Here is a 141733-nt window from a genome sequence, read left to right as displayed (position 1 = left end):
GTGTCAGCGAACTTGGAGAGCTGGGACTGGTTGAATTTAGAGACGTGAGCATTTCCACCTCTTTTGGTTGCAACTGTTCATCATGACATTGTGTGATGGGAATCCTTTTTTAATCATTGACTCCTTTGTCTTACAGTTGAATCCAAATGTCAACGCTTTTCAGCGGAAGTTTGTTAATGAAGTAAGAAGATGTGAGGAGATGGAGAAAACTTTTTGTAAGCTCATATTACACTATTTGACGCTGCAGTACATTATAACATACAGTAGATAGGGGACAACTAGTACATACTCTTTTTCATTGCCTCTTGTTCCGTCAGCGTTTCTGGAGCAGGAGATCAGCCGTTCTCTGTGCCCACCTCTGACGGGTCCTCTACCCATACCGAGCCCGGTGCCCTCGGCCCCACAGCCCCGAGAGCTGCTGGCCATTGAGGAGGAGAGTGAGCGACTGGCCAGAGAGCTGAGAGAGGTGTAGATCTGTGTGTGTGTGCGTGTGTGTGTGTGTGTCTGTGTGTGTGCTGGGTATGTGTGTGGTTGTGTGTGTGTGTGTGTGTGTGTGTGTGCGTGCGTGTGTGTGTGTGTGTGTGTGTGTGTGTGTGCTGGGTATGTGTGTGGTTGTGTGTGTGTGTGTTTGTGTATGTGTGTGTGTGTTTGCTGGGCGTGTGTGTGGTTGTGCTTGTAGCCCTTCTACATGCCCACTGGACCCTATTCCTACCAACCTACTCCAAGATAAACCTCCCACCATCACTCCTCTGTACTGTAGACATTACTGTACTGTAAACATTATTTTAACGCTGTAGCTGTAGCTGTAGCCCTGTAGTTTAAAAGTTTAAATCTTAAAATGCTTAAATGTTAATTGCTTAAATTGTATTATATTGCTGTAGTGTAGCTCAAATGCTTAATGTTAGATGTTAATAGCCTAAATCTTATTCCATTGCTATAAGTCGCTTTGGACAAATGCGTCCGCCAAATTTGTAGATGTAAAATGTAAGTGTAAATGTATGTGGGTCTGTGCTGTGTATGTGTGTGGGTGTGCGTGTAAGAGAAAGGTGTAGCCTTTGTGTATGTGCTGTGTATCTGTGTGGGTGTGCGTGTAAGAGAAAGGTGTAGCCTTTGTGTATGTGCTGTGTGTGGGTGTGCGTGTAAGAGAAAGGTGTAGCCTTTGTGTATGTGGTGTGTGTGGGTGTGCGTGTAAGAGAAAGGTGTAGCCTTTGTGTATGTGGTGTGTATGTGTGTGGGTGTGCGTGTATGTGCAGCAGTGTTTCACAAATAGGAGTTTGGAACCTTTTTGTGGAATATCTTGAGACTGTACAATTTTTTTGACCATTTTAAGCTTGTTAGACTTTGTAGCTTTTGATTAATCAGGTCCATATGGGACTCATTACTCATATCTGAGGAAACATTAAAGACTTGTACCATACTGAGGGTATAACAGATGAATTTAGATTAATTAAGACACATTTTATTATTATTATTGTTATTATTATTATTATTAATCATAATAATATTATTGGAGAGAAGCATATGCCATTTGGATTTGATTTGGTTAGATGCAATAATGTCCAGGTTTTGACTTGATTTCTTTGCTTAGGTGTCCAGGAACAGAGATAGCCTGAGGAACCAGCTGACTCAGCTCAGCCAATACAGAGGCGTGTTGATCCAAACTCACTCCCTCACAGCTTCACAGGTGAAGCAGCAGACCACAGGCACCCAACCAGCATATTAACTCAGAATTTCTATTGCGGCCATCTTTGGTTTGATGTTTTCCAGTGATTGATGTTTCCTTATTTCTTATTTCCCATAAGGGTCCCCCGCCTCCTACAACGGTAGAAACAGCTTCGCTATTGGATAACAGACAAGACGTCAGACTGAGGTAGCAAGAATGTCTTTGGATGTTTGAATGTTTTGAATGTTTTGAAAATGATCAAAGATGGTTGTATTTCTTTCGTTATAAGCAATGCTCAAGCACTGGATCGTTCTCTCACCATTCCCACCTCCTAACTCTTATGTCGGAAACTCTCAGTCACATCTCTGTTCTCTGGAACCTTCTCTGGTGTCTAGAAATATACCTTATCCACAGTTGGAGCACATATGCATTAATTGACACACCAAAGCAGATCAAATTTGGTTTGGCCTACTTTCATGGAATCAGTCATGAACATGATCCAACCTCCTTGTGGTGAAGTCGGACGCAGCTTTGTCGTTGCAAGTGCAGAAACTGGACTATTACTACAAAATTGTGAGGCAAAAGGAAAAGAGACACCACTTGACATTTACAACATAGTTATGAATATGCTGCACTAAGTTAAGTGTACTTTCATTGCTTTAATTTCTCGTAAGCAGTCCACAGTACCATCTATCAGAAAAGCAACAGAGTGAAGGAAATGGGACCAGCGCACACAGTTTTGTGTGTTGTCTCTAGTGTTAACATATTGTGTTGTTTAATCTCTGTGTTGTGTTCGAGCATGTAAGTGAAGATGTTTGCTTTTGTGTTAAGGCTGGCATTTTGCCGTGCATTGATGTCCTACCTCAGTAAACCTTATAAGACAGAATACTCCGCCAATTTTTGATGGTTGAGCAATGCATAGAAGTCAGAGAAATTCAACCACTGTTTGCCTAATATTCATTTAACACACACTGTAAGTAGAAGCAGAGTGAGGAATGAAGATGTGGTTAAGTGTCCTGCTTTGCTTCCTAGTTTTGTGGCTGGAGTGGTTCACCCGTGGAAGGTACCCTCTTTTGAACGGCTGCTGTGGCGGGCCTGTCGAGGTTACATCATTGTGGACTTCTGGGAGATGGATGAGAGACTGGAGATATCTGACACTGTAAGACGATGTCATGCATTTAAGACTTGTCGGCTTTTTTAAAGTAAAAAATGACCAGACTAACACGTTCAACACCTTAGTATATTCTCCACTGGGTGCTCAATCCTCCTGAGCGTCAAATAAACTTTAGAAATTAATTATAGCACTCACAGTTCTTTCTTTAAAAGCACTCTGAGTGCTATCCTTTATTTCTTAAGTTTATTTTAAAGTAAAAAATTACAAATTTGCCTCAACCTGTTAATGACTATGCAGTGAATTACTGATCATAGTTTCTCTTCTGTGTAAAAATCACAGGGCGAGACGGTTCAGTGGACAGTATTCCTCATCTCGTACTGGGGCGACCAGATTGGCCAGAAGGTCAAAAAGATATGTGACTGGTGCGTTTGTTGTGGATACATCTTTCCTGTCAAAGAGTAGAAAAGTTAAAATATGCTAATGATAAGCTCGTAACAGATGTTTCCCCCCTGTTTCTGTCCCTTAGTTTTCACACGCACACGTTTGCCTATCCAGAAAGCACAGCTGAGAAGGAGGAGATTCTACATGGACTTCAAGGCAGAATACTGGATATCAGAACGGTGAGAGACAGGAAGGAAAGATGAGAACAGAGAGGAAAAATGGCAAATGGGCATCATTTTCAGATGTGACATTGGTATTACCGTACTTGATATAAACACTGAATGTGAAATAATCAAAAATCAATGAGTAGGTTCGTTGATTTGAAGACATTTTTTTGTCTTCAATCTCCTGTTATGTCTCAATTATGTCTCCTGTTATGTCTCACTGAACATGTTTTTCTTTTTGTCTTTCTCCTCCTGTGCTCTCTCTGCTTTGATGCATTTGTCTCTTTCATGCCACACATGGCATCATCTCAGTATCTATGAGAAATATTAGCAATGTTTCTCTCAGGATTGATCAGAAATACTCGTAATGTTTTTCCTGGTCACACTAATTCCTCTTTCTTCTCTCTCTCTCTGTCTCTCTCTCCTGGCCTCCAACTCCGCCACTCTGCCCACCGTCTCTTCCTCTTCCTCGGCCTGCGTCTCCCTCTGCAGGTGCTGTCCCAGACAGAGAATTACCTGCAGCAGTTGCTGGCCCGGGCGCTGGCCGAGCTGCCGCGCTGGCGTGTGCGCGTGGGGAAGTGCAAGGCCGTGCAGACGGTGCTCAACCTCTGCAGTCCGTCCGTCACCGACAAGTGCCTGATCGCCGAGGCCTGGTGCCCCGTCAGGAAGCTGCTGCTGCTGCAGAGTGCGCTCATCGAGGGCACGGTAAGACAAGGAAGGAGGAAGAAGAGATAGCGGTAGGGGGAGTGGGGGCGGACAGACAGGGGGCCAGGAGGGATGGAACACACAGGACACTGAGATGACACTGGGATGACGGCAGACGAGCCCTCTACAAGGGAGAAGAGAGAGAAGAAAACAAGAAGCTCAATCACCACCTCAGACATGTGGAGGTTTGGTGTAAAACTAGCTAGTTTACTAGGCATGCAGGAGCCTAGCAGACACCAGCAGCATAACTACGGTACATAGTGCACATTTTTAATGCTAGTGTGGGAACAACGCATGTATTTATCAGGGTTCCCACGGGTCATTGGACTTCTGGAATATCATGGAATTTTAATAAAGTCTATTCCAGACAGGGAAAGTCAGGGAATTTGGTGATTTTTGGGGCAAAGTTAGGGAATATCAGGGAGTTTTGTTGTAGCAGTTTACAATCTACTTGCCAAAATACATTAATGCAAATGTATTTTCAGGCAGCATTGATGTTTATCAGGATAATTATTAGCCTTTACCATTATTGGCTGCTTGAGTGGGTGTGGTTAGCCCTACGTTGTTTTTTTTATGCCTATTTATTAATTTCCAGCTCTTAAAAAGTCAACAACTCTAATCAGGGAATATCAGGGACTTTTGTAATAAAATGTATTTGCCAATATACATTAACCTATTAATGACTAACAACTAAAAATAATTGTTTAAGGAAAAGGACCACCGTTTAAGTTCTATAAGAGACAGCAACTTGATATTTGGTGTGAGACCTCTTGGGACAACTCATGTCTTTGTCAGGTACATCGACACAAAAAAGCCACATATTTTTACCGATTTTAAATGTCAACTTATTTGTGCTTTGCTTAGCTTGTACTTTAAAAGAAAGTGCTAAAGGAAACTTCCGCTATGGACATTAATGGGTTAATACATATCTATTCCCAGACAGAATTGATGTTTATTAGAGTTATTAGCTTTTTCCATTACTGGATGCTTGAGTGGTTGTGGTTAGCCCTGCTTTGTTTTTTCAGTGCCCATTTATTCATTTCCCGCTCAAAGATTCTAGAATGCTATGTGGCTGCTCTGAAATCTTTGGTCAATTAAGTAATTTTTATGTACCATTACAGTTGGTCATGGAAATTCAGTTATTTTGTCAGGGAAAGTCATGGAATTTTACATTGGAAGATAAACACTAAAAACATCAGAAAGTAGCAAATTATTTCATAGTGTTACTTCTATTATGACTTGTTCGCCATAAAATACAGTGTAGATATTCTGCCTTGCAGACGGTAATCGGTAGGACCCATCCATGTACTTTTTTTGATCTCATGACCCACTGACAGTGTACTTCAACCCCCCCCCCCCCCCCTCATTTCCCTCACTCTCTCTCTCATCTCTCCCTCAGAGGAAGAGTGGCAGTGGAGTAGATTCATTCTACAATCGGCTTCCTGCCCCCACCTCCCCGCCTACTCTCTTCAACACCAACTCCTTCACTGCCGGCTTTCAGAGCTTAGTGGATGCTTATGGGATAGCCAGCTATAGGGAAGTCAACCCAGGTAACACGCTCATATAACCACATTATCCACTGTGCTTACTGCACTGTCAATAGGACACATAGCACTGCCTGGAAGTTTATCATTTTTCAGAAGGTGTTGGAGATTTATCACTTATTAGAGGTGTTAAACACATACCAATCTCTCTCTCTCTCTCTCTCTCCATCTGTGTGTGTGTGTGTGGTTTCTTTCCCTCCTCCAGCCGTGTACACCATCATCACCTTCCCTTTTCTGTTTGCGGTGATGTTTGGGGACGTGGGCCACGGTTTCCTCATGACGGTGGCAGCCCTGTGGATGGTTCTGGAGGAGAGGGACCCCAAACTAAGGAACAACTCCAATGAGGTGAGGACACAGTCAGCTTTCACTTTTCACCTCACTTCTTCCATGGACACTATAATGGCCCTTCCAATGGAGGCAATATGGATTATGAAAGATGAGATAAGAATCATTGAACCCAGCTGTGTATTTGGGGACTAGAAACACTCTGTAGGCTTCCAGTTTTACTAGGGGTGTTACTAATAAACATTTGTCCAAATTACCACTATGTGGAAATCAAATCAGTCACATGACAATTTTAAGCTCTTTAAGCAACTTTATGTTCACTTCTCCATTAGTTTATCAATGTTATTATTTCTGATTAATCAGATCCAAGTGTGCTGTCTTTTCTGACCTGCTTGACAACAGGCATGCTTTTGTGGTTGGATCTCAAATTGAAAGAGCTTTCTCTCTGTATCACCTCAGCTCTCTGTGTCAGCACTAAGATTGGCAGTCTAAAGCATTTGGTGTGACAAGCTCATCTGGGTAGCACCCAGCTACACTGTGCGGCTGATTATATTTGGCAGTGTGTAAATAAATAAAAACAAAAACACAGCTTACTTCATCATACCATACAACCCCTTTCACATGAAGCTCAAATTCTTACTGTTCACACTCCATCAAAAACACAATGGAATACCTCCCCATCAAGCTCAGGGGAAGGACAGCTCAGCTGACTGATGTCAATGCCTGTGCCTGACTGTAAGGTCTCTCTCCAAGCAGTGCCACTGAGATCATGTCTACCTTGTGCGTGTGCGTGCGTGCGTGTGTGTGTGCGTGTCAGATCTGGAAGATGCTGTTTGGAGGACGCTATCTGATCCTACTGATGGGGCTCTTCTCCATGTACACGGGTGCCATCTACAACGAGTGCTTCAGCAAAGGCCTCAGCCCCTTCCCCTCTGGGTGGCACCTGCAGCCCATGATCCAGCACTACAACTGGAGGTACAATCTCGCTCGCTCTCTCTCTTTCACACACACACACACAAACACACATATAATCTTGTGTGTGTGTGTGTGTGTGTGTGTGTGTCCACTTGCATAACGTACACTACTGGTCCAATTTGCTACAGACTTTCAGACGTAGCCATATAGGTCACCATATCTCAGTCCTCCTGCATGATTATTATGACCGCCGCGCAGCGAAGCGGCGGTCATATAGGTTTAGTCAGATTTTTTTTCTTTTCTTTTTTTCTTTTTCGCATGTCCAAATTTCCGTCAAGGATTCCCGGGACACTGAAAGACCGGGGTACACGAAACTTGGTGGGCATGTAACCCCACATGGATAGCATGGAACCATCGTTTTTCATTTTGATCTGTAGCCCCCCCGCTGTACTGGACCCCCCGAAAGGAGGGTAGGGCAGACACAGTTTTCTGTGAATATCTTGAGAACCGTAGGGCCTAGGATGACCAATTTTTTCCATATGTTTGCCTCCAGGGATCATGTTAACCCATTCCATGTGCACACATGTGCACAAACAGATACACACACACACACATACATTCACAGTAATCATACGTATGACACATACTCACACAGTAGACATATGTACGCATGCATGCACATGCACAAACACACATACGCAGGTAAACACACAAGCACGCACACACACACACACACACACACACACACACACACACATAAACATAAACATGTACACGCACACATGCACACAATTCAAGAATTTCTCAGAATTATGAACAGGCAAGATGGGGGTGGGGTTGTATAAAATGAATTTTACATGTGAAATCTATGAACTAATCATGTTTTGGTACTTGTTGTCTAGCAGATACCAGTGAGAATTGAGTGTGGATAATGCAATTTAGTGAGACAGTTAGAATCATATATGCCTTTCAGCGTGATTTATTTTTGTGGAAAAAATGCTGGACTGGGCGGCGGTCATATTTTGTACCGCTCGGCGGTACATCTAGTTTAGATACAGATCAGGATCCAGATTTTGCAGAAATACAGAAAAGTATTTGGTGGCACCCTAGACTCACGTCATGGCACTGACTTTGGGAAAACCTTCCCTAGAGGGCACATGGAAAGGAAGACTGTAGGGCACCACATCTCATTTTTACTGGATTTGGTCCTTTCCATTGCAAGGGCACCTATCACATTTCCCTAGACTGATTCAAGTAGGGACACCCTTTAATTTACTGCATAAGATTTTATCCACTAGAGGAACACCTACGTTGGGACTCTGCTTTTAGTACAATATACAATACACAATATATATACTGTATTCCACTGCATTCTGTACTGGAAATGACTTTGGAACACTGTCATGTAGGGGCAGCATAGAGAGCACTCCCAAATGGTACCCTTTTCCACTGGAAGGGCACACATGTGACCCTGCAAGGCGAAACCAGTCGCTTTGGTAAAATTTACAAAATTAAGTTATTGTGCTCACATGAACGACCATAAACTAAGCTTTCCAGCGATATGTATATCGAGGGTATTGCAAAAAGTATGTCTAAGATAACCGCATCCAAAGTTGCCATGGTTCTCCTGTCACGATACCCCAGAAGAGTAGAAACTCTTTTTTTAAGTAAATTGTCACGTGCGATAGTGTGAGGGCACAGCTATTATTAGCCTTAAGGTAGCGTGACTTTGAAGCGGATGACTGACTATGTGCAGTTTCATCAACCGTGCAGTCTTTTTCAGCCCCCTAGTTACTACCTGGGACGGTCATAAGGTGTCACTATAGAATATAATTAATGTACTTAGGGGGAAGTAAGGGGAGAGGAAGTTCTGTGTACATAGATTGTGTATCATTTTAAAATGCGCTACGCCAATGGAAAACTTATCCTGGTCACTAAAATGACGCCAGGATATTTCTAAACGTTCGTGCTTTTGACTGTTCGTGCCCTGAAAGGCAAGTATTTCATATTCATATATATGAACACACACACACACACACACTCTCAAACACACAGCAGGATCTTGATATCCAGCCCTACAACCAGAGGTACAGATCTTTATGGGATGCAGAAACATAACTAAAGGATCAGCCTCACTTCACCCACTTGTAACTTATGAGGCAAGCCCCCTCTGACTGACCTCTCACAGTTAACTCTAACCCATCTATCTCCACCAGTGAGGACACTCTACGGGAGAACCAGTACCTCAGCCTGGACCCCAATGTGACAGGAGTCTTCCAGGGGCCGTATCCGTTTGGCATTGACCCGGTAGGACACGCCTGGCATGCATCATTTGCCCCTTTTCAAAACAGATGGAAAAGTCATGCTTTCGCCAGAGTGCGAAATTTCAGAGAGATTTCAAATACATACATATTCCCTTTTCTCCCTGTCCTTGCTTGCACAGATCTGGAGGTTAGCCAATAACCACCTGACCTTCCTCAATTCCTACAAGATGAAGATGTCTGTCATCATAGGGGTCATCCACATGACCTTTGGAGTGTGCCTGTCATTCTTCAACTACATGTGAGTCGTGCCTCACCTCTGACAGCCTGAAGGCATCAAGGTGTTGAGTCCTTCCTATTGGGTCATAAGCCATACTTTATGTGTTTGGTATACTGACTACCCGATTTGCTGATTACCTGTTCAATTCTGTTGTCCTGACCATACACTGTGAGAATATATTTAGGCCCATCTACTTTCACTGTTATTGTACACCAGCCTGTGTGATTTCTCATTAGATTATGAACACTTTCAGGTCCACAAAACAGATGGGTTTTTTGCTCATTACCACAGGCTGTTTTTTCTCCCCTGGCTTCTGTCCTGACCTTGTGTGTTCACTCTGCCTGCTGTTCTCGTGTCCCCCCTCCTCTCCCCCCGGTCAGACACTTTGGCCAGCTGAGCAGCGTGCTCCTGGTGCTGCTGCCCGAGCTCGTCTTCATGCTCAGCCTCTTCGGCTACCTGGTCTTCATGGTCATCTTCAAGTGGGTCGCCTTCGGGCCGTGGGACTCGGACCGGGCCCCCAGCATTCTCATCCACTTCATAGACATGTTCCTGTTCGCTCAGAACCCGGACAACCCGCCACTCTACCCCGGGCAGGTGAGACAAACCAATAAGACTCCCCTTGAACAGAGAGAAAAGACAGATATAGAGGGGGGGGAAACACTGACAGAATCAGCAGTGGAATCAGCTCTTTATGGAGAAGCTTTGGAGCCTAACGACCATAAGAGCACCATCAATACAACGTCTCAGTGCTTAAAAGCCAGTCTTCACAGAGACCACTCACTAACACACATAGATCCTGAGAAGCCACTGTGTGTGGTAATAGCTCCAGTGCTGTATAGCGGGTGTCTTTGCTGTTGTCTAAAAGAGGCTCTCGTCTCTGTCCTCTGCACTCTGGACCAGATGATCGTGCAGCGGGTGCTGGTGGTGTTGGCGCTGAGCTCGGTGCCCGTGCTGTTACTGGGCAAACCCCTCCACCTCTACCTCAAGCACAAGAGAAGAGCCCGCAGCAGCACTGTAAGAGCAGTGTGTGTGTGTGTGTGTGTGTGTGTGTGTGTGTGTGTGTGTGTGTGTTTGTGTGTGTGTGTGTGTGTGTGTGTACTGTGGAGAGTGAGAATGTGTCTATTGGTTAAAGACATCATGTTTGTATGTAGTAGGATACATAATAACATTAATGTGTAATAGCTGTATCCACATTGTTGTGATGTGACCCATGTGTTATGACACTAGGGGGAGCAGGCTCCAGTGATGACAGACACCAGCTCCATCAACACCCTGCAGGGAGATCTGGAGGGCGACGGGGGCCGGGAGCCCGCGGTGAGCGAGACTGGGACATGGGTCACAGTGCATCAGCACTACTCAGCTCATAGATATAAATACATAGATAACACATTGTCCATTCAGTTCTATTAGGAGGAATACTGTACGTATTCATATCTATGACTCAGCTCATCTCATCTGCTTATCTTGATCTACCTGTCTGGGTATTTTATGTGTAGTAATATTTGAAATACATGATTTCGGCATCATGTACTGGTGGCCTACTGGTTAGGGCTTCGGGCTTGTAACCGAAAGGTTGCCGGTTCCCCGACCCAGTAGGAAAAATGTGGGTGGGGGAAGTGGTTGAGTACTGCTCTCCCATGCCCACATCTACGGCTGAAGTACCCTTGAGCAAGGCACCTAACCCCTCACTGCTCCCCGAGCGCCACTGTAGCAGGCAGCTCACTGCTCCGGGTTAGTGTGTGCTTCACCTTACTGTGTGTTCACTGTGTGCTGTGTGTGTTTCACTAATTCATGGATTGGGATAAATGCAGTGACCAAATTTCCCTCACGGGATCAAAAGAGTATATATACTTATACTCGTTCAAATTGAATCATTTTAACACGGGCTACAGAAGAAAATATAAAAAGAAAAAGTTCTGCTCAAAACAATGCGTTGCATCACATCCAGTGAGGAAACTAGTTTAAAACAAAGTAATCAACCTGATTTTGTTGTTGTTGACACTGGCCCGCGTCGCATGCAGTTAAGACCTGGTGTGAGAGAGGAAGCCCAGAGTGGAGGAGGACAGCTTGGGTGAGGGTGAGACAGCAAGCAGGGCTGTGGAGCTGAGAAGTGAGACATGCTGTTCACTGTTCCAGTTCAGCATGTGTGTGTGAGTCATGCATTTTCCCCTTCCGTCCCTCTGCAGGAGTTTGATGGGGCCGAGGTGTTCATGCACCAGGCCATCCACACCATAGAGTACTGCCTGGGCTGCATCTCCAACACGGCCTCCTACCTGCGCCTGTGGGCCCTGAGCCTGGCCCACTCCCGTGAGTACACGCACGCACGCACACTAGGGCTGTCACTTTTGTGAAAAAATCCTGTTCGATTTTTGAGACATAAGTGTTCATTGAATCGATTGTAAAATCGATTTTCCATGTCTAAAGACGTTTCCATTTTCAATGGCAAATATAGGCCAATCCACGGACAACTAACAGGCATTAGGACGAACGTAAAGAGGACGCGTGAAGACGCACAAGCCAGCAGTGTTTCTGATGATGTCTTGCATGGAGTGAAGTTTTGTGCAACATTCTCGAAAAACAATTAGCAGAGTGGACTTCCATAACATCAGTGAAAAACATTACTGCAGGCTTCAACATGGCTGTGTTTAATTTTGCGTTCAATAAGAATAATTTCGTTAAATTTCGCGTACGTAGGAACTCACGACTGCACAGTTTGTCAGGTTATTTCCAGGAATAAAGGGTAATCCAGGTAATAAAGTTTTGATTTCCTTGTACTGATGAATCATGTGGAAAACAGCTCAGTCACTCTAATTTAATGGAAAGCATGCAATGCCAGATTTATCGAAAACCCAGTTGTGTCAGGTCTGTTGCTGTTATCAACAATGCTTTTAGGTATCATGTGATATTAGTTGTGTGCGTGGAGAGGTTAGGGTCAGTATCAGGAAGTTTTTCACTTTCTTCAAAAATGAACAAGACTGCCTTCATAGGCATGTGGGCATTGGTCTACATCCAAAAATAATTTTCAACATATCCTCCTACCTACAAACAACAGGTGCAGGACATATACCCACACACAATCAAAAACAGTGTTACTTCGGAGTAAACCAAAACCAGATAGCTACATTTTGTGCATCAGTACCATACATTTGTGTGTGTGTGTGTGTTGCAGAGCTGTCAGAGGTACTGTGGGTGATGGTGATGCGGATCTCGTTGTCATGGCAAGGTTACGTAGGCTCCGTGGTGCTGGCGGTCATCTTCTCCTTCTTCGCCATGCTCACTGTCTCCATTCTCCTCGTCATGGAGGGCCTCTCAGCCTTCCTGCATGCCCTGCGTCTACACTGGTGGGTTTATAGCCTCAACACACACATACAGAGCAACAATGCACACGCACACACACACACACACACACACACACACACACACACACACACACACATTGTAGTAAGATCATCTGCCCTGCATTGTATGTGAAATGAGTCATTCACAGTTCCACCCACCACTCTCCCTTCCAAATGAAAACAATACACCACTCATGAGTCTGGAGAACATCAGTGGCGCTCAGCAGCGGCAGTTTCAAACAACTACAATAGACTGAAAGAACGACATTTGCAGATTTTTGAAGGCAAAATGTAATGCTGTGTTCTGGAATTTACAAATACGTCTGATTGGTTACATTGTCATGCCTGTGAAATGTAGACCTTAACGGTGAGGCCAGTGCTGTTTATACTGGAGCATATGGTGATGGTTAGGTGAATACTACATATCGGAATCCAGTGTACAGTGCCAATGTGCCTTTTTTTTATTAAGCTTTTTTTGTGTGACCATCGAAACAGAAAAATGGATAGTAGAACTGTAGTTATTGTATTAATACAATAGTTAGTTTTCATATTTTTGTCATGAACCTAATGTCACTGATAACTTTGCCATGCTTAACCTTTGCATTTTTGATTTTTTCCCCTCTTTTCTTTTTCCTTTAAGGGTGGAGTTTCAGAATAAGTTCTACAGTGGGACAGGATACAAACTCAACCCCTTCTCATTCAACACGAGCCCAGCTTAGCCTGACTGTAGATGTACTCTATTATGTAACCCTTATGTTTATAGTCTAATAGCACAAAAGTGCTTTATAACTTCATTTTGGAGTTTACTTTGTAATGTATATATCCCTTTTACTGTAACGGGAAACAATGTACAGTATGTAGTATTAACAGTTACTGGTTGGGCAGCTGAGCTCAGGTAATGGTTTTAAAATGTGCAGTGCAAAACAGATTGTCAACATCATCCCAGTACATGCATTGGACTGCACGTTATGTATAAATGACCATCATGAATAGTATTAAAATATCTCTTTTGATTATTTTCAGATTTTCCTGTTTAAAAAAAATCTTGCAGACAGTCTAAGTAGATCTCACAGGCATTGGATTTCTTTCTAAACTGCTCATACTTTTCAGTCAATACTTTGAGTGTAGGTCACACTTACCGTATTAAAGAGAAAAGTATGAGCCATCAATGCATTCATAGAAAAGTCTGAGCAACTTAAAAAAAATCAACACATTGCCTTGGCCACTGCATTTCATGTGTATACTGAGGACCCTGGAGTAACATTATAATGGTGCATGTTTGTGGTTTCTCTGCATCATACTCAGTTGCTTAAAGGAGTCATGCCAGATACTTTCAATTACTTTATAACATTATCTGAGCTTTTGTACAATCGGCAAGGCTTTTTTTTATTGAATAAATGCTTTGGCTCATTTTCTTCTTGATGCTCTAGCTAGCATGCACTGAAAACCTATAGGTAAAAACAGGCTGATTTTGGAGCTGAGCATTTTATATTACATTTTGCATGCACAATTGGCTTCACTCTGACTGACCAACATCTTTAGATGCATCTTCCAGGTGTAGGCCTTTTCTAATATAGACTGGTGCCAAAATCCAGAATTGTGACACCCTCAGGCATTTTTGAGACAAAGTTGGCAACCAGTCTTATTTTGTCAATTTGGGTGTGCTGAATTCAAATCTGCAATATGACAAGCTCTACCTGCCTTCTGGTGACCTCTTGAGGTCATTGAACTTTGGGGCTGTAAGCGTTCCAGCTGAACCCAGTTTCTCAGCTTTATAAGCAATGCAATGTACTAAAATGATGAATTAAGCTAACAAATGGCCTTGTTTAGTCAATATTGGGGTGTTGAATTCACTTTTTCATTTGCAAAACCACATATGACCTCTGATAAACTCAAGGTCATTAAACTTTGCCTATAGGCCTATGCATTTAACGTCATTTTTTTATTTATTTATTGTTTTTATTGTCCCAAAGGGAATATGAACAGACAACAAAACAAATAGACAGGACCAAACAAGACAAAACAAAACATTAACTGCCAGTCCATGTGCATTTCACAATACGCCTGTGCTTTATGACCATTTCCTTTCTACAGCCATTTCAGGCAGGTAATGGAACAGTCCAGTTTAAAATGCCCGGTACATCCCCTAGTCACATTGACACATCTTATTTCAAAGCCAAGAAATTTATTTCCTGCGGCCACCACAGCTGGTCAGCTGCAAGGTTGGGTGTCCCCCAAAAATATGCTGCATAACGGTAGCTCTTGGCAGATACAACCCCAAAACAGAAAAAGTTGGGACGTTGTGTAAAATTCGAATAAAAACAGAATGTGATTATATACAAGTCTCGTAAACCCATATTTAGCAGCAAAAAGGACAGACAACATATTAAATGTTGAAAAGGAAGATTTGGACTATTTCATGGAAAATATGTTAATTTTGAATTTGATGCCAGCAACATGTTTCAAAAAAAGTTGGGACGGGAGCATGTTTACCACTGTGCTGCTTCACCTCTTTATTTAACATTTAATTTCTGTAAGTTTAGGAACTGAGGAGACCAGTTGTTAGAGGTTTGAGAATGAAATGTTGTCCCATTACTCCCCGATATAGAATTTCAGTTGCTCAACAGTATGGGGTATTCTTAGTTGAAACATGAAATTCATGTTTTTCATTCCATTGTGCACCTAATTTGACAATTTGCCATATTAGCACCTGGACTCTTCATCTATGGAGAAATACTGTTTAAATATGTGCAGAATTCATTTTGGCATTGTTTTCCTGAAATATTCTAGCCTGGCTAGCGCCACCACTTCTCAATGAGACGTGGTCTGGGAACCAAACGTTCATTTTCTCGTATTTGAAAAAAAAATGCCCAGATCCGTTTATTGGGTGCCACGGATGTCTATCAAATGCGTCTGTGCATAGCTCATCATCGTCTTGCTTTCCCCCTTGTTCTGTGATTGGTCTCCTATCTCAGGCGAAAATTTGCTCGATGGTCTTCAGGCTGCCTTAGCAGCGTGAATCAAATCGCGCGCAAGGCAGCATGGGAACACCCAGGCTAGAAATATTCAAGGTCTTCCCTGGAAATGACATTGCCTGGGTGGCAGTTTATATTGCTCAAAACCTGTATACATCATTCAGAATTGATTGTGCTTTGCCAAAAGATGCCCATGCTGTAGGCACTAATGCTCCTCCACAGTCATAGATGTTGGGTTTTGAACTGAGTACTAAAACAAGTTGTATAGGTTGGATACTTGGATAGGCCCTCTCCTCTTAGCCCAGATAAGTCCATGATTTCCAAAAATAATGGCAAATTTTGATTGGTCTAACCACAGGACCTTTTTTCCATGTTACCTCTGTCCATTTTAAACAAGCTTAGGCCCAGATAAGACGGTGGTATTTTCTGTATCGTGTCTCAATACAATTTTGCTGCAGTTTTTGAATTGAGTATCAAACTGTTCACATAGACAATGGTTATCAGAGGTTTTGAGCTGAGCTGAGGTCTGGAAACAGGTCTGGTGTTGATGCAATGCCATCTGAGGTCCAAAAGATCACGGCCATCCAATTTATTTATTTCCCTTGTTTGCAAAGATTTCTCTGGATTCTCTTAGTAATAGTATGTCCTGTAGATGAAGTCCCAAAATACTTCACAATTTCATCTTAAGACTCATTAAAATGACATTGTTTCATCATTTGTGCACACAGGTTTACACAGTGATGAATACCCCTACTGTACATCTTTACTTCTAAGAGACCCTGCCTCTCTGGGATGCTCTTTTTCATACCCAATTGTGTTGCCAGTTACCCTAATTAGTTGTGAAATATTCCTCCATTACACAACTTTTCCAGCATTTTGTTACCCCCGTCCCAACTTTTTTTGAAACATGTTGCTTGTATCAAATTCAAAATCATAACATTTCAAATGTGTCATTTGCAACATAGTGATATGTTGTCTGTGTCCTTTTTGCAACAAAATAGGAGTTTAAGAGATTTGCAGATTATTACATTATTTTTTTTCCTCATATTTCACACGTCGTCCCAACTTTTTCTGTTTTGGGGTTGTAGATGTGGAGTGCATTTCCTTAAGACATTCTCTTCTTTTCATTTTCAACACTCACAAGTTGTCAGACCATGCCTGTGGGATACTGGAAGCAGAATTATTTGGAAAAAATATTTATTTCCCTTAAATTAATTCTATTGAATGTTAAAGGTACACTATGCAAGATATTCACCTCAATATAACCTTTACGAAGCCAATTTGCCATAGCCATACAGCATAAATGTTTAGCGAGTCACTAACGACAGCCATGCATCTTCAAGAACAGCGGCATGAAGACATCTCGCAAGAATCGTGAAACATCACCTTGTCAATAGCTCCTTGGTGATTCTTTTAATTAGATTAGATTAGATTAATTAGAAGTTAATCCTTCACCTCCACAATGAAATCATTTTCATTGTGTACAGGGGGACAAGCCACGAGAAGTGGGCTATTTACCACAGCAGAGAAAAATATAAATATATCGCGACTCTAGGGGGAGCTCTACAGTCACCAAAAATACCTGGACTTGCAGAGTATACCTTTAAAAAGTAAAAAAAAAAAAAACAGCCAGAGCCATATTACTGACATTAGCTAAGGATAACTCCTACAAAGTTAGTGTTGCCCACCCCTGGTGAAGATAGGATAAAAGCAAAAAAAAGACAGAATAAAAGCAAAAACCTCCATAGGACTCAGCCAGTTAGTGCACTCTAGGATTAAAAGACAGACACTGTGTACAGATTGTCTTTTATTTTAAGCTTTTTTTTTTTAATAGATTTTTTTTTTATTTCTTGGAAAAAACATCCTCTGAGAAAATAACTGCCACCTTGATGCTTCAAGCAATATTACTATAAAGTCAGGTTTTTAATAACAGGGCAAAACAATTTACACAGAAAATATGAACAACCCTTAATTGAGACTACAGGTACAGCAGGGTAAAAGACAGAGCAATGTACCACTCAATGTAAATGCTGCAAAAAAGAACAAAAGATATTGAGAACAGTGTTGGTTTTGCAGAATGAAGACCTATTAAGATGCTGTCCAAAGTGAAGTTTAGGGAGAGGTTTTTAAAGATGTACAGGAATTGTAGAACAGACACCCCAGGACAAAAACACAGAAAAGGAGTTGAGAGAATGGAGACACGATGAGGGAGGCTGTGTAAAAACCACACAGCGAGTTTGGCTGAAAGCAGAGTTCTCAGTTGGCACCAGGCTTGGAGTGTGGGCCCTTCCACCGGACACCCCACAGAGGGTAGGCCAACACACACACTTTGACTGGCAGTCCATCAGGCCTGTGCTACCTCAGGTTCTGGTGAAGGCACTGGTGGAGGCATAAGGAAAAGGTCCTCACCACCGCCTCAGAATGTGATGCCTTACGTACGTACTGTAAGGCTCACTGCCGCTGGCCTCAAACCTCATCCCCTACATAGCAATGCTACGAGACGCTCCGCTCCCACTGGCTGGACTTTCAGCTGTTCATCAAACAGCTGTTCTCATCTACTGAACACAGTTCGCTCTCCTCTGGTTACGGACACACACACACACACACACACACACAGACACACACACACACACACACACAGTGAGGACTCTCGTCGTACAGGCCCAGTGCTCAGTCTTAAAAAAACTTGAGCCCAGCTCAGACATTAGAGTACCTCTCTCTCCCTCTCTCTCTGAGGAGCCATCAGATCGCTGTCTGCCAGCCATCCCATCCATGACGCCATCTCAAGGGAGGTCCCACTGGTCACTCACTTCACCACTCCTCGTGACCATCCAGCCCCGGACACTGTTAAGAGGAGCCGCTGCTGCTGCAGCTTCTTCCCTCCCTCTCCCACTCACTCTTGTGTCATCGACATCGAGGAGGATTTGTGGGTGTTTTACGGTGACGGCTGCTGCGGTCAGGTGTGTGTTGAAGAGGGGGGGAGTGTGGGCGCATGTAGATAGTGTGTGTGTGTGTGGGGCACACGCTGTTAGGATATCCTCTGGATGAGCTTGTTGTCCGTCATGCAGAAGTAGGTGCAGTAGGAGAGGTCGGAGATGAAGCTCTCGCAGGCGCGCCGTGTCACCCCCTTACAGCCCCGCAGGTCCAGCAGCTGCAGCGCAGACGCACGCTTCAGGAACTGCAGACACGCGTCGGTCAGCTTATGACAACCTGGGGGACGCGTGCACATACACACAGAGATAGACAGATTGAGTGGTCGACCACGTCTTTTCACAGTAATAACTGATGTAATAATATGATCACAGGTGTCCAAAAAACGTCACAACAGCTTTGAGTGTAGATCAGCCACTCGTAACTGAGGACCAGAACATTTAATTTGTTTGCACAAACAAGCTTTTTACACGAGCGAGCACACACACACACACAAGCGCGCACACACACACACACACACACACACACACACACACACACACACACACACACACACACAGCTACTTCCTCAGTTTCCATACCTGCCAGGTTGAGCTCGGTGAGGGTGTGGCGGGTAGGGGAGCCTGTGGCAGTGAGCAGGTTGATGGACTGGTCAGTGATGGCCCGACAGTGGGCCAGGTCCAGCCGCTGCAGCAGGGGCATGTGCCTGAGCAGCAGCCGCAGCGTCGAGTCGCTGATGTCCAGACCGGACAGGCGTAGGGTCTGCATGCCCCGCAGTCGGCTGCGTGACTCGTTGCCTAAACCCACAAACACAAGCAACACAGACACTGAAAAGCCTGAACACAATAAAACAACAGGATGTGAAGCAGCTAATGTTCACACCATATTCCGATTAAGGACCATATTCTGGTTATGCCAATATTCAGAACAAGATGTTCCCATGTGTAGCAGAAACAGAATATTCCTGTTTAGGCTACATGTTAATCATCATATGCTGAATAAAGCAGTGGTGTGCTGTAGAAGTAGTATCTACGTCAGTCTCTGTCCCTGACTTTCATTCATGACATTTCTTTCTTTCGCAAAATAGGTGAATTTGGCCAGATTAGAGGGGCCATCGTTTTGCATTTTAGCCGTATAATAGGCCGCTTTGAGGGATTTTCACCGATTCCATCAATAAATTCCATCTTGACATTTAAACTTTTGTGGTTTTAATACATAAATTGACCTCGTCTTCACTGAAGAGCAAACTTTTTGCCACATTTTTCGCTACGTTTGCCAAATTCCATCTGCACGAACATGTGCAGATGGAATTTAATATTCCGAAATTAGCATTTTAGGCATACGCTAGATAGTTATTCCAGGTTTTAGTATTCAGAATATGACCATATTTTGGTTATGGCAGCTGGAATAAGGTGTTTACATGACTCATTCGGAATATTGTCATTATTTCCGAATAAAACCGAAATATGGTGTGTATGGAAACGTTGTCAATGAGAGGAGGCCTTGTTTTGGAGTCTCAAAATAACTGGTGCATCTTTACTTGTCCTTGTTTGCAATAAAACATTTTACATTTAAATTTTTGGTTCCGTTTACAGGTCCCGGTTCCGGTTCTTTCTTATCGATTCTAACATTTCGGTTCCCAACGCTACTGCCGAGGCAGTAAGAGGAGATGCCCAGGCTGAACATCCCTGTCACTTTAGATAAAAGTGTCGGCCAAATCCCACTCAAAGCTTTACTTTATAAACACAATGAAAAATAAACATTGTGTCTATATATTTGTACAGAGGGAAAGGAGTTGAACAAGCCTCTCCCTGAGCACAGACACATGACCAGATTAAGAGAAGTAATATGACCGACAAATTCATGTTGCTCCCAAGGTACCCCAACGGAGGGATGCCAAGAACCCGTATGCATGTGTGTGTGTGAGTGTGTGTGCCTCTCACCTTGTGGTGTGACCAGGTCTTTGATCTGTCCATCTCGTACCCCCTCGGCCCAGCGCAGATCCAGGGTACGCAGGTAGGGGCAGCTGGAGGAGCTGAGTGCCGACACGGACAGCCAGGAGCAGCCGGCCACCAGCAGATCCTTCAGGCCTGAGACAGACAACACACAACGGGCGTCAGCTTCCCACAGGCCTGAAAACACACTCCATCTCTAGCCACAAATGCTACTACCAGCTGAAAACTTTTATCATAACTGACATTAGTTGACTGATAACTTCCTTACACCAGAATGGGGATACCTCAATAAAGAGTCTTATGCCTTTATTGTTGTCTGATTTGAGAAAAAGCTTTGATACATTGCATAATACTAAGGCACTAAGGCCAAGGAGGGGTGTGTTTGTGTCACTACCTGGCATTCGGTGGATGAGCCAGGAGAGCTGCTTCTTGGAAATGGGTGTCCAGGAGAGGTCAAGAATCACTGGCTGGCGCTTAATGATGCCAGAGAGGGCTTGAGAGGTCAGAGAGCGGCAGCGGCTGAGATCTATGTGGGTCCAAAGACGCTTATCACAGCCCCTAGAAATGCAGACAGAGCAGAGGAAAGAAATAGAAATGCGTGGTTAGAGAGGTAGAGGTTAAACACAATATTTCCCATTCAAAGTTCATTCTAGTAAAGCATCAGGCAGCGTGGGAGGGACCATAGGGGCACTCACCACTTGTACCAGGCCTTGCAGACGGTCATGCAGACGCTGAGCTCCGTGAGCGTCAGGTAGTGGAACACAGACACCCACACCTCCTTCTCGCCACCTGGCTCGTTCCCCACCTCCCGGAAGGAGGGATGGGAGAGGAGCGAGGGAGGAGAGGCAGAGGAGGAGGGCGGGGGCGGTGTGGGCGACACAGAGGAGCGGGAGGACGCCGAGCTGGACGGCGACGCCGTGTCCCTCTCACCGTGATGGTGGTGGTGGTGCCGGTGGTTGCCGTGGCGCGCGTGTCTGCCTGCCGCCGCCAACGCTCCGCCCTTGGACTGAGTGAGGCCGTTGCCCGTGGCACCGCCGTTGTTCTTGTGGCGCGCCTTGTGCAGGGTCTTGCGCTGGACGAAGCCCGCACCGGGATGGCTGCCGGCGGGCGCCCGCGGGGACATGGCGGCCTCCAACTTGGGCACGATGGAGCCGGGGTCGCGCTTGGCCTTGGTGGGCCGCTGCAGGGTTACCGTCAGGTACGAGCCATTGAGCAGCTCGTCATTCAGGTCCGACACGAGCAGCACGGGCGGCTCGGGCTCCGAGTCTGTCTGGTTGTCATCGTCTTCATCGTCGTCTTCGTCATCCTTCTCCTCACCATCTTCATCCATGTCTTCCATATCCTCATCCTCTCCGTCCAGGTCCCGGTCCTCGCTGTCTTCATCGTCATCATCATCGTCGTCATCGTCGTCGTCCCCTCTCCTTCTGCGTCTCCTTCGCCGCCGCCGGTGCCCTTTCTCTGTGTGGCCCATGTGCTCTTCGTCGCTTTCGTCATCGTCATCATCGTCGTCATCATCATCATCATCGTCGTCATCGTCATCATCATCATCATCGTCGTCATCGTCATCATCGTCGGATTCGTAGCGTCGCCGCTGCATCCTTGCTCCACCGCGGAGTCTGACCCGGCCGCCTCTCTCACCTCGGACCCCAAAGCCGCGCCTCATTTTCAGCCCAGAGCTGGGAGCCAATCCGCCGCCTCGTCCCCTGCCACGGTGGGAGGTGCCTCTCCACATGCCCCGCCTCCCAGCACCATAACCACGACGACCAGCCGAAGTCCCACCACGGACATGAATGGCCATCTTTCTGCCGCTTGGTCGCAAGCCCTCGTCGTCATCGTCGTCGTCACTGCCCGAGTCGTCATCATCTTCGTTGCCTCGCCGGCGATACAACTTAGCGGGACGACCATCCAGTGAGGAAGACTTCCGTTTCTGAGCAGGACAGAGAAAGAGGAACCGTTACGGTCGATGTATGGGGATCCGCAGCAAGGACCTACATAATTCAGGGCTCTCCTTGAGCATCACCCAGCTCCCTCAATCGAACAAAACAGTCATGTCAACTACAATGTTCTTGATTGGCTGAATTGTATATGACCAGCTCAGAGCAAAGGGAAAAAAAACATGCAGAGCACATCAGAGAACCATGGACATACTTTGACACTCACCATGTGGATTTTCTTCCGCTCCAACTTAATCTGCAACAAGAGAAGAGAGCGGCATGTGAATGAAGCTCATTGGTTAGAAAGCAGGAGGAGTCTCACATTCAGCACCATCGCCTGCCTCTGCTGGCGGCGCATAACCCCCCCCCCCCCACACACACACACACACGCGCACACAATCATCTGTGAGGACAGGGGAGGGGCCCCTTGGTTCCGCATGCACGAAATGTCAAGCCGATCTCCGGCCCTCATCAGCTCCTCTCTCATGGCCTCAAAAGCAACAGGTGGGGCGGGCGGGTGATGGCGATGTGGAGCATCATAGAGAGAGAGAGAGAGAGAGAGAGAGAGAGAGACAGAGAGAGAGAGAGAGAGAGAGAGAAAGAGAGAGAGAGGGGGGGGGGGATGACACGAATGTGAGCGGGCGGAAGGGCGGGTTGGGGAGCGCGTGCGGTGGCGGTGAAAAGGCGGCACCTCTCACCCTCTTCCTGAGCCGCCGCTGCTGCTCCAGGGTGGCCGCCCGTTGCCGTGGCGAGCCCTGGGCGAGAGGGAGAGGAGAGGAGGAGGAGGAAGGGGGGCGGCCCGCCCTTCGCCACACGGCCCCGGCTCCCTGGGCGTGCCGGCCCAGCGCGGGCCCCTCGGGCGCCAGGAGCCGCTGGGCCGCGGGCAGCAGGAGCAGACTCCCGCTCGCCAGGCCGTCGTCGCCGCTGCCCGACGACTGGCACACAGGAGAGACAGGCACGGCCATTATCAGCGTCACACGCCCGCCAACGCGCACACACAGCGTTCAGACACACACACCCACAGCATTCAGACACACACGCACACCTAAAGCATCCACAATGATTGGCCATGACCCAGTACAATACTGTCGGTGTCTCACACACAGCAACCAAAACTCATGCCTCTACAGCACCCGTGAAAATTTAGCACATAGCTAAATGGTTTTGTCATGTACCAGGCCATGCAAAGAGTGGAAATACTTTAGCAAATTAGTGCTTCAAGCTAGGTCATCTACTATTACTACTATAAAAGCAGTCAATTAAGATTAGAGTTTTAGTGTATGGTCAAATAAAAAATAAAGGTTACCTCAGAGTTATTGCCCTGGTCCAGGACACACTTGGGGCATTCCCAGCAGCTGGGCAGGTCTTTATTTACCACGCCGTCTCCTGGCACCTGGAGAGCGAAGACACAAGGAAGGGTTGAGACTCGAGAGGGCACATGCAAAGGTAGACCAAGAAGCAGGTTTTACACTAGCAAAGGGAAGGTAGGGTGACTGAGTAGACATCCCAGTTTCTGAAAGAAAAGTGCTGGCATGTATATTCCTTCTGCCTGTGCACTTAATCACAGGTGATCTCACTAATTATCTTATTCAACTGGCAGAAGAGTTGTGCTGATTAGGATCAGCTGGAACCAGGATAGCCACCTCTGTTCATACTGAGCTTCACATTAATTGTGGTGTGGTAACAGAGGCATTTAGCTCTAGTCTGCTTCCCTCAAAAAATATACAAAAAATGACTTTCATAAACCATCCAATTCAGCAGGTACAGACATATACAACTCTGACTGTGGATGTCATCTGTAAGGGGTGTAACGTTACCTTAAGGCACCCAGGGTGAGCGATCTGTGCACAGTTGGAGCACTCCATGAGCATGAGGGAGAAGGTCTGGGACTCGCCAGGCTCAGGGTTCCCCTCCCCACACACTTCACACGCTGCAGACAGGGGCAGGCCAGGCTGCAGGAAGGGAGAGGGAAGGAGAGAGAAGGAATGCTATTAGTCTAGGCACACACACGTAAGTGGACATACTGTATGTTATGCAAGAACACAACCTCAACCATACACCTTTTCACACAAGCACAAAAGAATCAAACAAAGCAGCTAGTAGTGTAGCTGTGTGTAAGTAAAAAAATGTGGCACACTAGCTTTCAGGATACAAAAACTCGCATACGTAAAAAAACAGGTTTCACTTTTAACTCACCGCCAGGCACTGGCGAAGCACACATGTCTGCTTGAGCTTGCCCGGGCCGCCAAACTTCTTCATGTCTCTGCAGAAGTTGCACTCGCCGCACTCGGTGCGCAGACAGGCCTCACATCGCTTGCAGCGCACGCGCCTCCGCCGCAGCACCGACATGGACGAGGGTGGCTTCACCGGCCGTGGCGTCACCACCGTGCCGGACAGGCGGGGGCGCCCCACGGGGGCCGGGGGAGGAGGAGGCTGATACCACGAGGGCTACATGCAGGAAGCAGGAAAATGGTGGTTACCTTTACTGTGGAGATGTAACACATTTCATTTAATTCATTCTGTAATTAGTATATAACCGCAATATCAAATAAACGGTTGGGTTTGGGAGAGTGACTGTTCCCATTTGAAACAACTGTCTAGTGCCTGGCAACTGTAGACTTGGAAGAAGCTATGCAAAGGCACTCACCCTCCTTGGCCACTTCACAATGGGTTTTCCAGTGTAGGATAGTTTGGGGATGTCACTAGCATGTTCCTTTAGCAGTGCCTATGAAAAGACAGGAAACAAGCAGAGTCAATAAATAGCCACGTTTACATGGACAGTTTTGTTGTCGTTCCGATTAAACTATTCCTGAAAAATTTGTGCCGTCTGCATGGGGTACGTTCTATTCCAATCAGGCGGTCTCAAGCGGTTTAGAATCTTTGATAGGATTAGCCGTTGTTGCCTACTTTCCCTTGAGAAAATACAGTAGGCAATCCGACTGACTGTATATATGGCTGCTCAATCGGGATAGGAACGGACGACACCACCTCTTTCATTCCGATTAAAATTCTGACTATTCCGATTGAGGTGTTTATATGACAATTTTTATTCAGATTCAGCCATTATTCCGTTTCTAATTAGATTTAAAAGTGTCCATGTAAACGTGGCTACTGAAATATGTGCAGAAAAAATGCAATGGACTAAATACCACGGCAAAGGTCCAAGGATATATCTAATGAAAGTGATGCCGTTTCTAACCATGACTACTACAGAAAGCAAATAAAAATGATCTCAGAAGCTCATTCCTTGGTGACCATTTCAAAAATGAATAAATACATTTAAAAAAAAAAAAAAAACACAGCAGAGGTGTACTTACCCTGATGTCATGCAGCAGGGCGGGTGCGTTGTGGATGCCAGCAGGGACACACTTCTTATGGGAGGGCAGGGACTCCAGCTTCCCCAGCAGGCTCCACAGCCCCTCCAGCTCAAACGCAGTCAGGTGAACTTTGACCCCAGGATTGATGAGGGGAGAGGGCGGCTTCTCATCATCCTCATCATCTTCCTCTTTGGTGTGTCCATTAAGATTTTCACTGTCTTCACTGGAGGCCTCTCGCTTTAGACCTTAAGGGGGGCAAGTCTTACGTTTACTCTGGGTTCTTGTATAGTCTGTATAAATAGCTAATATATAGCTTGCTTGTAATCAAAAAGGCAAAAAGTAAATTTCTTACAAGATTTTGCAACACAAAAGCTATCCTCTTCATACATTCCTAAACAATTGTCGTTCCTTACCAATCCCCAGAGAGTGTTTCTGGAACTCTGGAGTCAGGTGCGAAGTGTTGGTCAGGCTGAACAGGTACCTCTCCAGGACATACCAACACATTTCATAGTAGAATGGGTAGCGGAACTTGGCAGGGACCTGAGGTGTGGACGGATAAGATTAATAAGTGCAAATCTAAATGAGGTGGTCAACGGAAAAAGGAAATGTGTGGCGAGAGCACAGGTGTCTTACCCGTGTGCGGTCCTCTATGCCGTAGATGTTGAGCTGCATAGGGATGTTAAAACTGTGCAGGAAGTTCCCACCAAAGACCAGCGTGTCCACTGGCGTGTAGACTGCATGGATCCAGCCTAAACACAAAGAAAATGGGTCTTAACATGCAAATACAGCTCTTAATTTATAAATTACAGGAACATGTACGTGTTTGTGTCTCATATCTGTCAAACAGTTTGGCCAACCGTTTGGCAGGTGTCTTGCTACAGGCACGAGTAAGTGAAGTGCAAAGTTTGACATTGTTTGGATAAGAAATGTGAAAGATATTGTTAAATATATCAGTAAAAGAAGCGCACATTGGCTTTTGCCGCTCAACTGTAGCCACTGTACTACCAGCAGCACTGTAAGCTACCAGAGAGGATAAGCGGGCCTCTGGCAGAACTGAATCAGCAGGTAAAAAGATAAGCGAGTGCAAGATGTGTGGATGATTATCATGTCTGACCTCAACAGTAGAGACTCCCTGAACGCAGTTTGCGTGCATAAAATGATTCTGCAGATTTTTCAACAACACGCCAAGAAACACAGGTAGGCTATGCAGTGGCTATTCAAAACAACGTAAAAATGATGTGCAATAAACTGACACTTTGAATATCCCAGGATACTTTGGACTATCTTTAGACTTTGAATAGACAATTCCGACTGCAAGATTCCAAGGTTTTTGAGTAACATCTTTGCAAATTTCATATAATGATGCATCATTCCACAAAATGGTTTGTCTTTTCTATCAAGATATTCAATTGGCTAAACATATAGTCTTAACTCAAAGATTCAGGCTTATGTCATTTTGATCAGCTATAGATAACGAGTGGCAGACAGAGCGTGATGTCATTTATAGGCTACCAAAGATTGTTTTCACATTGATGCAAATATCATATGAGGATACAGCATTCTTCTCGATCGATTCAATGGGCTAAACATAAAGCCCTGTCTCAAAACAGCTGTTAGGCTTATGTCATTTTGATCTGTAAAAAATATCACATGCAGCCATGCTTAAATTCTGCTCATTGCACATTTATTATATTACATTCTAATATTCAGTTGTTTTTCCCCATCATCCAATTTTTAAAAGTAGGCTTACCTGCAGGCATGTCATTTGACTACAGGTTTTCTACAGGAATGGCATGTTTGAATGGGCACTGCACTAGTAATAATCAACACAGGATAATGTAAAACAGGATTTAACTCTCTGTGTATGAGTGTCTGATCACCTGATGGTATGATGAATGTGTATCCCTGCTTGAGTTCTATCCTCTGGCAGTCGGTGGCCTTGTCCCCCAGGAAAATGTCCCCCTGTTTGCCCGACAGCACCCAGTTCTCATAGAGCTCCAGGTTCTGCGGTGTGGGTGGGATCAGCCAGAACACCTGAGGAGGGGAAACCAACAGATTACCTCACACCTGCCCTGGGATATCGTCTCATTTCAATCCTACACTGGTAGGTTTTGAAGCCCGTTTTTCCGCCATTTCTAAAATTATTCAGTCATGGAGAAGTCTGTGTATGCACGAGTTGAGTTGTGATCATAAACACTTCCTACAAAGCCATTCCTGAGGAATAAAATGTCCCATCATGCAGTGACATATCCATATGTGATGCTCTGGATAGTCCTTCTATTGGCCACCTCTGCGTGACTGTGTTGGTTGAGCGACCCAGCCCAAGCTGGGTCAGATGTTCAGTGAGGTGCACTGACCTTTCCTCCTCGCAGTATGTGGTACCAGACAGACGTGCCCCCGAAGTCAATGTGGAAGTCTGTGTAGCAGCCCTGCACACTCATCAAACAATATCTGAGGCCGGGAGAGGAGAGGAGAGGGAAATAAAAAAAGGTATGTCAGAAAACAGGAGGGCTTCACTTCTCAACGTAAACAACACAACTATCATACCTCTATATGAACACCTACTCAAACAGAGATTAATTTCAATGATGCAACTGAATCTAAGGTGTCTGTGAGAGTCCAAGAGAAGGACCGACAGATTCTAAAATCTTACTTCTGGACTTTGGGGTACTGCATGTCTATGATGGCATTGGTGGAGTCTCTTTGTCGCTCCTTCAGGTGCCGGGGCCACATGTTGTCCACCCAATCAATGATGTCCACCTGAGAGATGAAGAGTGAGACAAATCCACCATCTCATTGAGCTAATACAAAACTTGACCGTGTTCCTGGCAATTATGCAGAATGTATTCATTTTGTGTATATTTCACCGTTAGTGCATTAAGAGCACATCATTTTGGCAGAAACTTGGGTAAACCCCTGCTGAGAATATGGGATCGAGCATTACTGATATGATTAGCAAGCTGTCGACAGTGCCGTATTTACTTCAGTGTTACTGAACATGAAGACAATATGCCACATGATTGCTCACAATCCTGAGCGTGTGTATGAACGCGGTCTTTATCGGTTAATGTGAATGCACTCAGTGTTACTCACCGTTGCAGGCCTTTGCACTAGGTTCTCTAGTTTAGTGTGGCTGAACTCCAGACTGATGACGTTGTACAGCTTTTCTCTCTGGGCGGGTGGTGTCTCATAGTACCGCCTCCAGTGTGCCATGGACATCTCGATGTTCTTCTGAGTGGTCACATCCATCACGTCAACCACCCGCCGACTGCCTGAAAGAGAAAGATCACCAGGGCTGAACTGTGAGTAAGGATGCTTATCGTAAAATACGCATGACACGCGCAAAATACGTGATTTGGATACGAAGGATGGCAACAGAAGAAAAGCACTGTGATCCTTACCTACATAACTTTTCACATCATTGACGCTGAAGTCAGGGTCTGGCATCCTGAAATGAAAGACCAGATTAAATCACAGCCCGTGTGAGCTCTTGAATGGACTGAGTGCAACATTAAACACCAAACACAATGAAAAAAGTTTAAGAGGGAGATGAAAGGAAGAGTGTAAGGAAGATATAGAGATGGAGCTTGTGTAGGTGGGAGGAAGAGCAAGAACAAAGCAGATGGAGGGGAAAATGAAAGAGAAACTCTGGATCTGAATGGCTTTCACAGACTGGCAGGGAAGAGAGAAAAGTCCTACTTGATGCCCAGTCCATCTGGCCTCTCAAAGATGATGGGGTCGCGAAGTCCCTCCCTCTGGATGTATTCAAAGTTGAACTCTGCAAACACAACAGTGCATCACTAAAAATGAAACACTTGTTAGCAGAATCTATATCAAAATGTGAATACAGTAATTACCTGTGTATTAGCCACATTGTGTATAAACAGCAGGACAGTGTTTTAAGTCATTAACACGTATTAACTGCACCCGTGTGCTAACCACAGTGCCCAATAGCCCAATGAATCAGAAAGAAGAGTGAAGAAACTTTTTTCAAAATAGGGGGCGAGTGCTTCACATTTAACACACAATTAATACAGTTGGGGGAGCATATATTTTTTACGAACTGAAATTGATTAAGAACAAAGATTTCTGAAATCGATTAAGAACAAAGATTTCTATAGGATTAAGTGTTTGTGACAACACATCTCATCATAAATTTGCCAATATTTGATCGTTGTTTTGGTATAAAGCACCTTTCACGTAGAAAGTGAAAGTAGGCCTACTATGCGCTCCGTGTCTGTAGCTGTCTGTTCACGTCCGCAATCGATTATATATATTAATCGATTAATTATAACGTTCCTCAAATAGAGAACACATACATGTTCCCTCGTGTCTCATGGCCACTCTAGGCTGTCATGCTTCTGTGTTCCTGACAGTGCCTAATCGCTAAACTTTTGTTTTCCTTTCCTGTCGGTTAGCAGTTGATGTAGAAGCACCTAGCATAATTTGACTTCAGCGGTGACAAATCCTGCTGAGAGAAAGAGAGGGAGAGAGGCGCCCGCAAAGTGGTCCTGTGCGCGCGTGTCTCTGCATGGGGCTACGTTCAATTGAAGTCAGAAGTTGGTCCGTCCAGTCAATAGTCTCACATTCACGGTGCTTCATTATTAGATTAACGTTATCAGACAGCTGTGCAAAATGCGTGCAGGAATTTCTCGCATTATGATGGCTAGAGTTGCGGGACAAATAAATTATGCAAAATACCCACAATCCTGCACTGAAATTTAGGCCCTGGAAGAAATTAAATGGGTTCCCACTAATAGCCAACCCCTGTGTATTAGCTTCATAGATATCATTCTTGTTGCAAAATTAATGTATAAACCTCTTTTAATAGGTGAGAAATTTCATCGAACATAACAGATCAAAAGCCTCACGTCTACTTGAAATAAAGTTCTGTAGGGTCTGCTATGGAAAGCACCTCACCTTTCCCGACGAGCCGCTTGACCCGGTCGGAGCTAAAGCGATCACTCCGCAGCTTCTCCTCCAGGTCAAAGGTCCTCTTTCCCTCAATCTCGTCGTCTGAGATGCCATCATCGTGGTAGCGCCGCCTCGTGCCTGACCGCTGGGAGAGAAGACGAGAGAGAAAGACAACATTAAAACTTTATTCCTCTAGTCACGTGCCCTACAAATCAACCCTGACTTTTAAGAGATGGAAACAGACACAACTATGCCCCTAGTACCCAGCAAGGTCATAATGTTGAAATGGTTAGGGTGCAAATTATACTCTCAATGTTACAAATGACATGATAACATATGCACTGAATAAAACAGTGGTTGAAACTTTAGAAAATAAGGGCTATGAACTTCCATAGTTCGAGAAAATTAAACTTTTTTTTTTTTTTTTTGTTTTGTAACAAAAAACCAAACAAACAATATGGTAAAACGATGATGGTAAAATGTTTTCCAACTGGCTGGCTGAAACTTCCTTCTCTGCTGAGAACAGCTCTGGATGCCCCATTGGTCTCTTGTCCAAAGCAAGACTAAACATGAGTGTGCCAACACTTTCTGTCTCCTGCCCAGGTACACCAGCGCCAACAATTGTAACTGACAAGCATTGGATAGACAATGGATTTTATTGAGCTGTGCCAACAAAAATAGAACGTAATCGTAGCGTACACAGTGGCGGGAAAGGGTCCGGCGGCGGTGGTGTGCAGGTTTGTATCAAAACAGTGAAATTGAATGTAATCGAACGCCAAAAGCAGAAAGCGCTGCACCGCCTATGTGTGGGGGGGTTAAATCAGTGATCACACTGACCAACAGTGGGTTTCAGTGGCAGGTGGTCTACAGCTGTTTTCAGCAGTGGAAGAGGTCACTGTAAGGGCTACACTGGGAAAAGCTGAGGAGCACAACCAGTTAAATTCCAGTTGAACTTTCAGCTAAACACTAGCCTGGCTATCATCTCGTTGAGATGGGGTCTGGGAACTAGACATTCTATTTCTCGTATAACGTGGTTTACGAATGCCCAGAGCCGTTTATTGGGCGCTACGAATGTCTATCAAATGCGTCTGTACACAGTAACGGCTTCGGTGTGTCGTCATCGTCCTGCTGTCCTCCCTCCGTTCTGTGATTGGTTCCTTGATTTAGGTGAAAACGAAGTCCATAGAATCCAGGCTGCCTAGCAGCGCGAATAAAATCATGTACGTAAGGCAGCATGGGAAAACACAGTACAACTTAGCGCAACCAACAACATTTCAGGCATTCTGACCCAATAACAGCAAGAAATCCAGAATGAAAAAGACTGTCATTGGCAATACTCCCCCAACAGAAATTTATCATCACTTAGCAACAAGACAGAAATCTGTCCGAGCTTTGAGTAAGGCTTTGCTGCTATCGCTCTCCAGATTACTGCCTGAGGCTTGCAATGTACAAAGCCCTCATCTCCCTGGCCATCTGCATTGAGACAAACCCTGCCAGTCAGTCATCTTGGCCTGAAGCATATCCACATTAGAAACTAAGGTAACATGCAGTCTATCACAGAACAAGAAACCCAGCGGTGATGGATCACTGTGCCGCCCTCATTCCTCTGTAATGCCAACTGGTGATGGTTCTCCTGTTTGTATCTGTGTAATGTGATGTATATGTGCTGTATATGTGCTGTTGTGATATATGTGCTGTACATGTGCTGTTAACATCTATGTGGGTGGGGTATGTGGTGACAGGGTGGTGGGTGAAAAAACGTAACTGTGTGTACCTGTATTTCATGTCTGTGAGGCTTGTATGGTATGTGAAAACAAATTTCCTATGTAAGGACAAATAAACTAACTAAATAACTAACTAAACCCCACACACAGAAAACACAATAACACTAGCAGGATCCTCTGTGCACACAGCTATCAATGAGGAGAAATATTGCAGTTTCTGTCATGGTGTGACATGCTTGCACTGACATAATGGGCCGGTTTACATTTGTTTATAGGTCAGCTGAGACACAACGTGGTTTGCACACGCATCTATAGGTGTATAGAACTAGAGATGTTAGACCACTTATCTTTATTATAACTTCCATTGTCCAGGATGTATCAGAATGCATTAGCGTTTAGGCCTAAACTACAAAAGACATGGTCAAATGTGTCTCAGACCACCTCCGCAAGTGGTTTGAGTGATCGGATCACAATGAATCTTGGAGAGTGCTTATAATCGCATTTACAATGGACCACTTGTGATCGGATCTCCCAAGATGGAGTCTAAAAACAAAAGTAAGCGGGGGTTATTGATTAAGGCAACTAACTGCCACAATGTAACTGCAACATAATGACTGCACCCGGCTCAGATGGCCTTCACCACAGCAGGGTAATCACACTGCCGTCTTGCTGGCGCTGGACTGCACTGTTGCCATGGCAATGGACTGACCCACACAATTCAAGGTGGAAAAAAGGAGGGGTAAAGCCCTTTGGGGGCTGCTGGTGATGTAGAGGGACAAAGGACAGCAGCAGCAAAAACAAATGTGTCCAAGGAGACATCTCGCTCTGTTTACTCTCTCCACAAGCTAACATCTCCAGCTTGTGTTAGCGAGTGTGTCTCCTAAACCCAATGTCAAGAGTGACCCTCAACTGAGACACGATGAGAAAGCTACCTTATCTGCAACGGGCACCTTGCTTATCAACAGCTTTCAGGAGGAGGGGGAAAAAAAATAAATAAATGAAAATCAATGTGGGCTGCCAAATGAGGCTATGCGACACCTGCACACCCTGCTGCTAGCCACATCGCCTTCCATCTTGTCCAGTGACTTCATTAACATCACGATGACTGCTTCCTCACCTCCATAAGCATAACACAGCCTGAGCATGCCTGTCAAAATAATATCAGGAAGCATTCTCCAAGCAAATGTTCAGTGCTTCATGGAAAATCAATCACTTATTTTCACCCTTTACCATCATGGCAAACTGACAACCCACCCAAAAACAGTTTTGCAAACAATGTCCTTTTGAAAGTACATATAATGGATATCTTAACCATATTCTGGAGATGTTGCCAAAAGGCTAGTTGAGGGTAGCAGGTGGAGTGGCGCACCGGGCACCCCTCCCCTACTCTCCCCTCCCCTGAGCCTGTGATGAGCGCCTGCTGATCAGCAGTGACACAGCATGCTGCACCAACAGCTGGCACACCTGACCCTGCAAAGCGCTCAGTGTTAAGCACTGCAACATGCAAAACCAGACAGAGCCTTCGAGCACTGGACACTAGCCACCCCGGGGATACTTGAGAGTACCTATGCGACAGATCGCCACAGAACGAAAAGCAAGACGAACGGAAAGGGAGAGGCTCCAGCAACATCCTTAGCCTCAGACGCCGAGTCATGGGCCTGACTGCAGCCCCTGCAGAGCTGTCCCCTCTGGACAAGGACGTGTGGAGGATGAGGAGGTGAGAGCAGCAGCAGCAGCAGCAGTCTGGATACAAGCAGCAGAGGGAAAGAGTGGAGCAGCAGCTGCAGACCAGTAAGAATAACAGAGCAGCAGCACCACTCGCATGCATGCACGCACGCACGCACACAGGGAGGGCAAGATCACGGCTCCTGTCTTCACTGCGCCATCCCACCATCCAGCTTTCCCTTCCTGCCATTCTGTCTCCCTGTCTGTCTCCCATCACTTCTCTCCTTGAGACTGCAGACCGCAGTCTGGGGGTCCCCTGTGGAGAGAGGTGGTGAGACACTACACACCTCGCACCTTCAGTGTCACTTCTCCATCCCTTCTTTTTGTTCGACTCTTCCTGTGCTCCTCTGTACTTTTCCACCTCACATCCTTCCTCCAGCCTCCTCTGTCCTCCGGCTGCAGCATCCTGCTCTTTCTCGCGCCGAGTGAGGCAGGAAAAAATCCAGTGAGATCACAGCCGTCTCTCTGCCTCAGTCATCCCCGATGCCTCTGCAGTGACTCCACCTCTCCCTTCCCCTCCCTCCTTCCTGTTCTCACTGCCGTCGCCCCCTCCCCCCTCACGCTTTCGTGTGTGTTTCCGCATCTCTGCTCACGTGGTCTGCCCTCCAGCAACATCCCTCCTCCAGACGAAAACAGCAAGAACATGTGGGGTGAGTTTCTGTCTCCCTGAGTGCAATGCACCTTCTCCTGATGATTTTCTTAACAGTGACAGACAAGAGGGGCTGAGCAGTTCCGCAGAACACATCTCACGCAAAAAGCATCCATCTTGCGCGGCACATTCTAGATTAGCGGCCAGCGATACAGTTTAAGCGTTCACTCTATTGATGTCCTCAAACAGCGGAATCAATAATGCCACTTTTAAAAAAAATCCAGCCACTTCAGTTTAAAGGAAGAAAAACAGCCTATACATTGCTAAGCCTTTGTGATCACCTGCCATCGCTACAGAGAGGGCTTCTAGAATTACCATGCAGGTCCATGTGTGTGAGTAAATAATTCGGTATTAAAAAATATTTCAGTGCTACTTCCCAGATAACAGACAATTACAAATATATGTGCCAAGAGATATTCAGAGACAATCTACACATTAGAGTTACCCTTGAGACACCCAATTGTAAGAGGCTAGAGGAACCTGATTGCTTAAAACTTACTTTTGAGTAAACAATAGACATCTTTGTTCTTTGAAAATGTAATATCTCAATGTAATATATCATACAATGAATTAGTTTTGGGTGATGTTATGAAGAAACAGAAGCCCACCATAAGGTCAGAATATACACTGCAGTACCTGTAGATTGCCAAATTGTAAGTGCCAAATTTTAAACATGTGCTGCTTTTTGAAAATAATAAAAAAACATACCAATTTAGCAACAGTTAATCTAAAACTCTCAAAAACGTCTGAATAGTAATATAGTTGTAATATAGTTAGTTAGTTAGTTATAGATAAATAGTACAATTACTTCATTTAATTTCTGTCAGAGCAAAAGACTAAAGGTTTACCCAGAATTAAAGCTAAAGTACACAGCCTTCACTAAACAAGAGAGAATATTAACATACAAAAATGGTAAATTCATGGAGCAGCACACTTACTTGTTTGGTCATGATTGCTGTTAACTGTATTGAAGTTTTCAACCTACGTGTCTCTAGCAGCACTACAGAGTCAGATGCCCAATGTAAGTGCACCCAGGCAAAGCCCTAAACTGCTAAACAAGCCGGTTCAGAGAGTTACAAAGCAGCTACATTGCAACCAAGAGCACATACTTAAAATGAAAACAGCCCAAGCACTAAATCGAAATAATTTGAAGAGGCGGGGATATGCTGTAGGCTGTTAATATCAAATCATGTCACAAAAACCCGAACCGAAATGTGAACTTCAAGAATATTGAAGCACAAGATAAAGGAAATTTGCAGACTTTTTTACAGGACCTTTGATAATTGTGCCCAACACCTGCACCAATATTACAGCAGAGATGATGCGATCAAAACTTGAGAATGGGCCCTAAATTGTTGCGGATCTCTACAGTTACATCAGCAGGAGATGGTTGTTGCATTGCCATCCCAAACCTTATTTTAAAAATACTGCTAACATTGACAACAAAGCAGTGACAGGACTTAGCTGTGATATGTTAAGCGTTTAAATTATTATCGTTAACATTACAACTTACCAGTCGTTTACTGTATCGTGGGCGAGATTCGTCCATGTTTGATAATAACAGCACCTTTATTACAGTTAATGTCCCCTGAGTTCCTCACAGCAAACGTGTGTGTGATAAGCAATGAAGTAACGTTGCTAAGAAATTATATTGACCGCCACTTTTCAATCACGGAGAATTCACAAACATTAACGTTAGCAGGACATACTAGCTAGCCGCTTATTGTTAGCAACCTAACTAGCTAACCAGAGGAAGTATGGCAACCAGGTGAATCTTCTTTACAAACGTGACGTTAGGTCTTAAAACATTAAAAAACTATGGCTGAGAGAAAATTCAGTTATACATCGACTGACATTAACTGTTAGCGTTCCTTATAGTTATGACTTATGTACTTTATCCTCACTGCAAAGTTAACGTCAACTTAAGTAACGTTACAGCTAACGTGAGCAAGCCTTACCATTTATCTAGCTAGCTGCTAACCATAATCCTTGAAATCTCTTAACCAACACTGGACTGTTGGGAGCTATTCTACTTTCCAAATAGTGTGCCTATTGAATTGATTATCCTTAGCTGCTACACAAAATCCATGCATAGCTAGCACAATTCGCTAGCTATGCTAGTAGCTATCCTCCACTGAAAGGAAGCATTTTGCTAACAAAACAAAACACTGATAGTGTAATGAAAGGATTTAGTTCTACGCTAGTAGGCTAACGTAGTTAGCGAGGCAAAACCGTACCCAGGGCTAGCAAAATCTAGCTTACGCTAACTTATCTAGCTACCTAGCTAGCATGTGTAACGTTAACGTTACGTCTTAGACTTGTGTACTATTTAATTTCAGCTTGTATTTCTCAAAGTATACACCTGACAGACGCGATGCGGCAGAGTCCTACCACAACTCCACACACTAAAAGTGCAGAGCATTTATCCTTTCAACGCAATAAACATTCAAGTTTAAAATTCGCCTGCTAGTATTAGCTAGCTAAGTTAGCAATTATTTCCAAATAACTTTACCCCGTTCAAGCGGACTAATTTACAGCTCAACAATCACCAAGTGATTCCCTGAGTATCTCCGTGATTGTAGTGATGTAGTCCGACAGTAACTTTTCCTTTCAGACAAGAGTTTGGGCGTTTAAATCGCGTCAGTATGTTAGCTAATATCGCTTGAAGTTAATGTGGTCAACCTCAAGCCGCCATTTTCAACTCGTCACAAAACACCACTGGGCCACTTCCAAAGACCCGCCTTCGTAGAAAATTTGACCAATAAGAGTAGAATCTAGACTACTCAATGGTGACATTTGGATTCGACAGAGCCCGTTTTTTCTTCTACTGTCTATGGTTTTTCCACCGCCCTGTATTCGACAGACAGCGGAGCAAAAAATAGGCTAACCATGGCATGGACAGGTGATTTCATTTAAAAAGTTGCTATACAGACAGTGGTAATTTCATCAAGCCACATTTAATTAAATATCCAGATAGATAGCATCGCCACAAATAAATCAAATATGACAAAAGACTAGGCTAGATAGGTTACAGCTTAAACATTCTTCGTATGAGTTAAAATTAATTGAGCTGGTTTCAGATCGGCATTAAACACAGGCAGACAAGTTGCATTGTCGTCAACAGGAAGGCAAAGCTATATAATAGGCAATTTATTATTATAAACAAAAATGTAGGCTACCGCTGAAACTTGGTGTAGGCTACTCTAACAACACAGGCAGATAAGTTCAATCACACATCTTAAAAATCTACATGGTGAAACCGTGAGCAATCATTTCTCAATGAAACGTCGCCCCCTACAGGTTGTCGCACCTGACACAAAAACGTGTTCATATCATGTGTAAATCTGGTATATATAAAACTGTAATAATACCCTTGGTAAGGGTAGTCTGAAAGAATATTTTTTATATACAGCTCTGGATTTTTTTAAATATATATACAGCTCTGGAAAAAAAAGAGACCACTGCACATTTTTTGATGTCATCCTATGGTTGCTAAGTGACATTCAAATGAGTTGATGGTCATATTAAAATTTGCAGTGGTCTTTTAATTTTAAGGATGACATCAGAAAACAACAACACGACAACACGTTACATTTATATAGCGCTTTTCTTAACACTCAAAGCGCTTCACATGGAAAGGGGGACCTCACTAACCACCACCAATGTGTAGCACCCAATTGGGTGATGCACGGCAGCCATTATGCGCCAGAACGCTCACCACACACCAGCTTGAGGTGGAGAGTGAGGGAGGGAATGAGCCAGTGCAGTGCAGTGGTCTCTTAATTTTTTCCAGAGTTGTATTTCAGTTTTCCTGTTCTTATTTGAGTGAATATATCAACAACTCTACAAGGAATACAATGAATTTTCATGACACTTCAGCCATACATTCTGAAAAAGTGTGATAGGACACAGTTGGCATTATTAGCCTACCACGCTTTGTTGTATTTTGCATTTTTGCAGTGGCTAAATAAAGGACTCAGATAAGAGTGTGAGAGAGAGAGAGAGAGAGGGGAGATGGAGAGGCATTGCAATACAGATAAATGCATTGAGGTTGGGAGAAGTATGGGTCCTCTAGATGTTACTTGTTTATTGGGGCAACTTCTCTTCACCTGCGAAAATGATAACACTGTTTAAGAATAGGAGTCCACTCCAATCATGCCACTCCACACACACACACACTCGTGCACGTACTCACACAAAGTATCACATTTTATGGAATTGTTGTGCCCTAACAACACACACACACACACACACACACACACACAAAGTATCACATTTTATGGAATTGTTGTGCCCCAACAACACAAACACACACACACAAACCACACAGACACACACACACACACACACACACACACTAGGCAACCACCAAGTAACGGCAGCTGAAAAGCAACTATCTTTTTATTAGACGCTAAACACATAACACATTACCTAGATGTGATCCTATGTCAACAAGCTGTACAAATAAGAGCCAACGATGAGGGCAAGAACTGTGCAGCACATCATGATCATCATCTGCTTCTAAAGTGTGCAAGATTATAGGCAGCATGGGAAGAGAAGAACAGGGTGCCCAAACAAAAGATGGAGAGGGACAGAAAGAAACCAATTGAAAAGAGGGTGGGAAAAAAGAAAAGAAAAACACTGTGAAGTCTGAGCATTGTTAGAAGAATATTCAGATGTTCAAAGATGAATACCGGTAGTTAAATTAGCTGAATGGTTATAATGGGCCTGTTTAAATTAGTTTTTACAATGCATTGTGGGGATCCGATCACAAGTGGTCAGCCGAAACACATCACGGTTTACACATGTATTCAAGGTGCACAGATAGAGACTTTGCAGACCACTCGTATTCAGATTCCGTTACTGCCCATGTCATTCATTAGAACTCCCATTGTCCACATCAGAACACATTAGCATTTACATTACAAAAGATAGGTGGTCAAATGCGTCTCAGCCCACCACAGCAGGTGGTTTTAGTAATCAGATGGTACCTTGGTAAGGATTTAAAGTTGTATTTAGAACAGACCACCCAACACATTTAAAAACAAATGTAAACAGGGCCAATGAGTAGGCTATACAAGTACAGAATGTCAGTTGAGCACATTGTTACATTCCATTTCCTCTGGGTTACTATCAGTTGTTGATCAGCAGTATAGAATCTGTTGGTCCTGCTCTATTAGAGTGGCGTGTCTGCTTATCAATTAAGCTGTGTTAGGTTTAGTGCAATACTTGACTGGATGTAGTACTGGATATGTCACCTTTAAGACTTACAATGACAGTAAAGAAACAGAACACTTGGACTGAGAGAGTAATATGTATTCATTGCATCCATGACAACATTATCAAAAAATGGCAGTTCTTCCAGACTTACCCTGCGGGCTGCCTGCCGAAACGCTGCTGCTTTCTTGGTATCTGCCACTGCCCTTTCTACAAAGCCTGCGGACTGGTCCACGTTGCTTTCAATTCTATCAATCATGGTACCCTAGTTGGATTAGAGTGGGAGTAAAACAACATTTATATAGTCTCAGTGTGAACCTGGTTTGTGTGTGTGCATTTACCTGGATGTTAATCTCACTATATAGGTGTATTTATTCTTCTGCTCTGTATAATTTCTTCTTTACAGTTGAACCCAACACTGCTCTTGATGTCCGAAACATCAAGATGATTTTCTATATTTCGTGACCGAAGATTACGTTTCTTAAGTGTTTCCTGCACAGAATCGTGTGTGATCCACATCAGTGGTACCTGGTTCTCGACAAGCATTGCAATGTCCACAAACATGTCATGTAGCTCCTTGATACTGCTCTCCAGACGCATGATGTCTTTATGTCGCGCTTCAATCTCACCCAGCTGTTCCTTTGAGATGTTTGAAGCCATGATCTGCCACAGGAACAAGCAATTAGTGTTTGAAGTAAGTTTTTTTTTTACTCTGTCAAGATATGCACCAACAAACAGGTATAAAGACACAACGCACACATATATGGACACAAACAAAATCACCCCAGCTGTGAACACAGCCGCATTCCCTCCCTCCAGCATCTCTTCTAACTCCTCATCTGTGGTCGTTTTGCCCGCTGTAAAGAGAGGTCAGATTCAGTCACACACAATCACAGACACTGAACACAATACATTAGTTCGATCACTGCCAGTTGCCAGAGTTGAAGTAAACATTTCTTCAATGCACACAAAAGGCTTATATCCCTTAGTTTCCTTCACAAATTTGTTAAATCTGTGTTAATGAGCACTTCACTTTTGCCAAGGTAATATCCACCCAACAACTCTAACATATCAAAAGCAGCAGATAAAAAAAACATGGTTGTTGCACAGATGTGCCTTGGACTGATCAAATTAAAAGGGAACTCTAATTTGCAGTTTTATCACAGAACACAGTGTCACTGATGTCACACGTTTGTGGGAGCATGCAACTGCATGAATGTCCAGCTATTGTGGACTGAATGAAGATTTTGGGCCCTATCATGACATTCTAAAGTGCATCGTCACTCGTCAAAAGTCTATTCAAATTTAGTAGGATGTCCAGTTCACATTGGGAGGGGTTTCGTTCTCAAAAGTGGAGCGCATGGCGTAACAAGGTGTTCCTGGGTCTTTTAATCAGTCATATGGGTGTGTTTGGGGCGTAACATCATTTTAAACCAATGAGAATGACACCTGTCATTCCCTTTAAAGGCGCAACGCGCGATATGTCAAATAAATGCATCGGTATTTTGGCATTCAACGGCGCATTTGAAGGAGGTTGCTTGCGAGACCGTATGGAATAGTCATTCTTAAACCATGTTTTACTAAAACCTAGCATATCCTTCACGCATTTGCACTCGTCTATTATTTGAACTCATTGACAAAGTTCACCAAGGAGTCAGTCAACGACAAGACAGTTATATGCAGTTACTTTCACTATTGACTGACAATGGGTTACCATCGAAAACATAGGCTGGAAAAAGCAACACTTACCCTAATGTTGCTCAAATGACTGAATAAAACAACATTTATCCTGCAGAGGAGTTGCTTATATTTCGTGACAGTGCGTCTTCAGCTGTGCTCCATACGTGTCTCGCCTCTCCCCTAATCACTTTTAACCGTCATTACCAATTTGCAAATGATGGTGAATAACTACTCATCATGAGATGTACAGTATTTCGTAATATCTTTATTCTAATTATGTTTACCATTGTAATCGTGCAATTTGTAATGCTTTGCATTGACGTGCACTGGTGTGCGTTCATGAATGATAGAAGGATGGTGCGTGCACCTGCCAATATGGCTGTTGACATGCGCTCTTAAAATAGCATATGAACAACTCTCCATTGACTTCTGACCAGGTTTAGGTGGTGTATGATAGCGATTTTTAGACAACGCGCCAGGTCCCTCCCTAGGTTGTTAATTGCCACACCCCTGGGCGCAATGCTTAAAAAATAAATGTGCAAAATAACGAATTCAACTTTGCGCCGGTGAATAACGAACTTTACGCCAATCGCTGGTGACCCAAAATACAGCCCTAAAGGTGAAATGCTCACCAATACGGATCTCATCAAATTTGTGAACAAGATTTCAGTGAAGTTATAGATTGTTTGCTTCAACTCATCAAAAATGGGAGTGAAAAGTAATGTGTCTATATTTCTATGTCTATATTTTTGTCGTGTATAGATGAAAACCCAGTTGTATAGCAGGACTAAGGCCTTATGGGTCATAGCAGGTATACCGTTTTACATACCCTGGCAGAATTTGTGAAATGTGTACCATTCTTTTAAAACAACACCAAAGAGTTTTTTGTACCTTAAAATAATGTTTCCAAAATCGTTTCAGTGGTTCATCAACTCGTAACAGGGTGAACGGCACTTTCTGCATTTGCTTCGCGGCCCTCTATCGGCTATAACCGCACTATGTAAGTTTGCCGGATCGGGTAGCGGATCTGTAGTTCGATGGAACGAGACATGAGAAACTACAAATTTGACTTGCATCTGATGTCGCAATACATCGTACTTTCATAAAATCATGCAACATATTCTACCTTGTCTGTGGACATTGTTATTTGTAAAGCTGGTGCCGGATAAACAAATAGTGCGTGCGACAGAGGAAAAGTTATTTGGTGTTGCTTTAAGAAAACACGAGTTCTCAGGCAAAACACATCACTTCATTCAAAAGAAACCGTAAGGCATCACAGAATAGTGCAATCATTAAACACAATAAATATAATGAGATGATCCCCATTCAAAACTTTCACATACCCTTAGTTCACAATACTTTAGCATCAATGACAGCTTGTAGTCTTTTGTGATAGTTGTGGATGAATACCTTTATTTTCTTAGATGGTAAAGATGTCCATTCTTCTTGACAAAAAGCCACCAGGGTCTGTAATTTCTTGGGTTGGCATGAACTGCATATTTGAGATTTCCTTGAAGTGGCTCAATAATATTGAGCTCAGGAGACTGTGATGGCCAGAATCATATATTTTTCCTGATATAGTTCAGCTACCTTTTCTTGCAAATCTCTTGTTACCTCTCTTGGTTTTCCCATGGCTCAGGGGCCAGCAAAGTTAGTGCAGCGAAATGGGCGGAGGTCTCACAAGAACTATGAATCTCATGGACTATTTATACAAAGGCATTAATTACAATCAAAGATATTACATGTGAAATTGTACACTTAATAGCCAATTAAACTTGTTCATGTCAACTTATGTGTGTATTATCAGGCCAAACATTTAAGGGTATGTAAATGTTTTTGGGTGATTTCCATAATTTATATAAAAAGGGCACACAAAATGATGTGGTTTTCTGCATGATCAGTCAACAAAACTAGTCAACATTTCGCAAAATTCTGCCAGGGTATGTAAACAAACCGAGCATAACTGTACCTGTTACTCATCAGAAACAAAAACACTTACTGATCTCAAGCTGCCTGGCAATACGTCCTTTGCTCTTATCTCTGAAGTCCATCTGTGTCTCATTATACCTCGTCATCACTTCGACAAATTTTTTGGCCAGTATGGCATGCTGAAAAACACGAGCAAGTCACAATGATACAGTCTATCCCCGTTCACCATCCAGATGTGGTAATATGTAGTCTTACCTGAGACTTTTTGATCCTCATGTCAGCTGAGACTCTGTCCTCTGCGTTTGTGTCCAGACTCTTCTCAATACCTGTTCGTAAACAAGTAAACAAGGAACCTCAACCAGAATTACAGATAAAATTACAGATGACAGATATACAATGAGTAAGAGTACAGAGTAAGTAGAGAGTAAGTAATGGGACAATAAATCATAACAACATGGAATTAAGACTGTCTGCAAATAAGAACAGCATTCACACTGTTGCTGATACAAGGCGTTGGTAAGCAAAAGACTGGCGTGTCCAAAAAAAGACCTAGTGAAATACTAACAATAGGCTACAGTGTAAATTACAACTTGAAAAACAAACTGACTCTTCAGCTTGTTGCGGGCATTGTTGGCCAGCTTCTTGATGTCATTGGTACGAGCTTCGATGTCATCTTGTGTCTCTGTACAAGTTGAAAGGAAAAACACGAGAGGGGAAAAAAGGTCAATGATCGCCCTGAAGAAGTGGAAGAGAGATGATGAAATGTAATCATGGACAGGAAGTGGAATGAAAATGGGCTTAAAAGCTGACTGACAGAAAACAACACAGAGTTATGATAAATGCATTTAAAACAGAAAGTAGAGACAGGAGGAGCATATGAGAAACAGAAGAAAGTGTGTGTGTGTGTGTATGTGTGTGTGTGTGCGCATGCCCGAAGCCGGAAGCAGGCCAGTAGTGCTAGCACGCGAAAGTCGCACATGGAAATTGTTTGGTAGTGTTTTTTTTTTTTTTTCGCTAACATCTAAACCCAAATAACATTCTAACATCTAGTTGCATGCACACCCGTTGTAACTGCCATCATTAATGTAGATGATGAGAGCATTGTTTGGGCTACTGGGTTTACAATGCTAGTATCTAAGATTGTTTGTGTTCAATGAAATCTATTGTAAAACGTGAACACAAATAAAGGCATTAAAATGTGTGTGTGTGTGTGTGTGTGTGTGTGTGTGTGTGTGTGTGTGTGAGTGAGTGAGTGAGAGAGAGAGACATGATGATGAGATGATGTTTACTCTGGTCAGATGTGGGAGCGGAGAGGATGATTGAGTTCAGCTTCTTTATTTCTGTCACATTCTCATCTATCTTATCAATACTGGTGCGGATATCCTCAGCCTGAGGGTGAGACATGAGCACAGAAGTTAAATGGAGGTTGTGACAGTGAAACACATTAACCATATGAAAATGAAAATATTTTTCGTCAAATTCACCAGGCACTCAATATTAAATGATTACTTTGTGTCTGAAATCTACCAGCCACTTCAATATTTTACCAGCATTTGGCTGGTGGCTGTTGCTAATTTCCATGTATGCTTCTGTAACAACCCTGTTCCATGTATCATTTCAAATGGTGAGTAGGCCTAAGTATGAGACAGCTCTGTCATTTAATTCATTAGCACATATGGTTTTGGATTTCTTTTGTCATTGTAACTCTACAGTGCTCTAGTGCATGCATCAAATCTACACTCCATTTGTTTTTATGCTCTACTCAACGATACCTGGGCAAAAAACTCATCCATAAACGACTCTTTCTCAACAGGAACCTCCACATCCTCTGTCACTTCAGATTTCTGTGAAGAGAGAAAAAAAGTGGGGAGGTAAATCAATGACATTTGTGGAAAGCCTCTTTTTATCTACATGAATTGCTGAGAAAAATAACAATTATACACCTGAACATTCTCCACCTGTTTAAATACCATGCATGATGGACTAAATAAAACATGCTGAGTTAACATACATGTTCTGTAAGGTATTATATTTCTTATATGTGGCTCATGTGGTAGGATATGTAGCATAACCCATTCAAGATGCAGATAACAGATATATTTGGTATCAAAGGCTCTGGTCATGGCAACAGCATTAGGTTACCCTGTCTTTGAGAAGAAATACGAGTAGCCTCAATGAGAACATATAGGCAACAAATAAATAACCATATGCAGCTGGTAAAACAAACAGATGAACAATCCTTTCATCTTAGCGTAATCAGGCCTGTCTCATACCCTTCCCCCTCATCCGGAATCCCCCACTTGACCCCTCCCTCGACCCATCTCCACATATCGGATAGCGATTTGACCCTCTCTAGTCCAACCGTCCAACTTGCGTTGGTGTGGAAAGTGGAAGTTCACCAACGGCACGCAGAATGGCGTGACATGCAGCTTACTTTGAAATAACCTGAAGACGTGCGTGTCATGCTAGGTCCTGAGGAGTGAGGCCATTCATCCCTTGGATGAAGCCTTGACAAACATCCAGTCATTTTAGGGCTATCACACACATAATGGTACAGGCGAAAGTGACGCAAAAGGCCCCGTTGTCACCATACCCAGTCTCAGCAGCTAGCCCGACAGCCTGTCCACTTAAACGTAAGGTCATTAAACGCAGGTTATGGAGAAAGGGTCATGCCTTACCGCTTTTAACTGTTCCAATCGATCCTTCATTTTGACAGCCTTGTGGGCACTTGTTTTGGAAGAATTTGTTGTGACTGGCTATCCGAGATAACGCAATCACGTAGCCTATGAACCTAATTAATTCACTCTATTTAATCTTTCCAGGGAGCATAGGTCCGATAATCCAATGCCTACAGCCCAATTTTAATATAGGATGATTAGTATAACCAATCGATTGCTTCTTCCCCCAAAGTTCCGATGGAAACTCCGCTTTACACAGCACAAGTCCTGCAATATGGCTGTACACAGAACCGTAGTTTACTAAGCCTATCCTCTCAAGGGGGATTAAGTCAACAGTTGTGTGCTGAACTAATCTGGGCCTTCGTCTTTCATTCTCCCGTCCCATGAGCTTCACTGTCACATCGCACTTGACATTCTTCACGCATGCTCTTTGCATCGCAACAGGTCCGCATGTTCAGGTGGATGCGCGCATGGTGCCCCGCAGACTCTTCTGTAGCCTACATCTGTAGTCTAGTCGTGATTTCATGAACCCAGAAATGTTGAGAACCCTAAAGTTTTATTGCAGAAATGTCATCTATAGGCCTATGGGTGGAATTCAACTTGGTTGCCTAAAGTTGCACTTTGGGCAATTTGCATAATTAGCATAAATAGGCAATTAAGGCGAGGCAGTACAGGTGAATAGGGTAAAATATTTAAATAATAGATATCACCATGAAACTTTCTGAGTTGATTACTTATGTTAAGATGAGAAAAAAATGTATTGCATGTTTTTTATATTTGAATGTTTACATATGCAAATGAGGCCCTATCTCATTAAAAATGCTCTATTTTGCATACACACAAAAGCAGATAGTGTGATAAAGCCAGGCTCAAAATTGTTTTTCCAAGGTAAACACGTATACTTGGGGGGATGAGTTGGTGAAAACCTTTAAGAAACTTGGTAAGGAGGCAGTGTTGACCTATGGACAGACAGATTAAGAAATTAAGTGTGCCATGCAAAACTAGAAAAGCACTCCATGAGTGCAGACCTCCGCCAAGCGAAAACATAACCGCCTCCTGGATCCAGACGGTGATCCGGATCACTCCCAAACTTTTTGAGTTATCTTACGAACAAACAGATGAACAGACACACAGACAAACAAACAAACAAACAGACAAACAAACCCGATGAAAACATAACCTCCTTGGCGGAGGTAATATATAACAGCATGCACACACACAAACCCACAAGAACTATATACAATATGCAAAATAACTATATCCAGCATGCACATGTATACAAATGCACAATAACTATATACAAGAACTATATACAACATGCAAAATAGCTATATACAGCATGCACATACACACAAACCCACAAGAACTATATACAATATGCAAAATAACTATATCCAGCATGCACACGTACACAAATGCACAATAACTATATACAAGAACTATATAGAACATGCAACGCGCGCGCACACGCACACACTGTAAACTATATAACTATATACAGTATGCACACACGCACACACACACACACATATTTAACAACAACCACACAATCCCACTTAATAGCCTTCACCATCTTCATCATTTCTTTCCTCATTCCCTTCAGTCTCATCATCTTCTTCATCTTTATCTGAATGTATTGCAAATGGGTTGCAGCAGCGGACCTCACCCCCTTCACACTTGCAATAGTCAGTGCAACTGAGACTTGCAGCATGGCAGCTGCAGTTTCCTTTGCTGCAGGCTTTCAATGTGCTGCAGCTGGTGACATCAAGGAAAGAAATTATGAAGATGGTGAAGGCTATTGAGTGGGATTGTGTGGTTGTTGTTAAATATGTGTGTGTGTGTGTGTGCATACTGTATATAGTTATATAGTTTACAGTGTGTGTGTGTGTGTGCGCGCACGTTGCATGTTGTATATAGTTCTTGTATATAGTTATTGTGCATTTGTGCACGTGGGCATGCTGGATATAGTTATTTTGCATATTGTATATAGTTCTTGTGGGTTTGTGTGTATGTGCATGCTGTATATAGCTATTTTGCATGTTGTATATAGTTCTTGTATATAGTTATTGTGCATTTGTATACATGTGCATGCTGGATATAGTTATTTTGCATATTGTATATAGTTCTTGTGGGTTTGTGTGTGTGCATGCTGTTATATATTACCTCCGCCAAGGAGGTTATGTTTTCATCGGGTTTGTTTGTCTGTTTGTTTGTTTGTTTGTCTTTGTGTCTGTTCATCTGTTTGTTCGCAAGATAACTCAAAAAGTTTGGGAGTGATCCGGATCACCGTCTGGATCCAGGAGGCGGTTATGTTTTCGCTTGGCGGAGGTCTACACTCTCGGAGTGCTTTTCTAGTTTTGCATGGCACACTTCATTTCTTAATCTGTCTGTCCATAGGTCAACACTGCCTCCTTACCAAGTTTCTTAAAGGTTTTTACCAACTCACCCCCCCAAGTATACGTGTTTACCTTGGAAAAACAATTTTTAGTCTTTATCACACTATCTACTTTTGTGTGTATGCAAATTAGAGCATTTTTAATGAGATAGGGCCTCATTTGCATATGTAAACAATCAAATATAAAAAACATGCAATACATTTTTTTCTCATCTTAACAGAAGTAATCAACGCAGAAAGTTTCATGGTGATATCTATTATTTAAATGTTTTACCCTACTGCCTCGCCTTAATTGCCTATTTATGCTAATTATACAAAATTGCCCAAAGTGCAACTTTAGGCAACCAAGTTGAATTCCACCCACTAGGCCTATAGATGACATTTCTGCAATAAAACTTTAGGGTACTCAACATTTCTGGGTTTACTATTGGGCCTATGGGGATCACGACTACTAATAGATCAGAAGTGAAGTCTTTTGCGCCTGGTCACTAGCACCTCATCCATTTTGGCAAATACTTGTGAGGACTTCGAAAACATTCCAGCAAATAGTCTGTCCACAAGACCACACAATAGAAATGTTAAACCTAAGGCCTAGTCCACACGTACGAAACCGATCTTTCTTTCCTCCGTCTTCTCTGAAACCGCATCAAGAATATTTGCGTCCAAACGGATCCATCTCAACACAACTCAACACGTTACTTCATACCCCAGGCCTATAGGTGGCACTGTTTCTTTACAGAAATTGACCAAAATTTGCGCTTTACAGTCAGAATAGGCTACGACCAAATGGCTAGTGCAAGGAAACCAGAATTGTTTGTGTGGACTGATGGTGAACTGTCAACTGTAGTCAACTGTAAAACTAATAAACTTTATTTTACGGTTTGTGAAGGGTGCAGTCCCGTCCTTTCTTTGGCTAATGCAGGTAGGCCTACTAATCACCTTTACTTTCTTTGGTTGTAGGATAGTCCGTGATTCACATTAGTTTTGGCTATCACCGCAATTAGGCTACTAAACGCAAGGCTTACCCAAGTTCTAGGCTATTCTGTCGCCACATTTATACTATTGCTATAACATCTTGGTTAGTAACAGTCAATAGCCTACTTTTGCCTGCATCAAATCGCGCATTCGCATTCAGTGTGCTACCATCGGGGTGCAATAGAATATTAGGAGCTGTTTTATTGTCAAAGAGAGGCTTAAGAAAGGATTACACGCAGGGGTGCCAATAATTGTGGGCGACGGGTTTTTGTTAAAAACATTTATTTCTTTAAGATTTCCTTTTTCTCACAATAAATTTGCTTTTTTTCAAGGTTGGATTTCTCCTCATTGTGAGATTACAATAAATCACCAAAAGATTATTTTGTATACCTTCTTTTAGTCAACTTTACCAAAGGTGCCAGGAGATCTAGAGGGTACTGTATTGACCATCATTCTTTTGTTTATGTAAAAGCACATTGTAAATACCCCCGTCAATGAAATACGCAAAATAAATAAAATAATCTTGCCTTACATTCACTGACAGCATTGATTTATTAACACTACATTTCTTATACAAAATGTTTTATTACTACACATCAGTTATTATGTCAGCAAAATCCAACAAAATACATAATTCTTAATTTGTGAATATTGCTTTGTGATGCTAGCCATTCTGCCTTTACACTCCATGTGGCATGATAAGCATTAAAAGCACATTTTTAAAGAAAATACAAAAATACTTTGTAAACTGTGTTGGTAATAGCTTAAGACAAATATTCAGTTGGTGATGGCATGTTTGACAGTGGTCATAAGGGTTCACAGGCTATAAGTCATCATCCTCATCCGGGAGGGCAGTTTCTGCTGCAACCTGTGGACGGAACAGATACGTAAGAAAACTGACATACCAAAGCAGTATGAGTAACTGCAGTGAATCATTACTGTATTTGTTGTGGATCCGTGAGTAAACATAAGGTCATGTGAATGAAGGCTATAGATATGCATCCATACATATGGCTTTTGTTTACAATTATTCATTATTTCGCCCAACTCCGATATAATAAAGACAAGCAGGACAACAGCAAGGCAAATCTAACAGATGATTTCATTGGCTTACGTGTAAAAGTTTGTGGGTTTACAGCAGAGGTTATCAACCTTTTTTGAGCTGCAACTCCCAGAATAATCAGTTGGTGTTCAGAAGCCACCAGCCCACAGTCTACCTGCATCCTCTCTGAACGTATTTGCCCACAGGCAAGATATTAAATTCCATTTGAGCCATTCTGCTGCGCTTTAGACTTAGATTGGAGTTGGAATAACGTTATTTTTTCTTGAGAAGCCATCTCCATAGGTGGTGGATAAAGCTTGTATTTTACCAACCATCAATGAATATGTAAGACAATGTTATGTTCATAACAGCAATTCCACAGCTAGTGGAACTATTATCACAACATAAAACCCACCAAGGCTGCTATTACTATTGCCAATTCACTTGCTAAGGCCAGACTGCCTAGTGTGAAAAACAGTTTTTTTTGTATTTGTGTGTGATGGAAATGGAAATGGAACACCCCCCACACACACACACACACACACACACACACACACACACACACACACACACACACACACACACACACACACACACACACACACACACACACACACACACACACACACACACACACACACACACACACACACACACACACACACACACACACACACACACACACACACACACACCTCGTGGTGAGTCCTGAGTTCCAACCCCCTAGATTGAGAACCTCTGGTTTACAGGACCTTTTTTAAAAGCACCGCTCTTGGAAGTTGCAAGGCTGGTTTTCTCGGTAGGGACTCGCTACGTCTATGCTGTATAACTATGCTAGGTGAAGATTCACCTATTATACGTTTGTTTACCATCAAATTAGCTTCGTAAAGGTGAAAATCTTGCATAGTGTGCCTTTAATGCAAGTGATGACATGCTTGTGCATGGGGTCTTGGAATATGTTACCCTGGGAATCCAGAGTTCCCAGGGAAGCATGCTCAGCGAGAGACTCTGGCAATGAGTAATAGACCTCTGAAGTTCGCCTACAAAAAAGAACCAAAACGGCAATCTTTGCCCACATAAGGAGCTCCGGTTGTTAATTGAAGCTAACTATCTATGGCAAGTTGCATTGCAAGTTAGCTCTGGGGTAGCAAAAATCTAAGTGTGCCGCCTTCACATACCGGAGATCATAGTATCCACCCGAAGGCAGAGGACAAAAGTGTGTTCAGGAAAACTACTTTTTTTATCCCCGCGAGAGTTTAACAGGTGTGATAATTCAAAATCCCCATGTTTTTTTCCCATAGGAAAAATCGTCAGATGCCGGATGTCAAAGATGGAAGCTTTTTTGTAGGCGAACTTCAGAGCACGTTACTTTTGCCCCTTGCATCGCGGGGAACCAATCACATCTGTGTATCCGATATATGCAGGCCAGAGGCAAGCTAAACAGATGACAGTTGTAGTGTTATCCAATTGCGTTGAAGTCCGGAATCAGACAGTTAAAATTGGTTGTTTAGTGTTATCCAATTGCGTGCAGTGAGATTTTTAAATGCATGCTTAGTTCCGCCCCTTGAGTTGGGCCATTACATTATTCGTAGCCAGACCCTTAATCTTTCAGGATTTGGGTCTGGAATCTCCAGGCTAGGAGTATGTGGGCAGTGGATGCAAATCTACAGCATTCCTTAAGATGACTAAAGACAACCAAAGACACTAGAAAGAGTAGAAGGATTCTCAGAGAAGACAATACACAAAGACCTTCTCCTCCTCTACAAACACTTTTGCTTATTGCAAAGTAATTTAGTTTTTGCATGCAGGTGTGTGTATGTATGTGGTATGGTGTATGCCTGTACTCCCTTGTCAAGGAGGATTCCAAAAGAAGCACAATTTGGTGATTTGGTGACTTCTGTGTCAATGTACTCACTTTGAGTTCTTGCTCATACTGTGAGGCCAGATTGGGGTCCATGGCGATGTCTGGGGGTGCGAGAGCAGGCATTTCTGCAAATTCCAAGTTGGCTTCACCGGTGAGCTTCTTTGCCAACCAAAGGAAAGGCTTCTCAAAATTGTAATTACTTTTGGCAGAGATGTCATAGTACTGAAAAGAAAACAGCAGCACAGAAGAGATTCAACATTATACACGAAGGAGGTAGCCAGTATATCAAATTCCTACTTACAAAATCACTTAAAAGTCTGTCAACATCACACAAAACAAATGATTTACATTACATTTGAACCATTTACATAAGTTTGACATGTTAAATTTAAATTCTTCAAAAGTCTTTCTATGGTTGGACATGCAGAGAGCTGAGCACATATTTGCAATAAGACTCTGGAGAGTGAGGCAGACTGATTACCTGCAGGTTTTTCTTGCGGTGGAAAACGATGGCTTTGGCCTTCACCTTCCTGTCTTTGATGTCTACCTTGTTGCCACAAAGCACGATGGGTACATTCTCACAAACACGCACCAGATCCCTATGCCAGTTAGGTACGTTCTTGTACGTTACCCGGGATGTTACGTCGAACATGATGATGGCACACTGAGCTATAGAAGAAGCCAAGGAAACAAAGCAAAGTTATCACTACCTGAGAAGACTATGCATAGACTGTTAAATCAGTGTCTTGTATACTTAATTCCAAATTTGCATGGAAAAAAAGTTTCAAAAGGCACTGTGAGCTTGGTATTTAAAGCAATGAAAACCTGAACTTATCAAAAAAATGTAGAAGCGGTCATATACAATTAAGTATTTTAAAATCTTAAACAACCCAGCCCACACCTGAATTCTGGCACAGTGCCTGAGAACTTCAAGCTCCGAGAGCTGTCCAAGCTAAAAATAAAACCATAGCCTTACCTTGGATGTAGTAACCATCTCTTAGTCCCCCAAACTTCTCCTGGCCAGCTGTGTCCCACACATTGTATAAAATAGGTCCCCGGTTTGTGTGGAAGAGAAGGGGATGCACCTCCACTCCGAGAGTTGCTGGGAGGGTGAGACAGATAGAGGCTTGGTGAACAGCTCACAGATAAGACCAGTGTTTCCCATACATTGACTTATTTGTGGCGGCCCACCACAATATCAACATTGACCACCACACAGTGATGTTCCAGGTTGTACTGATTTGTGCTTAAAGCTGGTTAGCATCATAACCACGCTGCGCTAATTTGTTAAAAACTGTTGCATTCAAGTTAATTCTGCAAACCTACCACTACAAATAGAATTCAATTCTGTGGGAAACACTGAAGACTCTCCCACCAAATACTTGTGGACAGCATATTTTAAAAACAGCTAACGGATGCAACATCAGTTACAACTCACCAACATATTTCTTTTCAAATTCTCCTGTTAAATGTCTCTTGACAAAAGTGGTCTTTCCTGTTCCTCCATCTCCCACCAAGACAAGCTGTGTGCACGGCAGAGACTCAGGATCAGTACTTTTTTAATATTATATTATATATAAATTATACATATATACAAATTTTGTTTTGCATGCAATGATGACCGGACACACACTTTTGTTGGGAACCAGGAATATAAGGCCGCCTAGCAACAATGAAGCTGTAAAATATATTAGTATAACACTAGTAACATTATTTAATATAGGATAAGAAACTACACTGTAAGTTAGGTCTTAAAGGGATCCCCAAACTCCACAGGAACATAACTTACTAGGCCTAGTCTACAGCCTTAAGACTGTTTGATTAACCATAGTATACTTCCTTAATGTGGGACAATTTAATCATGTATTCCACAATGTGTTTGTATTTGTATTGATGACCCCTTGAACTACTTACGACATTGAGGCAGTCAGAAGCACCTCTGACATTAGGTTAGGTATGCATGCATGCATGTAAGTATGTATGTATTTTTTTTTTTACATTTTGTTTTAAACAACCATTTACTGAAAGACATACCTTAAAAGTGGCTGCAGGTTGCGTCATATTGGATGTTGGTCTGTTTCACTGAGGAGACAAAGGGGTTTACAGAATTATATAAATTACTGAATGCAACATTTGTGTTAAAAGAAACAATTTAATGCACAACCAACAAACTAACTAAAACACATGACTAAGCATTCACTGAAACATAAAAATATCCTTATTGAGTGCGAATTGTAACATTTCAAAAGTTACTTAAGTTGAAGATTATTTGAAGTTGGCCTAATGAGACTGCACCAAGTTACATGTAAACCATTGACTGTAGAATGGATATATTATGTCTATGGTGTGTAAACAGAGTAGACGGAAGATGAAACCGAAACGGAAGTAGGTTTCACGAATGGTAGATCTGATATCTTTGTTGTGAGACTAGTTTCCATTTTTGGCGGGAGGGGCTAATGTAGCTACATCACTAGCCCACACATGGAACCACATTGTGAGATCTCATCAATGAAAATGGCCAGAGTAACGGACTTTAACGTTACCTTCTAACACGCGACGTTAAAGTGTACCGATGGATAAAGGGAGCAGAATAGCCACCAAGTGCTACATTTCCTCAAAGCAGCAGCCAACATATCCGCTAAACAAGCTAACATTAACGTAACGTTATTAACTTCATGTTAGCTCTTTTTCCACGTTGATGCCGCTTGCGTTAGCTAATGGTAACGATACATCAATACTTCACTTTAACATTACAGTCCAAACGAACGAAATTTAAAGATACTCAATGCGATTAACAATACATTTAGTTATGTTAAACTCAAAATCCATCACCGAATAGTGTTTCTTTCTGCCTTGTTACACACAGCGGCATACAAAAAATGAAATATCGCGCCATACATGCGAGGCCCACCATTGGATAACTCTACATCAACAAAGATCGGCTAGTTTACGTGTCGTTAAAAAATAGAAATGGCTACACTACAAAGCCCTCGTAAACGCATTTAACTTACCTTGCCAGGGATCCAGGCAACTGCAAGGAATGAGCTGTTTAGGGCTACTTCTAGGGCTATGGAACTGTGACGTTTTTCGTCTACATCACGTGGTGATCCCCAAGACTTCCTGTGCAAAGGCTGGTGGATGGGTGGATCCGATTCGCTTAATCGCCATCATTAAACCTTTACATTTTAAGACTAGTGTTTAACTCTACTGTGAGTGATTTATATTGATACATTTAGATGAATGATTTTATTAAGTAAATGAAGCTTGTAAAATATATCGTGGTTATACATGAGTTCTTTAATTTGTTTTGTCACCAGCATATCATTGATTTGGCAATGTGGTGTGGATCATTTTAATTGTATAAACACTTAAGAAAAGCTCTACATCAAACTCAGATATACAATGCATATCAGCAAAGTAAAGGGGACCTTTAATTTTGAAACAGAACAAGCCCCTTAACAAGACTGTTATTCAAAAAAGAATGAGCTTATGGAGCTGAAGAAAACAGAGACTTATTTAAAACTTTGGACAGAACATTAATTTAATCACCATTTCCTAGAGTTCACAAGTATTTCATCTCTGTACAATTGTCATGACAAACTCATACATTTTTAACTGTTTTCTTAGGAAGGCAATCAAACGTAATGCTAACTAGAGAACATAGCTCTGATACCTTCTTACAGTTGTAGGTTAAATAGTGATTGGGAAAAGGTTGAGGGATGTTGGCTGCCTTGGTGTGAAGAACAAGTTGCTGTGTTAAGAGCACACCTTGGAGTAAATGTAACATCTACCCAATGTCAACCAAAAGGCATAAAAGTCGACCATATATGTTCTTGACGGAGGAAAGAAAGACACGTGAATTCAGAGGAAATTTAGCCATCACCGAAACAGACTGTTTTTTCACCTGCATGTTTACATGGGGTGAGGTTATGGTGTGGGTGACCGGCACAGTTGGTTTACCTCTGTACGATGACCATGAGAAGTGTTTGCGTAAGAGTTTGTACTGTACATCAGTCAGTCAGTTAGAAAGTGTGGCAGAACCAAGTCACAGGGAAAGTCTGAGTCCATTATAGAGTATGTGTGTACATGTATGAATCTACATAGGTTGGAGTCACTGTCAGTCAATGTCCCTTTGTAGTCAGTCAGTGTGTGACAAATCAATCAGTGTGTGTGTGTGTGTGTCTATGCATGTGTCTGTACACGCTTGTCTGTTTATCGGTAGAGGTAGTCAGCCTGAATGTTGGCTGCAATTTCAGCCTCCCATTTGTCTCCGTTGTTGAGCAGTTTCTCTTTGTTGTACAGCAGCTCTTCATGAGTTTCTGTGGAGAACTCAAAGTTGGGTCCCTGAGAAAGGAAGGGATAAGCAAAGGCAAAAACAGAAATATTAGGCATGGTGGGAATGAAGAGATGAATACATTACCACATTCATTAGAGATGAATACATTACCACACGCAAGTCCTTTACAATGTCTGATACCACAAACAGAATTAAGCCATAAGTCGAATCAGTGCGAAGTCTCACCTCCACAATGGCGTCCACAGGGCAAGCCTCCTGACAGAAGCCACAGTAGATGCATTTGGTCATGTCAATGTCATAGCGTGTTGTCCTCCTGCTGCCGTCAGCACGGGGCTCCGCCTCAATCGAGATTGCCTGAGAGAGGAAGACTCAAGTGTCAGTGAGAAGCTAACCATTCCTTATGTTTCAACTCAACTCAGAGTCCCGGTAGCATTTAGACTAGCATAATGAGTAGGGTTAATTATTATGTAAAGATTGTTTAAAGTGAATCGAGATTAAACATGGCTATTAGTAGTACCTTAGTAGAAATTATGTCACAATAGTAAAATGTCCTTTCCCGGAAATTCCTTAATTGCAAATAAACAGTAATTTCCTTCCAATGCATGAAGATCAAAATAAGAATTAGGCAGATCTGAGTAAACCTACTCATTGGGTACAAAGTTTTGACAGTAAAAACAGGGATTGAGGCCAAATTCAAGAAAGGCCTTCTGCATTATTGTAAAACATGATCACCAATAACAAGAACAAACAATAAAATAGAATACAGGTGGTCAGACGTTGAGATGCAGTTTACCTGTGCCGGACAGATGGCTTCACACAGTTTGCAGGCAATGCAGCGCTCCTCTCCTGAGGGGTACCTGCGCAACGCATGCTCACCACGGAAGCGGGGAGACAAAGGGCCCTTCTCAAAAGGGTAGTTTATCGTAGCTGGCTCCCTGAACAAATAACTCATGGTCATACCCAAACCTACAGAGAGAAAGGAAACAGGATTATGTATAATTATGTATATTCCAATATACATTAATAAATATACAAAATATATATTGCAATATATGTATACCCTTAAAAGGGTAGATCAGAACTTTGGACATTTCTAAGTTAGCCAGTGTGATATTTATCAGTGGAAACAGTTTTCTTTTTTTTCCTTATACTTTTTTGATCCCGTGAGGGAAATTTGGTCTCTGCATTTATCCCAATCCGTGAATTAGTGAAACACACTCAGCACACAGTGAGGTGAAGCACACACTAATCCCGGCGCAGTGAGCTGCCTGCTACAATAGCGGCGCTCGGGGAGCAGTGAGGGGTTAGGTGCCTTGCTCAAGGGCACTTCAGCCGTTCCTACTGGTCGGGGTTCGAACCGGCAACCCTCCGGTTACAAGTCCGAAGCGCTAACCAGTAGGCTACGGTTGCCCCAACACGTTTCATCCAGTCCTTCTAGTTGCAGAGGTCACTGTTGCTAGGCTAGCAGAAGTCAATGGTACATGGTTACCCACTCCATGGTATACCCGAGGCAAATAAATCATAACGTCAGACTATTGATGTAAATGTTTGTGTTGATAGAATAATGTTAGACATAAAACTATCCTTGCATCTCAATGATCGTATTACATTTTGAGGGACTAATTTCTCAGCAGCGGTGGAATTTTACTTTGCTCCGGTTAGTAGTACTGCGCTGAAAAGTAAACAGACAAGCGCACTGCAGTCAGGACACCTGCTGCAGCACTGTAGTAGTAGCTTAGGACATTGAAGTATTGGATAGGAACCTAAGGACTAGGCAACATGGTGATTCAGTGTGCATTTACAAATTGTAAAAATAAACACTACAGAGTGGCACCACAAAGTTTCCACCAATTTCCATTGCGAGATCCAGAAAGGAACCAACTGTGGCTTCTTGCTGCTGGCTTAAACATCAAGACACCAGCAGAGGCTCTACTCAAGTGGCGAATGTGTAGTGATCATTTTAGACCAGACTGCTTTGAAAAAAAAAATGCAATATAAACAGTGTTGGGCAAGTTACTTCAAAAGCATAATGCATTATGTATTACTTGTTACGGTCATCTCAAAGTAATTTGTTACATTACAATATTACTGTCTTTGAATTGTAAGGCATTACACTATGTTTACATTACTTTCACCAAAATAACAGGAAATATGGATTTGGTGTTCTCAATAGATCTTCATGTGTTCAATGCAGCTCATTACATGGCAGGAGGTGATGTGGTATGACATAATGACTGAGCTAGGCTTAAGGCTAACAAAAGAACAATATAATGGTTGCAGTTATGGCTCATGGGACAATGTAGGCCCCAAAGGCCAAAGGTCACTCACAACTTAATATAGTAAAATATAGCCATAGTGAAATTGTATGTTCTTTAAATGGTTCTCATCATTGCTGGTTGCCTATCATTCCACTTACAGTGGTGTAAACTTAATGCAAATAGTTTGAGAATAATGGCTACGATCTTTGTCTGTAAAAGCAACATTTTAGTTATTCTTACTGTTTGAAATGAGAAGTATAGCCTAACCATGTTAGATCTGTTGCATGAATGGCAGAGATAACTCAAATTCCCTTTCTACAGTCATTTAAACAAGGCAATCAAATTCCAGGACCAGCATAGATGACTTTTTTTAATTCTTGGATAATCTTCTCTGGTGCCAATTGAGCATTTCTCAATTAAAAAGCAAAGTAACTTCAGTTACTGAGAATTGTACCGAGTAAAATATTACTGAAATTGTATTAGTAATGCCTTACATTACTGCATTACAGCAAAAAGCAATGCATTACTGTAATTACATTACTTTTTTTAATGCATTACTCCCAACACTGAATATAAATGACCACAAGTCACTGACAACGAATGCGCTTCCATCCGTCTTTCCAGATGCACCAACAGCTACTGATGAACAGGTAATAACTTATTTAGGATTAGTTAGGATAGTTTTATGTCTTACATTATTCTATCAACACAAACATTTACATCAATAGTCTGACGTTATGATTTATTTGCCTCGGGTGTACTATGGAGTGGGTAAGACTGTTTTAGTGGCAGGCTAACCATGTACCGTTGACTTCCGCTAGCCTAGCAACAGTGAACTCTGTAACTAGAAGGACTGGATGAAACGTGTTAAAAACGTCTCCACTGATACATATCAGACTGGACTGGCTAACTTGGAAATTAGGTCCTACTGTATGTCCAAAATTCTGAACTACCCCTTTAACACCTTTCAATGAAAGGAAGCTCCAAATGAGATATCAGAAATCAATCTCCACTTATCAACAGAACAAGAAAACTTGATAACCATGAAGGAATATAATTCTGACATACAAATACAGTACTGGCATGGTTACATGAAACGTCAGTGGAAAGGTCTAACCTCGGAAGAGCTCAGTCCACAGGAGAGTCTGCGCTGCACGATCTGTAATTGACTTCATGTCATCGGCGACCTCCTGAGCATTGACATACTCTGACAGAGAAAAATACAAACTGAATGGAATGATATTGTTGAAACAGTAGAGTGATAAAAATCAAAGCTTGTATTAGCTGCTGCTGAGTTACCAGTTATTTATCTCCAAGAGAGATCATTGCCTCTAGATTATAGTATTTCTGGATATACAGATGAGGTGTGCCAAAACTAGTAACAGATGCAACAGGTTCCTGCTTGCGAAGCAGAAAGCACTCTTTGCAGGTCTGAAAGATTTTTTTTAAATATTATACTTACTGAATCCCTGCCTTTGAGCTGAGAGGCTAATGGGACGTATTATACTGTGGCTGAGGGCGAAAGTGCCTGAGGAAAGAATATGTTTAGAAATTTACAACAAAATGTTTTGATGAACAGCGGTGCCATGCAAGTTTAAAAGAGTCCAAATGTGCAAAACAACGTTTACATATAGGCTACTATTATTTGATTTTTTAAGCACACAAAACTATGCTCAAGCTACCTGGCCTGGACACTGAATACAGGACACGTAACGTTGCCGACATCACGCCTGGAATTCGCTGTGGAAAAGACACAACCTTATGTCAGTGAGGATATGAGAGCTAAACAGAAAAACTTCATCAAGTCTAATCACATGACGGCGGTCATACAAGCCATGGTGTGGTAGCCTAATATTAATATAGCCAATGGTGACGACAGAAGACATCGGCTTGACCTACATAGCACTTCCACAAAACCGAATTAAACAAAAGGGGCTGAGTATTCATTCAAAATGACATATTCTTCATTACACATTACAAAATTAAAAAAAGCTCCATCACAATTTATTTTGTCTGATTACATGTTAAGTTGGCTGTAAACACCCAAGGTCCGTGGGTCTATAATCACAGGCTTGTTGACACTTGGTCTTAGTTACCAAATAGTTCCACAATAGTTGACCATGCAACACACAACACTGCTGTTAAAGACTCCATTACATAATCATAGGATAAACACAACATTGCCAACTGACTTTGATTAATGTAAGTGGTGTAGTGGTCGTTGTCACTAGCTAGAATTAATTATCTGTATACCGTGTAAGGTTATGGCAACGTTATATGCCTTAGCTATACTAACCAAAGTTAGGTTTCCTAAGGACACGAGTTGTATCGTACGTTAACGTACAATTGTTTGACCCTCGTCTGATAAATGCATCACACAGGCTAGCAAAAGATTGTCATCCAATATCACAAATGTTTCGATACATTTTGGAGCAGAATCCGAATGTCACGGAGAGTCTATTGTAAACTTGCATTTGTAGCCGGGTGACGTTAGCCAACTATGCCAAGCTAACCGTAGATTCTCAAGGACTTTCAATGACTGGCGTACAACCAATTATTTACCAAATAAAATATCACAAGCTCTAGAGATGTTGTAAGAACAATAAAGAACGTCATTCATACTGCACCTTACATGTGGTGATTCCAGATATTTAAAATGATTTGAACTCACCGAGCTGTCGCTATTTGGCCTTCTTAACCAGAACAGCAGCAGACGATAGAGGAAATGCACGATATGAGCATAGGATGTGACGGCAAACTGCCTACTTCAAATATGTCCGGTTACTCTATTGCGGTAACAACTTTCAGGTCCGAGGTACGACTTGACTTGACCAGAGAATGTCCATAAGGGCTCTGACTTGACTCAGGTCATGACAAAGACACCTATCATAAATTGTAATAAGAAGGGTTTGGAAACTATACTCCGATTACAGGATTTTTTTGTTACAAAAGAAATGGTGGCCTTGCTAGGCATATTCTTCCTGTTTTCTCTTTTTTCTTGTATTCTTTTTTTCATAGACATTTCTTTTGATCAGTAAGCTGCAGCGTTCATATTCATATTGTCCTGAAAGGCATGACATTAAGCACAAACTTCATCAGGATACTATGGTTGAGATCGCAGAAATCAGACCAAAAGGCTATAACTTTAAAATAACCTAATCATGCGACATTCAATTACAAAATATGACATTTTTTTTAATTTAATTTTTCATATAATTTTCTCCTCTTGACTGTGAACACTCTAGCTTAGGTCACCTTTGTTCTTGGCAACTCCAATATGCTTACAGTGGGCCTTACAATTTAAAAATCATTGAGCCAGCATCATTTTAATTAGAGGATGTATCCTGGTGATGTAGCAGTTCATGTGTGTGTCATTTCTCCCTAAGCAGGATTCTAAAGATTTCAGAATACCGTCTCAATCCTCTCTGATTCTACTTCATCATTCACTTCATTAATCATTAGTAAGTAGCCTAAAAGTTATTTCATATTTCTGTGCATAGTCAATAATATTACTGTTGGTAGGCCTACATTTCCGGATTATAATTCAAACAGGCTAGGCTAATGAATAACAGCTCATATTTTACTGTATAGTAAGTGATTGATCTGATTTCTTTCACATGTAAAGCTCAAATTAATAGTGTAAGATAAGGGAATAATATAAACTGATGGCCAATTCGTTCTTTATACTGTGATGCTATGAATTCTCATGTGCAACACATTTTCAACAGTGAATACAACAAACACTACTACTGCACTACTGGAGGAGCCCAGGCCATGGTCCAGGACAGAGAAATCCCTGCTGGTGGCTGTGCTCAGTGTTGAGATGGTGCTAGGTATTCTTGGAAACAGTTTGGTTCTCATTGTCAAAATTGTGGTAAGGGCAAGAATTAATATATCCATTCATTACACTTTGCTGTCTTCAGTGTTGGGAGTAATGCATTAAAAAAGTAATGTAATTACAGTAATGCATTGCTTTTTGCTGTAATGCAGTAATGTAAGGCATTACCAATACAATTTCAGTAATATTTTACTCGGTACAATTCTCAGTAACTGAAGTTACTTTGCTTTTTAATCCAAAATTGAGAAATGCTCAATTGGCACCAGAGAAGATTATCCAAGAATTAAAAAAAGTCATCTATGCTGGTCCTGGAATTTGATTGCCTTGTTTAAATGACTGTAGAAAGGGAATTTGAGTTATCTCTGCCATTCATGCAACAGATCTAACATGGTTAGGCTATACTTCTCATTTCAAGCAGTGAGAATAACTAAAATGTTGCTTTTACAGACAAAGATCGTAGCCATTATTCTCAAACTATTTGCATTAAGTTTATACCACTGTAAGTGGAATGATAGGCAACCAGCAATGATGAGAACCATTTAAAGAACATACAATTTCACTATGGCTATATTTTACTATATTAAGTTGTGAGTGACCTTTGGCCTTTGGGGCCTACATTGTCCCATGAGCCATAACTGCAACCATTATATTGTTCTTTTGTTAGCCTTAAGCCTAGCTCAGTCATTATGTCATACCACATCACCTCCTGCCATGTAATGAGCTGCATTGAACACATGAAGATCTATTGAGAACACCAAATCCATATTTCCTGTTATTTTGGTGAAAGTAATGTAAACATAGTGTAATGCCTTACAATTCAAAGACAGTAATATTGTAATGTAACAAATTACTTTGAGATGACAGTAACAAGTAATAAATAATGCATTACGCTTTTGAAGTAACTTGCCCAACACTGGCTGTCTTTACGGGAGTGCCACTAATACCCTCTTTTATCTGATGTGAATTTTCTCTTTCAGTGTAAATATAATTTCCAGTGCATCTACTGGCTTCCCCTGGTCAGTCTCACTGTCTCTGACCTCAGCTGCTCTGTTTTGATCATCTCTAGCTCGTTGCTGGCCACTCTCACGGGGGGCCAGAGGTCTCCATGGTGTGAGGTGGTCAGTTTGTTCAAGTTCACCTTCATGACTTCATCCATTGGAAGTATCGGTGAAAACTTACAGCTTATTTTTAGCATGTCTGAAGTCATGAGTTTCTTTGAACACATGAAATTTTGCCTTAAGACTGCAGCTGGTTAGCTTTAACATTAAAACCTTTACTTGCTTTTTTCGTAGTGGATGCTTTATCAGGTTCTCATGACTTATCCTTTGTGTCTCAGCCATCCTCTGTGTCCAAAGGTTCATGGGCATACGCTCAACAGGAAGTTGTTGGTCTGTCGTCATGGTACTAGCATGTTTCACCTCTTGGCTGTTTGGTGTGGTGTTCGGGATTGTGCCAGTAATATATGGCTGGATCAAGTGAGTAAGGGAGGGACAGAAAATCTGCAGCATTTTTCACTTATTAATAAAAGGCTTTAAAATGAACACCTCTTCCTGATCTGTACCATGCTCTTAAAACCACCAGTGGAATGGTGTAATAACAGTTGCCTTAAATTCTTAATTGAGTGAAATGTTTTCTAATTTATTGCTAATTAATCAAATCATTTAATTCAATAGTGTTGAAATATTGAGCTAAATGGCAGTATTGTCTCACAGGTATGATTCTGCTGAGATGCTGTGTGCAGTCTTTTGGGAGAGCGTTTACTCTGACATGCTTGTCTACATCCTCTGTGCATTCTCTGTCTGCGTCTTCCTCCCCTTTCTGCTGATGCTGATATGCTCTCTCCTGTCTGCAGCTGGTTATGGGAAAAAAGGCAACAAGTATGTGGTACTTATTTATTATCAGGCTATATATATATTTTTATCACATTGATGACCTTCACCTCTCTTTCTCACTCTTGCTCGATAGCCGGGATGATCTCTCTTCTGTGGCACCTCTACTGGTTGTTTTTTACCTGCTATGCTACACTCCATTTGCTGTCTCCGAGGTAAGACCAGTACAAATGTGATGTCAATATGCTGTCTTAATATAAGTCTTAATGAACAGTACATGTTCAGCAGACGTTAAATAGTCAATTTAAATATGGGCACTTTGTTATTCATTTGCTAAGCCCACTGACTCAAAGGAGTTTAGTCACCGTCAAAATGACATGCGGATGTGATGATCTATGACGGTTGTCTGCACAGCAGAATATAAGCCCCATTTACAAAGATGCACTGACTTTGTCAGAAAGTCTAGTTTGAAGCTTGAATTATCAGTATAATGACACCAATTCACCTCTCAGTTGATACTGCTTGGAAGATTGGACATGTCCCCCTCACCTGAATGGCTGCGGACGGTATCATCTGTGCTGGCTTACATGGATTGTGGTTTGAATCCCATTCTTTACTGTACAAATCAAGACTTTCGGCAGGCGCTACTTGCTCTTCTGTGGACTAGTCGGAAGTTGAGCCTGTCTGAGCCTGAGCTGACAAGAATTACCAAACTAGACATGTGATTGTTACAAACACACTGCTGTAGGCTATGTAGGCCTGCAATTAGATTGTGTCAAAAATTCAACAAGGAGAGATAATAACAACTTTGTCTGAAAATATTCTTTTAATGGCTTGTGCAAAATAAATGAACTGACAAACTGCTGCTTTGACAAAGTGTTTTTCCGCCATAGGCTATCTACAATGTCAGCATGATGTAAGCCATTTATCTAGGCTATGCCCTTTTCTGTCCTTTTTGATTGAGGCAGGTAAGAAAACAGAAGCTAAAATGGAATTGAAGAATGTCACATATTTTTGACCAAAAGTGTCCGGTAAGATTTTGAAACAACCAGTGCTGTGCCAGACTAAGATCGCAAAGTTTCAGCACGACGAACCCGCTGCATGACAGTACTGCAAGCACTAGGTAGCGCAATGAAGTTGCGTTTCCGTGACTTCTTTGAATCCTGACGCCTGTAAATACAGCAACAGAGACATGACACGCCAAAGCAGCCTCAAATCCTAGGTCGTGAAATAGGGCTAGTGTGTAGCTAAGGATGGAAATGGACTCGGCGAGCAGCACATATCGTGGACTCCAACCGTGCTGTGTAAAATGAGCCCAGATCGGAACCCACGCGAAAATGGGTAGTGTAAACCACTGGTCCAGAACAGCCGGGGTCCGTGACAAAGACGAAAGACGAATCCATTGTACAGGTCCATACAAAATGGCCATTAGGGCAAACACGTCTTTGAAATAGCATTCCTTGCTGTCGCGAGGTTGTATGTGTTTAAGGAGCCAAAAAGTGCCCATGATTATGTACCCCAAGTTGACCAGGCAGTTAAACGGCATAGCCAGAAAAGCAGGGAGCCATTCAACTCTTTTCTCTGCGTAGTGATCATAGCTCAGATCCACCAGAACGTTGTCAAATAATGCACTGTTCGCTAAAACCATGCACAGGCCAAATGGAATCAAGACGTGGCAAACTGCTGCGTGCACCATTATAATCACATCTGATATTGGCCTATATGTGATTCAAGAGGCTGAAATTGCTTCATAAAGTTCCTTTGAATGTGAGAGGCAAACGAGGACAAAGTTCACTTCCGGAAACAAAGTCATATGACATAGGGCTACAGCGTCGCTTTCAATTGGACTGATGATTTTTTTTTAATGGAATGCAATCGCGCGCGCGCACACACACAAACATACACACACACACAGCATCCTGCTTGACTTGCGGGCAATGTGACGCCTTATTAGCCTATACACAGCAAAAATCTGCTCACATTCATTTCGATGTTAAATAAAATTGACTAAAACATATCTTAAGCATGTATGGAACAGGGAAGCTAAACAAATGTAACAACCCTGATGCATTGCTGAGATACTTTGAGTGCCTCAAACACACACGCTTATAAAAAGAACAGGTTATTGCAGTTTTGACAATCCCTACTCCTAGTGAAACAGGTGGCAGAGTGAAACTGCCTGGGGCAGAGGGGAGGTGTTTGGGCAGCCAATGGTAAGATGATATAGCTGAGGTTCAGAATGCTGAGAAGAAATAAGCCATCAGAAGTGCACGGATACAAGCAGTGAGACAGAACCTCAATGGACACCCATAAATCAGAGGTAGGTTTGCTGAGATACTGAAATGTAATTTAGGCCTACTGAAAGACTGGATATAAATGAATGTTTGAATGTAAGTTATTGAATGTATTGAGCAGTAAAACATTGGCATAACCAGAACTATTGAGAGATAAGTAACATTTTAATAATTTTTGTAATTCTTTTGCTTTAACTTTAGGTTGATAACATAGAGGATTCAGCCACAGCGTCAAAAGGCTCTTTACTCCAGTCGATGCTTCAGAGACTGAGGAAAGATAAACCTTCCCGAAGTCTTGGTCTGAGATCCCCAGGGGGTTGCCTGGCAGAGGAAAGTACTGGGGGTGATAACGATCTGCAGGAATCAAGCAGGAAGTTCAACACTCATTTATCAGCTAAAAAACAGGGGAATGTCAAATATTCACCAAATGCAATTCCCAAATGGGAACGCAGACAGTTGTTTCTCCATCCCTATGCGCTGGGCATGTTGGGAAGCTCCAAGCAGGAGAGTGAAAATGAAGACCACCAACTAGGTGAGAGAGAAGAGCAGCTGCATGGTTGGAAGAGCAAGCCAAGCTTTCAAACATCACTTACTGTGTCAGAGACACAAGAAAGGAAGTCTTCCTTCGAAATTCCGATCATGTCAGATAATGAGGATTCATCACATAATCAAGACACTCAACTTTCTAACATTTCACCACAAATAAAGAAAAGTTCTGGAACTGTAGAGTCAGTCTTAGGAAATGCCCATTCACAGGACGTAATGACGGAGTACAATGCAATCTCCAGAGAGAACACAGACAGTGAAGCATATGAGGACGTGCTTCCTCTATCCAGCATGGTGGAGTCTCTCACTCAGAACACTGACAAGACACTGCCTGACCCACCTTCTGTGCATACTCACAACACACTTATCTCACATCCATCATGCTACAGGGTAAGGAAAGTAAAACTGTCTATAGATACTCCAACCAAGACAAAAAGTAGTTTGATAACATCAACACAAACATGTACAAGGAGTGGTGACCAACTACCAAATACTCTCATAAATGAGGATCAGAGTTTGGATCTAAGAATGGACTGTGAAGACATGCACAATAGCTACAGTACCGATACTGCCCAGGACCCCTCATTAAAAAGGGATGCAACTGGATCAACAGGGTCAAACACCTCCCTGGGGAAGGTGTCAGACAAGGGAAGGAACACTGCTGATAGGAAGACAAATATTACTGAGAAACTGAAGGAAAAGTGGAGAGAGAAAGGTGAAAGGAAGCAAGGGAGTGGAAGTGGCCAAGACAAGGAGGTGAGTGGCAGCAAATGCATTTATTTAGTATAATTACATGAACATTTCACATTGTTATACTGTTATAATGGGTCTACATTAATCAGTTTATGTAGTAAATGTAAACATGTAAAATATAAACAACCTCTGTATGTTGAACTAGTCTCTCTATTTGGAACCGGATCCTCTGCCTGTGGAAGAGGCCATGGTCAGTCCTACCAGCTTTTATGAGGAACAAGGACTCAGTGAGAATAAAACATGTTTACAAAGGTGAGAAAAACATGTTAGAACACTAATGTCAACTGCCTAATATACACTACAGGCCACCAGATGTAGGCCTACGTTGAAACTATGTTTAAAACTAGATGTACCGCATAGCGGTACAAAATATGACCGCCGCTCAGTCCTGTACATCCGTTCCGCGAAAATAAATCATACTTCCATTTGTCTCCATATTTTACTCCATCCCCCACTCTTGAAACTTTTGTGTATGCTTGTTTGGCATGCCTGAGTGTGTGTGGGCGGCTGCACAGAAAGTAGCCTACTGGTGCTGAAAAGGTGAATAGATTGTAGAATAGCCAAAGAAGATGTAGCATTGTTATAAAACCTTTAAAATCTCTAAACAATCACAAGTAGGGCAGTTCATCACAGTTCATCCATTGCAACTGGATTGATGAAAGGTCACTTACACCTGTAGGCTACATTGTATTTGGGAAAAGCAAAAGGAATCAGCATAATGTTATTTATTTATTTATTTATTTATTTATAAACAAAAACATCTCTGTCAGTTCCATGCCGTTTTCAACAGCTATCAAAAACAAAGGTCATTTTTGGATGGATGGATTTTTTGTGAATGTTTCTTCTTCTACATAAGATTTTAGTCATCTTTAGTTCATGTAATACTTTATTGTCAATGCACAAATTAAGTAACAGTAGTCTGAAACGTTATTGTTAATGCACAAATTAAGTAACAGTAGTCTGAAACGAAATGCTGTTTTACATCTAACCAGTGGTGCAAATAACAGACATGTCCAAATGGGCCTTGATGAAATGCGTCGCTAGACTGTTCATACACATTTTAACGGGCCAAAGTTGAAGAGCTGTTGTCCGTTATTGTTCGTGCAAATATAGGCTGATTCACATGATCAATGGCTGCGGTCAGGCTTCTGATACAATACTGAATGAATGAATGGCTATAACCCTATTACCTCAACCTGTTCTTGCACTGAAATAGTTTTTTATTTTACCTTGTCTACATTACACTTTACTCCCCTATTTGTCTATATTATTTATGCTGGTCTCTAGACCTTACTCTTGCACTGTTGCACTGTTGGACTACTTTTTGCACCTTCACCATGACACTCACTCTCTTGAGCACCTTGCCAGGCACACATAACTAAGGACTATGGCTGGACTACTGTTTGCACCTTCACCATGACACTCACTCCCTTTAGCACATCACCAGTCCTGGCCCTGTCACTACAAGCGTCTTATGCTTGATCACCCATTGGACTTTCTTAATTTAACTTATATAGTGTATTTAGTTTTTAGTTTTGTTAGTTTTCTTATCTGTCTTATCTTCTATGGTCTTTATTGTACAGTGGAGTTTAGTTATATGTTTATACTTACACTTATGTTTACCACTTCTGCTGTAAGTGCATGTTGTGTGTTATGTCTGTATGCTACCGAGACCCTTGAATTTCCCCTTGAGGATCAATAAAGTATCTATCTATCTATCTATCTATCTGATTCATGTTCCCTTGCACTGAGGTCCATGGCTAGTCTGGCTTTCACCAGACCAAGCTCAATCTTTTAAGAAATCAAAAAATAACAATAGCGGGCAGATCAGGCTGGGTTCACCCAGCCTAGTCCATAGGCACCCGATATTGTTTAATTTTCCGATTGAGATATCCACGCTCTGGCTATTCTAAATGCAAAAATGCATCAGGGAGTTATGACAAAACTGTAACTAACAAACTAACCTAAGCTACAGGTAGGCTTATAGGCCTATTTACAACATAAATTGTCAATAGGCTATGCTGGCGACACAAATAAAATCTCCTTTGGAAACCAATGGCTTACGCCACAGTATCAAGCGGACTTAAACTGCCATACCGTGGCGAAAAGTTGTAATAAAATTCACGCAGCTCCATGAGTCAAGGAAAGCGCGAATGAAGTAGCCACTTCTAAATGGGACCCACTACACAGTAGCTTAAGGTGTGTTGCTAAAGCAGCCATAATGAAATGAAGGTGTAATTGTTTGGATACTTCACACACACGTGCTTTTTAATTTCACAGACTACAACTACCAAACTGGAATCAAAGCACATCGATTCCCCTCTCACACCCTGCACGCACTTAAAACAAAATAAACAGGCGTCTCAGTCTCACGCATGTATAGGCAAAACTGTATCAGACCGGTGTAACGTTGGTAAATCTTCCATTGCACAGAATGATTTTTGTAGCACGTGCAACAAATGACAGTCGAAAGATACAATTACAGTGCTGCTATCAATTTGCTTGGTATAACCGCATTTATAGTTTTCTACAAATGCAATCAATCAAATTGGCCTCCATCACTCAACCAACGCTAACGGTAACATAGGTCCTTATTGATATTATAAGATTAACGTACCTGCAGTAAAAACCAAGCATGTCCGATAAACATCCTCAGATTTATTTCGGCTTCAAGAAGAAATGGGAATTATGTATCGGCCGTTCTAATACCGATAGTATGTGGGTGCCTGTGTGTGTGTGCATGTGTATATGTGTGCACCGCCATCTACAGGCCAATGAGTGTACAGTCACTAAATGTACACAAAACCTAATTTTTTTTAGACCCCCCCATGGATGAAATTCTACGAAACTTGGCATACCCCCAGAGAATGCCAGGTCAATCATACACATAAAATTTGGTGCAGTTCTGAACATCTTAACTGAAGATAGGGGCGATTAAAGCAGAATAATATTGCATTTTCATTTTTTACTGGGGGGGTGCAAATCACAAATGAGTGATTATGGGCCAGATTGATATGGGCCCTTGAGACCAACATACCATAAAATATTCTTCATCCTCAGTGCCACGGTTCAGGTAGTTATTTAGGAAAAACTGCTTTTTTTGCGGTTCTGGGGGCCCAGCACGGGGGGGAGTGGTAAAAGTCTAGTGGGGCTACATACCCACCAAATTTCATGTGCCCCGGTGGTTCGGTGTCCCGGGTATCATTGACCAAAAATTCAGGAAGTAGATGACGGGGAAAAATATGTCATATATGACTGTGCTTCGCTAGTCATAATAATAGTAGTATAAAATAGATAATTGTTGACATTAAAGCGTAACTCTCGCCAAAATGCAACTTAGGGTCTTTTTGTGAATGTACCCAAGTCAAACTTTCATTTAAAAGCATTATGTTGGAAACGGTACTTTTAAGCTTGATCGCATTGTAGTTTTCGGGTCAAATGCCTTTTTGAATGGGAGTCATAAGGGCACTAATATTTTGATGCATGATCGCATCAAAATCCCTGTTTTTAAAACACTAAGAAGGCTTGACACAACATGAAACTTTGATCGAAGTATCACCAGTGTTTCTACACATGAACTTGAGCATTGAGAACATTGTTTGTGTATACATAGTTTACTAAAAAGAAAGGTTTTGGATCAATAGTAGTGCCCCTACGACTCCCATTCAAAAGGCCATTTGACCCGAAAACGACAATACAGACAAGCTTAGAAGCTTCCGACGTAATTATACTTTTAAACGAAAGTTTGACTCGGGTACATTCACAAAAAGACCCTAGATTGCATTTTGGCGAGAGTTACACTTTAAGTGCTGTTGAGACACGTGAAACATGCAGATCAGACAGAAGTGGCTAAATCACCAAATGCTGTATCCCTCAAGGGCTCCCTCCCACTAACATAGGGCCTACATGCGTGTATTGTTGCCGTTCCATCTTAAAGGAGAACTCGATGTGATTTTTCACATAAATCTCCGTTTCTCCAGGTCACCGAGTACTGTCAGTATGAAATAAAAAACGGTCAGTTTTACCTATAGCCATGCAGCTATAGCGCTACACTCTGGGGGCATGTTCATGAGCCTCCATGTTCATGCCCCCAGAGTGTAGTGTTATAGCTCCCTGGCTCCTTCAGCTGTTGGCTTTAGCAACTCGCAACTCGCAAAACCGATTGTTTTGGGGCTTTCGTACTGACAGTACTCGGTGCCCAATTCACTGCCCAATTCTAACATATACCTATGCATAGATAGGCTAATGTGGGACACTAAACAATATTTGTACCATCATCCTTTTTTTGTACCTACATCCTTTTTCACTAAAGATTCTTAGTAGTAGAGCGGCTACAAGGCCAATTTGGCAAGAATCGTGCAAATTATGATACAAGCATCAAACTTGGTAGGTATGTGCTTATGGCCAATACAATCAAATCTACCTGATTGGCCACTTCAAATGTTCCAAGATGGCCGCCAAAAAAGACCCCAGAAATTGATTTATTGAATAGAATTGACCTAGCAAATTATGATACAAGCACAAAACTCAACATGTATGTGCTCAAGAGCAATACAATGAAATCTACCTGATTGGCCACTTGAAATGGTGGCCATTTTCCAAGATGGCTGCCAAAAAAGACCCTAGAAATTGATTTATTGCACAGAATTGTCAAAGCAAATTATGATGGACGCATGAAATTTGGCATGGATGTGATCAAGACCAATACAATCAAATCCACTTGATTTGCTACTTGAAATGCTGGCCATTTTCCAAGATGGCGTCCAAAAAGACCCAAGAAATTAGCAAATTTCAAATGTGCAAATTGCAAATGTGGTGTAAATAATTGTTCACTCTCCTTAAATATGTTTCCATAGATGATGAAGTGATACAGATATTAAAAATGTTCCACAATGACAAATAAGCCACTTATGACACACAAATAGCATGGTGATAACATGCTAATAATGCCCGTTCTTAATGTCAATGGAGGGCGTTGCGTGATGCCACCCCCCCAAACAAATAAAATGGTTATGACATGCTAATAATACAATGACACTAATAACGGCAATTCATGGTTTTCTCGATGTTGCCTATAAACAAAAGATGCGTGCACACCAGAAACAACCTCAGCTACCAAGTAGCCAAGGTCGTTGAAGAAGCTTTGTCATGAATTCGCTTTTTTCGCTCTGGACGTGACATTGACATGTTTGATTAGCTAATCACATAACGGCTCTGGCTTGTCAGCCTGGGACATTTTAAGATAAGAGCATTCCAATTGTTTTTTGCCGAACCGCTCATTACCATCATATTAGCTGACTTTTAATTGCTAAATCGCTTAATCGCTCTGGTCGCCCAGATTGGTTCGCTCCCGGCGAATTCACGGTCGCTTTATTCGCTGACTATTCGCTTATTAACAACAAATAAGCCCCTTATAACACACTGATAACATGGTGATAACATGCTAATAATGACAATTCTTGATGTCAATGGAGGGTGGTGCGTGATGCGATACCATTGTGGTAATAATATGCTAATAACGGTAATTTATGATTTTCTCGATATGGGCGTTTAAAAACCCTAATAATGTGCTAATGGTACTAACGGTAATAATATGGTAATAATGTGCCGCTCACTATAATTTGTGCTCTCTGCGACTGTCCCCACAATTACCCTAGAGTTAGAGAACAAGGCGACCAGAGTGAATCAATCAGCAGTTGTCCAATGTCCGAATAACCTCAGTGGCTGGTTTAATTCAGATAGTTTTGGTCTAAATATTGTAAGGATAGAGAGTGATATACAGTACATATACTCAAATGTAAAATGGCATATACAGTGTAATTTGTAGTAGGAGAGTAGGCTACAAAGTAGGGCAGTAAGAACAGACAGGAATATTATATATGAGGCATACTAGCATATAAGTGTTCTGTGTAACCACTCTGACTACAATCGCCAGGCCAGATATTGGGAATCCTGCTGAATGGGGTTGGATGAAAGGAGATGATACATGGCAGGTTTGTTGGACAACTTTGCATCCAATTGCAGCCAGCTGTCAGGAACTCACTAAGTGTTCATGCAAAAAAGGTTGCACCCATAGATGCAAGTGCTTCCGTTTGGGGCTTTTGTGAACAGCACTATGTGGTTGCACATGTGAATAGTAGATGTAGAGCACTGTTACAGTGACTCAATTAATCCCAAAGGGTGAAATGTTGATGGTGTTTTCTTAAAAACACAATTGAAAAATTGCTCACATTTGCTGTGAAATGGACTATTATTTTTCCATGATGAGATACTTACAGCCATATTGTTCTTCTTGGCATCCAAGTTCTTTGCCGTTAGTTACCAAAAAAAAAAACATGCTCTGTTATCGCCTGCTCTGGTTGTACAGTCGTATTTTAGATAGGCAAGTTGGTGCACGAATGTCAGTCCTGATGCTGTTGCATACGCTCTCTTCTATTGTCCCTCAGTGAGATTTCTAAGATTAATTTAGCCCTTCCAGGGTTTGTAGTCTTTGTACATAGTTCATTTGTGAAACACTGAATCTCAGTTATGTGCCTTTTTGCTTGATTTTTGCTTGATTGAATTTCCAATGACTTCATCATAGAAGGAAACAGAAATGTAGTGAATGTTAACATTGATTTGGGCCACATCTGCTAAATTAATTGCAATTAATGAAGTTCTAGTGTCTTATTTGGTGGCCATCTTTAAAAATGGCTGCCATATTACATTTTAAAGTTGCAAATGAGGTGGATTTGATTATATTGCTCTTTAGCACAAACACACAAAATTACATACTTGTATCATCATTTTCTTGCTCACTTCTGGGCTAAATTCAGTCTTTTGGCGGCCACATTGTAAAATGGCTTCCATTTCAAATGGCGAGTCAGGTAGATTTGATTGTATTGTTTTTTTAGCACATTCATGCCAAAATTCATGCTTGTATAATAACTTGATAGCTTGATCAATTCTGTGCAACAAATCCATTTCTATGGTATTTTTTGGCGGCCATCTTGGAAAATGGCCGTCATTTAAACTGGAAAATCAATTAGAATGTATTGTGTTTGGCACATACCTGCCAAATTTCATAGCTGTATCATAATTTCCTTTGTCAATTCTGTACAACAAATCAATTTTTAGAGTTTTTCATGGTGGCCATTTTGGAAAATGGCCGCCATTAAAAATGGCAAATCAGGCAGATTTTATTGTATTGGTCTTGAGCACATACATGCCTAATTTCATGCTTGTATCATAATATCTTTGGTCAATTCTGAGCAATAAATCAATTTCTGGGGTCTTTTTTGGCCGCCATCTTGGAAAATAGCCGCCATTTCAAGTGGCCAATCAGGTAGATTTGATTGTATTGGTCTTGAGCACATACCTGCCGAATTCCACGCTTGTATCATAATTTGCACGATTTTTCCTGTAGCTGCTCTACTATAGTCTGTTGGTCTATACTGATAAGGCATTCCATGTAAGTGAAACTCAACATCTCTTCTTAATTTTGGCAGGAGCTTTACGCTTTGTGGTTTTAAGCTGGATCTAGGTTCCATGAACTTGATGGACGAAATGTTTACAGGAGATGAGTGGTCAAAATACCTACCAGTCCAAGAGTGCCCATCCCAGGAAGTGGACATTGACCAATCACAGACTAGCAGTGTTCATACTTGTGATGACAATGAAATGTCGGTGACTGACAACCTAGATCATCATGGCTTAAGGTCAAAGAGTGATTCTGGAAGTACCCATTCTTGTGAGAATATTGACAAAAAGGGAATTATAATAGAAGGAGACCAACATGATCCAGGAGTGGAATCCAATATATATATTTATGCCATACCAACAGAGAAAACGGACAAACCACCAGAAAATAAGACCAATCCCAGCAGTAATCAAGAGGAATCAGAAGACAATTATGACTATGTGGAATACATGTTTCCCATGCCCCCATACTGGAAGAACTCTAAACCTCTCCCTTCCCTGGACTTCTCTGTCATAAGGGTAAGGAACAAAAAAATCTTACCTCAAATTTTGTAGTTTTACAACATATCTACACTAACAAAAGAAGGGATAATTAAAAGTATGGTAATAAACAATACATAATAAGCATGAGAACATTTTCTGTGTTTAAAACAACACGCAAATTGAAAGACACTGTTCAATGGTAGGGCTCGGTTGAGCAATATGACCTTTACATCACTTGCATGAACACTGTTTGTAATGTTGCCCCCTGCATTATAGTCACAAGAACTACTGGACAATAGTATGCTTAAGACTCGAATCAGCTTGGGAAAAAAGAGAAAACATCGGCCACCGGGCAAAAAAAAGAAAGGTGAGATATGTGAGGGAGAACATCCATGTCACAGTAGTAACTAAACACTCATATGCTATTCTCACTCACTGTCCTCGCTCTCTCTCTTTCTTGGCAGAGAAACCGAGTTCTACGTTCTACAACATCCCTTCCTCTGTGCTCCAACCACCCCAGAAGCTCTTGCCTTCTTCCCACTCCCCCTCCCCTCAACCCACCGTCTTCCCCAGCTCAGTGTTCTACACCCACTCATTAACTGACAGCCAAGAGAGCACGTCATCGCAAACACTGGGATCTGTGGCTGAGAAGGTAATCATTCAGTCATTTCTGTACTTTTGGCTCAGACACACCTGTTCGTTATTGTCACTATAGATCTGTGTTGCCCCTCTCTTTCAGACAAAGCCCAAATGGAAGGGCTTCTTTCCTAAGACAAAGGGAAAGTCAAAGCATTGATCTTCCTCTGTCTTCCTTCACAAAAGTGGAATGATCTGGGGAAACATGACTGTCCATCCAATAGGAAAAATGGAAGAGTGTATAAAGTGTACAAAAATGTACTGGTGGATAAAGGCTAGGAATACAGTGATACACACACACACACACACACATAGAAAACAAGAGGTATAAAACAAAGCATTTTCACTAGGGCTGTCAAAATAACTGATTCATTTCGATTTATTAATTTGAGAAAAAATAACTGATTGAAATAAATAACACAGATTAATCGATTCTGTATGACCTTTGACCCCGATCCGTTGTAGTCAGTAACAATTAGACTGTAAAAAGAAGGAGAGAGAAGAAAATGTGCTGCCTAGATCATTGATTGGAATATTTACTTTTCAAAAACGGCCTGATGGTGTTGATAAAAAAAAAAGTGTTGATTAAAATAAAGTCCTCTAGCCTAGAAATCTAGACGCACCCTAGCAGCAGAAAATTACATTTGCTTCCAGGGCTAGTCTAGCAACTCTCCGTTGGCTTGTGCGCTCGAAAAATTAAACTTCTATCAGGCCAATCAAATCGTGTATAGAGTCGTTAGGCGGGCTTAACATAATGATTGATGGCAGAGTTGCAACGGTTTGGCTTGAATTCCCTGCTACTTGAAAACAAAGAAGATGGATGTTGCTGTTGGCAAACGGTGTGACACGAGTTAAGCTTTTTTTAAGTTGGCAAAAGTTTGAACTAGCCAACTAGCTCCGCTGGTGGGAAAACGCATGGGACTCATAGCGCTGTCCTATTGCGTGCAGAGGGAATTTGAAAGACAACCGATTATCCCGCCCCTCGGACTGAGCACTGCGAACGGTGAGTGCCCAGACCCTACATTTTAATGTGGGTCTGGCTCGTCAGGCTAAAAGTCCTCTGCAATGTATGTGATAAAAAAAACTTCTTCCCGAAGCACTTGAATTTATTTCCTCAGCATATTAGGTCATATCATAGATTATTATGACCATTATTAAAATAATAATAAAAGAGTTTTTGAACTTTAATGTCACTAATGCTGATTATTCAATGATTCATTTGAATTTAAATATTTAAAATACTTTCACAGCAAAAATCATATATGCGATTAATTTAGATTAATTAATCACAGAGTATGTAATTAATTAGATACATTTTTTTAATCGATTGACAGCCCTAATTTTCACATATTTGAATTACAAAATGTGTTTTGTTCAAATGTACTGTATATGTCAGTAAAACATTAAACTAAAAGCAGGAAGCCTTTGCTTTTCACATGACCAAAATGGTTCAAAGATAAATTTGTATATGTTGCATGGCTTCATACAAATAACAAACACATCTTTTGAATGTATCTGTCCAGTAACACGCCTTACACGCAAATTAAAGGTGGGATCAGCTATTTTAATCCACAATACTTTTGCAGTTCTCAACCACAGCAATCAACATACACTTTGTATAATAACGTAGTGTACACTAAAAAAAAATGATGTAGTAATCTAATGTAAAAAAAACTGAACAAGGAAGCATCCAATAACCAGGACAAGAGCCTGCCTGTCAGCACTGACTGCTAGCCAGAGCAGTCAAAGTTTGTGGGGAGAAACTTGAGAGAGAAGAGAATGGATGCATTATGTTTCAAAATATTAACATTTACTAATGTCTATACAGTTTATTGATTGGACTTGAGTGGTAATCATAGTTACAGTCAAGCATGCCAGCAATAACTTTTAATAGGCATTGCTAATTAACCAGTGAGAATGTAGAGTGCATGCTATTTTGTTAAATGCTACCGTCCAAAAGATCGGACAATGGCTGTTCTATGTAATCTTATGATACATGATATACCTTTAATGACACTATCAATGGTCTCAAACAAAAATGTAAAATATTTTTGTGGGCATTCACAAACCAATAATTTTAAATTTCTTTATTGCTATAGTAGACAAGTAAATGGGCAAACAAACAAACAAATATTTTTCACACTCTATGCTAATTTGAGACTGAAATACTACATACATTTTTTTGTTAAGCAAACCGCCCCAAGGAAAAATCCCCAGAGTCATTTGAGTCCTTTTCATCCAGCCTGATGGTCAACTGACTTTGCTCTCTGGTCCGATACATGCCATCTATGGAGGCAGACCTCTCAACTTCAGCCTCTGTAATCTATGGTCGGGATAGGGTGCAGATAATGGTCAGCATGGGCATGAAAATAAATGATATGGAGAAAATAAGTGATACACATAATGTAAATGCCCACTTGATAATATTTAATATTGTGTTAAGCCTAGCACAATTACAAGTTCCTAACAACATTGCACAAAGACATACCTCTTCAAATTTTTTGGCCTTGTATTGGTCAGCTCCCTTCAGGAAGTTTAGGAGAATTATGTCACAGAGTACAGTTCCCTGGTAAATTAAAGGTAATAAAATAAAGCACATTTTACTTTACAGTTTTTTCTGATCGCTTAAGCACATTTTTTGTAACTATGGCTTTTTTTGCAAAACTCTACACACAAATGGCAAAACCTCTCACCCAATCAGCAAAACATTGTAGTTCTCTTGCAAAAGCTAACACACCTTGCTTAACTCTTCACACCTTCGTAAAAATGGTGTTTTCGTATCTAACAGTAAACACAAGCCATCACAATAGTAAGCACACAATGTGCCAACAACACACTGATGGTATGAATAAAAAACACATCTGGCTTTTGCTTTCTCTGCACACGGTAGACTATGTCAGTTTGAGGTCATGCTTTTGTAATAGTTCTGTAAACATACAGGGATCCAAACTTCAAGTATTAGTGTTTACGTATTTACACACATCAAAACAAACACAAGTGTGTTTTTCCAGTCAAAACACAAAATAGCATTTCACTGAGACAAAACAAATCAGTCTACATCGGGTCGTCTCTCTCAAAATTCTGTCTACATCACATGCAATGTCCTAGTCCAAGGCACCGGGAAAAATATATTCTGGAATGACGTATCCAGGCCTGACATGACAATATCCCCACATGTAGACTGTTTTTTTGTCTGTAAAAGGGCTATTTCTTTCTCTTCTCACTCTTCCTGCTCACTCCATTGTACCCATTGTACATTACCTGTGGCTTATTTATAGTGCTTAGGCTGATTGCAAAGTGAACTAATTATCTAAAACAGTTTTCACATGAGAAAGTGTGCCAGAGAGTTGGCAAAATAGTGTAAATAATAGCCATTGTGCCTACAGTTGTGCAAAGTGTGTGTTACAAAATTGCAAACTGAGTGCAAAGCAGTGTTTGTGCTTTTAGTTTTGCGAACTCAGTGAGTGGTTTTGCCATTTGTGTGTAGAGTTTTGCAAAAAAAGCCATAGTTACAAAAAATGTGTTTAAGCATTCAGAAAAAACTGTAATTTGACTGGACACATCTGCACATTTCACTTTAATTTGATTGGACAGGTCTGATTGTAATGCATGATCATGTTGTTATGTTGGTAAGAAAGAGGAAGATAGTACATACCACACCCACAGACGTGAAGGCTGCAACCATGTTAATAAGAGTAGGGATCATGTCGAACTTCCCTGCCTTCAAAAACCATTATACAAAATCTGTTAACACAGATTTATGAATAGTATAAAACATGCATGCACACAGATCCACACAAACACAAGCACACATAAGTAGCCTACACACATACAGTACACACACACATGCACGGTGCCTTCAATATGACTCACATTTCCATTAACTATCACATCAAATCGAATGGCATAAGCTTTATATAAAGTGCGGTGCTCTGTTCCATTCTCCGTCTTGTAGTACTTGGCAAACCTGAAGAATACAGAAAAAAACTAACTTGAAGGATGAGGTTTTGCTGATTGACCAAAGAAGCATTTAGTGCATTAACCTTGTGTAATGAAATACTGATTCATTTGTTTGATATAGTACTTACAGGGAACAAGCTTTTAGATTTAGTATTGCTTGGTGAGCTATTATTTTAACAGCCTGTTTAAATGAATGAACTTGTCATTAGTTGTTGAAAGTGTTTTAATGGACATTCAGTTTCAGAAACATCTTTAAGTTTTACTGCAGTGCAAACATTTATTTCACCTTATCTGTCACACTATATCTAAGTCTAAGAGCTATTCCAAATTTCAGCTTGAGTCTCATTTGTATATGCACAAATCCATGATATTGTAAAGAAATGCCTAAACCCATATCAGTTGATTACTCAGTGGCACCAACACTCCCAAGAAGATCGACTCTGCGTACTTAACTCCTAAAACCTGTCAACTAACCCTAATAACGATAGCCTTAGCCTAATCATATGTCACAGCAACCCCTATCCTAATCTAACCCTGACACCTGGTCAAAGTAGTTGAGATCATCATTCAAAGATCATCAAAATGTCAACAGATGGTGAACAGCAATTTGCAAACATAGTTATCGTTAGATATACAGTAGATATAGTGTAACCAAAGCAACCAGTTCCAAACATTCATGACATACTGTGAGATCTCTGTGTGAATGATTTTAATTTCTATCTGAAGAAGTGAAGGTGTGTTTGAAAAAGACCTAGCAGCACCTGAAATTGTATCCGGGAGACACATTATTCTGTTGTGACACGGCATCTAGACGGGTGAAGGAGTATGTAGGGTTGCATTCATCTTCAGACTTGTCCAAGTCACAGACCCAGCCGATCTTTATTCCAATCACCCCTCCCTTAGACAGAGAGAGAGAGAGAGAGAGAGATAGGGAAAGAGAAAGAGAGTAAATGATAGATGGGAAAGGCACGGAGGTTAAAGACATATGTGGTGGAATGAAATGACATATAATGGAAGCGGAAAGAACAGTATGAGAGATGAGAATAGAAGTGACTCTAACTTTGTCGGCCAGAATGGAGAGGTTCTGTTGGGCAAATCGAAGCACATCACCCACTTTGAATATGGGACAGTATCTCTGGTGAACTGGATCAAAATTACACGATTTAATGTACTTGTCGGTAATGTTGAGCAAGATATTACCCCTGAGGAATGAGCAATAGAGAAAGAATGGTAAAGATAGAAAGAAAACATGCTTATGTCAAGACAATGGCATTTATGTTAATGATGGAAAACATGGTGATGTCTGAATTGTGATTTTGTGTGGTATTAATGTTATATTAAGATAACATAATCTAGCTGGTATTGTTTTTAATATGATGACTTACTTTGTGCTTTCTCGTAAGATCATTTTGACTTAATTGAATAAAAGTTTGACTTATTATTGTCATATCAAAACAAATTTGCTTAACGCACTGGCAGCCAAATTTGCTTGTTTTAACTATTTTACTAACGATTTACCTTAATATAAGATTAATAACACTTGGTTAGGGGTCATTCCACGTCAATTCAACCAGGGCCCACACACTTAGGTCTCAAAAAAATCTGAAAAAATTACCAGGTGTACCTATGTTACCCAGGAGACACACTGTAAAATTAATTTTATGTAAGATCAATACTTTCCAAGATACAGACAGTTTTACGGGGGAGGGGGGTGTCGATTTTGTTCGGCCTCTTTTCTGAAAATGAGAACCAAAATTATTTTTCAGACTTGTGAGGTCTGCTATTCAGACCCTGAAGTGATTTATTTTCTGTTCATTGCTTTTTGTCAGAATGTTTCTACTTATCTCAGTAAGGAAAATAAATCAAGAGCCTATGTTGAGTACAAATATGTCTTCTGAAGGCCTAAACAGAGCCCAGCCAAAAACTCCAATAAAATTTTGATCAACTTTGAGGGACAGCTATGACCATGCAGGATCATCCAGACCAAAAGTGACGGTTTAGTGGTTTAGATGGTTTAGTTCTTGCGCTGTGGCCTTGTGAACTTTGACAAAAAAAAGAGGCCGAACAAAATCGACACCCCCCTCCCCCTGTAAAACTGGCTGTATCTTGGAAAGTATTGATCTTACATTAAATAAATTTTACAGTGTGTCTCCTGGGTAACATAGGTACACCTGGTACTTTTTTCAGATTTTTTTGAGACCTAAGTGCGTGGGCCCTGGTTGAATTAATGTGGAATGACCCTTAGATAAGCAGTTTGTGCAGTTTATGGGAGGCACTAACTTGGTAAAGTTGAAAAGGGGAAAGCGAATGCTGTTCTTGATGAAGATTGTAAAATTTTCCACCTCCATCATGGGTGTCCTGTGATAGAGACATACACAATGTTATTCCCTGGCCCAAAGTGGTGCTCACATAGTGTAGGAATGCATGCATACAGTATATATATTCCGCACCTGTTGAAATATATACATGCATGAGTTCCGGCTATAACTTTTGAACTACATGACTTACAAATACAAACTTGATATCTTTTTCAGCTTAATTGATCATGGGGAATACATTGGAATGTTAATATTTATGACCCGGTGCATCTGGACCACTTATTCCTCCAATTCTAATATGGCCGCTGTCCAAAAAAGCAGTTTCGGCTGTAGTATGGGACCTTACACCCCATTGTTTGTGCAAATTAATCTACAAGCAACAAATTTGCCACGGATTCAGCTGAGGGAATAATGAAATGATTTAGCCAGGCCGCCCAAGCCAGTGGTCCCTGAGACCAACATGGCAGCCAAATCCAAAATGGTTGTCGCCTGAAAGATATTCGGCTATAGCTTTGGAGCCAGATGCGATACAAATACAAACTTGATGTCTATTTTACCTTTTTTGATGATGGGAAACCCATAGGAATACTTACATGATTATGATTGGGTTTATCAGGACCCCCCAAATTCCCTAAATTCAATATGGCTGCTGTCCGAAAAAGGGTTTTGGCTTCAAATTTTGAACCAAATGCGCTACAAATGAGGATGTTGTGTCTATTTTTAGTTTATTGACCACAGAAAGTCCATTGGCATATTTTATATGTATGCTTGTGTAAGTCTGGAACCTGTATTCTTTTCAAGACTTTGGTTGAAAATCTTTTTTTACCACAACTTTGAAGGTTATTCTCAATGTGGATTAATTTCCTTATAAAAATGCTTTCAATGTACCACAGGTGAATACATTTTGAAATGTAATCATATAAGAAAGAATAAGAAACAATTATTATTGCAAGGCAATATTTATAATATGTCAAATTGTTAAAAAGAATAATATAGTCAATTTGTCCAAAACTCTTCAAAGGTTTGCTTAGCATATAAAAAAAAACAGCAATAACATAAAAACAACAACAGTGAATTATCATGGTCTCTCTCATGTATTTTTGCCTGAAGAAGACCCAGCAGGTTCGAAACGTTGCCTGTTGTGCATTAAATATATGGGAGTCAAAAGCAGTGTTGCGGACATTATATTTTTTCAAAGTAAGTTTTAATTTGTCCTGCACCTGCCAGAAGGTGGGATGTGCACACAATAACTGTTTGCTCTCTCATGAATTCTCATTCTCATGGTCTCTCTCACAATTGTAGTCATAAGAACAAAACACTTATGGAAAAAAGTTCACCTGATTAGGAAGGAAGTTGGTAGGAAAGGAAGTAGTTGGCTAAACACTGTTGTTGATCATCTTCTGAGACCACAGGTGACCACTACATGGACCCATTACAATTTGCATACCGTCCAGAGGTGGGTGTGGAGGATGCCTTAATCTACCTGCTTCATAGAACACACTCTCACCTGGACAGGGGCTGGTAGTATTGTGAGGATCATGTTCTTTGATTTTTCAAATGCTTTTAACACCATACAGCCTATGCTGCCACGTGACAAGCTTTGAAGGATGCAAGTAGACACCTCCACAACTTCATGGATTACTGATTACCTGACTGACAGAGCACAGGTTGTGAGAATGAAAGGGTGTGTGTCAGTCAGTCGCATAGGAGCACAACAAGGGACTGTGTTGACTCCTTTTCTTTTCACACTGTACACCTCAGACTTCCAGTACAACTCTGAGTCATGTCACCTGCAGAAGTTCTCAGACAGTTCACAGACTGCAGTTGTGGGGTGTGTCAGTGATGGTGAGGAGACGGAGTACAGGCAACTGGTGGACCACTTTGTGACATGGTGCAGAAACAGCCACCTTGTCTTGAATGTGGCTAAGACAAGGGAAATGGTGGTGGACTTTCGTAGGGCCAGGCCTGAGCTAAATACCATTTCAATACTGGGTGAGGAAGTTGTTGAGAACTACAAATATGTGCGTGTTCTTATAGACAATAAACTGGATTGGAGGTACAACACTGAGGCTGTATACATAAGTATATATACTCTTTTGATCCCGTGAGGGAAATTTGACTCTGTATTTAACCCAATCCGTGAATTAGTGAAACACACTCAGCACAAAGTGAACACACAGTGAGGTGAAGCACACATTTATCCCGACGCAGTGAGCTGCCTGCTACAGTGGCACTCGGGGAGCAGTGAGGGGTTAGGTGCCTTGCTCAAGGGCAATTCAGTTGTTCCTACTGGTCGGTGTTTGAACCGGCAACCCTCCGATTATAAGTCCGAAGCGCTATCCAGTAGGGCCACGGCTGCCCCAAAGAAGGGTCAGAGCAGACTCTTATTTTTTGAGAAAGCTTAGGTCATTTAATGTGTGGTCATGGTAAAAAAATAGTTTTCATCTGTAGCTTATTCGGTTCAAAAGTTGTAGTCAAAACCCTTTTTCGGACAGTCACCAGATTGCATTTGGGGACTTTGAGGGTCCACATATACCCAATCATAAATATATATATATATTGTGTTTCATATAGCCAGAAAAGGTGAAATATTTATTAATTTTACATTTGTATCTCATCTGGGTCAAAATATGCAGCCTACAGTAATCCCTTTTCAGGTGGTGGCCATATTGGATTTGGCAGCCATCTTGGTCCCAGGGGCCACTGACTCCGGCATCCTCGCTAAATCATTTCAGTATGCCCTCAGCTGCATCCATGCCAAATTTTGTGCTTGTAGATAAATTGGCGAAAACAATGGGGTGTAAGGCCATATTGGAATTGGAGGATTAAGGGGTCCAGATATACTGGGTCATAAATATAAACATTTATATGTGTTTCCCATGATCAATTAAGCTGAAAAAGACATCAAGTTTGTACTTGCAGCTCATGTGGTTCAAAAGTTATAGTCGGAACCCTTTTCGGGCAGCGGCCATATTGGATTTGGCTGCCATCTTGGCCCCAAGGGTCGCTGGCTGCGGCGCCCTAGCTCAATCATTTCAGTATGACCTGAGCTACATCTGTGCCAAATTTGGTGCTTGTAGATTAATTGGCGCAAACAATGGGGTATAACTACAGTCAAAACTGCTTTTTTGGACAGGGGCCATATTGGAATTGGAGGATTAAGCTGTCCAGATATACTGGGTCATAAATATAAACATTCCTATGTGTTTCCCATGATCAATTAAGTTGAAAAAGACATCAAGTTTGTATTTGTAGCTCATGTGGTTAAAAGCTAGTCGGAACCCTTTTCGGGCAGCGGCCATATTGGATTGGCTGCCATCTTGGCCCCGAGGGTCTCTGGCTCCGGCGCCCTAGCTAAATCATTTCAGTATAACTTGAGCTACATCTGTGCCAAATTTGGCGCTTTTAGAAGAAATTGCGCGAAACGACCTATTTATGTGCTTAAGGCCCCCCACTATCCAGCTTCCCATCTTAATCTTACTTTGTACATTTATGACATGCATAGCATCAACTGCTGAAATGAATAGGGGTGGTGCCTCATCATTCTCTCCAGTTCAATGCACTCAATAACATTGAAACAATAAAACAGAAAATCCAATAACAACATTGGATAGCACAGTATAATATCACTGGGTAGTTCACAGTTATCTTCTTTCTACTGTGGTCATTATATCTGTGTACAACCAGAATCAGGAATTGCTTTGAAAGACATTCAATTGAATGAATGAAGGTATTCAAACTATTCAGGGAGATGAGTTGATTACACAGATGGTCATGGTCAGTCAGAATAATGGATGGACTAAAGATAAATGAACAAATAATGTGTTGACCAGGTAGGAGTGGGACATATGAACATATAAAGATTAGTAAGGAGACAGACACAGACAGAAGCTCAGATGAGCAGACTCACATTTTGACCTCATCATTCTCAGCAGGACACCAGCCTTTGATCTCACAGGATTTGTTCTTTCCATTGAAGGGCACACACTTGCCGGTCAACACACCTGGCAGAACAAAAAGATAATCTGATTTTCATTTCTTCCTTTCTTTACTTTATACGTCTCTTTCTATTCAAACAGTCATGAGTAACCTTATCACCTTTTATCCCAAAACACAAACACTAAACATTGTGATTATCCTGTACTGAGCATAAGTTGTTGGATTTATTCAAGCAGGAGTTATCCAAATTGACGTGTTACATGAAACTCCCACAAAGAGCTCAGGGAAGAGTGAATATGACAATCCATGGCAGAAAGAGAGAGAGAGTGAGAGTGTGTGCAAGATACAAGTGCAAGTGCAAGATATGATCAGAGGGAAGAGTGGGTTACTGAACTCTTGAAGAAGAGAGAACCCTTGTTTAACCCTCAGTAGAGGTTGGAACTGATGTTACATTTTTCGTCAGAGAGAGAAAACAGTAAAAGCTGAAAAAGGGTTGAAATTGTCTCACCATTACTGGGCGACCTTACATTTTGGCACATTTCATCATTGCTGCAGATATATTTTCGTTCTTTGGGGGACATAAACTGTGGGGACAGAGTTGGGAGGACATCAAAGATGAAACATCCATATGAGCAACATTGCAAAGGATGCTGAAATAAACTGAAATGTTAGTGATTCAGTTACTGTCTGTAAACACTAAATCTACAGTAAAATCAGATTCACAGCTATCACAGTACTCCTATAGTTTTTACAATGATCTCACTAATTATGTCACAATGCAACTGATGGTGTGTCAATATTTGAAATATATATAAAAATGTTTTATCATGAAAAAAAGATAAAGATATTTAATTTCCCATTTATTCATGCAAAGCATGTTGATATGTGGGTCATTGACAATGTGTTTTTATAATAATCTTTAAAAATGGACAGAATACATTTTTTGAAGTTGGAAGAGTGTAATTTTTTCCCTCAAATACAGTTTTAGACTATATTTGCAATTTCATCACCCAAAAAATGTCAGGTGGCGCAACCAAAAGTTTCTAAAAAAAAGGCCCAAAAAAGCCTTTTTTGGCAAGTATGAGAGTGTCTACAGTGCTTAACAGATTATTATTTTGTAGTTGACCTTGGTATTAAAAGTAACTTATGAATATGTTATTGTAGAGAGGTATTTTGGTTTTCCAACATCCAACTTTACATTTAAAATATTAATAAATACTTTACAAATTCAAAAATATATTGTTTAATAGAATACACATTTTCAACAATTTCTTCCCTTTAATCTATTATTTCTTGGTTTAAATTGGTATTTTACCTGCACCACCTGACGATACAGTTGCGCCAGCTGACTTTTGCTAATTTCAAATTATGCAGGCATCTTCTTGGACATCTATATAACCTTTTCACTTTTCTAAAGGATATGAAAGACATTAATCAGAAGCACAAAACCCGTTGCCATTGACAGCGGTGATTACTTTGCCGGTGGTTATATAGATTTAACAGACCTCCGATCGTTGGGAAGGCCCATTCATGTGAATGAAACTTTCTGCAGCACTCTGAAGAGCCGTGTAATAAATTAAAATAACTTTTTCTTAGTTTTATATTGGTTGTAACACCTGACCATGTAAACTGTATGATATGCACATTTCCAGACAAATGTTTTTTTTACATTTTCCAAACAGTTTAAGAGCTATTAAACTAGTAAACATTGTTTATTTGAAAGGTCTATTTTAAAAATTATAACCCCATATGTATTTATAATTTCTTTACCTTTTAAATTCTATATTATACTTTTCACATTAATTAATTTGCTCGGACGGTTGTGCCACCTGACATTTTGGGGGTTTGAGATGACAAAACATAAAATATATATAATTTTTATGATAAATAAAAACAATAACAAATTATACAGGTTTTGTAGAATAAAATTATGCTTGTTATGAATAATTTAAAATGATTTTAAACTGAAGTAATGGACTCGGACACTGAAATCATGTCACATCATTGACCCATATATGTGTGTGTCGGTCTGCTGTTCCAGCTGTGTGTGTAAGCGCACCTGTGGGCACTGGCCCTGCACCTGGTTCTCTGTGGTTATGAGCTTGGTGATGAGACAGAATACAGAGGCCCCCTGGGAGGAGACAGAGCCAATCCATGTCATTTCATACCAGAATCAGTCAATCCATGTCATTTACATCAATCAGATCAAAACCAGTCAATCCATGTCATTTGCATTAATCAGATCAGTATCAGCCAATCCATGTCATCTACATAAATCAGACCAGAATCAGTCATTCCATGCCATTTACATCAATCAGGTCAGGCAACTCTTATTCATACACCTACGCATCCACACAGTTCCATCTGGTTTTCTGTCTGCATGCCCACACTACATTAAACATGGTACTTTTACCAGAAAGTGGTGGTGTCATGGTTACAATCAATACATATTTAGCCTCATTATGCGAGGATTATAGTCATGAAACACAAAGGACTTGAGGTATGAGAAGCAGAGTGTTTCAGAGCTGTATTACCTGAGTTGGGGTAACATAGTCTGCAACATCCATAATGTGGTTATTGTACATGCCAAAGCCCTTCACCTTGGTCATGACAGATGACTCAATGGCTGAGTCTCTTGTTTGGTAAGCCTTCTCATGCATAAACACCCAACTGAGAGGATAAATCAAATAGATTGGGTTTGAGAGAGACAAATAAGAGACAATAAGTAGAACGTTTATGGTGAAACACTAAACAAGAAATCCTTTCTATTATTAAGGACACGCCAATTTTCAACTTAAATAAATAATTGGAAATCAGTATACAATACATCCCAGACCAAATATTTGTATGATGCATTTCTCAAACACAAATAAAAGCACATGCTTCTGGTACTGACCCAATGAAGTAGGTGATGATGAGGAGCTGGACGACACGGTTGATGATGCCAATAGTCCAGCTCTTGACCACCACAGACTTGGTGGTCTCGTAGGTGAAGAAGTCTTTGACACAGCTCCCTATCATCCTGAGATCAGTGGGGAGAGGGTTGTCTGCCGTCCTCTTGTGAATGGTCTGTCCAAGTGTGTGTGTGAGAAAGAATATCTACAAAATACCCTCACAGTGCTTTTTGTCCAATCCCCTGACCGTCTCTGTAGATCACTTAAAACTCTCCAAACTAGTATATTTCCATTTTGAATTCCATGCCCAGGAAGAAGAACAAGATATCCCAACAAGTCATGAGAAGCATTTGTTATTGCCTGCACTCCCTTTCTGTTTCTCTCTCTCTTTGCTTATCTAACAATTTCTCCACCCTCTCCCATGTTCTCCTCCTCTTCCTTTCCCATCTAAATAGTACCCTCCCCTTTCTTAATGACCCTACCCAGTAAAACAGTGACACTTACCAACCTTATGCATGTCATCTAAAAAAACCAACAACATACATAATTGTAAATCAAATCTCCACTTGTGCCCATTACAGAATGAAATTTCACACAAATCTGATGCCACTCAACACCACCGCCTCCTTCAACCTCTCCTCTCCAAAATGCCTCCTCAAACTGTATGTTACATCTAAGTCGTTATTCCAGTTAACTAATGGACATGCTATGTAGAAGGGAAGCAATGACAAGCCGTAACTAATGACTCCCAGGGGCCACATGTGGACCTGTATACCCATTTAACAAGATCAATAACCTGGTGCCTGGTCCGCATAGAAAACATCAGAGTTCACAATGTGCCTGAATAAATACACTGCCTTCTCAACATTCTATGCATGCGACTGTGCTTTAACATACAAACATTCTCAGACACACCCACACACACAGACGCAGGGACACAGATGTGCTTGAGCACTTTACATCCGATTGGTACCCTGGAGGATTGGGCCTAATGGAGGAAGACTGAAAGCTGTAGTGGCATGATAAGGCACCAATCTCCTCACACTCAGTGCAGTGAAGTGCCTGCAGAGGGTGGGGGACTTCACACAGATGGCTATCGGGGCTATGATGATGATGATGTGCAAAGAACTTCTCAATCCTTATTAGATTCCACTTGAAACAAGAGCCTGCAAAGAAGAGGGAAGAGAGGACAAGAGGGTGAGTTAGTAAGAGAGAGAGAGAGAAGTGGGGGCGGCTGTGTGTGTGAGACAGTGAAAAAATTATCTTGATTCAAATAGATGATACAGTCAGTGTGTACACTGGAAGCCTCTGTCACATGGTTAATCAGCTCTTAGTGGAAAACAACATACAATACAAGTTCCTATATGGAATGAGGAGCGACAGCCATTACATAAAACGACAGGAAAGTAAATAAGATTAAAAAAAAACAGGAGAGTAAATAAGGTAAAAATGAAAATAAGGAAGTAAATAAGGTAGGACCTAAGAGAGGTCTCAACAGAATATCTATTGAATTATGAGAATGGGAATTACTAGAATGAGAAAAGGCTATGGGATGTTAAATTCAGCTAAATATGGACTCAAAAAAGGATGATGAAAATATATACTATTGTTGTTTTATGACAGAGTTGGGTGTGTGAGTAAGGGGCAGAGGTTAAAGAGAGGTCTCAACAGAATATCTATTGAAATGCATTAAATGCTGACACAATGGCGATGACACAAAAGAAAAGTGACAGTGAAAGGGTCAAGAATTAAAAAAGGCTATGGGATGTTAAATTCAGCTAAATATGGACTGAGATAAGGATGATGAAAATATGTATTATGTTGTTTAATGACAGAGTTGGGTGTGTGAGTAAGGGGCAGAGGTTATGTAGGAGGACTAGGAGACAGGAGAGGACATAACTGATTGTCTTGTCAGATGTGTATGGGCGTTCAAATGGTTTAATGCACCTTAAATAGGCATGTGTGTGTGAGCATGCAGTTTGTGTGTAAAGTAGTGGGTGTAGAATTACCAGCAGGCAGTCCAAGCTTCCATCAATCTCCATCTTTTTTCTCTCTGACCACTGTGAAGCCACACACTTCCACCAATCTTCCATCTCCATCTTTTCCCTCTGACCACTGTGAAGCCACACACTTCCTTGTGAGCATCCACTTAGTAACCACACAGATATAGGTATATGAATCAAATCAGATGGACACAGAAGAGTCCATTTCCATTTTTCTGGATTTTATGAGCTTTGTTTAACAATATGTGTTTGATCTCGATTGATGTAATGTGCTTTACAATAAATAGACATAACCAAACCACATTTATTGATGAATGAAAATCAACAGCTGTTTGTGCAGCAACGGACATGACTGTAATTTTGTTTTTATTTATTTTTAACGATAACAGTGTGTGGTAACAGCCTTTTAGAAAGTCCTAGGATTACAAGGTGTAGATTAGGAATTAATCCAAATTCCATGCAGCATGTCACACCACAGTCTTGTTAGGTAACAATGCGAGTGCCTATGCAAGGAATCAAATGTACGACCCTTTGAGATCTGTGCAAAAGTGTTAATTTGATAATTATAGCACCACCTATGGGTGCAGTACCCCATATTCTTGTATCTGAGTGAGTGAAATTTCCAACCTGAAAATTTCAAATTCCAAACGGAAATGTCCAAATTTCCAACCAGCAGGAGCTGTGGTGCTTGGACCATTAATGATTAAGAAATAACAAAGTAATTTAACTTAACTAAAATACTACCAGTCCTTTCTATTACATATTTGCTTGCAAACCTTTTATGAGTCTCTGAACTAGTCCATAAAAGACCTTTTCAAATTAGAGAGACAGAAAGACAGATCGATATATAATCAGAAAGAGAAAGAAAGAAAAAGAAAGACAATACACAAGCTACTTGTCATAAGATGGTAAAACATTCTTGAAAGTGCTTTTGCTGTGAAGTAATATACAACTCACAACCTAACTCTTCTTCTAGTGACAGGACCATGACTGAGATACCATGTGAAACTCAAAGAGTAACACACACTCTGCAGCAGAGTTTATGTCTGTACACACACACACACACACACACACACACATTCGGCTTCCTTTCCCACCGTCTGACACTCTGTTAGGAAAATCTTTCAGTCTGAGCCGGATTCCTCTGAGCTTGGTGGGGTGGGGGCCACCTCCTCCTCATCATCATCAGAGCCTCCCTGTGGAAGGAGGGGGGAAGGGGGATGGAGAGACAGAATAGGAGATGGAGAGAAAGGGAGAGAGATGGAGGGAGACAATAATGTGTTTGTGTGTGTGTGTGTGTGTGTGAGAGAGAGAGAGATAAAGAGAGAAAAATTGAATGGGAGAGTGAGAGGGAGGGAGAGAGAGGGGGGGCAGGGGTAGAGAAGGGCCACGTTAGCAAGCTTAATCACATAATGGAAACTATGAAATAATAATATAAAACTATGGGAGAAGTGCAAAGGGCCTCACAAGCAGTCCAAAATACCCATGACTGAATCTGAAAAGTGATGAAAATCAAACCAATTTTATAATGTATAGCTGCGGGCCTTTAGTATTTAATGGAGTAAATATTGAAAAGAGATTATCTATTGTTTCTTTTAGACACAGCTTTGCTAAAATGGCTAGACAAATGTGTTCGTAGCCCTAACAAAGGTGATAAATTATGTAAGGGATAATGCCTGGTTAGCCGGTCATAACTCGAAAATAATTCCTGTCACCACAAACAGGACCCTGCTGCCAAGCGGTAATCAAAGCCAAAAAATGAATTCATCAAATGTATCAAAGTAACTGTAGTGGCTGTAGTGTAGTGTAGTGTAGTGCAGTAGCTCAGGAACAGTAACCAGGAAGTCATGGGCTCAATTACTGGCTGCCACCATTGGGCCCCTGAGCAAGTGAGCACTCTTCCATCGGCCATACATATGCATAGCGGTCAAGGCTAACGGGCAGACAGCAGTCTAGTGACTAGAGCCTATTAGCCTTCTGACTCTTTCCTGTTGTTAGTCATCACTTATCCGAGTGAGCCCTCAGGGAGCCTTTGACTGGAAACTCATCTCATCTCATCTCATCTCATTTCATAAGGAGCCAAGAGGGTTTGTAGAACCCGATAATGTAATAACTCCCAATAATGTAATACAAATTCCCTTTATAACTCCAAAAAACATATAATAAAACCTAACAATGTAATAATTCCTGATAATGTAATTAAGTGCATTTCCCAATAATGTAAGAATGTCTTTACAGATAATTGGGGCAGCCGTGGCCTACTGGTTAGGGCTTTGGACTTGTACCCCGACCAGTAAGAACGGCTGAAGTGCCCTTGAGCAAGGCACCTAACCCCTCAATGCTCCCAGAACGCCGCTGTAGCAGGCAGCTCACTGCCTCGGGATTAGTGTGTGCTTCACCTCACTGTGTGTTCACTGTGTGCTGAGTGTGTTTCACTAATTTACCGATTGTGATAAATGCAGAGACCAAATTTCCCTCACGGGATCAAAAGAGTATACTTAATGTAACAAATTATTACATTAACGGGAGGTTATTACATTATCAGGTTAACCTTACCTTTTCCAGAAACTAATAATGTAATATCTCTCAATATTGTAATTACTTTGGCCAATGCTGTAGTATATGTTTTGATTTGAAAGTATATAGTGGCGGGGCGTACCTGTGTGTGTATGTGTGTGTGTGTGTGTGTGAGACGGGGCGTACCTGTGTGTGTGTGTGTGTGTGTATGGTGGGGCGTACCTGTGTGTGTGTGTGTGTGTGTGTGTGGGTGGCGGGGCGTACCTGTGTGTGTGTGTGTTGGGGGGAGGGGGTATTTTGTGGGAGATTATTACATTATCAGGTTCTACAGGGTTTTAGGGAGGTGTGCATGCAGCATGTCTTCAACTCTTTCTAATCCACATATAAATATGTGCGTGTATACATGGACAAAGATATGTTAGGCTCCAATGGTATTTTCTTTTTGTGAAATGTGATTCCAACAACCCCTTCTCCTGGGTAGCATAACTCTAATTGTATTGTAGAGTGCTACAATATATTTTGTCGACTGATCAGTGATGCATATCATAGTATTGTGTAGTTTAAGACAGCTGAGGATTAAGCATCTCAGCACTGATTTGTGTTACCTTGCGCTTGCGGCTCTTCTTGCCGTGGTCCGATTCTGACGAGCTGTCCTCGCTGGAGATAAACTCACGGCTCTTAAAGCTGTCATTGCCTGTGGCACGCTCTCTCTCTTTCTCCCGAACTCCTGACCTTCTCTTTGTCTTGTCATCACTCTTTCCTCCCTTCCTCTTCCTCTCTCTGTGTGAGGGAGAAAAAAAACAAAAAAACTTTGCTTGCGTGGCATCAATGTGTGAGATCTGTATCAAATGTGTGAATGCGAGAGAACTGGCACAAAAGTAAGCTTTCTGAAAATTGTCTATGGTTGTAGTAGGCTTACACCACACATAACTTTTTATGCTAATTCTTCAACTTCACTTCTTCCTATGTCAAATTTCTGTACATTACTGCAACATCATGTAGAGTGAATGTCAGACATATGCACACAGCTATGATATGGAATGCGTTTCTGGATAATCTGAGGCTCTGTGTTTTTATTTATTTATTAATGAATGACTAAACTCATTTACGAACGTCATTTTACCTTCATAACAGATCAGTTATGACAGAGTAAAACAATCTACACTAACCTTTGGGAAAGGTAGTCCGACTGGAGCAGATGCTAATCAACATTTTAGGAAATTAGGCCACATTGAATGCCACACTAAAATGTTACTGTGCTGCTTAAATGATGGTTGGATTATTAATATAGCCTATTATCAAATAGTACCAACTCATGGGACCCTAATGTAAAAGATGGGCAAAGTGCACTAAAGCTAATTTGATAACTTAACAAAATCAATTAACTACACATTTAATACTATGGGCAAGACTGTAACCACAAACATTGGTATTCTCCGCCTTGACAAGCACACGATTTTACTTGATGACAGACTTTGCCTACCAAATAAATGTTAAGGCCCACGGTCTTGTTATTCAAAAAAGATGAACCATGTGGCCAAGATTTTATTCCTCTTGTTAAAAATCTGGCTTGTGGCACTAGGGCTCATCCAGTTAGAGCCGGTAGGCTACGTAGAAGGCTCCCTACTTTCTGTAGGTGCTGGGGGATCCGCCACCACTCTCTCTGTACTCCCTCATGGCTCTTTCATAGTCCTTCTTGGCCTCCTCAGCTTTGCCCTCCCACTCCTGAAAGAGGGATGGGGGGGGGGGTGAAGGATGGGGTGACAAATGAAAGGAGAGACAGAAAAAAAGAAAGCAGACATTTATTACATTGAAAATAGTGTACAAAATCACAGAGGTTCACAGAAGGGAAGGGAGGTGAGAAGGGAAGCTTTCATGAATGACACCGACAAGAACGTCAGGAAACTGTGGGGTAGTAGACAGTTAGACAAGCCTAGTGCGGGACAGAGACAGTGAGAGCGGCCAGGTTACCTCTTTCTGATCGATCTTTGCCAATCTGCTTCCACATCTCGCCAGCCTTCTTGGAAATCTCCGTGATGGAGATGCCGGGGTTCTCCGCCTTGATGCGCTCTCGGCTGGCATTCAGCCACAGCATGTAGGCACTCATGGGCCTCTTTGGGGCACCCTTGTCTTTTGACCTTTTCTACGAGTGTGAATACACACACACACACACACACACACACACACACACACACACATGCACACAAGCACAAACGCACGCGTACGTCAGGGTTTCCGTTGTCCGGTAAAAGCCGGACATTGGCCGGAAAAAAAATGAAATGTCTGACAATATTTAAATCTCTCCGGTCAAATTGTCTAATTGAAATTGGCTAATAATCACAATCTGAATTTGAGAATAAACCTAAAATGTAGGCCTATACTAAAGCAAGAAGTTATTAAACAACACACATATATGCTGCATTTCAAATAGGAAGCGCACGCTTACAACGTCTGTTAAACAACGAACGAATGAGTGAGACGGTTCAAACATGTTTTCTTTTTATTATGATCTTTACCTTTTGAACTATTCTTTGACTATTTATGTAAAGCACATTGAATGACCTCTGTGTATGAAATGCGCTATATAAATAAACTTGACTTGACTTGACTTGACTAACGGCTGAAGCCTCAGATGTCCGGTCAGCTCCACCACCACCAGAGAAAAAGCCGTAGTGTCGGGCGTATCTGTCGAAATCAGTAATGTTGGAAGTGGAGGTGCGGGGAGTGCGGCCGCACCAAGACACTTGTCATCAGGGGCGTAGTCAGGATTATTTTATAGGGGGGGCCAGCTGGGTCCAGACTTTTTATTGGGGTGGCACTTATGATACTTACAATATGAAAACTACTCAAAAGTTTTGAAGATTAGGATACCCTGTTTTAATAACGGCAATAAATTGTGTAAAGCCAACACTGATACACAGGTCCATTCACAGACAACCTGAACAGTTTGTTGTCCACTCCAACACATTTTCCATAAATAGGCCAATGCTATAAAAAGTACATTATGATAATGCACCTTACTTAATCAGTCATATTCAAATGATGTTAACTCAAAGAACAATAATAAATACTACAAATATGGTATGCAGATATTTAATCTTATACTGATGGCAAAACTATATTTCTTTCTGTTATCCACTCCAAGTACTTGGCTGTAAGTAACATGGCTCTGAATTAAGACATTAACCCTTAGAACCCTAGACTGTTTTAAGGGCTTTTTCACTACCTTTAGTTAGAAGCATTTATCCTGGTCATTGTAAGTGCCATACACAAACAAGAACAATGAGCCATGAACAAAGTGAAGGGAAAAAGGTGTTTCTTTGTCGAATAAATTGGGATGCAATGTGAGTCTTGAATTGGATGCCATGTAGGAATTTGCTAGGATCTCAAAACCGGATTATGAACATGCTATGCCATAGAGAAACACATTATAGCGTTGGATTATGAACATGCTTTGCCACCACAACAACACACAAAAACGTGGGGTAAGTAAGTCGAGCTATATGAAGTTATTATTTTGATGTCACTTCGTCTGTTTTATAAGGATGTACTTGGTATCAAATGATAGCTCTGTGTCTCCTCTTTCATCTGACATGCGTGGCATATCTATCCGATCACGGGTTCGTGAGTAGGGCCTAATTCAAACGAGAGTAATGGCTGTGCAGCGTTGGTTTTTGTACATGATGTTATTTTGCAGTCACGTTGTCTGTTTTTATAGCCCAGAAGGATTGATATACTTGGTACCAATGGATAGCCCTGTGCCTCCTCTTTCTTCTGATATGCCATATCTATGCGATCACGGGTTCGCGAGTAGCCTAATTCAAACGAGAGTGTGGGTGCGCAGGTGAACTAAATATGATGCAATTTGATTTAATTTCATGATTTTTTGTATTTTCATACTTGATCGCACAGACAAGTGTTTAGTCTCGTTGGAAAGCCCCACTTCTGCTCTGTCACGCAGTTAAGGTTTCATCTCGTTGCAATTACCGGAGCAATGTAACAAAGAACTCAGGCAACGCAGCAGCCTGCCTCTTCCTGACCAGCTATGGCAAGAACCACACGCAGTCAGCAAATTATGTTTTTATAAAGTAGCCTAGGCTAGACACTATTAGCCTACTTTTATTGGAGCCATCGGGAGTTATGTGCCTAATATGCTTGCATTTCACCCGAATATTATCAAAATTACCGCGGGCATCCGCTTATTTTTGATCAGCCTCACACGTCAATGTCAGAGCCTAAGAACAGCCCAACGCAGCTCACTTTGCTATGATTCGTGTCACATTTTAACATTTTATTAACATTAATGTTCCAAGTCATCATCAACTCACCTGTTGTCACTGAGGTTAAGTAAGTAGTAGTCTACTGTCAAGTGTTTTTAACAGATGACTTGAATTGTCCCCTGCTGCTGCTGCACTAGGCCTACTCACGATTTGATTAGAACCGTAGGCTACACTTCCTTTCAAAGTACCGTTGAAAACGGCAGCAATCTTTTTTTTTTACTTTTCACTGAACGGAGCTGGGGGGGCCAGCAGGGTGGCCAAGCTTTGACCAGTGGTGGCCGTGGCCCCCCCTGGCCACCACGTAGCTCCGCCCCTGCTTGTCATTTTCCGTGTAGCTACCCATAGCTACACTGGACATGTAACTGTGTTCTGTTCCCAGAGCATGCTTTCTCTGTCTATGATCTGCAGGGTTATGGCCTCCTCGACGAGGAGATTGCTGGTCCACGGATAATTTGCTGCACAATCGAATATTGAACCGTGGACCGAAAGTAAAAGAAACTAAACATTTTCCAGAATAGGAAATATTTCTTAATTTAGTGTTATCAAATAAAGAGGCATAGCATTAGGGGGTAGTGGTATGAGCGCTCATTCAATGTGTGTGTGCATCTGCGCAAGTGAAACTGTAGATGACGTGGGTAGCAGCAACAAACAACGTAGCCTATTTAAAACAACGAACAAAGCGGATTCTTGCTGTCCATGAAAACAGCATAGAGACTGGCTAGATCTTTAAATCAACACTAGTTAAGCATGTTTAAGTTTGCTGGAACAGTTTGTTATGTTTTTATGGGCTAGGTTTGCCCAGGTTGCGGTTGGTTAGGTGATGTTTGCAGTAAGTGACATAAAATGTTTTAGCCTAAAAAACGCATGGCATCGCTTAGAGCACCTTTAAGAAGCGATAATATGATATTTGACCGGCATATCGTCAAAATGTCCGGAAAACGAAACCTCTGCCGGTCACTTTGACCGGCACCATTTTTTTCGAGCGGAGACTCTGACGTACGTATAAACACAGAGAGAGAGAGTCCCATACAAGCATACAAACTAATCATGAATGACAGAATGAATGAATGAACAGAAAAGCAAACTCAAAATAGGCCTAGAGGCTATTTCAAGGCTAATCATAATCTTAAAGGCTAAAGTTGAATCCAAGATTGGTTATGAGATTAGTATGGTTGGGTGACTGATCCTTACTCTTGTTTTTTCACATTTGCCACTTGTTTTACACTCTTTCATAGTTCTCTCTCTCTCTCTCTCTCTCTCTGTATCTCACCTCTTTCTTACGGGGTTTCCTCTCCTTCACCACTTTGGCTCTCTTGGCAGGCTTCTTCTTGTGCTCCGCTTCCTCCTCACTGTCCTTGTCACTGTCACTGACGGACGCCTTACTGTCATACCTGGAGTACCAGCACAACAAAACGCAATGTTATGTCAAGTGAACTATCTCCTCCATAGTCCCAGAGTGAATTGATGTGACTGAGTGGTTCCTTCGAGGGAGCGGCAGGATTATAGTCTGTCATGATTGGGACATACTGGAATTGAGTGAGAGAAATGGAAAAAAGGGGGAATATTGGTGGTGCTGCAGTGGGCGTGATTTAATAACCCAGCTACATCCTTAATGACCCTTTGCTATAAACACAATGAGTGGTGACAGGTGACAAGGTGACAGAACATGAATGTAATGGATGGGAAAGTAGCTGAGAGATGAAGGCAGAAGGTACTTACTCTTCTGCAATGTCATCCTCCTCCTCTCCTGGGTTAAAAGACTCATCTGGAGATGGGAGTAGAGTCATACAGAGAACACATATATTGCAATTTTCATCCAATTAGAGAAGCTGCTCTTTTTAACCCACCTACTGTATATAATTGGCCAGGCAGGCTGACACTCACCACTTTCGCCCTCGGAGTTGTCGCTGTCATTGGCTTCCTCGCGAATCTTGCCCTCCTCTTTCATGCGCTCCAGGTAGGCGTCGTGCTGGTCCTCATCTGAATCACTGTACATGTCATCTTTGCCCTTCATGCCCTGGGGCCAGAAAGAGAGACTTGAGCAGAAAAGGGACAGGAAAGAGACATCCCCGTAATGTCCACACGAGACAAATCAGGATGCAAAAACCACACCAGAGTGCGAACCACTCAAACCAGTCACTGAAATACATAGGCATATGGTACATTTGAATTCACATATAAACATTATCATTACCAGCTATCTATTTAAGTTGGCTTCGTTTTGGGGACTTCTTTTCCAACCACACTCTGTTCAATCCTTTTCCAACCACACTCTGGGGCAGATGTACGAAGGCAGGCAGTGCAAATACCGCTTTTATCAGTCTGCAGAAAGTGCACTCTGTGCCTTACCATATTCAATCAACTAAGATTTCAACTTCATCAGTTAAACAGCATTTGTACCCACAACTGAACAATATTTCTATCACAAGTGCAGTTGAATGAAATTAACCAACGACAACATTAAAAGGAGTGAAGAGTTTAGCGATCATGAAATAATACAATACATGATAATATGTCAACAAACAGAGAGATAATGCAGAACAGTCGTTCGGTTGTTTCTGAACGTCTCTCTTGCCGATGCATTTAACCACAGTCTGGATTACACCTGGTTTTAAACATTTTTTAAAAAATCTTTTTACAGCAAAACAGACGTGTGCTGTTTTCAAACATATGCCAGTGAACTTAATCAATTGCTAGTAACACTTTTCCTCTCATGAGTTTGCGCAAAACTCCCACTTTCCCCTCGACATCCCCTAAATGCATGTACATCAATAAGAAAATCGTTGCAAGGTTGCGAAAATCGTAGCTTGCCATTCTGCACTCCTGTGAACGGCATAATTCACTTTAATTTATGTGCAGTCTGTTCTTACATACGATGTTATGTTTTAAGGCACATGTAGTGAAGATATAAAGCGAATGAATCCCAGTTGGGAATGCTCAAAATTCACTCACACAGTACCTGACTGGACCAAAGCCAAAAGCTAACCACAAAGTACCAAAGCTGCACTAAAGACCACACTGGTTGTGGCTTAAGACAAGAAACTGGACACAAAGGCTGATGTCACTTCACAAAAACAATATCTCGTTTCCTGTGAGTCTGGGTTAGGATGGGCTGCCCTGAGAGTTCATGTCATTGGAGATATTACCAGGAACTATCATCACTGCTTAAACACATTGTGCCATGAGTTTATAAACAGGGTATATTTAAAGAAAAGGCTTAAAATATATAGGCTTTAAATATATATACTTTTTATTTTGGTACCAAAATCAGCAGAATACTCACAAGTAATAGAGATGCAGGCATTAACTTCTCATAGAAAATATATTACAGTGGAGAGATCAGAAAACACACTCTCACACATTAAAATCATAAACTTCAGCAAGTACCAGCATTAGAATCAAAAAACCCAGGCAGACACACATGAGAAGAGATTCCCCAAAGCAGTGTGTTAAGTGATTGTAAAAACAGTGATTATACAAACAGACAGTGCTTGGCTTTTATCCAGGAACAACCTTTTTGTTAATTGAAACAAAATCACACCCAGTAGATAGCAAGCTGACAGACCAGGATTTCAGCAGTCAACTCCACAGCACTCGATTCAGTCCAAGCTAATCAATCCCAGATATCCACAGGCGCTGTATATGGGCAGTGATGCTGACTATATATACAGCAACAGATGAACACACCCACAAGAACAACAAACAAACAAAAAACAGAGGCCGTCCCACACATACTCTTCACACCCAACGCAGAACCCGAGACACCACTTCAAACCACAAACCTCTATACCAACCTTTTTCTTCAGGACCACAACACAGAGAAACAAACAAACAGACAAAAAGTCACAAGGATGATTATCATACACACTTTTGATAATCTGTGGCGTTGTCTCTATGAGACAAGACCTGGGTACATTTGGGGGAATGTTTTGTGAAGAACTAACCTCTTTGAAGCCCCGGTTCTTGATGCTTAGCTTCTTTGCAGTGACAAAGTCAAACAACTTGCCATACTCCTCTCTGAAAGATGGAAACAATCAGGGAAACATTGGACATTTTATTTTGTGCTGCTTCACAGGCTACTACAGTTCTACAGTTCAGAAATGAATCGAGTGTTATCCATTGTTTAGTGCATGTATACTTAAGACACAACTATCTTTCGGATTGCTAGTTAATATATATTTGTACTAACTTCATCAGTAGAATGGTTCATTTAACAGGGAGACAGCCGGTATAGAAGATGCAACCCGGCAGTTTTCTGACAAGTACTATAGCAATAAAATATCCATTCCGCAGGGTTGGTAAGGGTTCCAGTGTGCTGCTGTTAGTCCTCTGTATTTGTACTGATCAATGAGACCTCCTGCGTGAAGAGACTAGCTGTTCTGAGTCTACCTTTCAATACTGCTGAACGTGTACTGGGAGCCCTGCTTGGTCTCGATCTCAAAGTCAAAGGAGCGCGTGGTGGTGGTGCCGCGGGCGAAGTTGACGCTGGAGATCTCTTCGAAGCGCAGGTGCACGGGCGGTTTGTGCACGTAGATGAAGCCGCGCTCCAGCGGGTAGAGCAGGCCAGAGCTGGCCTTGTAGGAGCAGGTGATGCACTGAGCCCCAGAGTGACTGGACACACAGCGAGACAGGGGGGAGACATAGGGGCAGAGAGAGGCCGTTAGGGGAAGAGCATCACAGGTAGAATGAGAACGAGGAAAAGGTCTATGTGATGAATTTTCTTCCAACATGGGAACTCCTCCACAAAAAACGAAATATCTAAATTCATATGATTAACAAAAATATTTAAATATACTAAGACATGATATATTGTTGGTTTGTGTATTAACATCTAACAATGCAAGACCCATATAAATAAACATACAAGAAATATCAAAAACATGACCAAAGATTGCGCAGTTTTTCAGAAATAATAGTTTCTCTTAAGGTGATACAAGGGGCAACTTTTTGAGCAATGTTGCTGTTCAACCACATAACCGGTCCCATTTGTGAGTGAATGATTATGATAATTTGTCTACTGATGATTAAATTTTTTTCAGAGAAAAAAGAATGTGCTAGAACAACAACACTCAGGAACATTGGCCAGCAACAATACTCCAAACGTTGCCGTAGTAGTCTTAGTAGTAGCAGGTTTTACACAGATAATTTAAAGTGCTGTGTTGCAGTCATATATGTCAATCAACTGCATTAAATCATAGTGCATTAAACCTTACTATGGTTTAAAACCTCAACGGGAAATGTATAAAACCTACAATCTCTAAAACATTTCAGCTGAGTAACGTCAGAAGCCATTAAAGCCTTAAGACTGACAGTATGCTATGAGAAGGAAGCCAAGAATGCTTTCTGTAAATTCCCCCATAAACCACATAATGAATATTTCTCATATCTTAACTCAATATACTTTATGTGTACAGTAGGTAAAATGAATGAAAGGAACCCTGAAAAATAACAATCAATATTATTTAAAAGCAAAAGTTAAAAGGTTAAGTGGATTTCCTCGCATAATGTTCCTTTAAAAAGATGAGTTCTGCATGTCGTAAAAGAGAATAATGCTGTTAGTCTCTCTGTAGGGGATCTTCTCCAAGTGGTCCAACATTTGTAACAACTAACAAAGTCAATAATGAAATAAAGTGGATTACTTTGATGCTAATATGCTACACGTTATGTTGCTATGCTATGTTGTTAGCTTTATAACTCGATACTGGACCTGTCTTTCTTATTCTATGTTAAAAATGTAAACCCATCTTGTGTCTGTGTGGGCGTGTATGTACAGTATGCCTGCAGTTTATTACCCCTTGAAGTTTCCTGGCACTGTGATTTTCCGGTTGACCAGGGCTTTCATAACTCTGCTCACCATCTCATACAAGGAGCCTGACATGCTCTTACTGAGCTTCCCCTCGAAGCGCTTCACCACCTCCTCCCTGTAGCAGACACAGCGAGACCACACAGTTGGAAACAGAAGTACAGGCAGAACGTGTTGCATTAAGTGAAGCCAGACAAGTGGTGAGGGTGTGAGGAAACACAGACATAGAGCTAAACCACAAACAAACTGAAGCCGAATCTCATCATCATCATCACCATCATCATCATCTGTCCCTGCTCCATTTGCATTGCTCTCAGACACTGTCTCCCAGATGCCCCGGGTCATTTTTCTCTTATATTCCGTCTCCATTTGACAACCACCCATTTCACTAATGGTGCGTAAATGGCATAAATGCCCATACCCATCCATACCCAACCACCCCCCCACCCCCCCTGTCTCATGGTGCCCTATTGATTCTCCCTCCTCTCCCCTCTGGGGGTTGTCTCTTGCCCCCTTGCCCCCCTCTCTCAGGCCTTACTCACTCGCTCATGTTGAGAGTGAGATGGATGTCTTCCTCCTTAGAGAATAGTAGGATGAGGAAGTGGTAGCGGGTTTGACCTTGCTTAATTGGAGGGTCCAAGCTGATCTGTAGAAGGAGTGGATCAGAAGAGGAAAAAAAGATAAAAACAAGAAGGGATGGGCTGAAAGGTTGAGCTTCTCCATCTCAATGTCCAATTCTAATATTTCATTATTTCAATCAAATGTACAACTTATATATCTCCACCATATACATCCTGAAATACAATGCACACATGTATTCACTAGCCAATCATAAAATACTGATATCATATACAATGCCCTTGATATACACCTGTAAAATCCACTATATATTTTAGAATAAACATTCAAAGGACATAAATATGACTTGTAAAATGTCAGACACAGTCACACAGTTTAAACTTGTTTAAATGTATAGTTAACTTACAGTATAGTGGGTGTAATATATTGAAATAGCTTCACTGCAATACAAAGGATGATCCATGATGCACTGCTGCTTTTTGACCTTTATTTTTGAGCCACAATAGTGTTCATGTTATTTGTACCGATCCAACAAAATGAACCTGCAAATTAATCTGCTCTTTTAAATGTTACAAATAAAGTGCATCCCCTGACTGCTCTTTGGGCTTATGGAACATTGTGTGATGTAAGCTACTGACACTCACCACGAAGAACATCTGCCTCTGATCTTTGTGTGGAAGCAAGAAGAGACGCAGCACGGTGGTGTAGGGGATCTTGTAATCAAACGTCTTGCCGTGTAAATGCAGAAAGGTGGGGTATATACGGATGTCATACCTGTGGGGAGAGGGCCCAGCAGTGTTGCCAGGCGACACCAGTGTAAACAACCCAGATATAAAGAACACAAACATACCATACAGCGGGTACTAGTACACTTGATTATGATTACAATAGTAACAACAATAGTAAAACTTTTAGGACTTTTAGGATGTTAGAATAACATGTGCACCTTCCTCTGGGAGTGAGGCACTGCAATTCCTTGAAGATACAGACAGCATCTCCAGTTGCCTGGATCACATCAGCCTTCGACAGAACATTCTGAGCAAACGCCTGAGGGGTAAGAAAATATGAACTGATATAATATACTATGTAATGCGGATAAAATTAAAAAAAATATGAACTGATATAGTATGCCATGTGGATGATCAAAAACCCCAGCTTAATTGAGGGATCATGTCACAGAGTAAAATTAAAGCTAATAAAATATATTATTACACAAATGATTTAAACATCCAGGCATATAAATGCCACCCATATATTTTACATAAGGTATATGACTCAACTAAAATATACTTCAACATTTTTTTTTTTATCTTTTGTATAATGGTGCCATCTGCTGGATGATAAAGGTCCTGTTTATGATAAGTTTACTCTTAACACACACACTTTCACACCTCCACAGGGTCCATGCCATCGTCGCCTGTGCTGGGTGGCACATAGAAGCGGACCTCCATGAGAGAGACCTCAGCATCGTCGTTCTGATGGAACTCCAAGGTGACCTCATTCTTACCCGTAGTGCATTGGGAGACACTGGCGAGGGGGATCTCAAACGCTGGGGTGTCGCTCATCTCAAACGACAAGAGAGGGCCTATAGGAACAAGTTGAAAACAATAAAACATGCCTGTAACATGTCCGTATGGCGGGTATGACGACTTTCTAGTTGTGCATGTCTATTCTGATGACACATATCTAAGTCTTCAAAATACTTTAATAATAATTGAATTTGGCAAAGAATTAAAAATCAACAGTTCAACAAACCCTCTAAATCCATCTGACTACTTTTCTCTTAAATGAGCATAGGCAACCTATAGGCTTTTGCCTACAAATCAAAATTTCAGACCAGGAAGAGATTGGTATTTAGCGAATTTTTAGTGGTTTTGAAATTTCAGACCAGGAACAGATTGGTATTTAGTGAATTTTTAGTGGTTTTAGCAGTTTTTAAGTGAAATTATTTGATTAACATGTGGAGAGCATTCACTCACCATCATTATCTCATTTTTGACGAAGGTGGCGTTTAGAGGCTTTCGCATCTGAACTCTTCACATACTTTTACTTTTAATATCAAATGTTTATCAGAAGACTGTAGGTTGAACATATGCACAGGACATGAGTGTGTATGGAAATTGTGAATCACGACACATGTGATAGATTCCAAATAGGTTGGCATGTAGTGCCAGTAGTTCAAAAGCATCCGCTCAACTCATTGTTCATAAATATATACAGATCTAACCTTAGTTATGGCAGAGGCTACCACTTGTTGAGTTTTCCCAAAAGCCCACTTTGTATATAAAACACTGACAGCTGTTACATTACATGAGAGAGGTAAGGTCACTAACCTCTATTAATGTATAATGAGCTCTCAGTTACTGTGTCAAAGGAGTTCCTGGAGTATTTCAATGGTATTAGAATTCAAAGTAATTGGCAATTTGAAAATCAACCAGTTTATGATACCTTACCACCGAATTTAGCTGTTCCCCAGTTCCAGCCTTTCACACACAAGTCTTTGTCTGTCAACTCAACTTTGTAGTTGACCTTGAAGTACTCTTGTATCTTCTCAAAATCCTGGTGGACAAGGACAACCAAAAAAATGGAGGACAGTGAGAGAGGGGGTGAATAAAAAACAAGCATATGGAAATGGATGTATGGGACTCTCACCCACCGAGTCTCTGAAGCCATCATACTTATAGACGTGGCCGGTGCTGGTGATCAGCTTGATGCCGTTGCCGAGACACACTCGTCTCCACTGTGCCTGAGTCAGCTCTGGCACAGCAATGCTGTCCACCTTCCCTGTTTTGCTGTTCTTATAAACAACCGTCTGTTTACTGAAGCGCAGGCGTCCATCATTCTGAGAACGCACAGTATTGAAATGGCTGTAATATTATTATGTTTATAACATTACTGTTTGTAACAGAGGTTGAAAATCATTTCAATGTTATTATTGTAAGCATGTTACAGCAACAACATTGTGTTTCATAAGAAATTTCCATGCTACATTTCGTGTCAGTTTTTTTTTGGTCAAATTTTATGCATTTGGTAAAGACTTCCAGAGAAGGGACATAAAAGTAAGAGCTAAAATAAATAGAAGACAACCAACATGCATTAAGCCTTCAAATTTGAATTACTATTTATTGACAATATAAACTAATTATTGCATCCCTGGTATGTCATGGTCAAAGTAGTTCCACTTACCCATGACCCCTTGACCTCCTGATAAATCTCATTAAATTCCATAGTGTCGGCCATACTTGACACTCACTAGGTGACGCTGAACTACATTGACACGAACAGAGGGTCATTTGAGAGATCCAGAGAGGGAGATATCACATTCATTCACGGTTGATAGTTTCATATAAGATCACTGAATCAAACACAAACCAAAACAAGATTTATAATAATTACAATAATACACATCAATTATAAAACATATTAAGGAACATATGTCACGTCAAATCCGCGGAGCAATGGGAACGACACCTAATATATTAACTATAAAAACACTGAGAACATCATGGCTTAATTACTTAACACTTAAACATGATTGACTGTAGTAGCCATAGCATAGCATACCAATTTCATTGCAAAGCCTACAACAACAAGGTTAAGTTTACAAAGTATACCAGGAACAATCGAACAAATATGCTCCAAATGGTATGTATTACCGATAAAAAACACAAAGTATAATCAGCACTGACTAGCATTTACACTCTGTTTTGTGCACCGAATATATTGATCAACATTACTGTTAATGTTGTCTAGTTGGTCAGGCTGCCAGGCCGATTCCCGTGTGCTGCTGCGTGCATAATAGATCTGCTGTTACCGTGCGTAAGTCATGACGCAACACGCAATGTAACGTAACTCCTCCTTTGTGTATGTTTCGCTTATGCCTAATCGGGAAGGGAAGTGTACTGTGTTGTGTGTATTTTTCGCCAGCAAACTATGCCTGTTTCAGGTAAGCATGTATACGTTGCTTGTGGACGTGTATAAATCACTATTTTGTTGTATGTTGTGTTTATTAAATATGTTTACCAAGGCCTGCTGCATACGCATCGGTCTTTCAGAATCTGCAGAACCCTCTCCCCAGTCTTCTTCTTCTCCACCACCTTGTAAATTCGTTTTGCAATGTTTTGTCCCCCCCCCCATTGCAATCCTGTAGAGGTGTTGCATTGATTATGCGAACTTGTTTATGAAAAACAAAAACTGAAATATAAAATTCTAATGAGTGGGTTTCCATCTTAATAAATTATTGAGAGAAGAGAACACAATGTTGCTTCCTGTAGGCCGGCTAGCCAACTGAGAAAGCAAGGGCCAAGGGGACAGTTACACGGGGATGTTTGAAACTCGTGTACATTCTCGTTTGCTTGAATTAGAGCAAAGTAAATAGAGATAAATAGTATTAAAAGGGAAAGTGACTTTAAGCAATGATAAAAAGTAGGCTACGAAAAGCTAACGTGTTATCTCCTCCGTCTCAGTAACGCACAGTCCTCGTTTTGAATGCGTCTGACCAAATTCTTCACACTAAATTAATTCATGATCAAGTAAAACATGGAGAAATAGCACATTCATTGCATTTTTAGCCACCAGTTATTTTTCCTTTACTGAAATAGTAAACACACCAAAACCACAAAATCGTCATTCATCTGCACAGATTATCAGTGTGTGTCATGTAGCTGTTATTAATGATGATAGCCTACTTTGTTAACATGTTAACCATTTATTTAATGTGTTTCAAAATGTGGTCTCAGCCATGCCAGCCAAACGTGGACTGATCACAGACACCTATAAAGTGGTGAAGAAAGTAAGGAAGGAGGACACGCAGAGAAAGAGGTCTCCACCACCACCAGAGCCAGGTCAGAGAGTTTGTGCGTGAGAAAGACTTGTGTGTGTGAGAGACAGTTTTTTTTCTCCGTTGTTACTCCATGGACTATCATTACGTCATTTTCTTTATGCTACAGAGTCTGAAAGTCCGCAGTTGTCAGAGAGAGAAAGAGATCTGCTGGAACTGAAGAACTTTGACTTGGACTGGCGCTTTGGACCATGCACTGGTAAGGTTCTGTTTTGCTCAAGCACTGTGTGTGTGTGTGTGTGTGTTAATGTGTGTTTTTATGTTAAAAAAGTTGTGCTGTGTCCCTGCTGTGTATGTGTATGTGTTTCTGTCCATAAAGGCATTAGCCGACTGCAGCGCTGGGAGCGGGCACTGCTGCATGGGTTAGACCCTCCTCAGGAGATCAGAGAACTGCTGCTGAACAGAGAGAACGACCCAGACTACTCACACTGGTACTGTTCAGCACTCCCATGCTCACACATACACATATCAATTTACACATACTTTTGTACATGTAACAGGGAAGCGTTCTGTTCACGTAGCGTCTGCTGCAACAATTTGCTTCTGAGGTAATCAATGGAACTGGCTACACCAGACATGATAGCGACGCATATATTTGAAAAAATTAGACCAGTCTTCCAAAACAATGTTTTACTCTCCAATCCGGTGTAGCCTGGGTGTAACAACTTACACCAGCTTACCAACACACACATGCATGGCATTGTAATAAGACTGAAATGACATTTTCGGCATTCTGTTCCATTAACAATTTGTCGAAATAATCTGGTTTATAATTGTTTCCATGATTTCCCCCCCAGCTTATGGCGTGACTACCCCCTGTGAAGAAAGGGGTGAGTGAGTGAAGAGGATAATGAGTGAAGAAGAAAATGATTGTTCCCATGTTCCCTTTTTACACTTTCTACACTACATTTTTAAAAATAAAAGTTTGACTTTAAGTAGAATTCTGTGCATCTGTGAATTTCTTCCTCTTCTCTCTGTTCTCCTCACTGAATGCCAGAACAGTATGTGTAGTTCTGAGGTGAGTTGAAGTAAGTGCTTCCAGCAAGTTCTGATGTGCACCTCAGTGAACTCAAGACGCTGGATAAGAAGAGACAAGCTTCATGTGCTCGCTTCCATGTGCTATTGAAATGTATTGTTACAATGATACAATGCCGCCTACATTCTGATTATGTCATGAAAGATTTCTGTCTTTATCAAAGCTCGTGAACTTTTAGGTTGTGTCACTTCACTGCACTGTTTTATAAAGCTTAAATTCTAGGTCTACTAAAATAAAATAAAAAAAATCTTGTTGTCATAAACTAAATAAATAAAATTAGAATGATTAAATGAATCTTGTTGAAGAAACAACAAGTAGGCAATAATGAATAAGTAACTAGAAAAATGAGCTATAGTGAATGATATTATAAATGTCACTATACTATGACCTGCATTGGTAAGCCTAACTACACACTCTTAACAACTAGTGCACAAATATACTTCTGTATCACGGTACTCTGACTGGCTGCACAGATGTATTTATTTGAACAAAACAATTATCAATTATTATCAATCAACAATTATCCTTCTTTAGGTGTGCTTGTGTGCCTTATTAGTAGGCCTAGGCTACATCAAAACACACACTTTCAGGGTCTCTAGAGTAAGTTACATCATGGGATAATGCACACCCTTAAGTATCAGCGCATGAGCAATTTCAGCACACCCAGACGATCCAGCCAAGGCATAGGAGTGGGGCAACTGGTGGCTTTGACCTGAGCACAAGGCGACCCATAAGACACATTATTCAAGCAACAGATGGTATGTATGGTGCATCAGTGGTTCTCATAAACGTCCATCCAAAACACTCTTTGTTTATAGGCTTACTAACATGCCAATCATTGTGGATGCCATCGTCGCACGGCAAGGTCACTGGATAAGTGCATTGACAAGGTGTACGGTTAGGGCCCGCCCTCCTGCAGCAAGGCATTTGAAGGAGGGACTTAAGACAGCCAGGCACACTGATTAGTCTACTTAAGCTGTCAAGCTAATTCTCAAGTCTCTCATTGGTTTAACCGCACCCCAGTTGATTCCTCCAACAGAAGCTGTACTTCACTAATGACATTCTGTGGCCTAGTATTAAATAAAGCGACGGATACAAGGGAAGAAGGTTGCGTCGGATTAAAGAGCACGACATCGCCTCCGTAGTCAAATTCAGGGATAGGACAAGAGGCATTCACCAAGCCTTAATAACTTCTGAAATTATAGACAGAGATGCTACGGATTTAAATGACTATGGCATCCTTGTAGTTTTCTCGGATCATGCAGAAGTCCGTAGTAAATCGCTTATGTAGGCTGCGCTGTTAGTTGGCACATCGGAGAGGTTGCAGTTTTTGGAAAGATTATTTTAGATTTAGTGCGTCTCCTCTTCAAGATACAATTTCATTAGAATAGTTACTGGCGTAGAATCAGCGGGACAACTATTGCACTGGTAAGTACCGTTACACTGATTAATATTAAGCCTGGTTGCTACACTGAGATTATTATTGGCTGGACGTACAAGCACGGCTAGCCTTTAAGCTACAGCCTGCTGACACTGCCGTAGTAGCCTACCACCAGCGGTCTATTGCTCACTAAGATGTGATAAAAACATGGTGCATGCATAAAGTAGCCTACGCCATCATTCCCATACGTGTACGACCAGAGTTGTAGATCTATGGCTGAGGGTATGACTATTTCATTTGTGCTTTGGAGCTTGTCGATTTTTCGTTGACAACACATACAGCCTAGAGATACAGTCCAATGTGTTGCAGTGTAACCTATTGCAGTATATTCGGTGAAAACACTGCGCGCTCATTAACTCTTTCTGATACTGTTAAAATTGATGATAACAGGTGTCCATTAGAATATGACAAATGAACCACTGGGTTTGAGTAGGCTACCTTGTGGCCTAGGCAACTGGATATGTAACTGTAGGCTACAGTTTACGCACAGGTTTCCCTAGGCCTGCTGTAAGTTTGCGAAACCAGTGTCTTGACGCTGCGCATGTTTTCCAGCTTGCATTAATTGTGCCACCCCCCCCCCCCCCTCCGCATCCATCCAAGAGCCTGCACCCCCCCCCCACACACACACACACTAGTAACTGACCCAAATGACTCTCTGCTGGCCTTGTCAAAAGATGAAATCAGCGCTGCAAAATTATCGCGCTCTGGTCTATTTATTAACGCATGTATTATGGGGTTATAAATAGGCTATTTAAAGATGTTCCAGTAATGTAATTTATTGAAATGGTTTATGTTTGTGTGTGCAAAACTCACCCCAAAAGCACCACGCTTCATCATGTGCTTCATCATGTGAAAGATATGAAGCTTAGTGGAAATGGCAAAATCTGACTACATTTTGTAATGCTTATATGCCTAGGCTATATCTTTTGAAGGGATGGACAATGCCCATACAAAGACGGTGGAGGAGGTGTTGGGGTACTTCTCTGTGAACGAGTCGACTGGAGTAAGCTCCGAGCAGCTGAGGAAGGGTCGCGAGAGATGGGGACCAAATGGTAGGCTACCTTCTTTTCTTTATCAGTCTCTGATGAATAACACTGAACAATGCATGTCTACTGTGAGGGTGCAAGGTTGTGGCCTATATCTCAGGGATGAAATGAACCAGGCTAGCATGCTGTGGCTCTGGAGCAGGTCTGATGCCTGGCCTGTTCTACTCTGCATCAGGTGGATCAGCATCAGAGCTGTTTTAGAGTCAGGGTGGGTTAGTCTGGGGTGGTGTTATCATCTGCTGTCGTCTCTCATGTTCTCATTACTGTTTATTTGGCTAAAAAACAACTAACTCGCTGGCTTGTCTTGTCTTTTTGATTTTCCGTGGGATGAACGCTGCAGAGTTGCCAGCTGAAGAAGGTATAGTGTAACACAAAACCTAGTGAATATTCCGTACAGACACTTCTCCATATTTTCATACTGTAAATGCAATACGTTACATATTATGCACCTGAGGAATGTACTGGCACTGAAGGAGATGTCTGCTCTCTTTCTTTAGGCAAGTCCTTATGGGAGCTTGTTCTGGAGCAGTTTGAGGACCTGCTGGTGCGGATCCTCTTGCTGGCAGCTTGTATCTCTTTTGTAAGTGCAGAGTCACACAAAAATTGGGTGCTTTAGTGCTTAAATTCACAGTGCTCTCAGTCCAATGATTTGTTAGACACTTCACTGAAAGTCAAGATTTTACACAATGTTTAGAATTGACAAAATGTTTAGAATTGACAATGATAATTATGATAATTTCAGTTGAGTATGTGTTTGATTGGATTTTTTGGAACCTTTCCTGTTTCTCTTGCTCTCAGACCTTGGCCTGGTTTGAGGAGGGAGAGGGCACCATCACAGCCTTTGTGGAGCCTTTCGTCATTCTCCTCATCCTCATTGCAAATGCCATTGTTGGGGTGTGGCAGGTAGGATTTGACAACATGAATATGTGTGTGAGTGTGTGTGTGTGCGTGAGAGAGAGAGAGAGAGAGTCTGTGTGTATCCTTTAATGAGGAGTGACTGTGCACAATTTTCAGATTGTTAATCTTTTTTTTATCTTCAGTTGGTTTTCTCTCAGTGCATCTGTATAGAGTGGAGTTCACCTGCTGTGACAATCCATACAGAAATCTATGATAAATTATTAATTACCAGTCATTTGTATTCATGCAAATCATGAATGATACTGTGTTTGCTTTGCTCAATGTGTGATATTTGTTTTGTTGTGTTAAAGGAACGTAATGCAGAGAATGCCATTGAGGCACTGAAGGAATATGAACCCGAGATGGGAAAAGTGTATCGCCAGGACAGGAAGAGTGTCCAGAGGGTCCGGGCCAGAGACATCGTACCAGGGGACATCGTGGAGGTGGCAGGTACAACAACTTATGCTGAGCTACAGTCTCCCTACTGCACTCAGAAGACTTTAGGCTTCAAGCCACAAATGGACTTATAAAAGAATCCCCTTCTTTTTTAACAATCTCAGCTGGTCCCATTTGTCTGGAACATTGTAATCCTTGTCACCATGATGGCAGCGACCCAGATGTATTTTTAGGAAGGAAAGACAGGGAGAGAGAGCGACAAGACAGAAAAAACAATGTTCCCACTGGTTGGCTGGTATTGGTAAGGGAAGGATGAGGAAAACATCAATGCATGAACTGAGCTGTTCATGCATTGATGTCTTGATGAAGTTCAAATGCTCTTCTGCGCTTACGGCCCGAAATATGAAGCTCAGCTTGATTGTCATTCATGTAAAAGCATTTATTTGTTTTTGGGGGTTGTGTGTTTTGGGAGTGTCCTAAAATGGGGTTATGGGATGGCAGAGAGAGTTAGCCTCAGTATCTTGGCAGCCTCTCCTGGTTCTGTGCCAGAAACTCAGCAGCCACAATGGAAACAAGGTTAACATCTTCACTCTGCTGCCTGGTGTTTCTGTCATTTGTCTTTTGCCATGGACAGAGCATGTGAACATTGTTCCTATTTCAACTGCAGCTACATGCCTATAGCTATATAATCATGGCCCTGACTCTCATTATAGAATTTAGTATCAATTATAGGAGATCCAGTTATGTACTGCATTTTCAGCTGCATTACTGCATGTACTGCATTTTCGCATAGTAATGCTGTTGTGGTGCTTTCTAGAAGAATAGCTGAACGGATTACATGTTGGTTTCTTTAGAGAGCTCATGTGAAGAACACATATTGAAAAAAAGCTCAGTTCATCTTTTTCTCTGTTTTTCCTCTCCACCCTCCCTCCCCCCCATTTCTCCCAGTGGGAGACAAAGTCCCGGCCGACATCCGCCTGACCTCCATCCGCTCCACCACGCTGCGAGTGGACCAGTCCATTCTGACGGGGGAGTCGGTGTCGGTGCTGAAGCACACGGACCCGGTGCCTGATCCGCGTGCTGTCAACCAGGACAAGAAGAACATGCTGTTCTCGGTAGGTGTCAGGGAGGGCCAGTCTTCCAGCAAAAGAGGAGCTGAAATGGAGAGTGTACAAGAGAAATGGCGGCTGGCTCTGTTTATGTCTTAGACTTAGATGATCTCAACAGCACGTGGGCCTCAGGTTTCTGTGTATGGGACCGATGCCCAGGCACTGCGCTGGGCGTGACAGTTTATGTGTATGTCAGTTTTGTGTACATTCGGGTCAATGATGGGTGAGCTTGTGGAAGAGCTACTGTGTGTGTGTGTGTGTGTGTGTGTGTGTGTTTATGTCTGAATCTTTGTGTGTGTGTGTTTATGTCTGAATGTTTGTGTGTGTGTGTGTGTGTGTGTGTGTGTGTGTTTGTGTGTGTGTGTGTGTGTGTGTGTGTTTGTGTTTGTGTGTGTGTGTGTGTGTGTGTGTGTGTGTGTGCGTGCGTGCGTGTGTTTATGTGTGTTGTATTACATCTGGCCCCTTATCTCCATGGCTGTTGAATAAAACATCAGTGATATTGTGGGCCTTGTGGGCTCCCCTCTGAGGGGCAGAACAGATGCGTGAGTCATGCCAGACAGAGCCTTTGACAGATAATGGCCATCAAAGACTCCACCATGGACCCCGTACAGCAAATAAATAATGCACAAGACTGAATCGCTCTTCAGCCAGGGCGCAAATCTTTGTTTATCATCCAGGTGAAAGCATCACATGTTGCACGAGCAAAACATGGAGCCCAAATAATGTGTTTTAATACAGGCCATGCCATGGCTTGGTGTTGCATCATATAATTGTCTATGACCCTGCACATATTACATTCAGGGTTATTGGCTAATCAACAAATGAAAAGAGCAGTCCAGGACAGTAGTAATTGTCCACGCGCTGTTATTGACAGTGTTATTGACTGCACTTACTGTATGCAGTGCACCAACACTGATTGAACCATGCCATCATACAGTGGTGATAAAGAGAGAGAGGCATTTGAAATGAATCGGCACACATGATATTATTACATGATATTTTCCCTGGGCTGTTAACTATCTTTTATCAAATTTATTATGCCTGTAAAGTAGATGTGTAACAACCAGGTGTATTAGTGCAGTAATAACCAGGTATATTAGTACAGTAATATCAGGTGTATTAGTACATTAAAAACCAGTTGCATTGGTACAATAACAACCAAGTGTATTAGTGTTATAATAACCAGGTGTATTAGTACAGTAATAATCAGGTGCATTAGTACAGTAAAAACCAAGTGTATTAGTGTTATAATAACCAGGTGCCTTTAGTATAGTAATAACCAGGTGTATTAGTAATAACCAGGTGCCTTTAGTATAGTAATAATCAGGTGTATTAGTAATAACAAGGTGCCTTTAGTATAGTAATAACCAGGTGTATTAGTAATAACCAGGTACCTTTAGTACAGTAACAACCAAGTGTATTAGTGTTATAATAACCAGGTGCCTTTAGTATAGTAATAATCAGGTGTATTAGTGTTATAATAATCAGGTGCCTTTAGTACAGTAATAATCAGGTGTATTAGTACAATAATAACCAGGTGCCTTTAGTACAGTACTAATCAGGTGTATTAGTACAGTAATAACCAGGTGCCTTTAGTACAGTAATAATCAGGTGTATTACTGTAGTATTATAATAACCAGCTGTATTAGTACAGTAAGAACCAAATGTATTAGTGTTATAATAACCAGGTGTATTAGTACAGTAAGAACCAAGTGTATTAGTGTTATAATAACCAGGTGCCTTTAGTACAGTAATAATCAGATGTATTAGTACAGTAATAATCAGGTGTATTAGTATTATAATAACCAGGTGCATTAGTGTAGTAATAACCAGGTGTATTAGTAATAACCAGGTGTATTAGTGTAGTACCAGGTGTCTTGAGTATGGTAGTTATTGTAGTGTCAAACAGAGGTTTAGAGTCTGTGCTGATTTTCCTCTTCTGTATTATTCATCATCCAACACCTAAGGTACTACACCGGGGCTGCCACTGAATTGCTCCGTCCGTATAGCGTAAAAATAGTTTGGAACGTACACTCGGCTATGGCGTCTGTTGTAGCCGGTTCCATTCATTAGTGGAAGCTAATTGTTGCAGCAGATGCTACACGAACAGATCGCTTCAGTTACGCGCTTGAAAGGGGCAGCCGTGGCCTACTGGTTAGCGCTTCGGACTTGTAACCGGAGTGTTGCCGGCTCGAACCCCGACCAGTAGGCACGGCTGAAGTGCCCTTGAGCAAGGCACCTAACCCCTCACTGCTCCTCGAGCGCTGCTGTTGTTGCAGGCAGCTCACTGCGCCGGGATTAGTGTGTGCTTCACCTCACTGTGTGTTCACTGTGCTGAGTGTGTTTCACTAATTCACGGATTGGGATAAATGCAGAGACCAAATTTCCCTCACGGGATCAAAAGAGTAGCCTAGAAATCTAGACGCGCCCCTAGCGGCAGCAAATTACATTTGCTGCCAGGGCTAGTCTAGCAACTCTCCGTTGGCTTGTGAGCTCCAGAAATCGAAACTCAATCAGGCCAATGAAATCGTGTATAGAGTCGTTAGGTGGGCTTAACATAATGATTGATGGCAGAGTTGCAACGGTTTGGCTTGAATTCCCTGCTACTTGAAAACAAATAAGATGGATGTTGCTGTTGGCGAACAGTGTGACACGAGTTAAGCTTTTATTAAGTTGGCAAACGTTTGAACTAGCCAAGTAACTTCCCATGGTGGGAAACGCATGGGACTCATAGCGTATATATATATATATAGAGTATATATACTTATACTATATACTTATATACTTGATGTAGTTGCACAGTGAGGTCAGGAGGTTACATAAACTGAGAGGTGGAGAGGCAAAGGCCAGTATTGGCCCATGGTGAGTTTCCAGGGTCAGGTGAGTGCTGAGCTCCTCCGCTCCTCTGTCTGTCCTCCTCAGGGTACGAACATTGCCGCCGGCAGAGCCATGGGGGTGGTGGTGGCCACCGGGGTGCACACAGAGATCGGAAAGATCCGTGACGAGATGGCCGCTACAGACCCTGAGAGGACCCCGCTGCAGCAGAAGCTTGACCAATTTGGGGAACAGCTGTCCAAGGTGTGCCCTACCTTCCTCAGTTTGTCTCTATGGCTTGCTTGCTTGCTTTGTATCTTACTTCAAAAGATGATCATTGCTCTCCTTTTTTCAATACCGCCTTCAATATACCCCCCCCCACACACACACACACACACTTTGTAGGTGATCACACTGATCTGTGTGGCAGTGTGGGGCATCAACATTGGCCACTTCAGTGACCCTGTGCACGGCGGCAGTTGGCTGCGGGGTGCTGTTTACTACTTCAAGATTGCCGTGGCGCTTGCTGTAGCTGCCATCCCTGAAGGTACATGCTAATGGAAACAAGCGGCCTCCTCCCGGATTCGTTTGGCATTTGCACCTTATGACACTCATGTACTTTATTCTTTTGCTCTCCTCTCACTGCGTTTGTTCCATTTGTGCGTCGGTCTCCCTGTCTCCCCCTCCAGGTCTGCCCGCTGTGATCACCACCTGTTTGGCACTGGGCACCCGCCGCATGGCGCGGAAGAATGCCATTGTCCGTTCGCTGCCATCGGTGGAGACGCTGGGTTGCACCTCTGTGATTTGCTCCGACAAGACGGGCACCCTCACCACCAATCAGATGTCCGTCTGCAGGGTGAGCAAGAGAGCGGGAGGGTGAAGGAGAACGAGAAGGAGAACAAGAAGAAGGAGGTCATAGACAAGGAGAGAGATGAGAGAGAGATGAGAGAGAGAGAGAGACAGAGAGAAGGAGAGATGGGGGAAGGAGGGGGTAAGTAGAACCCAGGGGAGGATGCAAGGCAAGGCAAGACAGAAATGAGCAGAGACCCGACTACAGGTAAATATGAGAGAGGCAGGAGAGAGAAGCATTTGATTAAAAAAAATGGGAGAGTAGTAAACAATGAACACAAGAGTGTCAGACACTCATGGATTAGTGATTGAATGATTGAGAGAGTTGTAAGAATAATTGCTGTGTATGATAATGTTACACTCACAAAATGTGCTTACAAACCCCTTTACAGTACAAAGGCACGTCAAATATGAATGTGCATGAACCTTAAATAGTCATGTTAACCACTAACATTAAATAACATTAGTAAATCAAGCATAACAGGTCTTAGTTAGTCTGAGATTGTTTTTAACCTTGAATGACATGCAGCCTATTCTAACTTTAGATTGTCGGACTGTCACTGGTAGCATACTAACTCAATGTGTGTGTGTGTGTGTGTGTGTGTGTGTGTGTGTGTGTCTGTATGTATTTGTGTGTGTGTGTGTTTATGTGCGTGTGCGTGTGTGTTTGTGTGTGTGTGCGTGTGTGTGTCTTTGTACACATAGTTGTTTGTTGTGGATAGTGTATCTGGTGACAGATGCATCCTGAATGAGTTTACAGTGACTGGATCTACTTACGCTCCTGAGGGTGAAGTGTGAGTGTCTCTAACCAACATGCACATACACACTCTTCCACACACACACACACACACACACACACGCACACACACACACACACACAAACACTTGCCCATACAGATAGCTCACTAAACACATGCAGCTGATCATGCACTTTGACATTTGCTTCTGCTGTTCTATGTAATCTTTGGTCTGATTATTACAGAAAAACTGATAAAAACTAAAACAGCATGTATTTAAAAGGATATAACAATACCTCAATTCATATTAGTCCTTCATTATTCAATCACATATCTGTTTAATTGTTGCTTTTTCGCATACCTCAATTTCCCTAGTTCTCCTTTTAATTGTCTTCTACATTCATGTTTAACATCTGTATTAGGGCTGGGCGATATGGCTGAAAACTGTATCACGATATAAGTATTTAATATCAGTCGATATCGATAATTATTGATTTCCCCCAGAAGGGGGAAAAAGTTCAATTTAAACACTTTTATTTTAAACTTAACCTTCCTCTGATTTTAATCACCTCAGTTATCAATCAAAGCAAACAGGGAAAAGAAATAGCAACACAATCATGAAAAACACTCAAATAAATAAATGTGCACATAAGTCTGAATGAAAAGCAGCACTGGTTGAAGCCTGGAAATATTGTAAACAAAGTAGCTTAATTTGCTAGTTTAGTCTACTGGTTAGACTGTTCAGTTTCCCCACGTGTGTTTAAGTTTCAAATACTTTTTCTCCTTGGGACAGGCCCGTTTGAGTCTTGGAAAATAGTTTTCCATTGGGATTGAGATGATTAGAATTTAGCAGTCAATTTGAATGCAACAGTTTTGAACAAATTCGTGCAGCGTGCTAATGACGCTAACCGGATTTAATAGCAATTTAGCCAGTCGTCTTGCACGATTGTGAATGTTTGGATAACATGTGCATGCTGAGAAGGGATGCGCCTTTTGAGAGAGAGAGAGAGAGAGCGCACGGGGCAATGACTCGAGTCTATGTTGAGGTAGGCCTACTTCTATCGCCTACTCTGGTAGAGTTGCACATACTAGCTACAATGCAAGATATAGCCTATTTATTTATAGACAACGTAAGGCGGGAGGCGTGTGTTGCTTTTAATTATCGAATGTTCTATCGAACGTATATTTTATTGATATCGATTACATATCGCTATCGTTTTATCGCCCAGCCCTAATCTGTATACTGTAAGCTCTTCTTTATCACCCTCTCTGTCTGTCTGTCTCTCAGGTATAAGGATGGCGCAGTTGTGCGCTGTAGCCAGTATGAAGGCTTGGTGGAGTTGGCTACCATTTGTGCGCTATGTAATGATTCATCTCTTGACTACAATGAGGTGCGTGGGTCATATGTCTTTGGATATGTGTGTGTGGGTCATATGTCTGTGGATATGTGTGTGTGTGGGTCATATGTCTGTGGATATGTGTGTGTGTGGGTCATATGTCTGTGGATATTTGTGTGTGGGTCATATGTCTGTGGATATGTGTGTGTGGGTCATATGTCTGTGGATATGTCTGTGTATTTCTCAGTGCATACAGTATGGGTGCAGCATGTCTGTAAACTTATTCTGATGAGGTCGTAACACTTCCACCTATCCCCTCTCAGCTCTACCTAGTAAGCGGTTAGAGTATGTGTACTTTTTTATATTCCAGGCTTGTATTTCTTGACGGCCCATACATCCCATTAGAATCCAAATAGTCTGATGCACGTTTTTTTGTCTGTAGTCTGAATTACATGGAAGAAAATAAACAAATGTGTCTCTTCTCCCTGTGTCTCACCCTGGCTCTCTGTGTCTCAGTCGAAGGGCGTGTTTGAGAAGGTGGGGGAGGCCACTGAGACAGCCCTGTGCTGCCTGGTGGAGAAGATGAATGTGTTTGACACAGACCTGAGGGACCTCAACCCTGTGGAGAGAGCTAATGCCTGCTGCTCGGTGCGTCAGAGTGTGTGTGTGTGTGTCCTACTGATTGACAAGGCTTATTTTTTCTGTGCCTGAGTGGTGGTGGTGGTGGGGGGCAGTATGAGTAATAGTGTGTGTGTGTGTGTGTGTGTGTGTGTGTGTGTGTGTGTGTGCGCGTGTGTATTTGTATTTAACTGTCGGGAACTTGTATACTCATTTGTGACATCACAACTGACATTTGTGTATACTCATGTACCCCCACCCCCCCTGTGACCCGCAGGTGATTAAGCAGTTGATGAGGAAGGAGCTGACACTGGAGTTCTCCCGAGACAGGAAGTCCATGTCTGTCTTCTGCTCCCCCAACAAGCTCACAAGGTCTGCCTCCGGTGCCAAGATGTTTATAAAGGTTAGATTCTGCTTTCTCCTCTCCATGCCTTCCAGCAACTTCCTGTATCTCTCTCTCACACATGTACACACTTTCTCCCTCCCTCTTTCTCTCTCTCTCTCTCTCTATCTCTCTCTCTCTCTGTATCTCACTTCATTTGTATTTCACCCTCCATCTCTGTGTGCTGTGCAGTGTTTTATTTCTGACTGTGTTTTCATTAAAAATCTATGTGGTTCTGTTTTGATCTAATACAAAAAGGTACATTATAATATTTATATATTAAAAAAAGGTGCATTTTATTACCAATGTAAGCCAATGTGTTTTGCACAGATGTGTTTATATTTGGGCAGGGGATTAAGGGGAAGTAAATTAATTTAAATAAATAAATGAATAAACAAATGAATGAATGTGCTCATCTATACTCCATCAGTACAGACATTCAATCCCTTTTCTCCCTTTTCTCTGCCATGTTATTTACTCCCTGACCTGCGTCTCGGCCACTCTTGATGTCCAGGGTGCTCCGGAGAGCGTTCTGGAGCGCTGCAGATGGATCCGTCTGGGTGGCGGGGTGAGGCTGCCGATGTCGGCGGGCCTACGGGAGCAGCTGCTGGAGACGGTCAGGGGGTGGGGCTCGGGCCGTGACACGCTGCGCTGCCTGGCCATGGCCACGCGCGACTCCCCGCCCGACCCACGTACGCTCAACGTCGAGAACTCCGCCACCTTCGTAGACTATGAGGTGAGCCCACTCTGACGATGGTGGTGATTGGTCTTTTCACTCTGAGTGTTAGATTGATTGTTGGTGGTTATTTTATTTATTAGGGCATTAATTGTGTGTGTGTGTGTGTGTGTGTGTGTGTGTGTGTGTGTGTGTGTTTGTGTGTGTGTGTGTCTGTGTGTGTGTGTGCGTGTGTGTGTGTGTGTGTGTCTGTGTGTCTGTGTGTGTGTGTGTGTGTGTGGGGGGGTATATATGTGTGTGTGTCTGTGTGTGTCTGTGTGTGTGGGGGGTGTATATGTGTGTGTCTGCCTGTGTGTTTATTTGTACGGGGTTCTGCTCACCTTACAGTGTGACCTGACATTTATCGGGTGTGTGGGGATGTTGGACCCTCCGAGGAAAGAAGTGCTTAATGCCGTTCGAATGTGCAGACAAGCAGGCATACGAGTAATCATGATCACTGGTAAGTGTCTCCTACTCTAAGACCTGGGCTTCATTGGAAGTGCAACTGAAGCAGAGTCTAAGAAATAGAAGATGGTTCTATTTTTTTAACGTCCACAGTGCACACGCACCACTGTAATGCCTGATGTAGCCAGTTCCATTGATATATATAGTGAAAGCTATTTGTTGTGGCATATGCGCCTCGATCATTCAGCTTCAGTTGTGCATCCAGTGTAGCCTGGTAACACTTTAAGATAAATTACTTTACTTTTGTCCTGATGGAAGTTTCTCCTCTACATTTAACCTGTCTGGAGGTTAAATGTAGGTCTGGAGGTCTGGACACTTCTGCATCTAGTGCTAGGTTTAATTAATTTATCATATCATAGAGATATTGCTTATTACCAGTGTTGGGCAAGTTACTTCAAAATCGTAATGTACTATGCATTACTTATTACTGTCATTTCAAAGTAATTTGTTACATTATAATATTACTGTCTCTGAATTGTAAGGCATTACACTACTATTGCATTACTTTTAAGTTACTTTCACCAAAATATCTAGAAATATGGATTTGCCATTCTAAATGCAGTTTATTACGCTCAATGCAGCTTGCTCTTCCAATGGAGGGAGATGTGGTATAGCATAATGACTGAGCTAGGCTTAAGGCAACAGTAGAATGCAATAGGCACAGTGCTCATAATGCAATACAAGGAACAATCATAGTCAGAATTTTGTTAAAAACCGACAAAAGGTCAAAGTCTGGTAAATTGTGATAGAAATACTGTAACTTTAAGGCCTAGGCCTACTCATTAAAATCAATAGAGAGCCTACTATATTGTAAATCAAAGCCTAAAGGAACCATATGTAAGATTGTGGCCAAAACAGGTACTACAATCACTTTCAAATTACTGTAGAGCGGTGTATCCCCTTCCCCTCCCCTCCCCTCTGACTGGCAGAGTTGGCAACCGGATGACGAAACACTACTGACTTTGTGATTAGTAGATAGGTGGAGGGTGGCGCATTAGGGCCAAAACACAACATGACAACATCAACATCAGTTGAGGGCTGCAACTTCACTTTTTAAATGACAATATCCTGGCCAGACTACTGTTGTCAGTGATATAAGTATTTGAAATGAACATGATTTCTTAATGTCTAGTGACATATCAGGGCAATTTTATGATTAATTGAAATTCAATTTTTACATACGGTTCCTTTAATAAAGACATGTCAAGATGGTGGCCTGCTGGCCATTTCGGTGCCCTAAGTGAGTGGCTTTGAGTGAGTGACATTTAAATGATAACTCAAACACCTAAAGTAAAATAAAAGGCCTGAAAAGGTGCAGACATGAACGTGAAATATGGTAGCAACTACCAATATGTGCAGATGAGCACACACACATACACATACACACACACTGACACCCATCCACTCATGCACACATAGATTCAAACTCTGACTGACCAACATTCTCTGTGACGGCTTGAAACGGTAGAAATACTGTAACTTTAAGGCCTAGGCCTACTCATTAAAATCAATAGAGAGCCTACTATATTGTAAATCAAAGCCTAAAGGAACCATATGTAAGATTGTGGCCAAAACAGGTACTACAATCACTTTCAAATTACTGTAGAGCGGTGTATCCCCTTCCCCTCCCCTCCCCTCTGACTGGCAGAGTTGGCAACCGGATGACGAAACACTACTGACTTTGTGATTAGTAGATGGGTGGCGCATTAGGCCAAAACACAACATGACAACATCAACATCAGTTGAGGGCTGCAACTTCACTTTTTAAATGACAATATCCTGGCCAGACTACTGTTGTCAGTGATATAAGTATTTGAAATGAACATGATTTCTTAATGTCTAGTGACATATCAGGGCAATTTTATGATTAATTGAAATTCAATTTTTACATACGGTTCCTTTAATAAAGACATGTCAAGATGGTGGCCTGCTGGCCATTTCGGTGCCCTAAGTGAGTGGCTTTGAGTGAGTGACATTTAAATGATAACTCAAACACCTAAAGTAAAATAAAAGGCCTATTATTTACAGACCATTAATGTGTATTTTTAAACATTAATTTCTGAAGAAATGCTGTTTTACTTATAAATGGTGCACTGTCACTTTAAGAGCATTGATCTTTACGTTGTCATAATGCCCTTTTGCCAGCTCTTGTTTACAAGCCTTATTTGTTTGAGTTACATTGATAGCACAATATTAACAATAATATGCACAATGTTAAGTTGTTTTAAGCAACCTTCATTGCTTTGGAAATGGAAGTATGCAATGACATGTTGCTTCACATTTCGTTTTGCGAATACAAGTGAATTATGAGCCTGGTATCCACCTAGCTATCTGAATGGAATGCGTTTCAGTCGACTCAGCATATCATGTGCTTCGTGTAGCCTAAATGCTTGGAAAACGAATGATTGAAGACCCACCAATTCTAGTACTACGTGGTGATTGAGAGAACCCAAAAGGTATCAAACTTGCATGTAACATCGTGTTAGTGCATTTTGACATTGTAAACGTTATTGATGAAGAGTGAAACGCAGTTTGCAGTAAAGCTACTATTCATTGGTTACATTTGGGTGCCCCCTCTGTCCTTTGGTGCCCAACGCAAAGTGCGTGATGCGCGTGGTGGGAGCGGTGACACTGCCAGGCTACGCAATCTTTTTCTGCATTTCTATCCCTTTATTCTCTTCAATTTAAGTTCACAGCGCAAAGCTGACATGCACAACAGCATAGTTTGTGTTTTTATCAAGAATCAAAAAGATTAGCGTGGCACTACTTTAGATGTTTCATTAATTTACTTGTGCTATTTCGCGAGCTGAGAGATCTTTCGGTTTCGCACACAAAGTGCACTAACTATTATGTTCTTCATAGCCTTGTCTCTGACAAGCTGAAAATAATGAGCGTAGGCTTATGTCCATCCCGCAAATAGAGTCCGCCTGCGAGTCTGCTGCAGCCACAGTCATATTCAACCAGTATCAGGAGATAACGTTCTACTATTTTGCGCGGATTTTTTCTCCTCTGTTGTTCTCGCGTGGTGTTTGCGAATATGTATCAAAACAAAACAAGCGCTTAATTTTGGGTTAAACTTCATTTTAACGCGCGTTACTGAAGTTTGTACCGAGTAAATATTACCCAATTTTTTTTTTGTAATGCCTTACATTACCGCGTTACCGCAAACAGCAATATATTACAGTAATTACATTACTTTTGTAACGCATTACTCCCAACACTGCTTATTACACATAACTGATGACAACTGGATGTGAATATCTATTTTATTTTATTTTTAATTTCCCATCGCAACATTTGGGGGGCCGTATGAAACCTGCTGTCGGGCCGGATCTGCCCCCCGGGCCACATCTGACACCAGAACCAGACGAAAGTAGTTACAGTAAATCCAGAGGACCACATTACTGACCAACAAATTCACAAATCGCATGTACTGCCGCAGAATTATACAAGTCCTAGATCCATATGTTTGGCAGCTTGTTGAGGAATGTCTCTCAGTTCTATTTTATTTCTTTAGTATATTTTTAGGTCTTTATGCCTTTATTTGGATAGGACAGTGAAGCATGACCGGAAGCAAGTGGGAAAAAGAGATGGGGTGGGTCTGGGAAATGATCGCAGGTCGGACTCGAACCCGGGTCCCCATGGGCACTTGGACCCAAACTTGGCCAATTGCTTAGTCAGTTGCGCCACAGCACCCTCCTCTCTCAGTTCTATTTTGCCATGATTTGGGGCAGTGAATAGACAAATCCTTTTCAGGGCACTCTGAGTTCTCCTGCTATGCATTCTATATGTGGAGCAGGTTTTCATGATTGTAACTGGTGGTTACATGGTTGTGATTTATGAGCTAGCTAGCCACTCACTCACCAGTAAACAGTGTAATCCTGTACAGGTCAAGGAACCACCCAAACAATATTTACTCAGGTGCAGACATGAACGTGAAATATGGTAGCAACTACCAATATGTGCAGATGAGCACACACACATACACATACACACACACTGACACCCATCCACTCATGCACACATAGATTCAAACTCTGACTGACCAACATTCTCTGTGACGGTTTGACCTTCAGGGGACAACAAAGCCACTGCGATGTCCATCTGCCGGCGCGTGGGCATCATCACGGAGCAGGAGGAGGAGGAGGCCACAGGCGGGCCCTTCAGAGGGGGCCTGACAGGACGGGAGTTTGACGAGCTGCCCCCCCACCTCCAGAGGCAGGCCTGCCGCACTGCCCACTGCTTCGCCCGCGTGGAGCCCACCCACAAGAGCCGCATCGTGGAGTACCTGCAGAGCCTCAGTGACATCACAGCCATGGTGAGAGAGAGTGAGAAAGAGAGAGAGCGAGAGAGAGAGAGCAAGAGATATTACAAAAGGCGGATTGTGTGCTTGTCTGTGTCTGTAAGGTTGCTCTCTTCATGGAGAGGGAAGCTGCCTCAAATCAATGCAGTGTTAGTCCTAATGCAGTTCATACACATACTTTAGCCAGGCACAGCTGCACTCTAGCTCTTGCCTGTGCTGCAGTTGGGTCTGTCTCCATCAAGCCCCCAGTAGTAGCCACCAACCATGTAGAGTTACACACTGCCATTTCATACCCATAATATCATGACTATAGTTTCTGTGGCTTTCCTAATTTTAAACATCTATTGTCTGAAATGGAAGGTAGAGAAAATGTAGTACTCGCATTGCTCTTATTAGTGATTCACGTGGAGATCCATGTTCTACTTTCACACTAGAAAAAGTTACAGAAAGTTACAATAGACTTTATTGTCATGTCAGGCAGGAAAATTGTATTTGGTCTTACCAATGAAATAGACAGTACATACAATATACAAAGTATAGACACAAATCCATAAAACAGTGTTCATTGAGACAACATGTACCTAACTAAGCTATATATTATATTCTTGGCCAAAACAGGTCTAAAGGGGAGAAGGGTCTGAAGTGAGTTTGAGACAGCACCTAGACCTTGAATAGCTGTACGTATCAGTCAATACTGGGAAAGGGAGAATTGTTAGTTTTTTGAGTTGTGATTATTGAAGCTATTTTGGAAGTTTAAGTTGCAGTTAATTGAGAGTTGTTGCATTGGAGATATTTTTTCTTTTTTTTGTTTATTTCAGTTAATTTTTTTTTCTTTCTCCTGACTGGCATGTTTATCTGCGGCGAAAGTAAATAAAACGCTTACAACTGCCTTTGCCCAAACATCTGACGCACTGCCTCTAGTTTTTCCACCGCCGTGAGGTTAACCCGACTACACAGCATCATCATGTTTGTTTTGTCAATTCAGACTGGTGATGGCGTGAATGATGCACCCGCTCTGAAGAAAGCTGAAATTGGCATAGCTATGGGCTCTGGGACGGCGGTCGCCAAGTCGGCCTCCGAGATGATCCTGGCTGACGACAACTTCTCCACCATCGTGGCGGCTGTCGAGGAGGGCAGGGCCATCTACAACAACATGAAGCAGTTTATTCGCTACCTGATCTCCTCCAATATTGGTGAAGTGGTCTGGTAAGTGTGTTGTTATTGTGACTGACCTAAAGCCTGACTGCCTGTGTGTATTTGAGATGCCAGTGCTACACCGTACTGAGTTACTTTCAGTTGCCATGGCACTGGATGAGTGCTGTCGAGTGCCAGATAGTGCTTATGCAGACTGATTCTGGAGCCACCTGCTGTGCAGTGTAACACCTCATCACTAATTATCAAGTAGCACAAAGAAGTGCTGATGAATGCAGGGAAAATGCTTGTTGCCATCTTTTTCTTTGCTTGCCTACTCTGCTCACGTCATGCACTCTCTCTTTCTGTCTCTTTCACTCTGTCTCTCCTCCCTTCTCCCTCTCTCTGTCTGTTTCTCCATCTGCCAGTATTTTCCTGACAGCAGCCCTGGGGATGCCTGAGGCTCTGATTCCTGTACAGCTGCTGTGGGTGAACCTGGTGACGGATGGCTTTCCAGCCACCGCACTGGGCTTCAATCCCCCCGACCTGGACATCATGTCCCGGCCTCCACGCAACCCCAAAGAGCCTCTAATCTCTAGCTGGCTCTTCTGCAGATACCTCATCATTGGCTGTGAGTTCAAGTCATCTCTCTCTCTCTCTCTCTCTCTCTCTCACTCACACACACACACACACACTCACACACACACACACACATACACACACAGAAACACACTCACACACATTTCAGATACAGATGTCAGATACAGAGATAACATAATAACATAATTTTGCACGAACACAGGAAATAATAGCAAATGGTGATGTCTGTGAGTGAGATGATGATCATCATGTTTTCATCTCTCCCTCTGGTAGGTTACGTTGGAGCCGCCACAGTGGGGGCGGCTGCCTGGTGGTTTATGGCCGCTCAGGATGGACCCAAACTCTCCTTCTACCAGTTGGTAAGATACCAACATGTGCTGAGCCAGGGGGAGGGGGATTGCTATAGGAGTCATTCCGTGTCAAATCAGATAAAGTTGTTGCACACCGTCTCAGATTTTGTTCAGACCTTGTCTATATAATCAATGGGTCCTAAAACTGAGGCCTGTGAAATATTTCTGTGCAAATCTTCTGTCTTCATATCTTTCCCAGACCTTAAAATTCTTTCATTTTTACAGCTTGAAAAACACATGCCATGTTTAGGCATTAATATCTTGACAAATATTTTCCCTAGCCTCCTCAAATTTTCTAGAGTGGAAGACCAACTCATAATAAGCATGTGTAAACAATTTAAAGTCTGTACTAAATGTCTCCTGACTTTCGAAAGGTTTCAGAAAAATGTGCATTTAGTGATATTGAGGGTATTAAAAAACAGTTTTTTTTATTTGGTATCAGTCACTATTTCCTCTTCAAATACATCAGTTTATTAATGTTTTCCCACAATTTATGTCCACAACAAATGACCATGACTATATCTGGATTTGATCTGATTTGACATGGAATGACTCATAGAATAATATCTTGCATTCATTAGAGGCAGATGTCAGAGAAATGCTCTCTCTCTCATATTGAACATACTTTCTGTACTTTCTGCAGAATGTTGAGTCAAATGGTACATTTTTAAAGGAACCAAAAGAGAGAGATAAGAGATGACTATTCCCTACAAATCATGTGCGCTGTCATTTCTCTCTCTTGCGCAAACACAATGTGTATGTTCCTAATAGCCTGCGTAATTCTGCATAATCAGAAATAGCCTACTGTCATGCAATTTAAGGGTAGGCCAACTTGGAGTGAATTTACACACGGGAGATTCTTTCTCTACTCGTAGCTGAGCAGAGTTGGGTGTAATGTGTCAGTAATCACACTACAGTTCCTACAGTGTGTGAGCAAAGATTCCTATATTCTCACATTTAGCCTTTAGATGATACTTCTTTGCTTTTCTATTTACAATTAGGCTGTTTATACGAGCTAAAAATAAAAGACTCAGTATTCACCTGAATAAAAAGAAAATCGTCCCGCATGTAATTTCAAAAGTAGACAGACAAAGCCTATTTTAAGCTAAACAAAACATACCGTATTTGTTGCCCTATAAGTGCAGTTCATCATCTGCTTATCAAAGTAGACGCAGCAGGTCTCTTTCAAAATGCCCTGTTACAACTGTAGCTGCATGCTCCCGACTATGTTGAATATTTAGAAAGTAGCCTACATGACGGCATTTTTGAGCGAGCGTCCGATTTTTGGCTATTGCCCCCTTGGCCCCCGTGCTTTTGGCGTCTATGATTCCTTACACAAATTAAAGGGACACCAGGCAACGTTTTCGTGTTAATTAATCATCTTCGTAGCTCGGTATATGGTTAAATGACTTATTACAGGGTGAATGAAGACTCTCTCGCCCACCCCTACCGCCCTAGGAAGAATATCCCACTTGCAAGTTCGGTGTATCCTACCCGCCGACCTTCAGTCTCACAAGGTCTCAGACATCGCGAGAAGCAGGATCAGTTTACATCCTGCCTGGTATCCCTTTAACTTAATTTAATATTATGAATTGCTTTGATAAATGATAAATTGGGCTTACCTTGGGCTTACCTTAATTTTGAATGATGGCCATTAACAGCGTTTGGCAACTACCTCAGAAAGAGGTAGTTGCCAAACATATCGTTACTATCCATAATTTTATCATGTAACGTTATTCAGCTGTATAAACATAGCCTACCATGTTTGTTTTATTGATTCTCTATATCACTCATACAGTATACAGACAAGTATTAAATTACGACTAATTAGAACCCTCATTGTTGTACACACTAAATGGACCAAGTGCTTCGTAGGAACTGAGGTTCACATAGGTTTTGCTCTGTCAACTTCATTTTGAATTGGTTGCTGGTGGTTACTGCTGATCTGCGTTATACAGTAGCTCATTACCATAAAGTTGATCAGACTTCAACTGTCTTTTGACACTCTTGCTGCTCAAAACGCGCCACCGATGGTCTTGCCGCTGCTCATAGCAGAGAGACGCTGGCTCTTGTAGAAAATGAATGACTTCCATTCGCCAGGCGCCTCCGTCACTTTTGGTGTGTACATACTGTACAGTAAGTTTTCAGGTCTGTCCTCTCTCAGATGGAACAGCACTTCCAGCAAGTTTTTAGGTCTGTCCTCTCCTTGGCTTCGCTCTGTATTTTGTCTCAAATGTGCTGTGGATCCAGTGACGCTCACATATCTCTTTGTACTTGTTGATTTCACTCCAATGCTCTTCTCCTGCAGTCCCACTATCTGCAGTGCAGTGAAGGCAGTGCAGAGTTTGCAGGGGTGCAGTGCTCTGTCTTTGAGTCACCTTACCCTATGACTATGGCTCTCTCCGTACTTGTTACCATTGAGATGTGCAACGCACTGAACAGGTACCAATCCCTTCAGACCAACACTGTTTTCCATCTGTTTATACTGTATATACTGTATATTTCTCTTGTAGTGATTAGCATGCAACGCAGATGTGTTTTGTAAGCAAAACCTGACTACAGATATGAATGATCGATTGGATTGTTATTGGTGTAAGTGACATTTGTCTTTTGTTTGTCTTTGTTTTATTGCAGCCTGTCTGAAAATCAGTCTCTGCTGAAGATGCCCCCGTGGTCCAACCCCTGGCTGGTGGGCGCCATCTGCCTCTCAATGGCGCTTCACTTCCTTATCCTTTATGTCGACCCCCTGCCTGTAAGTGTGTGCATGTATGTGTTAGTGTGTGTGTGTGTGTGTGTATGTGTGTGTGTGTGTGTGTGTGTGCATTCCTGTGTTTGAGTATGTACGCTACATCAAAACATAAAGGGCTCTATTTTAGAGATCAGAAACGCCTGGTCAGAAACGCAAAGATTAAGGTGTGTCCAGTCCACATTCACTAATTAAACGGCGTGATTTTGTAATCAGAGGTCAGGCGCATTGGTCAAAAGGAGGGTTGTTCTTATGTTTCCTAATCAGTCATGGGTGTGTTTTGGACGTAACATGCTTTAAACCGATGAAGGTGACATCTGTTATTCCCTCAGCACAAAATCAATCAGTGCGTCGGTATTTTGACAGTCAGCACATTTGAAGGAATCTGCTTGCACGCAAAACCGTGGATGTGACACAGGGATTCCACTAAACCTTGCTTTTCTAAAACCTGTTTGTGACTAGCACAATATAGCCTACATGCATCTGCACTCGCCTATTATTTGAACTCATAGGCAAAGTGAAATTAACTTCACTGTGGTCTTATAGGCAACAACAAAACAGTTCTACACAGTTATTTACTTTCACTATTGACTGACTAGGGGTTACAATCGAAAACATAGCCTGAAAAAACACTTACCCCAAAAATGTTCGAATGACTGAATAAAAATCCTAAGGATATTTATCCTGCAGACAAGTTGTTTGGGACTTTTTGGATCATGCACCAGACCACACCTGTTTTGTTAATTGTGGAGCGCATAGCGAAACATTCATCACTGAATTGGGTGTAAGATAAGAACAAGCTTTGCGTCGCACTTTGCGCCGGGTGTCCTGCCCTAAGACTTTGTATGATTGAGTATGATTTGTAAACACATCTCTCTTGGCTCGCCCTTTTTCTTCCCTCTTCCTCTTGCCTGTCTCACTCTTCCCTCTTGATCCCAAACCTCTGCAGGTGATTTTCCAGATCAGGCCCCTCTCCTGGCCCCAGTGGGTTACTGTGCTGAAGATGTCTCTGCCAGTCATCATGATGGACGAGGCCCTCAAGTTCCTGGCGCGGAACTACATTGAGCCTGGCAACGAGCTGGAGCTGGAGGAGGAGGAGGAGCGTCCGCAGCGCCATGGCGATAGCGTCGGGGTGATGGGCAGGCTGGCGGAGTCTGTGAGACGAGCCCTGAAGGGTGTGTCCTGGACCTTCGTCCTCATCTCAGCTCCTCTGCTGCTGTGGATCTACAGCCTGGACTCCGACATCACCAACATTTTCTGGGAGTGAGGCAGATGGGGGACGGGCAGGAGTGGGATTAGGATTGGGGATGGGATTGGGGATGGAGAAAGGGGGAGGTGGAGATGTTGTGGATAGGAAGAAGGAAGAGTTGTGCTGGCAAGGACAGACAGACATGATCACAGGTGCGTGAGTTGGAGAGTAACAAAAGAGAGAAAAATGTTTGTGTGTGTGTGAGCGGAACTGACGACAGTGTGTTGGAGGGAACTATAATAAGATTTAGAAAGGATGTGGATAGTCGCAAGGCAGTGACAATCAGTCAGAAGGAGAGCCAATGTGAGCATGCCATACTCATCACACATTTGTTGTATGCCATCAAAGCAACATCAGAAGTTTGAAAATATTATGAGGGACTGATTATATTTATGTTACCAGATGAACGGCACAGATGTTCATCATGGCATTCACAGAAAAAAACAGTTGCTCAAACAATTGCTTAGTTATGAGAGGAAATACAAAGAAAGAGAGAGAGTAAGAGAGAAAGAGAGAGGTCAGAACATACAGTACTAGAGATTGAGGCAAGCTGAGAGTTGTTCCTCACTCTGAATACTTGGCACTCTCTCCTCTTCTCTGCTCTTCTCTTTGTTTTGCTTTAATTTGGATTTACTCAACAAGGATATGGAAGCCTAGCATAATATATATTTTCATTAGTCAATGATGTTTAATTTGATCCACGGCACTGATAAACATGTGATCGTGTAGTTGATTATTTTTACACAGCACTGATAAACATGGGTTACTGTAGTTCATTGTTTTCTTTCTCTGCACTGCCCAACATGTTAATGCAGTCCTCACTGGCCTTCAAGTGTCACCAGTGAAGCAGACCATGATGATGTTGGGAAATCCCAGTCACATCTGCCTGTATCTTTAAATGCAGCATGTAAACGTCTTTTGCATCATACTAGGCTACACATTACAGTGAGCTCCATCAACCCTCTTTCTCATGCCATGTATAGTACAGTTGTGGCCAAAAGTGTTGGCAGTGACACAGATTTTGTCTTCTGTCTTTGTCAGCAAACTTTGCTGCCTCAGTTTGTGTGATGGCAATTCACATTGTTTCTAGATTTCTTTGCAGAGTGATCAGATGCATATTACCATTAATTCATTTCAAATAGCTTCATTAGCATAAAGCGTTAAGTTTATCACAAAAAGAAAACAATTTTCACTGTACAGTGAATTACACAAGGTCCAAAATAAAGGGATTTCACTGAAATTCATCCAGTTTTGAAAGAAACGAGATTGTACACAGGCCTTGGAATTGAGAATCAACTGGAATTTACAACAATTATTAAGAGGAAGTAAAAGATATCAGCTGGACTCTTATGCAGTGTGGTACGCATCCTGTGTCAAAGGTAGCCTTCTGTGGCTCTACAGCTCCATCTAAGGCACCACTGGACTTTCGAATGTCTGATTTTCTTTCAATGATGCTCACACACACACACAGACACACACAGACACACACACACAAACACACACACATGCACGCACGCACGCGCGCACACACACACACACACATAAATACCTCTTCCTCTCACTCACACAAATGCACACAGTTACACACAGAAAGACATGAACATGTTTACTTTCTACTTTCAACTTGCACAACTTTCATTTATAATTATGATTATTATTATTATTATTGTTATGGTTATTCTTTTTGTTAATCATTTATACCTATGACATTGGTTTTGATGTTGTGACTTGACTGTCCTAGTTCTCCCATGTGCCTCTGTGCAGTAGGAGTCAGTGACATTTGTTTTTCTGTATCCTGTTTCCTGTGGGCTACAGCATGACAAAATCACTGCAATCGTCAGATAAACTAATTACTGAGCGGTAGGCTGATTGTATGAAAGACATAGGCAGAGGAGAAATATTGCCTGTGACATAACAGAGCAGCAGAGAGAGTGTTAAGAGGAAAGGGGTGACATGTCTTTTCTCTTTGGTCAGTGTCTGTGGTCATTCCTTACTCATTTGAGTGTGGATTGTACTCTTTTGAATCCAGTTAAGCAAAAAAAGGGAGACAGCATAATACATTCTTGTTCATTTTGAAACAGATTTTGAGATACCTTCTTTCTCTCTTTAAAACTGAAGGGAATTAATTTATAGTATTTTGTGACAAATAATGAAAACCATTAATTTCATTCTGTCCATCTGCAGAAAATGGGAAATGCTTTACGGAATGGAAACACCAATAAACAGTTCACTACTATTTTCAGCTCATTGTTTTTTAAAACATGTTTGGATGATTCTATCGGTCAAGTTGAACATGAACTTGTATATGATACATACTAATGAACATGAATACTAATTCAAGTATTATAAATGAAAGTTTGTCAAGCACAGGTGAAACTCAAATCAGTAGTATATTCAACTTCCTTGCTAACTAGTTCAAGTTCAAGTTCAATTTATTTCTTTGTCCCAAATGGGCAATTTGATTGCAGACAGGATCACATACCACACGACAAGACACAACACAATACAATACAGACAGATATGCACAAAATAATAATTTAGTTGTGATAAATAGGTCTGACAATGCCTAAAAAGTCAGTAAAACCAAGATAAAACTTCATTAAATAAGTTAGATATAAGATATTATATCTATAGATAACTACAGATAGTGATACTTATCATTAGCCTACTTACATTTGTTTGTCTTGGTAAAACTTGATGTCTTAAGCCCATAAATCATGTCCACATCCAAAGTGGATCACTGACAACTCTTACAGTTGTGGTCAAATTGGTTGGTAACCTTACAGCGCCCTCCTTGGTTTTGGAAAGTGACGTCTTACAAGAAATCACTTACAAGACATGATGTCCAAAACCAAGGATGGAGCTGTAAGGTTACTAACCAATTTGGTAACCTTATTTGGTGTATGGTGCTGGTCATATAATTAGAATATCATCAAAAAGTTGATTTATGTCAGTAATTCCATTCAAAAAGTGAAACTTGTATATTATATTTATTTATTACACGCAGACTGATATATTTCAAATGTTTATTTCTTTTAATTTTGATGATTATAACTGACAACTAATGAAAATCCCAAATTCAGTATCTCAGAAAATTTAAATATTACTTAAGACCAATACCAAAAAAGGATTTGTAGAAATGTTGGCCAACTGAAAAGTATAGACATGAAAAGTATGAGCATGTACAGCACTCAATACTTAGTTGGGGCTCCTTTTGCCTGAATTACTGCAGCAATGCGGCGTGGCATGGAGTTGATCAGTCTGTGGCACTGCTCAGGTGTTATGAGCATAGAGAGTAAAAGAAATGGACGAACAGACTCCGTCGTTTTCAATGGGAGGGCACTGAAGGTTTTTTTAGTTGGCTTGCCATAGTACTGTGCAGACTCACACTTAGTGACGTTAGCCATCGAACTGAATCTTGTAACTCCTAGATGGTTTACATAGAAATTCTTCTCACACTTCCTTCACCTTCAAAGTCATCAAAGTTAAACATTTATTTATGTATTATTATTAATATCATCCTAACAAGTGATATCAAGTCGTGTTAATGTTGAAACTACCAGACATGATCATCTTCAAACACAATCATGGTAGCCTAAAACAAAACAAAAAAGTTATAGCCTTTCTTGACAAATATTGGTACTTGTATCAAGAAGGATTGTGGTTTATACATCACACAAACTTAGTCAGGGCCAATACACTATCAAATAGACCACTGTAAATGTTAGTTTAAACACTCAAACTTTTCAGGTAGCCGACAGGCTAACCTTTAGCATTTCCGAAATTGTATGTCATTGCATACCGTAATGCAGCTCACATTAGCCTACATGCTGCAACACAGGTATGAAATATATGTTTTAGTGAGTGTCCAAAGGGGTGAAAGCCACTTTAAATCGGGTCACATTATTGACTGTTGTGTGTCCGAGAGTCAGCTTGTGGGTTTTGTAAGGGCCAGCATGAGGGACAAGACCTACAAAGTTGTGGTGAGTTAAGCAGGGAGGTTGGTAACATTAATGCTGCTAGGCTACTGTAGCCTTCATACTGTATGATTCATATCAATCATTAACCTAGGAATACTTCTTTGTGCATTTAATGAACATTTTGTGTAATAATTCACGGCAAATTAATAAACTGAATATGGTGGTCCAAGAGCACCATGCACCAGTCCATGCATCAGCCCAACTGAGCAGTGATGACAGCATAGGATGACAGTCAGGTAAGCACTGCACCATGTTGTTAGCGTTAACCGCTTTCACACACACACACGATATAAAATACACGATGATAAATATAAAATTAAATATTAAAACACTATTATTTACACGATTACTCCTGAAATAACTGCTATTAACTGCACGTAGTGATGTGCCCAATGAAGCGAAGCTTGTGTCGAGCAGAAAGGGGCGTGCCAGATGAAGCCCCGGTTCGAGGCTTGTGTCGTGTCCATAAAAATCATGTGACTGATGACAAACGAGGCCTCGGCAGAGAATAGGCGTGTTCGACTTGGACTTAGGAGCATTCAGTTCAACCCAGCATGCATCACATCAAGTCAGATCTGCACAGATCTGCCTCAAGATCTGCCTCAAGTCGAACACGCCTATTAGGCGTGTTCGACTTGAGGCAGATCTGTGCAGATCTGACTTGATGTGATGCATGCTGGGTTGAACACAATGCATACTGGGATGGACGCAATGCTTGCTGGTTAGAAATTCTGTCCGACTTCTGTCAGCCGGGAGGGACTTACCACCGTGACACCATGTCACATGACCTTAAAATATCGCGGGAGTCTTAGCCTGCAGACAGATCTTGCAGTTGCCTTCCACGAGCTGCACGAGCTAAAACATGCCCTCATGACGTCAGTTCAAAGACGGGAGTCTCATGCTGCTTCCTTATGTTGGAATATGCGAAAATAAACAAAAATCGAAGGGATACCTTCTTATACGTGATTTCTGCAACAATGGTAGGCTAGCCTACTGAAAACGTTTGGATATTCTGTTATTTTCTGCTGTTGGCTAAATAGATAGACACACATATTGGGGAAACACTTGATATTGAATTTATGTGCTACAATGCAGGCCTGTTAACTGTATGACAACAGTGGTTTATTTAAACTACATCATAAGAATTTATTTCGTCAGTCATCATGCTCATTTTAATGAGTAAGAATGAAAGTTCTGCTGTGTTTATTGCAAACAACATTCCGCGATATCTCCCACGATGTCTCCTGCGAGTCACGTCAGGCAGACTGTAGCCTGTCTGTCCGGGATGAGCTGCCCTCTGTTGTAGCTCCTCCCGGCTAGCCTCTGAATATCACGTTTACGTGACCAAGTCAGATCTGCCTCAAGTCGAACAAGCCTATTGTCTACAGGAGAACTGCCACTCTCGGCAAACTTCCGGTTTCTGAACTGATTGCAGTTCCTTCTGTGGTTCCACATGAGGGCGCTCGTCCACGAGTCCAGAATGAATGGAGGTCTATGGAGCTGTACCCCTCAAAATCCACTTTTCTCAGGATATAATTTTTTTTCATGTAATTAGAATATTGTATTCGAAAGGGGAGGCAAAGCAAATACACTTGGTCACTTAATTGTTCTAAAATGCCTTTCAAACATGTTGATGACGTCATTCATTGGCACAATGCTAGTGTGTTATGGGCAACAACAACCCAACCTGTAAGAAATCAAAAGGACATAAGTACTCGTTCATTCAACTTTTGACCTATAACCCATGTTGAAGTTATACAAACTACAATGAAATCTGAGATTTGTCAACGACAATCAGGTGAAAGAGACAAATTTAGCCGTCTAGCTCCATTGACTTCCATTCATTTTGCACTCATGGCGATCCCCCCCAGTGAAACTGGTGGAACTGCAACCAACATTCGGTACAATATGGGACTTAATACGGAGTGGCCAGGCTCTCCGTAGACGGGCTTTGGTTTAACGTTAACCTCTTGAGCCCCCAGCCCAAAGTTTTTAACGGTTTTTCACTTCAGTCGTTGGCCACTAGTCGGAGCTAATGCGCCGATTACGAAGTGAAGTGTATAACATTAAATGTAGTCTGAATTTGGCTTTATATAGTTTGGCCTATTGGGCTCTCAGTCCCCCACCACATGTTTCATGCGCTGTTCACGCAGCAACACTAATATCAAAAACAACTATTATGTGATTGTAGCAGGGTAAGCAGGTCCTGCTCTCTGTTGTCTGTCTCTCACTGATTACCATGATTGACAGACCCGCCCAGTCATTAGCCTTTCACTGATATATTGGCGGGCAGGTGCTTCCCATGAGAGCACTCCTGCCTTTTCCCCTTCCGGGGACCTGATCATGGTGTTGCAGTGAAATGCACTGGTTTGGCTGACTGGTTGGCGTCCTGATGGGCTGCTGTACAGCCAAGTGGCGTCAAGTTATCGCTGTTTTGTGCTAAGGAGTTGTGGCTACTGGGCGACGTGATTTGTTCAGTTTGGACAGGGCTGGTCCCTCATAGGATTTTATTCTGTGTGGCTTGAAGGTAAGCTCCTTCACTCTGATGCTCACCTACTTGCCGTTTTTTATCAAATAGGTAAAAGGAGTAACTATAATATTTCTATTTTTATAGAGACGGCACATTTGATCGTTGAAGAAGATTGGCCACCTGGTGCATTGCCTGCCATCACCAACGGGCTGCTGTTTTGCCTCTGGATGTTTATTTTCTTTTGTGCAACCGTTGTATTTTGTGTTATTTGTTTGTCCCAGTTCAGTACCACTAGAAACAGGGGGCCTTGACGGGTGGTTACAGTCTTTAGTTTCCCTGGTTTCACCTGGTGTGCCTGACGTGAATGTTCGTCACTTGTTGCAGTGTGAGTGTGAGTTGTGTTGAAGTGTCATAACTTGTTTGCAGTGCAGTGTAAATTGTGTGCACGATAGCTCTGTCTCTCTCCCTCTGCTGTTCCACCAGTGATCAAGCCCCTGTTCTGTCTATTGTTTTTATGTCAAAAACAGAGACGAAAACATGGTGCGGGCAATGGAGGAGGTAGCTGCTGCAGGCATGTCAGTATGCTGGGCATGTCGGGTCCTCAAAGTCCCTCGTAGCACCTTGAGGGACAGAGTGAGTGGGCGGGTTTCCCATGGCTGTCGTACAGGCCCATGCCAAAAACTCTCAGTGGAGGACGAACAAGCTCTAGTGGATTAGCCTACTGCCTGTACTGTGCAGACTATGGTTTCCCGCTCAAAAAGGCCCGGCTCATGGCGTATGCCACCGCGGTGATGAGGAAGAGAAGCAGACAGCCAGAACTGCCACCACTAGGTAAAAAGTGGTGGAGCTGTTTTAAGAAGAGGCATGCGGCTGTTCTAAGCATGAGGACCCCGGAGAGCATCGACCGGATGAGGTCTGTCAAT

At 41.8% G+C, this 141733-nt stretch overlaps 12 protein-coding genes across 20 annotated transcripts in view; 5 read left to right on the top strand and 7 right to left on the bottom strand.

The window, feature by feature from the left end:
* The window catches only part of tcirg1a (T cell immune regulator 1, ATPase H+ transporting V0 subunit a3a), a 15106-nt gene extending 1380 nt beyond the window's left edge, over nt 1-13726 (top strand). Inside the window, exons 2-21 of one of the 2 annotated variants that reach the window (XM_076293928.1) lie at nt 1-44; nt 137-215; nt 318-466; nt 1589-1684; nt 1803-1870; nt 2696-2822; nt 3117-3199; nt 3304-3397; nt 3875-4087; nt 5487-5637; nt 5837-5976; nt 6734-6891; nt 9048-9138; nt 9275-9393; nt 9753-9966; nt 10273-10386; nt 10606-10686; nt 11559-11679; nt 12542-12713; nt 13351-13726. The exon at nt 1-44 is cut by the window's left edge and continues 79 nt beyond it. In XM_076293928.1, coding sequence (XP_076150043.1) covers nt 1-44; nt 137-215; nt 318-466; nt 1589-1684; nt 1803-1870; nt 2696-2822; nt 3117-3199; nt 3304-3397; nt 3875-4087; nt 5487-5637; nt 5837-5976; nt 6734-6891; nt 9048-9138; nt 9275-9393; nt 9753-9966; nt 10273-10386; nt 10606-10686; nt 11559-11679; nt 12542-12713; nt 13351-13429 — 2393 coding nt within the window. In that variant the 3' untranslated portion in view covers nt 13430-13726. Of the gene's footprint in view, nt 45-136; nt 216-317; nt 467-1588; nt 1685-1802; nt 1871-2695; nt 2823-3116; nt 3200-3303; nt 3398-3874; nt 4088-5486; nt 5638-5836; nt 5977-6733; nt 6892-9047; nt 9139-9274; nt 9394-9752; nt 9967-10272; nt 10387-10599; nt 10687-11558; nt 11680-12541; nt 12714-13350 lie in introns of both variants that reach the window. The other variant, XM_076293927.1, reaches the window with a different exon arrangement.
* A 3863-nt stretch (nt 13727-17589) lies between these two features.
* kdm2aa (lysine (K)-specific demethylase 2Aa) lies at nt 17590-37530 on the bottom strand. Of its 5 annotated transcripts, none has more exons than XM_076293923.1 (23): nt 36348-37530; nt 35773-35885; nt 30743-30881; nt 29522-29600; nt 29224-29270; nt 28916-29094; nt 28476-28582; nt 28180-28273; nt 27703-27856; nt 26456-26571; nt 26236-26362; nt 25823-26067; nt 25153-25230; nt 24702-24953; nt 24323-24457; nt 23812-23898; nt 23204-23440; nt 22732-22761; nt 21267-22498; nt 20966-21129; nt 20560-20706; nt 19198-19413; nt 17590-18895 (listed from the first exon to the last, which is right to left on the bottom strand). In XM_076293923.1, exons 2-23 carry the CDS (start codon nt 35782-35784, stop codon nt 18714-18716), a joined length of 4059 nt encoding a protein of 1352 aa, XP_076150038.1. In that variant the 5' UTR covers nt 35785-35885; nt 36348-37530; the 3' UTR covers nt 17590-18713. The 5 variants fall into 5 exon arrangements, with proteins under 5 accessions (XP_076150038.1, XP_076150039.1, XP_076150040.1 ...); XM_076293924.1 differs by having other exon boundaries at nt 35773-35882; XM_076293925.1 differs by having other exon boundaries at nt 35773-35882; nt 37347-37530.
* Nucleotides 37531-39277: 1747 nt separating this feature from the next.
* stx3a (syntaxin 3a) lies at nt 39278-46368 on the bottom strand. 2 transcript variants are annotated; one of them, XM_076295805.1, is made up of 10 exons: nt 46339-46368; nt 45433-45504; nt 44950-45049; nt 44268-44342; nt 43916-43986; nt 43731-43839; nt 40835-40908; nt 40469-40714; nt 40206-40316; nt 39278-39355 (listed from the first exon to the last, which is right to left on the bottom strand). In XM_076295805.1, exons 1-10 carry the CDS (start codon nt 46366-46368, stop codon nt 39278-39280), a joined length of 966 nt encoding a protein of 321 aa, XP_076151920.1. The 2 variants fall into 2 exon arrangements, with proteins under 2 accessions (XP_076151920.1, XP_076151921.1); XM_076295806.1 differs by having other exon boundaries at nt 40580-40714.
* A 3873-nt stretch (nt 46369-50241) lies between these two features.
* Nucleotides 50242-55714, bottom strand: LOC143133939 (GTP-binding nuclear protein Ran-like). The gene is made up of 7 exons (XM_076293920.1): nt 55626-55714; nt 54649-54696; nt 54053-54137; nt 53591-53716; nt 53096-53283; nt 52666-52836; nt 50242-50576 (listed from the first exon to the last, which is right to left on the bottom strand). Exons 2-7 carry the CDS (start codon nt 54673-54675, stop codon nt 50532-50534), a joined length of 642 nt encoding a protein of 213 aa, XP_076150035.1. The 5' UTR covers nt 54676-54696; nt 55626-55714; the 3' UTR covers nt 50242-50531.
* A 176-nt stretch (nt 55715-55890) lies between these two features.
* Nucleotides 55891-61927, bottom strand: ndufs8a (NADH:ubiquinone oxidoreductase core subunit S8a). The gene is made up of 7 exons (XM_076293919.1): nt 61841-61927; nt 60852-60909; nt 60632-60697; nt 60287-60376; nt 57705-57877; nt 57137-57265; nt 55891-56958 (listed from the first exon to the last, which is right to left on the bottom strand). Exons 2-7 carry the CDS (start codon nt 60892-60894, stop codon nt 56827-56829), a joined length of 633 nt encoding a protein of 210 aa, XP_076150034.1. The 5' UTR covers nt 60895-60909; nt 61841-61927; the 3' UTR covers nt 55891-56826.
* A 558-nt stretch (nt 61928-62485) lies between these two features.
* Nucleotides 62486-65561, top strand: LOC143133947 (visual pigment-like receptor peropsin). The gene is made up of 7 exons (XM_076293939.1): nt 62486-62630; nt 62898-63043; nt 63985-64174; nt 64344-64482; nt 64720-64884; nt 64973-65051; nt 65349-65561. Coding segments are annotated over exons 1-7 (933 nt in total). The 5' UTR covers nt 62486-62629.
* An 82-nt stretch (nt 65562-65643) lies between these two features.
* Nucleotides 65644-66604, bottom strand: tmem187 (transmembrane protein 187). Its single transcript, XM_076293940.1, has one exon. The coding sequence runs from the start codon at nt 66530-66532 to the stop codon at nt 65771-65773; it is 762 nt and encodes a 253-aa protein (XP_076150055.1). The 5' UTR covers nt 66533-66604; the 3' UTR covers nt 65644-65770.
* A 375-nt stretch (nt 66605-66979) lies between these two features.
* Nucleotides 66980-90878, top strand: LOC143133945 (uncharacterized). 2 transcript variants are annotated; one of them, XM_076293935.1, is made up of 7 exons: nt 66980-67156; nt 67332-68432; nt 68575-68681; nt 75917-76406; nt 76647-76737; nt 76835-77022; nt 90699-90878. In XM_076293935.1, the coding sequence occupies exons 1-7, from the start codon at nt 67136-67138 to the stop codon at nt 90792-90794; spliced, it is 2094 nt and encodes a 697-aa protein (XP_076150050.1). In that variant the 5' UTR covers nt 66980-67135; the 3' UTR covers nt 90795-90878. The 2 variants fall into 2 exon arrangements, with proteins under 2 accessions (XP_076150050.1, XP_076150052.1); XM_076293937.1 differs by lacking the exon at nt 90699-90878 and adding an exon at nt 77110-77811 and having other exon boundaries at nt 66981-67156.
* Nucleotides 79192-90666, bottom strand: p2rx3b (purinergic receptor P2X, ligand-gated ion channel, 3b). The gene is made up of 12 exons (XM_076293938.1): nt 90120-90666; nt 89758-89893; nt 89283-89354; nt 87732-87807; nt 87195-87288; nt 83247-83324; nt 82027-82168; nt 81728-81864; nt 80880-80973; nt 80662-80727; nt 79495-79572; nt 79192-79329 (listed from the first exon to the last, which is right to left on the bottom strand). Exons 1-12 carry the CDS (start codon nt 90242-90244, stop codon nt 79192-79194), a joined length of 1236 nt encoding a protein of 411 aa, XP_076150053.1. The 5' UTR covers nt 90245-90666.
* Nucleotides 90879-91660: 782 nt separating the features above from the next.
* ssrp1b (structure specific recognition protein 1b) lies at nt 91661-109027 on the bottom strand. The gene is made up of 17 exons (XM_076293942.1): nt 108486-109027; nt 107956-108141; nt 107753-107858; nt 106691-106884; nt 106246-106346; nt 105944-106073; nt 105263-105366; nt 104710-104838; nt 103307-103528; nt 102862-102934; nt 100802-100934; nt 100637-100682; nt 100188-100308; nt 96589-96780; nt 96265-96362; nt 95243-95417; nt 91661-93316 (listed from the first exon to the last, which is right to left on the bottom strand). The coding sequence occupies exons 1-17, from the start codon at nt 108537-108539 to the stop codon at nt 93245-93247; spliced, it is 2136 nt and encodes a 711-aa protein (XP_076150057.1). The 5' UTR covers nt 108540-109027; the 3' UTR covers nt 91661-93244.
* A 108-nt stretch (nt 109028-109135) lies between these two features.
* Nucleotides 109136-111080, top strand: pold4 (DNA polymerase delta 4, accessory subunit). Its single transcript, XM_076293941.1, has 5 exons — nt 109136-109245; nt 110039-110143; nt 110249-110338; nt 110459-110570; nt 110937-111080. The coding sequence occupies exons 1-5, from the start codon at nt 109233-109235 to the stop codon at nt 110959-110961; spliced, it is 345 nt and encodes a 114-aa protein (XP_076150056.1). The 5' UTR covers nt 109136-109232; the 3' UTR covers nt 110962-111080.
* A 1155-nt stretch (nt 111081-112235) lies between these two features.
* LOC143133936 (sarcoplasmic/endoplasmic reticulum calcium ATPase 2) lies at nt 112236-136596 on the top strand. 2 transcript variants are annotated; one of them, XM_076293918.1, is made up of 23 exons: nt 112236-112603; nt 113549-113668; nt 114003-114020; nt 114160-114242; nt 114461-114565; nt 114871-115009; nt 115904-116070; nt 118987-119142; nt 119284-119425; nt 119568-119734; nt 120433-120521; nt 121753-121855; nt 122318-122449; nt 122697-122822; nt 123316-123537; nt 123865-123976; nt 128058-128299; nt 129270-129490; nt 129844-130046; nt 130289-130374; nt 132674-132807; nt 133000-133117; nt 134061-136596. In XM_076293918.1, exons 2-23 carry the CDS (start codon nt 113551-113553, stop codon nt 134376-134378), a joined length of 3201 nt encoding a protein of 1066 aa, XP_076150033.1. In that variant the 5' UTR covers nt 112236-112603; nt 113549-113550; the 3' UTR covers nt 134379-136596. The 2 variants fall into 2 exon arrangements, with proteins under 2 accessions (XP_076150033.1, XP_076150032.1); XM_076293917.1 differs by having other exon boundaries at nt 113533-113668.
* The last annotated feature ends 5137 nt before the right edge of the window (nt 136597-141733 follow it).

Source organism: Alosa pseudoharengus, unplaced genomic scaffold (genome assembly GCF_046254945.1).
Source record: "Alosa pseudoharengus isolate Yale_2024_CS ecotype anadromous, Long Island Sound unplaced genomic scaffold, YU_APseudo_1.1 YU_APseudo_1.1_scf_2, whole genome shotgun sequence".
NCBI classification, from domain to species: Eukaryota; Metazoa; Chordata; class Actinopteri; order Clupeiformes; family Clupeidae; genus Alosa; species Alosa pseudoharengus.
This window is presented reverse-complemented; position numbering and strand designations above follow the sequence as displayed.

Coding starts and splice junctions, on each gene's coding strand:
- p2rx3b (XM_076293938.1), bottom strand. CDS start 90,244: ATGATAGGGAGCTGTGTCAAAGACTTCTTCACCTACGAGACCACCAAG. Junction 89,894..90,119: donor ATCATCACCTACTTCATTGG/GTCAGTACCAGA, acceptor TTATCCTCTCAG/TTGGGTGTTTATGCATGAGA. Junction 82,169..83,246: donor CCCCTTTTCAACTTTACCAA/GTTAGTGCCTCC, acceptor CTCATTCCTCAG/GGGTAATATCTTGCTCAACA.
- LOC143133947 (XM_076293939.1), top strand. Junction 63,044..63,984: donor TTCTCATTGTCAAAATTGTG/GTAAGGGCAAGA, acceptor TTTCTCTTTCAG/TGTAAATATAATTTCCAGTG. Junction 64,175..64,343: donor TTCATCCATTGGAAGTATCG/GTGAAAACTTAC, acceptor TTTGTGTCTCAG/CCATCCTCTGTGTCCAAAGG.
- stx3a (XM_076295805.1), bottom strand. CDS start 46,368: ATGAAGGATCGATTGGAACAGTTAAAAGCG. Junction 44,343..44,949: donor CGCTCCCACATCTGACCAGA/GTAAACATCATC, acceptor CAACTTGTACAG/AGACACAAGATGACATCGAA. Junction 40,715..40,834: donor CGGCTGTGTTCACAGCTGGG/GTGATTTTGTTT, acceptor TTCCTGTGGCAG/ATCATGGCTTCAAACATCTC.
- LOC143133936 (XM_076293918.1), top strand. CDS start 113,551: ATGGACAATGCCCATACAAAGACGGTGGAGGAGGTGTTGGGGTACTTC. Junction 119,426..119,567: donor TGTAGCTGCCATCCCTGAAG/GTACATGCTAAT, acceptor CTCCCCCTCCAG/GTCTGCCCGCTGTGATCACC. Junction 132,808..132,999: donor ATGTGCAACGCACTGAACAG/GTACCAATCCCT, acceptor GTTTTATTGCAG/CCTGTCTGAAAATCAGTCTC.
- LOC143133945 (XM_076293935.1), top strand. CDS start 67,136: ATGGACACCCATAAATCAGAG. Junction 68,682..75,916: donor AATAAAACATGTTTACAAAG/GTGAGAAAAACA, acceptor TAATTTTGGCAG/GAGCTTTACGCTTTGTGGTT. Junction 76,738..76,834: donor ACCGGGCAAAAAAAAGAAAG/GTGAGATATGTG, acceptor CTTTCTTGGCAG/AGAAACCGAGTTCTACGTTC.
- ndufs8a (XM_076293919.1), bottom strand. CDS start 60,894: ATGTCGGCAACGTTACGTGTCCTGTATTCAGTGTCCAGGCCAG. Junction 60,377..60,631: donor AGCTCAAAGGCAGGGATTCA/GTAAGTATAATA, acceptor TTTCTCTGTCAG/AGTATGTCAATGCTCAGGAG. Junction 57,878..60,286: donor GTGGACTGAGCTCTTCCGAG/GTTAGACCTTTC, acceptor TTCTCTCTGTAG/GTTTGGGTATGACCATGAGT.
- pold4 (XM_076293941.1), top strand. Junction 110,144..110,248: donor TCCACCACCACCAGAGCCAG/GTCAGAGAGTTT, acceptor TTTATGCTACAG/AGTCTGAAAGTCCGCAGTTG. Junction 110,571..110,936: donor GACCCAGACTACTCACACTG/GTACTGTTCAGC, acceptor TTTCCCCCCCAG/CTTATGGCGTGACTACCCCC.
- kdm2aa (XM_076293921.1), bottom strand. CDS start 36,383: ATGGACGAATCTCGCCCACGATACAGTAAACGACTG. Junction 25,231..25,822: donor CCCTGCTGCATGACATCAGG/GTAAGTACACCT, acceptor GTCTTTTCATAG/GCACTGCTAAAGGAACATGC. Junction 24,954..25,152: donor TTGTGAAGTGGCCAAGGAGG/GTGAGTGCCTTT, acceptor TCCTGCATGTAG/CCCTCGTGGTATCAGCCTCC.
- ssrp1b (XM_076293942.1), bottom strand. CDS start 108,539: ATGGCCGACACTATGGAATTTAATGAGATTTATCAGGAGGTCAAGGGG. Junction 106,347..106,690: donor ATGGCATGGACCCTGTGGAG/GTGTGAAAGTGT, acceptor CTTACCCCTCAG/GCGTTTGCTCAGAATGTTCT. Junction 100,683..100,801: donor CAACTCCGAGGGCGAAAGTG/GTGAGTGTCAGC, acceptor TCCCATCTCCAG/ATGAGTCTTTTAACCCAGGA.
- LOC143133939 (XM_076293920.1), bottom strand. CDS start 54,675: ATGACGCAACCTGCAGCCACTTTTAAG. Junction 52,837..53,095: donor ACCGCAAGAAAAACCTGCAG/GTAATCAGTCTG, acceptor TTTTCTTTTCAG/TACTATGACATCTCTGCCAA. Junction 50,577..52,665: donor AGTATGAGCAAGAACTCAAA/GTGAGTACATTG, acceptor TTCCGTCCACAG/GTTGCAGCAGAAACTGCCCT.
- tmem187 (XM_076293940.1), bottom strand. CDS start 66,532: ATGGTGCACGCAGCAGTTTGCCACGTCTTGATTCCATTTGGCCTGTGC.